Source organism: Fistularia commersonii, chromosome 3, assembly GCF_037954325.1.
Source record: "Fistularia commersonii isolate RoL2024-O1a breed Wild chromosome 3, RoL_Fcom_v1.0, whole genome shotgun sequence".
NCBI lineage: Eukaryota > Metazoa > Chordata > Actinopteri > Syngnathiformes > Fistulariidae > Fistularia > Fistularia commersonii.
Genome location: NC_141286.1, coordinates 21,954,740 through 22,074,622, shown reverse-complemented (window position 1 = coordinate 22,074,622; position 119,883 = coordinate 21,954,740). Strand labels below are relative to the sequence as shown.

Below are 119,883 nucleotides of genomic sequence, written 5' to 3'. Positions count from 1 at the left end.
TGTTTTTCCAAGTAAAGAGTACAACAGAATTCATCTCAATCATTGCCCTCCTTTAGAAAACAATAAATTAAAACTAAAAAGAGGGACATGAGAGAAATTAGGTAGGACTATGAGTCAATGAGCCAAACTAATATTTCAGGTTTGGATTTCTGCATCACTCAACGGCAAGAGGACCAGCGCAACCTGAGAGGTCAAGTTTAAGTCCAAACGTGACAAGAAGAAGACTTTGAGAAACGCAGCAGACTCAAAGACAAGACTTCGGCTGCTTGAATTTAAATATGAAAATCTTTTTCCTTTTTTTTTTGAGAGAGAGGGCGGCGGGGGGGGGGGGGGGGGGGGGGGGGGGGGGTTGATGTTTAATTGAAGTGGATTTGATGGAGTTTTACTTCGGCGATGTCACCGGGGCGTGCATAAAGGCTCTTTTGTCCACAGAAAGGACAAATCTTATCTGTGACCGAAGTTATGCTTGTTTAAGGTCAAGCAAACAGGGGAGGGGGGGGGGGTGTTAATCCTTTATCTCAAAAGCTTGATGACAACATCGGATCTATTTGAGCGCCCAACGCAACCGTTTGGTCCGATCGGAGTCCCGGTCTTTCCACATCGGCGACAAAAAAAAATATTTCCCATCGGCGGTGGAAACCGCTGGGAAGGTATTTGAGAAATAAAAAAAAAAAAAACCCTCCAGTTGGTGACTTGATGTGAAGTGCGGTCACGACGAGTAGATCCAGTGAGCTGAAACAGGTTACTCCAGAAAAGCCCCTCGGGATCTCATTGTGCTTCCTCTCGGGGGGGGGCCGGTGCCGCAGCGCACAGCCAAACATTCAGGAATCAACAAGAGATTTTATTTTTTTGCGCCTGGCGCCCCGGCGCGGCTCGGCTGTTTAACCTGCGAGTTAAAACCGGTCTCCCGGAAGCGTGCATGTAAAGGGAAAAGAAGGAATGTAGCGGAGCGCTCATGCCGACGCCACAAGAGAGCAGCAGCGCAAAGAAAAACAGGCCGAGTGAAAACAACAGCGTTAGAAGAGGAGATGTAGAATAAAAACCACCCGTGCAAATGGGTTAAATCTCAGTTTTGTAGTTATGTTAAAATAGGATTTTCAGGGATTTGAGGAGAGCACATCGTTTGAATTTTCCTCTTAACTCCGAGTTGAATTTTTGCGCCGATGGTTTCAAGGAGTGCTGAACGGTAAACTCAGGAAGGCAAGCAGAAATGTGATTTTCACACGTTGTCAGAGGGAAAGGCGTTACGTTGCTACTGGAGATTTAGTTGCTCGTCAATCGTAGCATTATTGCGATTTTTGGTTAGCAATGCATTGAAAAAGAAATTTGAATGGGGAGGGGGATTCATGCATGTCACTTCCTCCAAGGGAAATGGAAAGTAACGAAAACACCCGGAAAGTCAACCAGCCCAGGGTCAGGGATCTTTTGCAATAATGTAAAACTTGTTTTTTTTTTAAAGAACAAATAGGAGCTGCCATCTGCCTCCCCCTGGTGGGACCTTGCTGCCTATTCCGGTAATATTTTAGGGGGATTTAGGGTGCAGGGGTGAGACGGAGCGTTCGGTGGCCATGTTACCTGTTGTCCACTGTTCTCTCAAGCCTCATGCCAGGCATCATTAGTGGTGAGCGAGTGGAGCTAGAATTAGTTATTAGTAATAACTACCTATTATCAATGATTATTATTAGTTATCGGAGTTCTTGGAATATCATGAACTCAATAATGATACCAACCTTGGTTCGGGGCACCGCCTGCAAAGCTCTAAAATAATAACTAATGGGTGGAACAGTGGTATTCATCTAAAAATGCTAATATTCAATAATAATGATATTTTAGATGAATAAGGTTTAAGTTTGAGCACTAACCGTGTCACAGGCTCTTGTCACAATATTTGCACACAAAATATCGAGAAACTCCCCTTTTTTTAAAGATATAATAATGTTTATTTGACAATTTGACAAATGCGAGTGTGTTTTTTTTTTTTTTGTGTTGAAGGACTACAAAAATGGCGACAGCCTCATAAAACTACAAAGTGTCTGTCTGAATGAAGAACTACCAAAATGGAGGTGGTTGTAGTCCAATGGCTACCACCTGGTGCCACCGCGTGACTGGGGCCAGAGGGCATAAAGAAATGAATGGAACGCCAATAGATAATGTCCTGTGTAAAAGTTACATGAAGGTGTGTATTTGTGTTGGTTCCTTTTTTTAATTTTTGCTCTAAATTAGAAGATTATTGTGATCTTGAAATATTAAAGCAAAATTATATTTGCTATTTTTCGAGGCTCAAAAAATAAACGTCACGCTCGCGGAAGCCAGTATACCCGCCAGCCGGTTTAGCCCCGATTTGCAAATGCTGTGCGCAGAAGTTCAGGAGTAGAAGTCCCATTAACCAGGTAAAAAAAATATGAATGAAGATATTTTGCAAATATCTATTTTTTATTGTTTACTGACACAGTGATTTTTTTCCCAATTTATTTCTAAAATTCTACGCTACACGCTCTGAAAGCCCAAAGCTCAAAATGTGTTCATTACATAAATAGAATTTAATTTTCTCAGTAACACTTCATGGATTTCATAAGCAATACACTACACACTTGTTTATAAAAAAGGTAATAAAAAAGGTAAAGGTAATAAAAAGCAAAAATACAGTGGTACCTTTATTTTAGACGTCAAAAAGTAATTGCGGCTCCCAGTGTTTTCTTTTCCGTGGAAACCGGGGCCAAATGGCTCTCTGGGTGCGAAAGGTTTCCGACCCCTGTCTCAGCCGATGGTGGATGAGGCCTATTGTATCAGAGGTGAGTTCTCAAGGGAAAAAGAGATTGTGCTTTTCTTCCAGCGCGACTCCGATTTATTGGTTACAGTGAGGCCTTTTTATCCAAAGAGTGAACCATACATGCATTGAGAAATACAGAGCCACACGTACTGATAGGGCGGTTCATATGAGGAAACAAATGTAAATAACTTCAGGGCCGCGTAAGGCTTAGGGATGATTTAAAGCAGTGGTTCTTAGCCTTGTTGGAGGTACCGAACCCCAAGAGTTTCATAAGCGCATTCATCGAACCCTTCTTCATTGGAAAAAGAAAATGTGATTTTTTTTCATAGGTATATATTTTTTACTGGTGCACAAAATGAACCGTGCATCATGCAAAACAGGATAAACACACAAAAACAAAAACATAATAATGACTAGTGTTCCCTTTGTTTCACTGGTGTAGGACTAGAATTGCACAACCTGTCAAACCATGCAATTATGACGCTAACTCCAATTACAATCCTTTATACAAATAAATGCATACTGTACATATTTTCTTGTTTTGCTTGACATAATTACTATGAGGGGATTTTGTCTTGCTATCTTCTGTCATCTGTGTCTCTATTCATATTGATAATCATATTTATTTTCCTTTTTTTTTTTGGCATAACTGTTATGCTGCTGTGACAAGGGAATTTCCGCTATTATCTTCAAATATTAAGAAAAAAAATCACACAACAAGCGCACCAAAATCCCTCCAGCACATACAAGCCAAGCTATGTAGCGTGATCACCCGTGATAGACGAGCGGGGCGTGCCATCAAGAGACAGAACAAGTGAATCTTCCAACAATAGGTGGGAACGGAAAATTGTCTGACAAAAAGTTTCAGATCTTCCTTATTCACCTTTTTTGCACAGAAAACTGCTAAAAACTCTTAATTCCTCTCACACATTTAGGCAGCGGTCGGGAACCTACAGCTCACGAGCTGTATGTGGCTGTTCCGGTGACGGCATATGGCTCCCAGACAATTTTGACTTGAAAAAAAAAATCGGTTTGGAACTGATTTTAAAATACTTGCGATATTTCTTCATAATACGGTGTAATTTAATTATACGGTGTAATTTTTTTGTGTTGTTTCAGCCTAAATTTGTTAAAAGTTGAAGTGTAAATGGGTAAAAGTTCTTGTATTTTACAGTGTATTTACAGCACTGAAGAGTTAAAATTTTTATTTTATATTTTGTTGTTTTGCTTTTTTTTCAGGGATTCTGTGTTGTTGTTTGACTTTAAATTTGTTGAGTGTATAAAGAGCTAAAATTGTTTTGTGTTTTATCATTCATTTTTTGTAGATCTGTAAATATTTCAATAAATATTTTGTGTGTTTTTCAGGGATCCTGTGTTACACTTTGAATTTGTTGCGTATGAAAAAGTTTATTATTTCGTAGTTTATTTGGTGTTGCATTGAAAAGTAAATATTTTTAATTTAAATTTTGTTGTGTTGTGTGTTTCAGGGATTCTGTGTTGCTTGACTTTAAAGTTGTGTAGTATAAAAAAGTTAAAAGTTTAAATTAGTTAAAAGTTCACTGTTGAGTTAAAAAAATAAAGGCCATTATAATATAGTAGTATAATACATTTTTTAATTAATCATTAATTCATTTTGTGCATAATGTTACATTATTATTGGTAATAAGAGCAGCTTCAGTCAGGTGGCCTCTGTGAGAGCGCCCAGAGAGTGGAACTGTGTACCAAACACAATTAAACAAATACCATTTTACAAAACATTCAGAAACATTTGCGAGAATGGCTGGTGAACACATTTACATGCACACACTAAAGCCTGTCCTCTCTCATCGTCCATTTAACCGCTCACTGTATATTTTGTAAATATTATATTTTATTTGTGTTGTGTATGTCTTTGTCCAATCTTTTGACATCATGAAAAATAGCCTCTTTGGCTAATTCTGGCTTTTTTTACTTATTTTTTATTCATGTGTTTTATGAAATTGTATTGTCCCCTTCTGAAATGAACTTCTTTAATATATTGATTAAAGCGATGAAAAAAAATCTGAAGAGACGTTTTGGAGCCGAAAGAGCCGGCTCGTTTTATTGAGCCGAGCCAAAAGAGCCGGTTCTCTAAAAAGTGCCCTAATTCCCATCCCTATCACAGTGGTCCACGGTGTGCTCAGGGACGTCGTCAGTCGGATTTACAAACATATAAACCCTACGGAGTAGCTTAATCACCATTTCATTGGCAGCAGTTAACGTGTTTTGTTTAAAATGTCATATCAGCATTCTTTACATATACAAACTGTAGCATAGAAAAAGCACATAAAAAAAACGTTATTATCTCTTACCTTTACTTATAAATTAAGTGAGCGGTTTTCCTTTATCTTAGCATTGTGGACGCTGATGTTGAGTCTTTGCTGTTCATTCAAAGCCAAATCTATCCTGGGCATCCCGAATGTTTTTCGCGTGATTTGACTTTGAATGTGAGTGGCCGACCGCTCCTGCTTCGACTGAAAGTCCAGTTTTGAAAATTCTTTCAATTTAGCTATGTAATCCTCCATTTTGGAAATAAAGTGACTGTATGGCTGCACTTGACTTACTAACTGTTTACAGTAGCTTGCTATTGCAAATTCTATTCTTTCTTTAGCCGAGTAGTAAAAAGGATCCCTGGGATCACCAGTGCCCCCTGCCATGAGGCACCGTCCCTGCGTGCCTCACTTAGTGTGTCTTCGCTGTCGCTCGGCACGAAAAACACGTTACAGTCGTTGACGAAAAAAAAATATACATCAGCTAAAGTATGGAATTTAGTTCATATATTAGCGCTTGAAGTGTTTGAAAATTTTAATAGTCACATCCACAGACACGGCAATATGGTCTCAGCCGCAGTTAGCAGAATCAATCCATAGTGGGCTCCGCTGGTTGCCGTGTCACCGCACGTCTCTCCTTCATATTTAAACGCTAAATGTGATTTTTTTTTGGAAAAAAAAAAAACAAAACAAAATTAACTTTATGGTAAAAATCACTGAATAAATAGAACCATTCAATTTTTTTTTTTCATTTTAGATTTTTTTCTTTCCATGATGCCAGGTGAGGCCCGGCCTCCCCTGCCTCTACTGACTGCACGTCACTCCCCAGACATATGAAAAATTAGAGAGGAACATCGTTTCTGACTCCTGCATCGAGATTTTCGGGTTTATTCTACAAACTGCCTGAAGAGGGAAGCAACACACCTCTGTCACGTCGCGTCTGCAGCAAAACCCAGCAGAAGAAGAAGAAGCAGCATTCCTACCGAGTAGAGGATCCTGCACTGAATTCAGTTGCCTTTTTTTCTGGGAGGAAACAGTTAGTCGCAACTCCGGCGAAACGCCTGGTAAAACAGACGTCTCTCCCAAAGGGGGGGTGGCCATGAGTCTTTAAAACTACCTGACCGACGAAAACAAACAAACAATTACTTCTGGCGTCCATGTTCGAAAGCAAGCTCTGAACGACACCTTTTATTCTTCCAGGTAAGGTCGCGAAATCAACGTCTGTTTTGGCTCCATCTGTCAGGGCTCGTATGCAGGGGCTAGCTGTTACCTCCACAGTTGTAACGGTGTTTAACACTCCGAAAAAAGAGATATTAAAAGCTCTCCGGGGCTCGACTGGCTTCCGACACCGGCGGAACACTTTGTTTTTAAGTCAATGTCATCTCTCCTAGCTCGTCGCCGGGTGTTAAACGGTACCGGGGGAGAAATGGAGGAACTTTAAAGATTTCACCGTCTGCGGTAAATAAACCGCGGTTAGCTTAAATGCTAGCGGCACCTTTTTATTAGTGCGAACTAGCGTGCTAGCCGACCCGCTCCGTTAACCCATTTTTAACCTTAACAACACATTTTTTTAGAAGAGGTTACACGCGAGAAATAGTGGCATTGTGTGTGAAGAGACGAGGTGAGAAAGTAAAGCTTTTAAAAACGTTTTTTCCCCCTTTCAGTTACCCCGCGAAGGACGCTTAGTTTCCAGCCGAGAGCGGTTACTTTGACCCGTTAGAAATAGTTCGGTGTTTCCTCGCGGGTTATTGTTTCTTTGCTTGTTGGTGTTTTGTTTTGATTTGTTTTGTTTTAGTCGTGTGCGAAAACTTTCCCGTCTATTTTGAGCTAAAATTGGCATTTAGGCTCAAGAGCGCAGACCACGACAGCTTTTATGAACGACGTGCATTCCCTGCGGAATGTGGCCGACCTTTTTGAAAAACCATAAATCGATCATTCATTTCCAAAGTGAAGGTTCTGCTAAATTTGAGGATTCATAAAAACAAACACAGAACACCAATTTCATCACTCCGAATAACAATTCGTGATAAAATAAACACTGATGTTATCTCTGCTTTGCAATAGATCCGTGTACTGTGCAGATAAACATTCACGGATCACTGCATATCTTGACCAATAGATCTGAAGGGATCTGGTATCTGTATATGTTGCCCGCCTCGGGCAATTCACCGGCTCCCGTTTTTTATATTTAAAAGATAACTTTTCAGATCTGACGTGAAGGCACGGGCACATCGTCCGCCTTATTCTGAATTATTTACCAAACGATTGCAGTCTTGCTTTAAGTCAGTGTCTCTGCGTCGTATGTCTCTCCATAATCTGTTGCTTGTAATATTTTCGGTGCGGTTTCACACACAGCTTTGCTTTTCATCTCAAATGAGAAGCCCCGATTTGAAAGGACTGGTGGTTCGTGGAACTTGCATTGCTAGATCGACAACACCGACAACTGTGTGAACCACTCAGGGAGAGAAATAGCTCACCTACATTTTTGAGTTGTTTTTTTATGACCTCGCCAACATCGAGTACGTGCGGTAACTTACCCATTTAATTCTTAAACATTTAGGCACAGTCAATGACACCCTGAAAATGGCATGTTAAGGGATGCTGGATTAACATCATGTCGCTAGTGATGCATACCCTGATTTTCTCATGGTGGGGGAAAATTATCCTGTCTGTCTTTTGCTTTTAGTATGTTCTTTTTTTTTTTTTTTCCTCTCTTTTTTTTGTTGATGTGCTTTTTCAACGGTCGTCTTTGGTATCTCCCAGCTGGGTCACTTGGTCATGGCAAAATCTTCAACAAAGTTGTGTTGATCGATGTCGGGCTCTGTATTTGTATAAGGTAATTTCTTACTGTTGTAGCAGTAACTTAAGTGAGGGCCATTAATGGGTCTTCAATCGCTGGGATTTTCTATTCCAGCTCTTCGAAGCCAGCAAATGTCCAAATAGGGATGGCCCATCCCTGAGTTCGAGGGGGGGGGGGGAAAGGAACAGTATGGAGAAAAAAAAAAAGACAATTTTTTTTAAAACCTGTCATTTTTTTTTTTCCACCTTACCTTACTTGTACTTTATAGCCTGGTACTCCTGCCAGAAGGTGGTGATAATGCATCTAAAAGCTTTTTCAAGCACCATTAACCAAAAGAACATCGTTGGGGGCTCAGTTAAATAATCTACGAGAGGTTTTCCCTTCTACCCGACCTGCTGTAAATACATGGTGTTTGGGTTCGAACTTCGGCGCTTTATTGATAAACTGTGCGTGTGGCGAGTTTGCACGCACGACCGTTGTTTTGCCAATGTCGGCTCGCTGTCCAGTAATATTGACAACAGCAGCGTGAAACGTCTGGGCTCAGGACGAGGAACTGGATTCAGCATGGAAAAACCTTTCAGGCCCTCCAGAGGAGCCTTGCTTCCAGCTGGAATCATGAAAAACAGATAGTTTCCACGTAGCCGTAACGCCCCTCTCACATGAGCGATCGCAACAATTTTGCACCACGAAGAACCAGACGAACTTGTCGCACTGTATTGTAATCATTCTTTGTTGTAATAACATTGTTCTCTTGATCATGGGAGAAAAAATCTCATCCGTCTGAGATTGAAATCTCCGCTTGATATGGTGGAATAAGTTCGGCACACTGCTGGCTTTAGTCGCCGCAGCTTTCGGATAAGTGAACACACAGGCAGCAATCACTTCCCCACAGCTGAGACGCCGGCGTATTTTCCGTGGCTCTCTTAAGATTCTGCCTGCATGCCGGACCCGCTGGAGGCAAAAGGGCTCCTCAGATCGGGCATCGCTGCAAATCATGGGCACAGGTGGCAAATGTTCAGTCTTTCAATACTGGTTCAGAACTTTATTGAACACAAAGCTTCGCGGAAGGATTGTTTTTTTTTTTTTTTTTTTAATATAATCATAACAGCAGTTTTTATGGTTTTACCTCACAGGCATGGTTGACCCTGATGCGACTTCAGATGACTTGAGGGCGGTTTCTGTCAAGCTCTGACTCGAACGCTCAAACGCCATCCAAAGTTGTGTGTGTGTTCAGCAGAAGTCCTGTCCTTGCGTTTGTTGTTCCTGAGAAGACCATTTAGTTTTTTACCAAAGACACTTTGCACTTTTTGAAAGAGTTCCTTTTATTTTATTTTTTTTATTTTTAACTTCCAGTTTGATAATTGAAGGACTCGGTGCACGAACATGATGTAGTGTAATGTCCTCGGGCAGCCATTTTGCATTTGGTTGGAAGAGCTCGCCTCTCGGTACTAAGTATGGATAAAGAATGTCTCAGTTAATTGTTTTAATGTCATCATTACAACTTAACACCCCTTCAATATTTCAAACGTGGGAGGCTGTGTAACTCTCCTCTTGCCTGAACAAAATTAGCCTCCCACAACCATCCTTTTACTCTCTGACATTCACACATGATTAAGTGTGCAAATTAAGTTTTCCTTCTTTTTTGCTAGAAAGCGCGACCTTGGCCCAAAGACCTGCTAAATCTTTTTGGTGTTGGCTGGGCATACTAAGTGAGAGAATGTTCATTGCTGGTTGCTTTCTTCATATTACCCATTTTAAGCCTTTCAGTTTTCATCCAACTGGTGTTTTTTTTTTTTTCTTCCCCTAGTTTCATCGCGAGGACAGTCAAAAACATAGCGATGTAGCATTAGCATTATCCTGGCCAAACATATAATACTTAACATAACTCTGAAGACTGCAGATGGGACTCTTTTAACATGACATTGGTTAGCGGGTAACTTATGTCTTTTTGGGGCTGACGTTGAGAGATCGATACATGTACTGGATGATCAATAGATCTGCTAATTGACTATTTGGAGTTTGCGTTTAAGGTGTTCCCTTGTCATTTGAAAAAGTCACCCTTCTTTACATATCTTGAGTAGAGATCCATGATGTATACCGAGAAATGCCAGGCCAGAATGGAATTTATTCGCACAATTATTTGAGCAGATAAAACACTTTACCATCAACCAACGCAACATCAGCGTCTTTCTCTCGTGAGAAGGACGCACACATATAATCCGCCATCCTCACCAAGAAAGACAGCAAAATACATCCAGGTGTTTCGATTAATCTTCTTTTGGCAATCATGTTTCGATGAAGCCATCGTTATTTCAGTTTCACCGCTGCCACTTGTCCACAATGAGCTTTGGAGAATTGTTGCATCCGGTATAAAACACAACTTTCACTTTGTGCTCTAAACTTCCAATAAGCGTCGGTAATTGGTTGATCTGTGCTCTTAGTAAAAATCTGACCTCGGCTGTCAGAGTAATTCTGCATGCGCACAGCCCATTTCTCGTTAGAAATGCCACCTGCAAGTCGTATATCCAATTAGCTGCAGCCAGCACGGGGGTTATACAACCATGTGTTTCTTTGTTTTAGTAATGTTTTATTATTTGTGTTCGTTTGCAGTCGGTTTAAATAAGGACACACGAGAGAATGAATTCCGTCTGTAGTCGAGCGACGTGTCGGGGCCGCATCCTAAAGCGGTGGATGTCTGGCTTTTTCATAAATATATATCAAATAGAATCAATAAATGTTCACTTTAATAATGTCAGTGTAAATTGTTCCCTTAATTTGCACATTTTCTGATAAACCGTATGTAACATCACAAGTGTTTGTATGCCTTTGATTCAACCGTGTTTGTGAATATTGAGAAAAGACCAGGGGACACCCGAGGCAAGCTGTTCATAATTTGGTTAATTTTTGCATAAGACATAAATTCCTCTTTTGTACTATTTTTAACATATACCTTCCTATTACGAATACTGCCCGCAGAAGTGTGCTCGCTCGCAGAATGCTGACTGTGGCAAAGGAAGCGAATCTGTTGTCTCCGTAAAGCTCCACTCATGATGAAGTGCGGCTAAATTATGGCTTTGCTATACCATCAAAGTCAAAGTACAGACATGTTTCCCTCCTGTTCTCCTTCAAAAGCTGCGTCTGCACGCACACACTCACACACACACACACACACACACACACACACACACCCTTGCGAGAGCAGTTCATTTGCCATTCAGCTCAGCTCTGACAGCCCTGTTTGCAATGACGAATTTGATGGGCTGTTCCTATCTCAATGTCATATCTCCAACCCAATTTATCCACCTATTGTTCAAGGACCTCCATGCTTGTACAAAGAAGGAGACTGCCTGGTTGGTAAAATGATGAGATACCAAATACACAGAGCTCTAAATAACAACTATATCTGCTCCTGACTCTCAATGAGAAAAGACGAAATGAAGTTGTGACACGTTAAGATTCTAGTCTGCATCTGTCTTTGGGAGTATCGTGTGTCATTTGTCATGGCATCTATTGAATTATTTTCTGATTGGGCTCTGACAGACCTGGCATTATGTCATTAATGTTGCCGCGGCCTGTAACCGTATCATCGCATCTGTTATGAAGCCGAATCAATTCTGCCTCCGAACAACGCAGGCGTTCGAAGCCATCATTCGATCCATTCATCATACCTGCGACAAACTGGCACCGCAGTCTCAGTCAAACGCTCAAAACGGACTCCATTCTCCTCAAAAATACCCTCTTGGGTGGTTTCGAGGTGGCGTCCTTCTTGCCTCTTGCCAGATTTGGCAAAGGATCCTCAGACGGTGACCACAAATTTCATGTTAAAAGCAATAACCATGGCAAAGAGTTAAAAAAAACAAAATAACACTTCCTGTTCAAAGTCTAACAGGTGATTTTCATTTACAATTACAAATTTGTAAATTTCATTTACAAATTGTGAATCAGACTCAAAACTTGAGGACGACATAGAAAAGAAAAACGTTTGCAAATGCTTATTTTTTATTTTTTGTTTTAGGGGTAAAGGGGGTTGTGGGCCATACATGCAAATGCATATTTTTTTTAGTTTGTTTTTTTTATTTGGTTTTAGGGGTATTTGGAGTTGTGGCCTTTATATGCAAATGCTTATTTTTTTAGTTTTTTTTTTATTTGTTTTTTGGGGTAAAAGGGGTGGTGGCCTTTACATGCAAATGCATTTCAAGTCATAAAGGATTTGACTGTCTCACTATGTGCCGTGGAAGTCAAAATGCTCTCCCCTTACTTATAGTTCCCTCAGCTATCAGTTTCTTCAGGTTTCAAATTGAGAAGTTTCACTTTTTTGAGGACTTCAGTCCTTCCAAAATCTCCCAGTGTATCTGCACTGTTTTGCAGTTTCCTAACTCCTAATAGTCTAGCTTATCCCTGCAATGCAGCTGAAAATTTAATTGAACCTAAAGCTGTCAAGACGCTTCCTCAAGACAACCGCAGACGGATCGTCCTTCACTCCCAGCCATGTTACCAGTCCAGTTGTGCACAGTTTGAACCCTATAGAAATCTTGCTTTGCAATGCTGAACCAATGTTTATGCTCATGTTGTAACGTGCACATAGGTAGCACAATGTGTTCCGATGCACTATAAACTTGCCCATACTTTTGAAATTATATGTTGTCAAATCCCTTAGGTATGAAATAGGTTTGTTTTGCTTTTCTTTAAGTGCAATGGAATTAATTGTCTTTCGTCATTCTGTTTAGGGGAACTAAAGGATTGTAAGTCAGTGACGCCTAAAGCCTCGGAAGGCCGATTTCAGTGCATGAGATCTTTTCAGGTTCAAGTAGACTGACGTGTTCTGCGGTGTTAAGAATAAATTAAAGCATCTCTCAAGGGCACAATCTAGTTTTCCCTGTCACTGGGTAATAATGTTTCAAAAGTGACGCATCGAGACCAATCTAATTCATTTTCAAGCTAATGAGGTTTCCTGTTGCAACAGGATATCACTGACTGAATTAGAATTTGTGTAACCTTACTTGTACATGAACAACAAAGGGAAGAGACGGAGCCTCCGGCTGCCATTCATTTTCGTGCCGAGATGAAGATTTGCAGCGATAAGAGATGAGCAGCAGTCGCCACAGAGAGCGAGGCGGGGCTCTGATAGGCCACGGGTCTATGTAATGCCGAGAGATGTGACACAGCAACCACCGCCGGTGAAATTGAAGATGGTGGGAAATACGTCGTCGAAAACAACGGTCGATTCATGTGACAGGGGCTTGTTTCCTTCCTGTATCTCCTCGTGTCGGATAGGGACTAATTAAAAAAATCTCATGTTTGTGACTCAGTCGTGAGCAATGTTTAGAAAGATGACGTTTTTGATGAAATCTTATTTCTTACACCGATAATCCTTTCATTAGAGCTCCAACTGGAGATTCCCCAAGAGGTCAGGGAATGGATTTCTTTCTTCTTCCAGTCAGAAAACGTAGCGTTGAGCCGCAGTCCTATCCCTTCTTCTCTCTCAGACGGAAACCGGGTCTCTCCTGTGTCATACTTTCAAACACTGCTCCTTTACCACAAGCCAGAGTTTTGAACCGTGCCAAAACATTAATATCTAATTTTCCCCGTCTCAAGTCGGAACATTTGCGATACAGACCTAACAAGCTGCGTTAGGCTTTACATCAAACCCACCTGTCAAAGCTATAGGCTTCGCACTGCTTGCCCTTATTTACTGGTAGTGGTGGTGGTGGTGGGGGGGAGGAAGTTTACCCAACTCGAGTGAGCCGGTTGTGAAAGATGACATGAAAGATTTCGACGCTCTATGTGCCCCCACCCCGATATCTGTCACGCTTTCTCCTTGTCTTCCTTTTTCCCAAGACATGGCATTTTAAAAGCCAGACAGACATTAAGGAATTTAAATCCATGCATATGCAGAATCCTGAGAGGGGAATAACCTCTGTCGATCTTCCCTCTCAGAAGCCTGGTGTTGAACTGTCTTTATACATTCATTCTGTCATATTTGCTGGAGATTGAGATATATATATATATATATATATATATATATACCATCAAAGCCTTTTTGAAGCTTCCTACTCCCTACCAAAATCCTTTTGATTCCCAACAGCAAGAGCTGCTTAATATTCCAAACTAGTCGGTGGCCTTTTCAGTGAACTAACAAGGCTCTGAAGATGCAAGTCTTGTCTTCATGTGAAAGGCGGCTGGGGCACAGCCTTTTTCTTTTTCAGAGCTCGCATCGCAGTGCCTGCTCCTAACAAGTTCAGAGCCAGTCGCCAGACTCTCAGCAGCTGGATTTCTCCTCGTGTCATTTCTGATTCGCAGCTGAGGACCAATCCTCTCCTCTCAAAAGAATAGAACAGGAAGATACAAATATAATCATGAGTCGGTGTGCGCTGATTGGATTGAATTCTCAGGTGCAGGAAAAGTGAAATGAAGTGGGACGGGAAGGGGGGGGGCATAACTCCATGGGGAAAGTTCATGGTGAAAAATCAGCGACTTCAATCATTGATCAATTAAAATTGAGAAAACTCCTTACATTCGATAGTTTCTGAGGTTTAAATAATGAATGATGAAGGCGCACCTCTTAACAGGGCTGCACAGTGTATTTTGCACATCCTTTCTCCGTCATAAATCATTCAAAACATGGGCTCCCGGACTTGATGGGATGTAGTCGACCACACGTTATTTTTCATCAGAATACCAATATTCGCCCCGCGACAAAATGTCACGATTCTAGTTAGAAGCACAATAGCGGAGAAAACTTTGTGTACGCTAGCTTTTATTCTAGGGAGAGAATTGAAGCTTTAAACCTTGTCATTGGTAGTAGTAGTAGTAAAAAGAAAATAACAAATGTAACTACTTCATATACCAAGAAAATCTATCTATCTAATAAATCTTTATGGATGAGACATTTGTAACTATGACTTTTTACTCAGCTGTATAATGTTGACATATTTCACATAAAAAAAAAAGTTATTTTCAAGTTTCTATTACAAAATTGCTGGAGGAAAAACAAAATGCAATATTGTTGCCAATTACTTGCAAATATGTATTTTGACTTACAGAAACAGCTTTTTTTTCTTCCCACCCCCGACAATCAAGTGAAGTCAGTTCACATCGGGTGAGGGAGGACTTGCATTTGGGTGGATTATTATTATTATTTTTATTTTTTATTTTTTTGCTTCCCACATACTGTTATTGTTAAGCTAACCTCACAGTCTTCATTTCACATGTAATGTGTGTTCCAAATGATATGCAAATGGTTTGCGAGCTCAGGCTGATTGCAGAGGAGGCCCTGCAAACTTGCAACTTTTTTCAGACAGCTGAAAGGAGAGCTCTGCCTAGCAGCCTGGGATACATACAACATTTAAAAAGAAAAAAAACTAAAAAAAAAACTAGCAAAGCAAGTCGTTAAATTGACAGCATGTGCAGTAATGCTGGCGACTTCCCATGTTTTTCTTGGTACAGCGATGTTGTGTTAGTTTATAGATAGTTTTTCTTATCCAAACAATTGACTTCTGATTCCCACATCTCACTCGTGGGTGCAGAGCAAGAAAAGATCAACTTTATTGGCTAAAAATTAGCGAGTACAGCTATGCTGTAACTTGCTGAGCTCGCTGTAAGCCTGACATCAGAGGGCCTACAGACTTACTTTATTTTCATAAAAATCAATGTAAAGACAAACATTGTATGATAAGTGGTAAGTCTGTGCCATTGTACAAATTGAATATCTTTTTTTTTTTTTTTTTTTTTTTTTTTTTTGGTGAAGTCTCCAGCAGAAATCACTTCCTGCACTGTTTCAGCTGCAATTCCTGCCGTTTAATACAAACACACCATAACGACGGATCGTACCTGTGACATCGCTCATTTTTCTGTTGCCCGAGATTGTATTTGTATTCATGTGACGCCTCTGTGACTGAGTGGCGAGAAGTGATGTGATTTTTGCTCGCACCTGCTTTAACACAAGCACGGAAGTGAAGATCAGTGCAACAGCGCAGTTTTGACAGGCACCATGGGTATTTATATGGCTTCCAAAAAACTTCCCAACTCCTATATACTTTCATCTGTGGCTTCCTCTCTGCCTTTGCTACCTCCCACTCCAAGCTTTATCCTCTTATCCGATTTCTCTAGTTTAGAGTTGGAGTGCAAAGCAGGAGTGGCTCTCAGAGAGGCTTCAGTTCTCAAGATCCTGCTTTATGTCAAATCTGCGCACTGGCTCCATCTGCTCCTCCGGAGCACGCTTGCTTTGCCTCGCCCTCAAGTTGCATCCCATTTAACTAGAATAGATAGGATTTGATTTTCCTTCTGGACAACACACACTCCGAAGTGCCACAATATCCTCTATGTATGTCTGGAAATCTTCCCTGTGGTAAATAACTGAAGCACAGCTGTCAGGGTCGTGTTACTGAAGGCCGTTCCTTGTGTGTATCAGAACCTGCCGAAGTAGTTCTGTGTCTCGTGTCCACCTGGATAACCACCCAGCGTCCGTCCTGTACGGCAAATACGTTCTTGTTTAATCCACTTCCGAGTTAGAATCCCCCCCTGTCACTTTTTGTAATTGAAGACGAAATCGGGTTCAGGTCGAAGCCAAACAGGGGTAGGAATAGTTTCTAAGGCAATGGCCTCGGAGTTTGTTTCAGCCTCGAGGGTTATCAGATCGCTGCTGGTGTTGACAGGGGGTCGAGTTTTATCGTGCCATTTGTTGTTACTGATAGTTTGTCCAGAGATCGCTGGATTACTTTCCAAACTTTGGAGTGTTTTAAGATTCCTTTCCCCTTTTTTTATTTTATTTAGGTTAACACAAGCAGCTCCCTGTCTCCTCTATTTCGACACTGCCAGTCAAAACACTGATACCCGCCGCCAATTTTCAGAGAGCCTGGCGCCGCCGGACCGAATCGGCAGGGCAAATAACAGCGTTCGCCACCTCCACAACTAATGCGCTCCACAGGACGAAGCAGGTGGAAATCAGACTTAATCGGTCGATTTGGGGGGCGGAGGGGGGATTAAGTGAGCAGCAACTCGGGAGGCAAGCGATATCAAAAAGACCAATACTTTCTCCTTGAAAATGAAGCAAAAATAAATGAACAATGTAAAAGTTGTTCTGAAGCATCTTGTTCCCTTTGATCGTTGTCGGTCCACGTTATTAATCTCGATTAGCTCGGTAGAGAAAAAGCATCACTCAGTGACGTGTGAAACGGTGACTCACTCACAATTTGTCATATTGTTATTTGTTAAGCGGGTATCAAGTAATGAAACCTGTGAAATGTTGTATTTAGGCGAAGAAGAAAAAAAAAAAGAAGAATCTTTCAAGATGTTTTTGCTCGAAAATCCTCCGTGGAATACAGCCAAGACAATTTTTTTTTTTTTTTCCACCGGCTTCAAAGGGAAGAAATAAAACCCCAAACTGTATGCCAAGCGCCATTTTAAAAAGAACAGAACTCTCTGTCTGTTTTCCCCAACATTTGGGACAGCGACAACATATCTCCCAGCATGTGACGTCGGCCCAGCAAAGGCCTCATTGTTCTCTAAATCCAGTATGAAATTTAGCCTTGTTGGGAGAGGCTGGCATGGGACCAGCGCTTAGACCCAGATGCTTAGCTGGGGTGACTTTTAAGGTCTGGCTCATTGATTGGATTCTGGTAATACAATGTAAGCCCTCCCATTTTTATCGTTTTTGAATGAACAAGCTCAAATTCCTTCTGAGACTCCGTGTACTATTGAGCCCTCGGTGTAAATATGTATAACTGTGAATTTGGTTAAAAAGAAAGTTGTTTTTTGTTGTTTTGTTTTTTTTTTCTGATTGCTCGCGTACTTTGTCGGTATAACTGGATTTGGCAAAGTGCTACTTGTCTTTTTAGGAAAGATGGTTAATTGCGGGGGAAAAAAAGGAGTGCGTTCGCCTGTCTCGAATCTCAAATGTGGCGAGGTGTATCATGATGACCCTCGGCTTGACATCCAGAAGGGCAAAGCTTAAATTTGTGATTATAAAACGGAAATGCGTTTGTTGAGCTCCTCTCTGGGCAGCCACAGACTTCTTGGATATTTCTCGGGGCATCAGATGGTTAAAGACGGCCGTTACCATGGTCACTTCAGGGGTGTGATCGCTCAGTGTTTGGCCAGCCATTTACTCTTCCGAGAAAATGGATGTATTATGAATGTCCAACAGTTCTGATAGATGGCTGCTTGTGTCAGGATGGCAGCAAATGAGGAGCAACTAGAATAATTAATGACCTAATATCATTCTCCGTCAAGCTGCTGTAAAAAAAATTACCCCTGGCCTAATGTCCAAAATGTATTCACGAGAGCGAGCCATAAAGCTGATGTCCGTGATTCATATGCGAGGTGTCAACTGCTTGCTTAAGAAAGGTCGATGGAACGGGACAATATGTAAAGGCTATGAAAATTGTGTCAGCAGTGTTAAACTTGGAGAGCCAGGTGCTAAGCCACCTTGAAGAGGAGCTGGAGCGCTGCCTAGGCCTCGCTGCCCTTTATTACACATAGATAAGTATATTCCTGTAACACCCAATGACCTTGTTGAGGGGGAGTACAAGCAGTTTTAGCAGTTCCACAACAAAAACAAACACCGCTGTGTTTTTCCAAGCAAATTCTTGTTTTGCGTATCGCTGTCCAGACGAGCGTTTTCACCGTAGCCACAGAAACGATGATCTTATTTTTGCAGTGCCTGCTTTCAGAAGGTAGCTAGGTTTAAAGAAATGAGAAAATGTTCTGCCCCATCAAGTGTCAAGATAGTTTTTAAAGTTTTACGAATTGTATTCATTCAAGCCTTGGTTTGGCCGCACCTTATCACAGGATTCTTCTCGAAGATTTCTGTCAAGTCATTTACCGAACTTAATAAGACACTAGCACATCATCAACAGATTACTTAGTTGCTGATAGCTTAGAGATTACACTAACAGCCTAACAGTAATCCGATTTGTCGCAACTCCAATACCGAGAGAAGAAATACTTCTACCAGCGCCCGTATGTGGAATCTGATATAGGGTAAGATTTTATTTTATTACTTTTACAGCTGAAAAGTTCCCTATCAGCGATAATGCACTTCTTTATAGATTTCAACGATACAATGGTAATATATTAGCCCTGGCTCAGAAAGTTGGCACTTGTCTGAGATAACAGTAATCTCCATTAGCGCTGAGTAATGTTAATGGAAGCCAATACTACTTCCTTGCTTTGACAGGAAAAAAAAAAAATTAAATAAAATAAGCCCACTCAGACAGTTGGACGATGGTGCTGGGAAGACAGGAATAGAACTGAATGTAATAGTCGTGGACAGCGCAGCTAAGGGGCATTTGATGGCGCGAACATTAGCAAAAGCAAAAGCTAGCACACCGGTTCAAACACGGATGCACATCCGAACGTGACGACCAGAACACTGTCGGAGAAGTGCTTCATGTCCGTGAGATGCAAACATTTGTTGGGTGTGTGTGTGTGTGTCCAATCTTCACCTAAATATTTGCTGTTTCTTCCACGTTTGCTAGGTGATATCTTCATTTGGTTTGCCAAGATATCTTGTTAAATGGCGAAACTCATGGCACATCCGCCGTCTGGCTTTCGCTCCGTCTGAGCGATTAATAAAAGCAGAGCTCGTTCTCATTTACTCTTCATTTTTTGCTCCCCACCATCTGCCTGCAGCACACCTGTCTGAGAAAGAATCACTCGACCCGTACTGTAGCCAGGGAATAATGATCATCGCTGCAGACATTTTTTACTTCCCTCTCAGTCTTGTCGAGTACAGACTGTACCCTCTGTTTCTGTCAGACCGTCAGAATTCGCTTTCCACCCATTGTATCGCTACAGGTTGATTATATAATAAATACTTTTTTAAAATAGCATGTCTGTGAGCGCTCGTACCTTTTTATGTGGCTATAGCTCGCAGCTAACGGCGGTTTGTGATTTGGGGATTGATTTAATCCCTAATTAGACTATCACACCCTGTAATGTTAAGGTTCTTTGTCAATAAACACCGTCTGTAAAATGTGTACAATGCGCGTCAACCGCACCCTCGTCGAGTTTAGACTATTTAAGCAACGGCTCGAGATACCGCTCAAATGAATCCCAAAGTAGAATCTGCGTCACTCTCTGTTTATGGCCTCGAGGGCGCGGCTGTACATTAATGACCCTGCTGTCTGAAAGCCCATTCATTCATCACCGCCGCAAATGCAAATACTTATTTGTTTCCTTGTCGTAATTTCTACCTCATCAGTGTCCAAAATCGGCGGAGTATTGATTTAAGGTTATAATCCGCCCCAGTGAAAAAGAATTACAAGCGTTAATTTCGTTCCCCCTCGGAAAGGGTTTTTTTATTGAATCGCTGCTTTGCATTCGAAAGCAATCAATCATAATTTACCTCTGGAAATATTCAGCTTGTTAACATGATTTTATGTGAAGCATTAACTAGCGGGATTCGACTCGTGACAGTTGCTGTCAACCGTACGAGGCCTGTGAGTATTTTCCACGGATGCAGCGACCCTGTAACGGACCAGCAAACCGTCAAAACCTGCTGGAGGACCTGCTGTGGATGAAGCATCTTCTGGAAATGTCTCGTTTCTTCATGAACAAACGAGGACTTGAGCAAAAAGTTGACAGATGACAGAAACCCCCTTTCCCAGAGCGCCGTCTTCGTGGATCGAAATCTGAAACATTCAAAGCCCCGGAGTAAAAATCCTCGACCGTAAACTGGCATCGTCGTCCTCCTTAAACTGGCCCCTTTAATGGGAGCGACCCATTTGATTGCTCCAAATGTTTAAATTTAGCTTCGGTGAAGTTTCTAAATGTTTTTACTCTAAGTTGACGCCAGGCCATAACAGCGGTGTGGTCCCGGCCCCGGGTTCGAAGCCGACCGGGCCTTTTTTCTGCATTTAGCCCCCCGTGTTCCCCCTTTACGGGCATGTGAAGTCCTTCCTGGTTCTCCGGCGACTTCCGACCGCAGATCGAACACATCCAGACTCTAAATTAGCTGTTTGTGTGGATTAAAAAGAGACGGCTCGTACGTCTTCACGTGGCCCTCTGATTGAAGGACGAGCAGTCCGGGCTCCATCTCCCTCCCAACCCTCCGTGCAGGATGTGCCGTTTTGATAATGTATACAGCGATCCCTCGCTATAACGTGGTTTACTTTTCACGGTTTCGCTACTTCACGGATTTGCATTGTGTTCTGCATTCTGATTGGCTAAAAAGTCACTCCGCTTCTTCTCTACCTGTGCGTCAATAACGTTGCAGTTCAATATGTGCACGTACGTAAAACAGCTTGCCAAATTTACATTACGTACGTGCAATTTCTCTTGCAATTTCTAGTTTCTCTAAAACCCATAATGTTGACAAAACGCTCTGGACCGACAAAAGCACCTGCAGCAGGGCCTAAAAGGCAGCGGAAGATGCTATCTATCACAGATAAAATTAAACTTCTGGACATGCTAAGGGAAGGTAAATAGGTCGGCATTACGGAATTAATGAATCTTCCGTTCGTTCCATAAAGAAGGAAGAAAAAAACATAAGGACGACAGCAGCAATGTATAATAGAGTATTTAATTGTATAATAATTGTAAAAAAAAAAAGTTAAGGTTTCTACTTCACGGATTTTGCCTATCACGGGTTCTTTTTGGAACGTAACCCCCGCGAAAAACAAGGGTATACTGTAAAGCTCTCAGCTGCAGGCTTTCACGGTGTGTTCCTACATGTTGTAGGCTGAGATACAGATCCTTTCCAGCTGATCCACGGATCCCCCCACTTTTTTTTTTTCCCCTTCTCATTTAGCATTTTAAGTCGAGATAGGCCTTAGGCTTTCAGAGGCTTTTGAATAAAGAATGCCGTTGTTGTAGCAGTGAAAAAGGACTCCTATTAAATTTAAGTGAATGTGTGTCAAGCTACACCAAAGACATTCAGCCGCTGTGTGAGGAGAACGCCGCTCTTTGTTTGCCTTGTAATTAGTTCATGTACATCAGTAGACACGATTTACACAGATTTTAACTAGCTAAGTCAACACTGACTGCAGTGTTGTGTGAGATTGTTTTCGTGAGAAATTAAATCCCTGTTTATACTAAGGAAACAAAATTGAATAATTCCGTTCGAAGAAAGACGGGGAAGGCGTTCTGTCGATCCGTCGACATCGTCCCCGGGTCTCACGTTTCCCACCATGAGAAGTGTTTGGGGATCATCCATTGCATTAAGCAGCAAAAAGACAAGAAAAAAAAGGATGCTGACGCCAGGTTACGCCTGCTGCCATATAGCACAGCGGCTATTTCCAAGGACTGTTTCAGATAATAGCATTACACACTGAAAAGTGTAATTCTTTTCATATTTTTTTTTTGGACCATTTCATCATGGCTTTACTTTTCGAGATGCAGCTTTTTTTTTTTTTTTTTTTTGAGAACTCATCTCTCTTGATATTCTTTTTATGCCTCAGTGATGACACAACAGCCCAGGGTAACATAATGTTTTGTTGTCCATCAGTTCCGTTCTAATGAACAGAATCCCTCGATCAGGTTTGGCAAAAAATAGTGTTCAGACTTGTGTTGTTGAAGGTCACAATGACACTGTTCTGGGACATCCTGCTCGCCAACGTTTAATTTCCACAACAGGACAGTATTTCCTGGCGAATTGCGAAATAAAGCTCTTATTTTTCATCATTTTGAAAATGTAATTTCCTTCCATAAAACAATGTCTGGAATTCTTATTTGCAGTAAAGCTGGATTTTTTTTTTTTCATGAATGTCAATTATAAAGTTCCTTTCTCATTTTTTGCACATGGCTGGTTATATGAGAAAATTAAAAACTTTTTATGATTCTTCGGGGATAGCAGCATGTCCCTGATTGCTTTCCAGCTTGTGCAGTGTGGTCCAAACCATATCCTAACTTATTATAACTAGAAAAATTTAAATATATCCGTAAGTCTGTAGCGGCCCGGCTCTCACTGATGTCTTGGTTGCTGCAATGCGGAAAGCTTTCGCCTTCAGTTTGTGTGGAGGGTTATTGTTCTTAGTGTTACTCCGCTGCTTGCTCTCCTTGTCAATACACAGCTTTACTGTTTCCGAGACGCTTCTAGTTTCCGGCCTAAAAGTCCAACAACTATAATCATAAATGCCTTTCTCGCTGTGGTGATGGAGTAAGCTGTGCTTGTGTTTGCAGCACCAGCAACAACATTGGCTGGAAAGATTTTTTTTTTTTTTTTTTTTGTTCCAAAGACTTTTTTTAAATTAAAAAAAAAAAAAAAGAAACAAATAAAAAAAACAACCTCCCAACAGCAGACAGCGCTTTTCTCTTGGGCTGAGTTTCTTCAGGTGCATTTCCATCTTTCTTCCCGACTGTCACAGCTACCTAAGCCACTCTCCCAGGTTTAAACAAACTGTTATAAGTCTAACTGTTACCAGCACGCCCTTGTCGCAATATAAGGGCCAAGAAACCTTTGTTAACCCAACTATTATAAAGCATCATGCTTTGCCATGTTAGAGATTGTTGAAGGTGGTTTATTCTGGGTTTGTAAAGAATAATCTGATAGCACGGAGGATATTCAGTTGATTTAGTTCCCCTGTGTTCGTGATTAGCCGTGCATAGTCATATCCGGTCTCTGTTATCAGTTATGAGGCCTGTTTTTCAACTGTGTTTGAACCCTCTTGTTTCCTTTCCTTTGTTTTGAGGGAGCAGACTGAGGTAAGTGAGACGGAAAGGAGCCAAAAAAACATTGACCAAGCTCATTTGATTGGAGTGTAATTTAGTTAGTGAGTTTCTAAATGTCTGGTGTGTTTAATTATTGGCTATTTGGGCAGCCCAATTCCTGATGTTTCTTTCTTTTCCCCACAAGGTATCTTTTGTTTTAAGTACAACCTTTGCATGTTTTTAAAATGGGATTCACCATACAAACCAGGAACGGACAAAATGTGTGCTCAAAGAGATCAGAACACCATCGGGGTGTTTTTGAAAGTATTCCTTCTTTTTTTTTTTTTTGACAGCTCGGCCGGTTCAAGGAAGAGCAGTCCGAGGAGGTCCCGGAAATGTAACAGAAGCTTGGGTGGTATCTGTCGGGGTTCAAAGGCCGACAGCAATATTATAAGGAAGGCAGGAGATGAGTGAAGTCACGCGAGGAGAGTCCGTTGGAGCACCAGCGTAGTCGTCTCCAGACAACTCAGACCTCCCTTCGATAGCATGAGCTTTTATTTGTAATGGCTGTTGTTACATTTGCGTAAGATAGTAGTTAGTAGATAGTAGATAGTAGTTGCGCAAGATAGTAGTTAACAGGCAGACACATGCCTTGTTGAGTGTCGCATCGCATGCGATGTTCTTTTGGCAGTTCGCTTTCTCATGTGGAATTGTACTGGGTGATGGTGCTCGGCTTTCTTTTGTCTCCAGGCTGAACCACACCTTGCATACTGATCATAAAATAGACAGTCTTCTTCCGGCCGTCTGCATACGTCGTCAGGGTGGCGTCAGTCGTTGAAAACAACTGAGCGCCGAACTCACTGCATTTCATCTCTCGAGCCGAAGGGGGAATTTCTCCGCGAATCTTACTGGGTGTCCCGAGAAGGGTAGTTTTCCGTCCCAGCAACTTTTTTGCAAGTGAAATGGAGGTGAAAAAATTGTCCGTCGTGACAGTTCTGCCCTGGTCCAGAAATGGTCCCATCAACTTCATTACCACACTCTCGGACAGTCTCTCCTCTTTTGGGCGACCAGGTTCTTAGCCAACGTATGGAAAAACGTTGCAGATATAGTTCGATGTCGAGTCGCAAGCCACCCGGAGCTTGATGCCTAACTTATCTGGTTTGGTAGCATTATATTGCAGAAAAGGGCAACGTGTCTTTGATGGGTAAAACCGGTCATCAATTGTGACGCGACGACCGGGTTTGTAGAATGTAACACGGTTCTTTCGAAATGATTCACTTTTCAGAAATTGCTGCAAGCCTGTTTGTCTGCACTCGCTCAGTCCGGGTGTTCTTGCTATCCAAGCGTAGGTGTCGCATGAAGCGGTCTCTAGTCATTGTTGCCACGATCCATTTGTTTCCGTACGTCTCTGACCAGTTGTCGGACAATGATGGAACCTTAGTCACCCCTCGCCAGATGATAATTGCGATAAAAGCCATAAGTTCTGGAACATCCTTGAACCAATCCACCGCCTCCGTTTCCCTTGCATGCTCGATTGCGCGGGCTTGAACGGTACGATGAGCCCGCTCAGTGGTGAATCTTCTCTGCGTCTTTGGAGAGTTCTTGAAGCAAACGATGAACTTGGGGGTGTCCACTTGGATTTTATACTGCTCGTCTCCTGAATATCATCAAGTACTAACAATCCCAACCCTATGCAACCATGTTGAGTCATTAATTTGGTTTCATTCAAATTGATCGCATTCAGAATCAGCTCAACCTCAGAATCACATCACAAGAAGACCAAGACCTCGCCCACATTGCACACCTTGCATTTTACTCCCAGCAAGTGTCTGCCTGCCATTAGTGGCACATTAGAATAACAACAGGGACTGCTTAGCCACCGCTTTCCAGGGCAGGGGATCGAATGATCCCTCTTCAGTTCTTAAAGGAGTACCCAAAAACTCCAGTCTTGCTAGTGTTAAAGGATGATTTATATGTATCCTGCTACACAGAACAAAGCATTGTCTATTTATACACGTTTTTCAATGCATTAATCAATCACTGCGATACCTGTTGACACTAGATTAACTCAAGTTTAGTCTGCTAAGCTTGATACACCTGTATTATAATTACGGCCCTTCCTGACCCAGTGCAATATGAACTCTGCCTGCCTCCTTAGCAGGTCATTAAGACCTGCGCTGGTTGTTTATGACTCCCTATTCCCAGATTCCGAGCGCTTGTTTCCATCCGCTTTTCGAAAGAATGCAATTTTCCCTCCGGCAAACAGATCCTTTGATTCATCACCGCCTTAAGGTGAGATGCTGTAAAGCCGCTGATAAACCCCCGCGGTAGCCGTCCACACAGCTCTGAGAGCCACCTCTGAACCCGAAGCTGAATCTAGTAAACGTTTCTCTCTCCACTACTTTAAAAATATTGGCCCTCGTAGAACCATAATATTAAAATACCTCTTCGGCCATTTGTTGGATTTGACGCTTAAATCTGGTCTCATTACTGAGGAGTTGCGATCAAATAGCACACAGGGCTCTGCTATTCTTCAGCCGTCATAAAAAGAATCAGTGCTAGAGCTACATTTAGCTGAGAAACATGTATAATCTGTTATACTCCAACATGGATAGCCATTCTTTGGTTGATTAAGGGGAAAATAAAGAGTCTGAGACATTAAGTGCATAGTGAAACTCGAAGACTAGAAATATAACAAGCATATATATTCGAGGGGTTTCTTTTCTTATTGTGTCAACGTCTGTAACCAAATCCCGCTTCGCTAAAATAATCGTCTTCGAATTGGAACTGCAGTTAGCTGATGCCGCTATCTTATAGAGCTTATCCTGGAAATGAGCATCATCCTCTGCTGGTAACTGAGATTCGTGGATGAATTCAATATCCTCCTCTTTATAAAAAGGCCAGGTCTGAGCGGTTTGTTTTTTTAGTTTGAGGTCCCCAGACAGCGTAACCTTATCACGTGGTCTCGCTCAGTCTAAGCAAACATCTCTGTACTCGGTATAAGCCCCACAAACAAGATCATTTGCCTCCTCCCGCTGTCGGCTACTTCTCTTTCGGGAAACATTAGAAAGACACTAACACTTTCTTTTGCATTCCAGCGTCATGCCATGAAAAACAAAAATGACTGGATACACATACGTATGTGGAAAACAAATATGTAGCTCTTCGATCACTCCCTGTCAAATTAGCCATCGTAACGCTATGTCGTAGCGCGAGTTGTTAAACAGTCACAAATGTTCTGTCCAAGAGTCAGGACCCAACTTACTTATCAGATCCACATCTTAATTGGCCTCCTGTCTCGTTCTAATCCACGGTTTCTGCCTTGACCTCCCGCTGAGCGGTTTCCTCCGGGGCCGGGAGAGGGGGGGAAAAAGGGGGCTTGTTATCTGTGCCTACTTAACTCCCATCTCTTTATAACTTTGCAGCTTCCCTCCTGCAGAAAGGAATATGTGCTCTTCAACTTTCACCATTATCCTCAGTGGCTTGATAGATCAGGAAAGCCTCTACCGCGCAACTCTTTCATCATGTCTGAATGAGCTCTCCTCATTCGGGAAATGCTTTTATCTGCGTCAAACCCGATAGTCTCCTGCATGTTTTAAAAGCCTGCCTTCTTCCTCACATCTCAAAGCCCTTACGTACGGGGACTATGCGGTCCCCGTACCTCGGCAGCTGGACGATCTCGGTGGTCACAAGAGTCCAGAGCCTCAAAAGCCGGCGGGAACGCGTCATTTGGATTTTTGCATCGCCGGTGATGGATCGATTTGGGTAGCACGTTTCGCAAAGCGTAAACTGCATCCCCCCCCCTTTTTTTTTTTTTCTCCCCCCAGTTGGCTGCCGCTGTAATTTTTCACGTTATTCCTCCTGTCACGATGTCTAAGCCCAGCCGCTTTAAGCTTTATCATCTTCGGTTTTCAGTTACTTAACATTTCATGTGTCAGCCCCAAAAGTGGCACACTTTTTTTTTTTTCCCTTTTTTTTTTTTTTGCGTTAATCCTTTTCTGTTTTCTGTGTGCTGTAAGTTTTTGACAGAGATTCTCATTTAATCCACCGTACCGTGGACAGTTCCGTGTGACTGCCTCTTTTAAATCTGCCTGTTGTTTAGCCGTTGTTTGCCGAGTTTCCTCGAGGTTTCACTTCGGGGTTTGTGGTTGGATTTTTCGTGGAAAGAAACCGTCTTTTTTTTTGTTTGTTTCCCTTCAAATGCCCTCAACATAAAAAAAAAACTGCATTTTTATACAGATAACTTGACTAAATTGCCAATTAAAGGGAATTGACCCTGTCTTTTCATATCCCTTCTCGCCCTCACAGGGGGAATAACCTTGGTTATTATGAGCAAAGCATGTGGGGACTGTTTTGTGAGTCTACCAGTACACAAAATGCAATGGATACATCTAAAGCTGAAGTACGTAAACTTTCATTTTCTGCTCCCAAGGTCTCGGACTTGCGTTGCAATTGTTTCATAGCTTGTATAACCAGACTTTTGTCCCATTGTAGTTTTTCTTTATAGGCCTTTATGTATTTGGGTAGCCATGTTGTAGTTTTCTCAGCGTTTGGGTTCGCGTTTGAGTGAAACATAAGCAAACTACATAATATCTCCCTTTGCCAATGGTGCCGAAATCAGGGAGTGGATCTCCTCAAGGAAATCGGATGAAGGTTCTCCTGGTACTTCTGAATCGTTGGTTATTTTCCATGCCATTAGATTAAGTCCAAGTGTATCCAACTGGAGCCTGGTTTTAGTGCTGACAAGCATATTGTCGCATCCCTGTCGTCACCAGCCGAGGCTGCATCATTTGTCAAGGCTTCTGCTACCTCCTACCTAATTTGTCACCTCTGGACCAGTCTGATGTCTCTTTTAGTGTCCGCCACACTTTTTTAGACTTTATTTTTGTATTCCCGCTGACAAATTTGACGTTTTTACAAAGTGAGTCAGCGAAAATAAAATCCCTTTTTTACACAAGGGAAAAAAAAAAAAGATTAATCCGTGTTTATTGAAGAGCCAATTCTCAGTCACTTCATCATAGATGTCGAAACGAAATTCAGAATCTTAGCTCCAAAATCCTCATTATGATGTATTCTTGAGTCGTCACTCGTACCAATTCTGCATTTGCTTATTAAGGTGCCATCAAACTCATTTCTCATGCTCATTTCAGCCCATTCAAAAAAAAAAAAAAAAAAAATCGTCTAAGAGAATTACTTTGTTCAAGAGCCTGCTTTACTTTGACTGCGGCCCTATAGCGGATTACGATTGTCCAATTAATGCACATTAATTTCCCTGACCTTTAGCAGTGGCCTGTTTAAGCTGATGTATTGAAATGAACTCGGGGAGCAACGATTTTCCTCCTCTCCCTCCTCTGTCATCGGAGGCCGGCTCCATCTCGCAGTAATAGTAGCTTCGTCGAGCGGTACACTGTAATTAGCGAGGAGGAGGAGGGGGACCTGACTGTGTGGACTGATTTCATTCTGCATCCGTGGTAACAGCGGAGAGAATCCCAGGAAACATTTGAAACGAAACGTCCCCATTTTTTGCTGCAAGTGCTGTTAATTTGTTTTCAAAAGTTTGAACCAAAGGGCAGAGAGGTGAGGTGAGTGATCATACAGGCTACATTACAACCTCCAATGGATGGTTTCGCGTAATCAGATTTAATCGTCAACGTGAAAAACGTGGTAATGGAAACCTAAAAAAAATGATTCGTTCCAGCTTGGACCCAGGAAAACACCGCAGAAGTATTAATTAAACGATTCAAAAATGTGAATTGGTTAAAAAGCATTATTTAAAAAAAAAAAAAAAAAAAAAATTCCACACAAGCAAAATTACAAACAAAAGACAAAAAGGGCTTTTTTTTCGCGGAGGCTCCCGTGCACAGACAGCAACCATCCCAGGCATATTATTAGTCTCCAAACCGCAATTACCCGCATACTCCGCGTTCTGTCCAGATGCTGGATTCACCCACAGCGAGGCAGCTTTATCAGACAGAAACTCTGGTGCCACCCAAGTTGTGACTCATCGTCTATTTCGTTGAAGGTATTCCAAGAGGTATTAACTGACTTTATGTCCGATCAAAGAGAAAAGCGGATAGAAGTTTTAGGCTATTCAACTTTCGCTCTCACCAGAAATGTCATGAAGACTTTTCTCATATGAAAATGTAATCCACATTAAAGAAGACTACGTGATTACTTACCCACCCCTCTGCTAAAAGGTGCCGATTTTCGTCCCACTCTGTTCCTGTCTTCTCTTTTAATAATACCGTCTGAAGGTCTTTTTAAAGAATTCTGCTGCTATATCATATTTTTCAGACCGCTGCAGGTTTGCAGCGTGTGACGGTTAAATCTCCCCGCAGGCCGATAGCAGATGGCCTGTCAGTTGGCTTAAACCAAACGTCAGCCGAACGCGTCCCTAATGTCGCCCCATCTGGATGTGTTTGCGTTTCAGCAGGAGATTCAAGACCATGCGCTGCCTGGCGGCCCGGGTCAACTACAAGACCCTGATCATCATCTGCACCCTCTTCACGCTAATCACCGTGTTGCTATGGAACCGCTGCTCCAACAAAATGTCGCCGCACCTCCTGCCCCGCGCTTCCCTGTGGACGCCGAGTCCCAAGAACGGCGACGTGAGCGCCAGCAGCCAGCAGCACCCCGCGCAGCCCCCCGAGCCCCCGCCGGTCTTCGGCGGAATCAAGTACGAAGAAATAGACTGCCTCATCAACGATGAATACACAATCAAAGGCCGGCGGGAGGGCGGAGACGTTTATCTGCCCTTCGCTTGGATGGAGAAGTACTTCGAGGTGTACGGGAAGATGGTACAGTACGACGGCTACACCCGATTCGAGTTCCAGCACAGCTACTCGAAGGTGTACACGCAGCGGGAGCCCTATCACACCAACGGCGTCTTCATGTCCTTTGAGGGATACAACGTGGAGGTCCGCGACCGCGTCAAGTGCATAAGTGGCGTTGACGGTAGGCCCCCCGATGTGTTTTCACACTGTTTTAGGGTTGAATGCCCGCCTGTAAAAATCGATCTGTTTTTTTTTTCCCCACTGAAAGAGTTGCAGTTTTCCAGTAAACAAGTAATAAAACAAATATTGTCCACCAGCAGCTCGAGGAAACTCTTGACTTTTTTTTTTTTTTTTTTTTTGTTTCGTTGCGCCGCTAATAAGAATTTCTTCTCTCTGCGCGTCAGGTGATAATAACGTTAACCACTGATTTGAATTCTCATTATTTACAACAACATGATGAAAGATATTATACCGTCTCGGATTGAACCGTGAATACGAAAACAGCGTCGCTTCAATTTCTAATAAAGGTTCACTTTATATTCAGGCTCCTATAATACGTTGTTCCCCGTGCCGAAAAAAAAAACCAAAGGATCAGAGTTCCACACTCCACCTCTTCCACACACAAACTCAGTTTGATCTCCGTGATAGTATATTAACACTTGACTTCACTAACTAGAGAGATAAATAATTGCATAGAGGGATCAATAGCTCATTTAAAAAGGCTATTAGTTCAAGCCGTGGTGTTTTTAATATGTTTTCTTGCCTGGCTTGTTTGAAGAAACGCGGCCGTATATAATTCAGTTTTTTTTTTTTTTTTTTTTCTCAAACACCCGACGCTGGCAGCAAACAAAAATGGGGGGTAAAAAAAGAAAGGGCTGAACACAAAGACATCGGCCCATTACATGTACGGGATTACCAGGATGTGTTCCAAGTCAGCTATTAGTGTGTGAATTTTCCATTCAAAAACCAAGCCTGTTTCTCTCTTGGGGGAACAATGCGGTAAAAGCTGATACGGTGGTGCAACGAGGAAAGGTGACAATATTGGCCGCTTTCACGCAGAAAAGTTTTGATAGTCCACCTCAAATGTTGTTCCTGGGGAACCTTTTTAGTTTTGCATTCGAACAGGCAGGAAGGGACGCACGATGGGCACGAACAACGGCGAAGACGAGGGAGACGCCGCGGACAACATGGAGAGCCAAGTTGCCACAGCATTCACGTTCTGCATGGTGGTAATAACAACCACGGACTATCACATGGGTTGAAGTGTTCATTTTATCCCCGCTCTGTTTCTTCGCCGTGTTTAAAAAAAAAAAAAAAAACGCAGATAGCTAACACCGTACTTATTTTGGCAGATAATGTTTATTTTCTGCTGCAAGCCCTGGAAATCCCTCTGTGGCATTGCGAGTCAGAAGAGCTTGAACCTCTTCATTAGTCCATTTCTCACTGGTTCAGAGCATCGTTGCAAGAAAACAGCTGACCACCATAGTTTTTCGAAACGCTGCTCTGCGGTCAGCATGAAATAGCTGGTAATGGGTGTGGCTTCTGCCAATCACTAAGAATCATATGAGTTCCTATGGATCTGTGTAAACATCCTCGGGGTAGGAGCTGAAATAGTTCTAGGAACTGAGGTCCACAGTCTGAGTGCACAGGAAAAACACCTAGTTCCTGAAAAGGTTATAGGAACTGTGAAAAGTTCCCGCAGCACCAGGTTTTTTTTCCCCCCCCACTGGCAGGCAAGATTTGTCAGTGTCACTCTGAAACTAATGATGGTGAAGTTTACCTCTCTGGCAGGGGATAGATAGGATTTTTGCGATGGACACTGCAACTCTGCACATTGGAAATCATTTCAAAATATTCCTCCTCCTCAACATCGTGAAAAATCTCATTTTTGCCTGTTTGTCCTGTTTCCATAAGTATAATAATTCTCTATCTATTGTTATAGGAAAGGACAGGTAAAATACTGGGGTGACTCAGTGAACGCCTGGAGGTTTTTGTGAATGGGACGGTCTTTAGTGGAGATTTGAATAAGGCCACAGAGTCAGACTGTCAAATGTGTCGGTGCTCAGCGCCGTGGAACAGCCTGACAGCGAAGGGACTGAGGCGTGAAGTCGAGACGTGCAGGGCTTCAGCCGAAGGGCTACCGAAAGGGACGCGGCGCTAAGTACCGCAGGGGGAGGAGGTTGTCAGACCGGGGTTGAGGAGGGGATTGTGCAATTAGATAGTCAGAGACAAAAAGAAATGGAAAAGAGCTCGGGGGTCATTGGGGTTAAAACTTTTCTCTCCCCGCGGACGCGAGAGGTGACATCCAACACATACCAGTCAGTGTCCGGGTGCCTCCGGGCCAATCTTCGGTTCTAGCCGTGTTATTCCGCCGGCGCCGTTTTCCAGCGGAACATTTCCTCAACCGGATACACAGTCGCCCTCTCTTTCCCATTCACATGCGCACTCACACCCGCTCCGATTACCGCGGTCCATTAATTAAGCCCAAGGCTCCTCGCTGTTAAACACTCCACATGCGCGGGCACACCTGTCCCCCGTCTTTGCATAATTTTTAAAGGCAAAAACGGCGTTTTCATTAATTAGCCTTTCGCAGATCGTCACCGCAGGGCTGGAACAAGGTCACGGGAGCGTTCTCTCCCCGCCGTTACTCGCCACCTGTGGGAAAAGTTAATAACCAGGACCCTCGGCGACGTGCATAAAAACGTCTTGATAGCTCTATCGCGGCACTAACTCGGATCATAATGTGTCAGCGTGTAACTTATCACAAGCTCGTACGGCTTGATTTAAAGTACCGTGTTCCTGGAACGGAAACATATTTCACTTACTCATCGAGAAGCCGATTTTTCACCCTAGCATTTATTTAGGGTGACAGCCGTTTTACTGACCATCTGTCTGCAGTCACAGGTCAACAGTAAAAAACGACGCTAACACACTTCCAATTTTATGCAACATATATGACCTCTTGTACACTTATTGCGTTCACCCTAAGTTTACGATTCAGATTTTTTTTTTTTTTAAAATTTATTATTATCTGATCACGCCGCCGTCTGTATGCGCAGGTATTAGAGCATATTCATGACAGCAAGATTTCAATTGTTTTTTGTTTTCATAAATGAACATTTTCCAGGTTCTTATCTGCCAGAGCAGTTCTCAAAATGAAAAGCGCAAAAGAGTTATTAGCTTCAAATAAATTTCGGCTGTGTCGTCCGCTTAATGAGCGTGCCGGCCCTTCTACAAAAAAAAACAAAAAAAAAACTAACTGCGACATTAACGTCGACAAAACAACGCGCTAATGTGATTTATTCACAAGATATATGGTCCAAATGATGGAAAACCATTACAAACCTTGGAATAAATGTATTTTTGCTGCTGGCTGCTCTGCCATCCCGTTTATTTTCAGCGCGGGCGGCAGCTACATTTTCGGCAGCTTGTTCTCCAGTCTCTGGGTAGAACTTCCGCACCAAAGTCATGCTTGCCCACGTCGCTGCCGTATCATGTTTTGTGTTGATCTGTACAAGATCCGCTACGCCGTTTGTCAGTCATACAGGCACGGAATCCAGGTTCCCGCCGAGACAGGTGGACTCGGTAAAATCGTCCCTCTAAAGAGGGCTCGGTGCAACTCTATCATTCCCGGGTGGATCGTTGACAGATTAATAATTTAACAAGATTTTGGTTTTCGCTCCCGAAGCAGTGGGGCGGCTGTTTATTTTTTTGTTTGTTTGTTTTTTTTCTCCTCCCATACATGCAGTTTTACTGCCTGTGCAGCTACATCTCGCATTATGCCCTTCCTCCAGGCAAGTTACATCCTGCATCTGTGCGATGACTTGATAGCGTAGCGTCCACAGGCCCCGCAGTCGGGGCGGTCGGGTCAGAATTAACATTCTGATTAGTCGCTGACGTCTCACAGGCACTGAATTAATACAATGTTAATTAGGAAAGTGTTATTAACATTCCCCTACATGTGGATAGGGCAGAGCTGCGGGCGTTTGACAGCTTTATTTTGTTGCAGATCACAATTGCGCGGGACGGCTACCTGGCTGAAATGCTGCAGCTAATGTCATATTCCGCTTCACATCGTTGCCATGAGAACGAGCTCCGAGCTGCTCCTGTCACCTCTGTCTCCGTCCAGCTCGTTTACGTTAACGGTCATCAGCGAAATCTTTTTCGTTTATTTCCTCCCCAGAAAATTCGGGCCGGAAAATTTCCACCCGACAGCTGTCACAAGTTTTACTCTCCCTTCCTTACAAAAAATGACTCTCCCGGATGTTCTTTATCGACACGGTGACTAGTAAAAGCCGATGGCGACTCGGGCTAAAAGGCATCACTTCCAGATTGCTTCATATATTCGCTGAGAAAAGCATGCGTCTCGCACCGTCTCGCCTCTCATGTGCTGCTCTGTACTGTGCAAGAGAAAAAAAAAAAAAAATGAGGCAAAGTAGCACGCCCATACATGCAGATATGGGTGGCTGCGGGATTTAATCAGAGAATAATTCCTTCAGATGTGCAGTCAGCGGACGATTTGAGGTGTACGCATGAATTCGGAAGACCCTGGAGCTCATCTGCAATTCACTTCCTCCACGCCGTCATTGTTACTAGGTTACAGGACAGGTCTTCTACCACTTGTGTATTCCGGAGAGTTGTGAGTGCTGCCACAATGGTTAGCCATAATAATGGGACCTTTCTTTCAGTAGCACATTTTAATACAACTTTTGTCTGTTTTTGGTTTGTTTGTTGTTTTTTTTTTTTTTAATTTAGAACTTGCCACGGTCACGCATCTGTTGCAAGAGCTGTTTTATACTCTGCCGCATTTTAATATGTAATGTAAGTGTGTATTTAATGAGGGTTTTTTCGCTTCACGGATTTTTATCGTCATTGCACTTTCAACATTGAATATATTGGCCTGCGAAGCTATTAGACCGCTTACATTTACCCAAATGCCAAATGTCTGCAGACCAAGTGGAGATTAAAAAACAAAGCTGGGTGCATTTTAAGCATGACAGTGTGCTTAGTGTTGCAGAAGATGTGGTTTAAGAAATAGTAAGTTGCTTTAATTTGAAATTGAATTGCTCGACATGAAAAACTGATTTAGGAAAAACAACTCAATTTGGAGTCTTAGCTTGAAAAATGGGACGGCCGACCGATTCCGAGTCGCACAGTTCGAAATGGAATTCATGACATCGAAACAAAACGACTGCCAGCTGTCAATATGATGTGGAATTTGTTTGCTGTGAAATTATGCCTGATTGTGAGGGGAAAAAAAATTCAACTCCGTTTTAGATTCCCGATTCAATTTTCACTTTGAGACATCCGTCTGGGTTCGCAATGGGGAAAAAAAAAACAGAGCGAAGAATTTCAGAGAAGTCCTAAATGGCCAAAAAGCGTCTCTGTCGAGCAAATCCTGGAATGAGTAGAGAGACACTAGCGACAGCACCCAGAGGAGACGTTGAGCGTGAATGTGCTCACAAAATAAAATTAAGCACACTAAGTGTAGCGGCACAGAGTCATCACTTTGAGTCACATTTTTAATTATGTTAATTGAATTGAAAACACAGCAGATTGTCAGCACTTCCTTTTGACAATGTAGTTTGTGAACTTTATTTGAGAAATGGAGGTGGTAAGAGAGTTGAAGCATGCCAACAAGAAGGTGAACATCACCAAAGAGTACTACAGATGCAGTCTTTGCTCTGAGAATGCTAAGAGAGAAGTACAGAGAAGGCCAGAGGGAGCTGCATTGTGTTTTTGTAGACCTAGAAAAAGCATATCACTGGGTGCCAAGAGAGGAGCTCTGGTATTGTATGAGGAAGTCTGGAGTGGCAGAGACGTATGTTAGATTGGTGCAGGACATGTATGCTAGCTGAGACACAGGTGCTATGTGCTGTTGGGGTAACAGAAAAGTTCAAGGTGGAGGTGGGACTCCATCAGGGATCAGCTCTGAGCCCCTTCTTGTTTGCAGTGGTGATGAACAGGCTGACAGATGAGGTTATCAGGAATCTCCATGGACCATGATGTTTGCAGATGACATTGTGATCTGTAGTGAGAGCAGACAACAGGTAGAGGAAAATCTTAGAGAGGTGGAGGAGAGGAATGAAAGTTAGTTGCAGCAAGACAGAATGTATTTTTGTAAATGAGAGGAACTGGTGGAACGGTGAGGCTACAGGGAGTGGAGATGAAGAAGTTGGAGGATTTCATGTACTTGGGGTCAACAGTCCAGAGCAACGGAGAGTGTGGAAAAGAGGTGAAGAGACGGGTTCAAGCAGGTTGGAATGGGTGGAGAAAAGTGTCTGGCGTACTATGCGATAGAAGACTATCGGCCAGAATGAAAGGAAAGGTGTACAAGACAGTGGTAAGACCAGCGATGATGTATGGACTAGAAACTGCAATGACCAAAAGACAGGAGGCAGAGCTGGAGGTCGTAGAGATGAAGATGCCATGAGTCTCTTTGGGAGTGACCAGGATGGATAGGATCAGGAATGAGTCCATCAGAGGAACAGCACATGTTAGATGTTTTGGAGAGAAGGTCAGAGAAGCCAGACTGAGATGGTTGGGTCATGGACAGAGGGGGGAGAGTGAATATATTGGTCGACGGATGCTGGAATTGGAGCTGCCAGGCAGGAGGTCTCGAGGAAGACCAAAGAGAAGATTTATGGACGTAGTGAGAGAGGATATGAAGGTAGTTGGTGTGAGAGAGGAGGATACAGAGAATAGGTTAAGATGAAGAAAGTTGATTCGCTGTGGCGACCCCTGAAGGGAAAAGCCAAAAGAAGAAGAAGAATTTGGAACCATGGAGAATTTAGGTCACAATTTGGATGATTTCTCTTGCTGATCACGAAAATGTAAATGAAAATTTACCACTACCGACGACGAGTGTTGAGTTGTTTTACCCAGAGCAAAGACATGGGTCCAAATACGGATCTATGATAGGAGTATCTGATGTAGACCAAGTTGCATAAATAGTATTAATTTGGTTTCGCTGCGGATGAGCTCCCTGCCCCGGCACCACTGATGCGAATGAAAACCTCAAGATATCTTCAGCCATTAATCAGACTCGTTCTTCTTCTGCCTGAGCCGCTTCTGGGTCTGTAAAAGAATTCCTGTCCAATTACACTACACACTCCTGTCATCTACCCAACACAGCGTTTTAAAGTTTTCTGGCCTTACTTTTTTGGGGGGGATTGAGGGTGCACATCCTGTTTTTTGTTTGTGTTTGTGCCTTTAATATGCCCACACTGCAACGTTTTCATTAAAAGTCCCATTGGATGATTAAAAACTTCTGTGTTTTTTTGTTCTCTGGCATCAACCGTTATACACTGCTCAAAAAAATAAAGGGAACATTTAAAAAACACATCCTAGATCTAAATGAATGAAATATTCTTATGAAATACTTTGCTCTTTACACAGTTGAATGTGCTGACAACAAAATCACACAAAAATGATCAATGGAAATCAATTGTATCAACCCATGGAGGTCCGGATTAGGAATCACACTCAAAATGAAAGTGTAAAAACAAACTCCAGGCTGATCCAACTTTGATGTAATGTCCTTAAAACAAGTCAAAATGAATCTGTGTTGCTTCCTGAGTGGACACTATGATTTCACAGAAGTGTGATTGACTTGGAGTTACATTGTGTTTTTCAAGTGTTCCCTTTATTTTTTTGAGCAGTATATTTCCTATGTAGGTACAATGTGACACCCCTCAAAACAAATTCAGTGTTTCCACTCAAGCCACAAAAATCCTCTCTCATAAAAGGATCGAATAGCCCACGATTAAATGACAACGTTAGCGTAGAAGCATCGCGTTTCCTACTCCGTAAACTCGAAGGGAACAAATCAAAGTTCTCTTGGATGAACGGCGGTCATCAACGTTATCTTTCTTTCCCTCCCGTCCCCCAGGCGTACCTCTGTCCACCCAGTGGGGCCCACAAGGCTACTTCTACGCCATCCAGATTGCGCAGTACGGCCTGAGCCATTACAGCAAAAACCTAACGGAGCACCCGCCCCACGTGGAGGTCTACGACGCAGCCGAGGAGCGAGATAACCGGCTGAACGCGGCGCTGTGGAGCGTGCCCAAAGGCTGCAGCCTCATGCGCGTGCGCGACACCAGCCGCGCCACCTTCGTGCGTCAGTTCCGTTGTCCAGGTATGTAAAGCCCTCCACCGGGGCCGGATGGCTCCGGGTGCGAAGGAGCTTATCTCTTGTTACCCGCCGCGCCCGTGCAATTGCGCCCCAAGGACGAGATGGCAATCTGCCGGAGACGGAAGGTATCAACTGTGGGACCTTCACGACAGATTTACGGAAATGTAATCCCAGACATTGTCGCTTTCGGGCTTTCTAGGTATTTTAACAGCGAAAATGTAACTGGTAAGGTTCCACATACCCTCTCCAGTCCTGCCACCTGAATCGCTGCAACTCAACACGTCACAGAAGCAGGTTGCATGATTTCTTATATCAAACTGCAATGCAGTTTCACCGTTATTCGCCTGAATTTCAGGCGGCGTTTGTTGCGAGCGGATCAGATAACGCAACACTGCATTTTACAGTGACATATTTCTTTGCCTTTTTGTAAAAAATGTGGCAGAGTTGCACATTTTTCAATAAAAAAAAAAAGATAGTCATGGTGTTTTTTTTTTTTTTCTGATAGAAGTAGAAAACTACATGAATCGGTGTTAGGCCGGCATGAAAATCAAAACACTGCGATACACTCACACAAATTCACCCAACTCTGCCCTCAGTCTGAAATGACGTGAAAACGCAGTGACTGAAGAGACCGCGGAGGTAAAATTTTAATCCTATTTCAAAATACAATTCCAAGCTAATAACATGGATCAGGGGTCACACCAGCACAAACAAAAGACAAATATTAAACAAACAGTTCTTTGAATTCTTCATGGTCTCACTCATCCAGGCTTTGCTGTTGACAGAGAAGCAGGAACCCGGTGTTACGTTCAGTAACACGATACATGAGCATTAAGTGTGTTAAATATTGTAATTAAGTGAAAAGAATCCAATTCGCGGATTAGCACGATGTCTGTCGACACAAGGATGAGGTGAATTTGTATTTTACAAACATCTGTTTTAAATTGAGCCGGGCACTCATAGTTGTTTTTAATAGTATAAGCTGTATCTGCTGTGAAACTGATTCTTTTTCTATTTAGAAATGTATTTATTTTGAAACGCCGCCGTCATATTCGTTATGAACGCAAAGATGTAAACAACATCTGAAAAGATCCACCTCGAAATGTGGATTGTTCATCGACATAATTGTTACCTGCTTGGATAAGGTTCATTTTAAATGAATATTAAGTTATTTCGGCATCGCTTGCTGGCACGGCACAAAGTATTCAACTACTTGGGAGCGCACGAAACATTAATTAGGTTGTAGGCAGTTCCGCAAAACTGCACAAGTTTGAATTTCACACACGTGTGCACCATTCACAACATTGTTGTTGTTGTTTTGTGCTAAAACATGGAAGAATTCTTTGCTATCTAATAGAAGAATTGACTTGCTGCCTCTGCCCATGAAGCCGGACTCTGAGCAAGAGGACCTGACCACATGGACGGGTTTTCTGGCTATCTGTTTAAAAATGCTAATCGTTGAAGGCGTTCCTTACTCTACCTTCTGTTTTAAAAGTGCAATGCGATGGAACGACATGGCGTTCGCAACCCCTGAGAAAGCTCCGAAATTCATTTGCATAGTAAAAGCTGTGCAGAACTTTGACCGAGGTAGTGGTTTCAGACCCTCCTCCCTGCATCTGCCAGGCTCAGGACATCGTATTAAGCCTTTCAGTGATGAACGGCTCCCCTGTCTTTTTTTTCTTTTTTTCCTTTAAGTGTCCCATGTGAAGGACCGAACTTGACTGTGCAGGATTTGATCCACAATGGATCTTTTTTTTTTTTTTTTTTTATAACGGTTTCCAGCCGATAGCGCGAGAGGAAAAAAAAACAAAAAAAAACTGAGGGAACATTGTTGTGCTCTTGAGGTGAAGTGGACCCGTATCACTCCCAGCCAAAACACTTTGTCTGTTTTGACACTTACAAATCTCCCGTTTAAATCACATTTCAGGTTGATTCGGAAAGCTAAAACTGTCCTTTAGACACACAGGAAACCCATGCACTCGCCTTTACGCGCAAAACCGGTTTGTTTTCAGACCGACAGGGAGCCTCTTTCGGCAAATATCGCACTTAATCGTACAAATCAAAAACGCAAGTAGCAGTTAGAGCAGGACAATAAAGGGGGAAATAATAAATACTTCATGGAACATTATTTCCTGTTTGTCTTGTCTCAGAACTTTTTGTACTTCTCTGCTCAGGTGTCTCGACATTCTTGAGACATTCTCGGAGCTACTTGGTATTAACCACTACATCCTTTAACTTACAACATGCAATAAGACAACGGATACGAGCTATTTTGAGTCCAGCATCCTATTTCACATCACAAAGTACTCAAAGTATAACCTTTCGGCGAATAAAGGAAGTAATCCCCCATTATACGAGAGGCTATCCGGGTTCGTCTGATAGCGCGGTTAACATTATTGCAGGGAAGACGGTGAGGGATGGATAGAATCCTTCTGTCTTGTATTGCATTTGAGGTAAGGGTTGTGTCGCTGTTACTTAAACGGCTTGGTTTACCGCAAGGGACCTAATAACTCTGAATCACGAGCTATTTCTAGAAAACAGAAGCACCCCGTTTTCAAGACTTGTCATTAACGCGGGCTTGCACCTTACGATTTTTCAGTCGCAGACTTAAAACCGGAAGTCGGAAGGAAATGGAAAGAGTCGTCAGGGAGTCTTGAGTCGCAGCGCGCTCCAGTTATATCAGTTGTTAATGTGAGAGCTGGTAGTCTTACAGTCTTATGACAATATCAAACATGTTTGAATATTGTTTTTTTTTTTGCAAGTCTTTGTGCTTCGTCATTGTGCAGACTCAATCAACGAGCAATAGATGAGCTCCAACAAAGCCGGAAACAGGAAAACCCTGATCGGAAAACATTGCATGATGGGAAAAGAGTCTAGTTGTAGTTTTCCACGAGTCGTTTCCAAATCTTAGCATCCTAAATGAATGATACGCAGTCTTTTGTCTCAGACTAGGCCGAGACTTAAAACTTAAAAAAAAAAAAAACAAAACAAAAGAGTCTTTAGACATGAGCAGGTATGTTGAGCCGCATTTTGTAATAAACTGCCGCATTTTGTAATAAACTGCCCCAACGCATTTTGTAATAAATTTTGCCGCATTATGTAATAAGTAATTACGTTTTGAGAAGATTATTACAAAACGCACTTGCAACTTTTTTATTCTCTAGGAAATGTAATAACATGGAATTTATAGAATATTCTCTGTTAATGCAACCTTTGCATAGTGTATTGATAGTAATCGCTAAGTTCTGCCACTAGGCTAATACAGTGATACTAATAATAGGCCTAGCTTTTACAAATACTTTTAAGTAAAATAAAATACAATTAACAAACTAATGCTTTAGAATTGTTATTACATAATGCACCATGTTGTTACATTTCCTAGGAAATAAAAAAGTCGCAAGTTCATTTGGTAATAATCTTCTCAATATGTAATAACTTATTACATAATGCGACAAAATTTATTACAAAATGCGTTGGGGCAGTTTATTACAAAATGCAGCAGTTTATTACAAAATGCGGCTTGTTACTAAATGAAATGAAAAAGTTATTACATTTTGGACGTTTATTACAAAATGCACTGTTATTACAAAATGCGGCTCAACAAGGTATGAGATGGTTTTACACGAGTCTTTTCAAAACCTTTTCAAAGTCTGGCGTAATTGATGCTTTTGGAGGGAGGGGTTATATGAATCACCTCTTGGAAGTTTAACATAACGTGAATATTAAGTATCCAGTAGTTTTATTCGGTACAAAAAGAAAAACATAGCAAGCACAAATGCAAATTTCTTGGTTTCAGAAATAGTGTCAGCTCTGCCTATATCGACAGCGGCGGCGACAAACGGTATTTGATTTCTTATTTCCATTTCAAGTGTTTGATTTATTTTAATTTCATCACTTTCATGTCACGCCTCGTTCCGCCGCTCTGATGGGGAAAAATACTCAAAGCGGTGGTCCCGACAGCATCTATGGGGTGTTAATATCTGAACCGTGAGTGCGGCGGAAATGTCAAGCCGGTTTTCGTTTCACAGCCGTACAAAAAATAAAAATAAAAAAAAAAGACCAAGGCCACCAGATAGGTTTTTCTTTCCCAGACTTATTTTTGGAATTGGCACAAATGAGAATCTTTCATCCAAAGCTGTCTGTGAGCCGTCTTTATTCTCATCTGATCTCCCGCTGGTGTTTTTCAGGGTGCCACACACACACACACACACACACACACACATACTCTCCCTGTCCACAACCGTGCTCCTGTCTCTGTTGTCATTTTGCCCTCCTCCTGATTCAACCTTGTTCAGCCTCTGCTCATCAACAATTTCTTTTCATTTCACCCCCACTGAACGGAGGCCGCCATCTCTGCCTTCACTCAGGGCCGTCCAATTCATCATCACTCCTTCAGGAGTCTTTACTCCTTATTAGTCGTCCTCGTCCGGATCCTCGCCGTCTTCTATTTACCCGTTTACACCCACCCAGCAAAATTTTCGTTAGCCTTGCAGCCACACCGGGCTCGGTCTGCTCAAACGCCTCGGAAAGCCCGTCAAAACTTTCCCCCGGTTTTTCTCGCCCTCTCGGATTCTCTCCCTCCGCTGCCTCCTCCACCCTGTCTGCCGAGGGTGTTGCATCTTTCCTCCTCGCGGTATCTAGGGCACTCGTGTTGAGCCGCCTCTCCAATCCTCTGACAAGTGAATCAATTGTCTGCCTACTTATAATAACCAACTATCCGACACTCTGGCTGTGGCTCTCTGGTCCCCCGGGCGGTCGGCTGATGGCTCAGAAACATTTGAGCAGAACCGGCCTTTAAGTCAGTTTTGAAGCGACAGTGTCTATAAAAAGAAACCCCCTTCAAAAAAAAACAAAAAAACAAACAAAACAAAACAGAAAGTCTTGTTTTGTAACTTCCTTGATTGATATTCACGTCAAGTCAACTTCCTTGTTTTTTTTTACTTGACAAAGTATCAAGGGGTTTAAAGGGAAATAAAACAAACACGCTTTGTGTGCTTTATAAACCAAAGGATTTGATGGCGATGAGAATAACAAAAAATCTTTTAAATGTAATCAGGGAACGGTCACCTTTTGAGGGGAAAAAAAACAAAACAAAACAAAACATTGTACGGCAAACGCTGTTGCAGCCGTTGTCGATAGCGTTTTGTCGCGGCTGCAGGCTTTACCGAATGGCGACTCGCCGCCGCGGACGTTTTGACGGGCGGCCGCTCGGAAGCCGCGGCGCGACCACCTGTTCATCAGGAACAATTAGGGAGTTTCATCGTCTCCGTAAAGCGTTCTTTGATACCGTCTCCGCGGGCGCCGGGGTTCCAACCGGCGAGATAACCCATAACAGACGGCCACCCGAGCAAACCCCCGCCCCCGATGCAGCGCCGATCAAAGCAAATGTAATTCCGCTTTCACGGCAGCGATGAAACAAAAGATATACCCTTGAATCTCAAAGTGATCGCTTGTTGCTTGGAAGTCGGGGTTATCTGTTGTTAGACATTAAAAAAAAAAAAAAAAAGCTTTCATTTCCACTACAACCCAGGCTTTGAGCAAATGATTCCAGGAAGGCAATGAAGGGAAAATGGTGAAATATGAAAGAATATTCTCACGGACACTAATTCCAGTTTTTGGACTCTGAACTCTCTTCACGCTGGAATCGTCTGAGTCTAGTTAGAGTTGAGCCGCAAACATTAGTCGATTTCTGGCCAAGTCTCAAATGTGAATCGTTTTCGTATGTTGACAAACCAAAGTCGAAATCGTGCTTATTCTAGATCATCAAGTTTTCTCTGCATTCTTTGCCTTTCTACAACATTCAGATAACTGTCTTTGAGTTTTGGACGTGAAGGGAAGTACAGATCCACCTTTTTACCATTTTCATTACTTTTTTTTTTTTTTTTTTTTTTTTTTTTAGCGGACGAATCGACCCGACTGATCAATCGGGGGTTCGGCATCAGATTCATCTGTGTTGAATTTTATTGTCGGTTCCTGAGCAGATGGAGTTTTTGCGACTTAGATCTGAACATAATGCGCATTTGCTCACAATTCTTCATCGGGAGCGATCAATCACCCTCGCAAGGGTCGGCGCTGCGAAGACATTATTCTGTCTGCGTGTCACGCCGGCTTCACGCCGTATTTCCAAACAGCTAGGGAGAAGAGCAGACGAGGTGAATTCGTGTCTATATTCCTCGCCCATCCTTTATCGATCGCAGAGTAATCACAGGGCCAGAGTACAAATCCACTTACTCTCAGCGTTGCCTCAAGTAATGGATTTATGAGTGCATTAAAGAGCCATAGTCATCCAAAAGGCCCCTGCCAGGCTGTCTCCCTTCGTCTCGTGACCGTCTTTGTGTCTCGGTCGCCCTCGTCTCCTCCGGCCTCCTCGGCTCCGGACGCACCAGAGCCGCGCCTCTGCTTTGTAGCTCTCCGCTACGAATGTTCGCATTCACTCTATTTACTCTCCCGCCGCTTTCAAGGGCCTTCACGCATCCCATCGTTCCATTAGCAGTCCTTCTTCTGGACTCCCGCGCTTGTTTTCTTTTTTCTTTTTTCTCCTCCTTTCACCGTCCTGCGGGGATCCTTTATCAGAAACCCTTCCCCGTTCGGTATTCTTTGCAGCGCGGCGCCGGGTGGCCCTCGAGTTCGACGGGAGTTGCGCGCGTCGAGCGCTTGAAACGTAGAGTCGTCTGTGTCTTTGAGATTTGTAGGGGGAGAGCTGTGGAGAGACAAACAAGTTTTTTTTTTTTTTCTTTTTTTTTTTTTTGCTCTGCTTCAGTTTTCACTCTAGTACTGCTCTGTGTGTGTGCATGAAATACTTACAAGAAATAAAGTAAGTCAGACACAAATCCAAACCATCTTTTGAGTGCCAAACAAGTTTCAGCATGTATGGATATGTTAGCGAGGCGACATTTTTATTTTTTTATTTTTATTATTATTCCAAAGCCTCAAAAATCCATAAAAGGTGTTTATTCACTTATTCACACCAAAAAAAAACATTTTTTTTTGTGACGTAACGCCATTTTCGCAATGTCAGAACTCACATACTATATATATCAGTGCCTATATCACCCCCCCCGTGCTATGACATTAGTGAAATCATAATATAGCACATAAAAACACTGCACAGTAAAAATAAGATATAGATTAAAAAAAAAGAGTCATGCTCGGGAGATAATATGAAGGGCAAAAAAGTTTCCCAAAAAAATAGCAGAAAACAAGAAAAGTGAATGTAGCACAATCCAATATTGCCAACTGCTTCCTGAGCGAAATTAGTTTTAATATCTAAAAGTGCGTAGAGGAAGACTTTCTCAATAAGTTTACAGGGGATGGAAACGTAACCACTAACCGCCGAAGGTCGAGGACATCGTAAACCGAGGCCTGTCTGTTTTTGTTCGTTTTTTGTTTTTTTTTTCCCCTTTTTACATTTACACTTGACCTTCGAGTCGGTCGGGTCTTTGGTTTTCGAAATCAAATTCAAGTCGAGTTCCCCCCTGAGTTTGTCGGGTCTGGAACCGAAGTTATGTGACTGAGGTCAACACACATAATAATAACGCACAAAAAAAAAAAAAACCCTCCCCGCTTGCCACTTCGTCACCGAATGACTCTTGATCAGTGAGAACAAGAGTAAAAAAGAAAAAACACCGTATCAAAGCTTGGTGTTATTAATAGGTCCAACGTGTGCCGGTGCCAGGGAGCTAAGAATAGTCATCATGATCATCAGAGCTTTTTGAAATCAGTTGCACCTGAAAAGAAAGTTGGAAGCCATCCTTTTTCTCAGGTGACCTAAATTCCGAACAGGCGTTTTTAACATCCCTATCCACCGACCCCTCCTTCCCTTCTTCCCCTCTCCCCCCCATCCTCCCGGCGGATTCTTCAGATGCCGTGTCCTTCCAGCTGGATAACTCCAAAGACTTCATCATCAGCTTTGACCTCAAGTTCATCTCCAACGGCAGCGTGTCCGTCATCCTGGAAACCACCGAGAAGGGGCCGCCGTACGTCATCCGCTACGTGACCAACACGCAGCTCATCGCCTTCAAAGATCGAGAAGTCACCTACGGCATCGGACCGAGGACCACCTGGAGCACCCTGACCCGTGACCTGCTCACAGACCTCAGGAAAGGTGTCGGTCTGTCCAACACCAAGGCTGTGAAATCCACAAAGGTTCTGTTTGGTCTGTTTCCCCGTTTCTGTGTCGCTGGATTGTTTATGCGTTTTCAATCCCGGTATACAAAGATCAATAGCCGGTGTTTAAACCTTCACTGTTCTAAAGATCGGAGGTCGCGCGGGGAAGCAAGCCCAACGCTCCCGTGTTCACCTGTCAGGACGGGCACAATCCATATTTTCTTGCACCAAATCAATATTGGCTTTTAATGAAATAACCAATTGGGTATCGTTAAAATGTATCGCCTTTTCGGATTTCCGGCGTTTTGAGAATCGAGCCGCATCTTCCCTTTTAATCTTTCCAAGAGGATGCGGTTTGCGTGTTTGTCTTTTAGACGGAGATCTCATACCAAATCACCCTTGTAAAAAAAAAAAAAAAAAAACAACATACCGGTGTCTGACACACTATTACGTACCTTGAGAACCAGAATTGTCAGCTGCGCTGCAATGTAACCCCACCAATCGGGTGTCGGCACGGCCGTCGGTCTATCTGACCATCTGGTCAAATGTCAAATATTCTCCCGCCTATTTAACCGGTCAGCTTGTTTCCACGTTACATGTTTGTATTTTACTATGTATTTTCTCGCCACTCAGTGTCAGCCTGTCACCGAAGATGACTCCTTCGGGGAAATTTGTGTAGGTTAAATGTTGAGGTAGTGGAACGGTCAAAAAAAATACTATCCTACTAGTTTTTAAGGGCATCCTAATTATGTCTGGTTTCTCTGGTATATGCCGTGTGTGTCTGTGTGTGCGTGCGTGTGTGTGTGTGTGTGTGTGTATAACAACGTCGACAGGTGAAGGCGAAGCACCATTTTGGGGCATTTAAAATCACCTCTTTGGCTCAGAGCTTTCAAATTCTTTGGGTTTTCTCATGGAATGGGGTCCCTGTGTGTGAGTGAGTGGGGGGGGGGGGGGAGGTGGCTCTAAAATCAAAATCCTCATGTCTTAACATTTTCTAGAATTACGTTTCCTTGCTCGCCGCTTGCGACGAGGGCGGAATCCCAAGCAAAGCTCTTCAGTCAACCGTATTTGATGTGCTTGAGAAAGACGGAGAATTTTTGAGAGAACGTGGCATCTAGTCACTCTGGAGCCAAGAGGTGTCTTTACGTGAGGCGGGAAGTAAAAAAAAAAAATTATAGTAATTTGCCGCGCTACATGTCAGTCGGTAGACACGTAACAACTTGAATATCCAGTTTTGTTTTATTGTTCCCCACTTTGAAAAAAATGTCAGTCACATCCATGTGATTTAAAAAAAAAACGATCATCAGACATGAGAATTTATTCAGCCGATAAGAACCGTCGTGCTTTGTAATGACGCGGAAAAATGACGATTTCTACCACTTACCGTCTCAATGTGTGTGCGTTTCCTCCCTCAGATCCTTCCCAAGCGGGTGGTGCGATTACTCCTACAAGGAAGCGGCTTTATCGACAACATCACTATCTCCACTACTGCACACATGGCCGCCTTCTTCGCCGCCAGCGATTGGCTGCTGCGCAATCAGGATGAACGCGGCGGCTGGCCGATCATGGTCACGCGCAAATTGGGCGAGGGCTTCCGGCCTCTGGAGCCCGGCTGGTACTCAGCCATGGCCCAAGGCCAGGCCATGTCCACCCTGGTTCGAGCCTACCTCGTCACCAAGGACCAGGCTTACCTCAACGCTGCCCTCAAGGCGGTCCGACCCTACAACGTGCCTTCAGCGCAGCACGGGGTCAAAGCCGTGTTCATGGACAAATACCCGTGGTACGAGGAATATCCCACCACCCCCAGTTCATTCGTCCTCAACGGGTTCATCTACTCCCTGCTGGGACTTTACGACTTGACCCAAGTCGCCGGCGATACGCAAGGCAGGGAGTCCCGGCAGCTGTACAGCCAGGGGATGGAGTCGCTGAAGGCCATGCTGCCGCTTTACGACTCGGGCTCCGGGAGCATCTACGACCTGCGCCACTTCATGCTGGGCAACGCGCCCAACCTGGCGCGCTGGGACTATCACACCACACACATCAACCAGCTGCAACTGCTCGCCTCCATAGATAACGCGCCCATCTTCAAAGACGTGTTGAAGCGCTGGAAAAACAACTTAAAAGGGATCCGTGCCAAGCACAACTAGACAAACTGTAACCCAGATATTTTACACAGCTGAGGGTGGCGGCGGTGGCGGCGACAAGCGGGTTGAAAAGACTGTGTGAGAGAGATTCGGGAGTGGACACGAGCAGGATGCTCACGTTTGTCCCAGATTTTAGTTTGAGGCCGAGGATGTAAGAGGGCCAGTTTAGGCAACTGCAGATCTCAGCATTAAAAACAATTCTTCTCTGTTGCGGGTTTTATATTTTCTGCAACATTGATTGTAGCTCCCCCCCCCCCCCCCTCTCTCTCTCGCTCTCTTTTCCATTGAGCTAGTGTTTGTAATTATGCACAGACCTAGTTTCAGAGTGTGATTGTTTGTGTTCAGGAAGAACACGTGTATGTGTGTGTGTGTGTGTGTGTGTGTGTGTGTGTGTGGTGGGGGGGCAGGGGATGTTCAGGGAAAAAAAAAACTCTATAATGTGAGGGCAAGAGATTTATTAGATTGTTCAAGCTGTTGAAAAAAAAAAAAAAAAAACAAATCCCCGAAATTCCTTTGTTGCATCCACGGTTTCTCGTGTATTTTTTTACCATCTAATCCCAGATTTCATAGTTTATTGAAGCAGATAAACTGTAAATAATAGAAAATATTACAAATTATGTGGAGGGGGATGTTGCCAAAAGACAAATCTCGTTACGGCATATTTTACAACTTGGAATTTATTTCAAAACCATGTTTTCCTGTTTGTTCATTTTGGGTTTAACTTTTAATCTCAGAATTTCGGCCGTTCTGAATAAGCTGTCGACGATTTCGTCTGTCTACAGGCGGCGGCGGACGCTTTTTATTCTTATAAGACCCTTTCCCGAAGATGTGTCGTTTGACCAGAACGGCCGTGGAGACGGTTAACAAGTTCTAATCCCGAAATGGGATGATCGGCGCGTGACAGGATGTCCGGACGGGGAACGGATTCGGGTTGAGGCTGTAATTTTGAGACTCGGGCCGAGCTGACGTCGGGGACGAGGGCGAGAAGCCCGACCCCGGAGAGGGACCAACGGATTCGATCGATTGTTATGCCGGTTCTTCAAAACCCGGCTTTTGCACAGCAGACATCGACCAGAGGCGATCAATAATCGGGTGACCGCGGGTCTTCTTGATCGGCCTTCGCCGGCGATTTCATCTGCGCGACGACAGTTTGTCGTCCGCTAAGTTAGAATCGATTTTTCTTTTCTAAAGCATCGACGCTGACACGAATATCGACGGTTGCCGCGAGGAACCGAACCGGGATGCTCGATTTGGGACGGCTCACCAGGCTGTTGCGCTGGGAGCAGGCTAAGCCCCGGCAGACGTGCAGGCGGCGCGTTGCCATAGCACCAGGCGAACTCAGCGGCCTGGCATCCATCCAAAACCAGGCCCTGATCAATAACGAATTTCGATCGGTCATCAGTCCTGTGGTTGCTGATCCGCTGCCGGGATGTAATTATTCAGAATGTGACGTTTAAAAAAAAAAAAAGATGTAAAGTTTCTCACCTCCTGCCATAAAGGAAATTGCGCAGGTGCTCAGGCCGCGAGGAGCGGCGTAGCAAGTCGGCGTCAGCTGGCGTCGCACATAAAACGGAAAAGTCAAGCTTTCGGCATGAGTGAGGTTTTCATTGATCTCTCTTAAGAACTGTCAGCCGAAGCAGAAACCTGCGGATCGGGCAGGTTTTAATGAAACCTGTGTAATCATTCAGAGGAAAACATTTTCTCAAGAGACTCGCTTTTCACCGCGTCAGACCGCCAGCTGCCAAGAATGATACCAGTTACTCTGGGCCTAAAATCAACTCTGTGTTCTTTCAGACAGCCGAGGTGATTTAAGATCCAAGGTATTCCGAGTTTTTGCGAGATCTTCTATGAGGGACCGCTGAGAGGGAGAGGTTGTAATAAATCGGGGTTTTGTGAAAACGCAAACGGCTAAAACATGCTAGCTCTGACGAGAATGAGAAAAAACATGCACTTGTAATCCAATCAACTCAATCACAATATCGAGGTTTTTGTTGTCATGGTAACCTTTTCTGGTGGTAGAATGGCTTTAGGATGACGTAGATCATTTTTTTCAGTTCGATATCCGTTGCATTTTGTTTTTAATTTTTTTAATAGTAGAAATATTTAGCTTGGAAAATGTTTTTTTTTTCCCCTCTCGAAATTTCTTTTTTTTTTTTTTTTTTAGAACAGGCCTAGTTTTCCTTTGGACTCAACCCTTGTGTGGTATTTGGGTTAGAAAGTTGGCACCTTGAAGGGCAGAAAAAAAACACTTATTGACGTTTTTTTTTTTTACTTGAAATCCTAAAATTATTTGAATTTCCAATAGAAAAAAATAAATATTTGTTTGTATTTTCATCAGAGCTGTACACCAACAGGGTACGCTGGTCGTCTTAGGGTCAGGTTTGACCCGTCACCTACTGTTACAGTACATTCAGTTCTTGTTGAAGCCATGAGTGCAACTTTCATCTGGTCTGACCAGATTTTCTGTCAAAACAGGTGACATAAAAAAACAAGGCATGTTGAAATAACAATGATTGATATTCACAGATTAAATTCAGTCTTTCTACACTGTGAAAAGAGGAGAGAATTTGGGTTGAAAATACAACTACGCTGCTTTATTTCAGGACATAAGTGGAAATCGGGTGACCCTTAAGACCACCGCTGTGTGTAGGAAGTTGAGACCGCACAAGGGTTAAGACAAGCGTCACAGCAGGAGATTTTTCAAAGCATTAGAACTGACCAAAAAAAAAAAAGGAACAATTTTGATGCATCCGTGGCTTTTAGCAGGTAAAGGGAATTTCCATCAGCGGGGTTTTAAGTAGCAGTGTGTAGAAGCTCATTAGTTCTCCCGTTTCCGAGAACCTTCGGTCTGCGTTTTCTTCCCGTCAGTACCAGTGTAGTCCGCCTTTTTTACGCCGTGGTCACCGAAAATGGCGCTCGGACAGGCGCGTCGTCCGCTCGCGACGAGCAAGGTTTCCTTTATACCAAAGTCATTTGTCAAAGGGTATTTTGAATTTGTATGTTTCCGTGCAAACCCGTCATCCGCTCAGCACTCCCGACGATCTCATGTCCACGCGGAGTAGACACTGCCTTTTGGGAAATGCTAGGTTTTCAAATGTAGGTTGTGTAGATTTTAGCAACAAAATAAATCAATAAATAGAAATAACCCAAACAAAAAAGACATAATGTATAAACTCTTAATCCTAAAGGGGATGTGTGCAACTAGAGATAAGCATTTAGTTGGCTACTGTTTTAAAGGGACGTCTGATTTATTTCCAAGTGTGTGTTAGCACTATTCATGCGGACGAGTCCGATGTTTTTCCGTAGATAAAAAGCACAACTGGCGTGTTATGTTTAATGGAATTGGTTTCCTTTTTAGATAACTGTTCTTATTTTAGGACAATTTTGCGACGCCTTCATTAAGAAAGCTGCTATTATTGTTCACGGTGTCATGGATGTAAGACTTTTTTTTTTTTTTTTTTTTCTCTCCGTTCCTCTTTATTTCAGTGGTATCTCTTCCTGTCTTTCCACGATCTGCTAGCATATGACCGCTGAGGTCAGATGTGATTTATGCAATAAAATGTTTACTTGTGTCGTGTCACCACAGGAGACCCAGAGTGGTTGTACAGACTTTGCAATCCAAGCACAATGTGCGTATGCTACCATTTTATAGTCAGAGGAATATAGGTGTTTATATACAGAGTAAATCTTTGTGCTTTAAAACTTGCTTTTTTCAAGGGTGTAAATAAATTGTTTTCTCAAATACCTGGTCTAATGGCTTCTGTGATACTCCATTTCCCTTATGTCCATCAATTGTTCAAATTCAGGATGATAAAAGTACCGTGAATTTATTGAGAGTTTAAAACGGGCTGGAATGGCAACGTATAGTGTCTGTCAAAATTTACTGTATCTGTTTGCACCGCGCTATTTTTATTTTATTTTTTTTTCCATGGCCAAACATTATTAGACTCCATGTTTTGTGTTGCTCTTAACCACAGATGGTCTATTTTGAAGCACCGATTTTTATTTATTTGTTTATTTATTTATTTGTTTATTTCCCTTTAAATTTCTATCACACTTAACGTATCCCCCGGTGCACAATATGAATTTTAGAGATATTTTCATATGCGAAGTAGTTACTCGGCCAACTTCACACCGACTCCGTAACAACACCCATCTTGACACTTTGCCGCGGAGGCGAGCAAGACACGATGGAGAAAATCCAAGCCGCCGGTATGAATGTTATTCCGGACAAAGCAACAGAAACATCCTGACCTCTACCTAATTAAGTCTTTGCAGGGTCTCTCGCTGCATCGCGCAGACTGTCATATAGCTGGATGACACTTTAATTCGCCACATTTCTCCCTGAAAACACACCGAGGCTGTGATCGAATCTGACAAGCGGCCGTGGAAATCACTCATTAAAAACTTGTAGTTTTGTTTATAGGACCCGGTCCAAGAGCCGCCACGACCGCAGACTCGCACATCATTTATTCATTTATTCATTATCTGCAAAGATTATACGGGGAAAAACAAATCCGAGCTGTCATCGATCGAGAAGCGGGGCTTAACCTGGACCGGGTCACCTGTCAATCACGGGGCCACATGTACAGTCGTCCAATACTCACACCTACAGACAATTTAGAGTCCAATTAAATGACCGAATCTTCCTGGATCGTGGACGGGAAGCCCAGAAGTAAATCTAGTGGAACGAGAAGCAGGAATACTTAGTTCCTGTTATGAGACATTTCATTATCAGCCTCATAGCAGTACCTGGGTGTGACGAAGAGCGACCCGGACTGGACTGTAACCTTCCGCCGAACTAACCGGAAGTCACCGGTTTTGACTCCCAAAACCACTCCGCGACTCATGACGTCACGGAACCGGTAGTAAGCCCCGCACACCGCAGGTAACCAACTTAATAAACAATACGATGCGCTTCAGCGACCGCTCAGAGGGTGGGGGTGTCTTACTTTATATTTAATTTGATACCTTAGTAAACTGTAAACGTCTCAAAGCTGCCGTGTAATGGGATGAACTGCTGAGCCGCGAAATGGCCCCGACATCCTGTCCGTAAAAGCTGCAGAACGGAAGGAAGGGTAGCTTGAAATATACGCGCGTACGAACGACAATAACGGGCGCTTTTCGACCGATAGAATCCGATACCGTTCAATACTTTTCAGTTTTATGTTTTACAATTAATTCTAGATAAACCGAGGGATTCTGTCAGGCAACCTTTGAAAAAAATAAATGAATAAAAGCCACGGTTACAAAATTTTACGTTAATGGTCGCACGGTAATTACTGCTTGTGCGCTCGACTAGCAATGATGTAGCCTAAAATTTGTTATCCATGCTAACACCTAGCTAAGATTCTGATTCGAAATTATGAATAAGAGATTTATATTCAAGTTGTTTTTTTGCTCACCATTCCGAAAATTCATATACTTTGAATACTTTTGAATGACGTATTGTTTTATCCCTTACTTGTAACCCATTTTGCCAGATTTACTCTTTCTCTAAACCTCTTGGCTTCTACATGTCTGCTGTCAAGAGGACAGGATGGATTCAAGGTAATTTTTCACATTAAAATTGATTTTTTCCGAGTTTATATGTATTTTCAAAACTAAATTCACCGGTATTGTGTCCATGGTTAAACTAGCCAGTTTGCTTCCAGTAAATGATGAGCTCTGCCAAACTGCAGGGAAAGAAAGAAAGTATCCTGATTAATAATTTACCCTTATTATGTGCAGACACCATGGAAGGGCTGTATCTTTGCTGCATTTTTTTCCCCACTAACTTCTGACATTTATAAACACTTTCCTTGCACCCTAATGATATTAGCAGGCCTCCTGAATCCAGGGTCCGTCTCCCAGTTGGGTAATTAGCCCAGCAGAAACCTGATGAGCTCAGTCTCTTCATGGTCCCTGTGTGGGCTTTTCTGCCTCCGCCGCTGCCGTTCACATGCATTTGAGACAGCCAGCGGCTTTATGGCGACCATAAATTGGCCCACTTGATGAAATTAACACGCCGCTGAACCCTGCATTATTGGATTTATGATTGTTTTTTGGGGGGAAATCTCGAAGCAGCACCGGGTAAGGTGCAGAGGAATCTGTCAGCAGATATTGAAACACAATAGTGCTTTGTGTGTATAATCATCCAAAACTAGGAGTTGCGACATTGTCTTCATGAGAAAAAAAAAGCCCTTCCCATTTACATAGAAATGTTGTTCCTTTGTGCAAACTTACGTTTGAAGGATGAATAGCATGTCAGGGATGAATCTGAAATAATACCACACCTTCAAAAGCCATTTAAAAAAGACAAGGCGGTGTCTACAGTAGTGGAAACGGCTGGGAAGCGAAGCAAACATGACCTTGCAGATCATGGAAGTCTTGGTCTGCCAAATAAATGAAACTCAAAATAGTAATAATTACTACTATTCAAAATTGTGAATTTCATTTTTTTGCATATCTAAATTTCAAATTCATGTCAATGAAATACCAGTATTTACTTTCCCACTGTTGGTGTGCGTGTGTCTGTTTCTGGAAAATTTCAAATACTTGTATTTTACCAGTATTTTTTTACTAGTTTACTCGTGAGTAGTATTTGCTTCCAGAGCGTATTTGGAATAAAATAATAATAATAACATACGTTATTTAAAGCGCTTTACTCAACACTCAAGGACATCGCACAGGCAGTTACAAAAAAAGTACACATTTTAAAGAAACAATGAAAATAAAAACAATAAAAGTGACAAAGTGGAAAAAAATACATATATGTATATGTGTGAGTGTGTGTCTCTGTCTCTCCCTCTCTCTCTCTCTCTCTCACTATATATATATATATATATATGTATATACGTACACACCTATGTATATCATCCCCTTTATCATCTTGTCCACTGCTTTTCTGTTTTTCTTGTGTTAATTCCAGAATTAAAAAAAAAAAAAAAAGACTCATTTTTTCCCTTTTTTCAGTGAATGACAAGTTTGGTTCAACTCCGCAGCCCCCCGAACTTCTATTTTAAAACCAGGTAATTACTATATCCCGAGTGGCCGGCAGCGCTTTGCTCCCCACCAGCATGCAAAATAAAGGGAGATCAAGAGCTGACTGATGTCGTCGTAAGAGACGAGTGAGGTCAGAAAAACAAGATCGAGATGTTTGGGGGCGGGAAATAGAGCGTTTGGCAGCGCAACATCCAGATCAAGTGAAAAGGAGCGGATGTTAAAGTCTGACATTCAGAAGAGAGAGGAGGAAAAAAAAAATGGTTGCCTGGAGTGAAGGACCATTAATAATGTATTGGATGGGCGTCCGCTCCACACGCGCCCTCGTTCAGAGACACAAGGCGCACCTCATCGACCAAAACGCCGGGGAGGCGCCGACACCTCGAGCAGCTGCAGCTGCCGAATCGCCCATCTGTCTCCCCCGTAACGCCCCAGCAGCCAAGCGCAAAGCCTTCCTTTCATTATTTGATGAAGTGATCACAATAGGAAAGAAGTTTCTCCTGGTTTTTTTTTAGCAGTTTGTGTTCCTTTAAATACATTTGACCTGTTTTGATTCGTTTCACAATATCAAATGCACATCTATGATGTCCTCACAGGTCCTGGTGTTTCCCACCGCCGGGGTTGAGTCTGCAGAAACGGCCGGACCGTCCGGACAGATGTCCTTCCCACGGAGGAAAAGCGGTAAAATAAGAATCCAGTGAGGAAGGATCCTGGTTTATTTCCATTTGTCCTCTTCTTCTGTTTAGCAGACCGATGCTCAGTTTCAGAGCAGACACAATAAAGATGACCAACAAACAAACACATACTCTTAAAAAAGTGGGACAACAGTGACGCATGAGAGGATACAAATACTTCAGGCCGAGCATGAATTCGCCTCTGGGCCTTTTTTTATTGTTACTTGCAAAAAGGTCAGTTGGCGGCACGGGCGCTGAATCACTCATAACTACAGAGTGTCGTCACGCATCTTTGCCGGTAAAATGTCATAAAAATACCATTGACGAAAACTGTTATGAAACTGATTAAAATAAATTAGACTTTAGTTTGACCTGAAATGCAATGATTGAATCGCATGAATCTCAAAGGTTGACATGGACAATAACCTACCCGTGTGATGCTCAATATTAATTCTTACTAAGCCTTAATTATGAATTTCTTACTGAAGCCTAAGGATAATAGATGTCTTTTGAGGTCTGCACATCACCGTATTACGTAAAACTAGTGCTTTTTTTTCCCCCCCAGGGACTTAAATACAGAGCCCCCTGACCCCTGATTAGACCGCAAACAAGAGCGAAGCCGCGCCGTTCGACAAACGAGCCACCGTGTTTATCGTGACACAGATATTCAAGACCAAACCAGCAAGCCGCCATCATTTTTAAACACTGAAAATCGTTCTCTCGAGGAAACCCGTGTCTGAGTGAGGGGAAGTCAAGCTCCCTCTGTAATCCCAACAGCATGCGGCAGAACTTGGTGCTTAAGAGGATTTTATATTTTTAAAAAAAAGAAAAAAAGGAATGCGAGGCGGATATGGCGAAAGTGAAAAGCGGAGGTGTCACTCCGGTGATAAACCGGTGGGTAGCAGACCTGCTGAGCGAGAGGAAAACAGAGAGGATTGAGAGCAGGTGAAAAAAAAAAAAAACTAACAATCCGCCAAAGAGCGACGGAAATGGAGCGTAACAAGCGGTGAGTAGCTGACAAGAGGGATGGATTAAGCGGGGCCTTATTCTTGCTTACTAAAAAAGCCGCCGTGACTCCTTGAGTGGAGAATTCCGGAGCTGCCTCAGACTCTGAGACTCCAGCCTCTGGCAGGCATCCAGGGCAGGTTTAATCACCGCTCCTTCTCTCTTTCTTTTTTCTTTGTAACTTTTTTTTTTGGCAGCGCTCAACCTGGAAATAGCTGCATACTGTCAGAGCGCATCCAGCGGCTGGAGGTGGAGGGATCCGAGATGAGATGGTCGAGATCCGGAGAATATCTCCAGGGCCGAGTCCGCCTCCCGCGTCCGGTCTTCTGGAGAAACGCAAACTTACTGGAAACGGGGTAACCTTTAAGAAAAAGAAAATAAAAAAGAAAGGTTGAGCGGAGCAGCCGCAGCACTCGGCACGAGGTTTGCCAAGGCTCCCGAGTCCCTTTAGCTGCCAGATGAAAACCTTGACTCCATTATTCTCCTTAAAAAGAGCCGGCCTCGATCTAATACCTATCTTGAAATAAAAAGAAATCAGCCGCAGCGCCGGCTTGATTCGCGCGGCCGTCCTCGGCCGCAACTCGTTTCCTCGCAGCAGTCATTTGGACCGAATAAAGCGCGGGAAGCGGCGGCAGCAGGCGGCAGCAGGCTGCACGGCGGCGCGTATTGAAATATTTGAGGCCAAATTAAATATGAAATGTGCACGGAGATGTAGCTGTCTCTAACACAGCCCCAGGAGCAGCTGTGTGTGTGTGGGGCGGGGTCTCCGAGGCCGCGCTCCTCTCTCAATTCCAAACTGACTGACTGCAGGAGATAAGGCTCTCCAAATCCCTAACATTCATTTGATCTACGGTTATTTGTATTCGAAGCCCATCCCTCATTTTGACTTTTGGGAAAGGAGAGCCGGCGCCACTTTAATGCGTCTCTCCGTATCTGACATCAACCTCCAGCACAAGAAGGAGAAATAAATTGACAGTGCTGTGTGGCCAGAGATAGCGGGGAGGGGGAAATGGAGGGTGGGGGTGAAGACGATCCTATTAAACTTCTCTGTCACAGCTGTATTGCCGCGTGACAACGTCTAACCGGTTCTTCTTGCAGGAACCCGCCGCCCCCCCATCGGGTGTCACCCGGTGATTTGCGCGTTCACTTGTATTTGCCACGCATCCGCCATCCCATCCCCTTTCGTCGCCACCAGACAAAAGCCTCGCCGAGCGGAAGATCATTTGCCCCCTAATGAAGAGTGGTTTTTCCGCCGCCATCAACCGAACCCTCCTTAATTCTTCCCTCCCGCAGAGACGGTTCAAATTGATGATGCTCCGTTCGTATGAAATGTTGATTCCCAGCCCCGGTCCTCGAGGCCAACGGGGGTTTTCTCTGGGAATAAAAGACTTGAGAGCGGAGGGAAGCGATCAGGATATTACTTTTTTTTTTTTTCACGTGAGAGATGGGAGCCGCTAATGTGGCCCTATGAGGAGGGGGGTGAACGTTCGCAAAAGTCGGTATCGATGCTAATCCTCAAGGCAACATCTGCGACCGCACGCGTTGTCCGGAACCTTGATTTACGAGCGCATCAACTGGACGGGTCACTCAAAAGACAGTCGGGGTCGGTTTGATCGTTTTTGAGAAATTAACTCCCGCAGTTTAATTAAGTTTAGTGATGTAGTGTAGCAAAGTGTGCACGTTATTGTATTGTGAAGAAAATAAGTTAAGCTATAGAGCACCAAATGTAAAACTCCCCCAACCTCATCCTCCTGTCTCCTTCATCCCATCTTAATAAACCAGTTTATTTCTTTTTATCCTCTTTTACTATGTTTTCTTGTTTTTTTATACATTATTTGTAATTTGTAAAGTAAATTTTTCCTTTTTCAAATCACTCAACAAAGCCACAGGGCAGGAACGGATTAACAGCGTAGCTATTCATTTTATAGGGAAGTTTAGTTTACTAATTTAATAAACTGAGTGACGAGCTCGGTCACTTAACCAATTAAACTCGTAAGTCAAGGTTCCACTGTGCATAAATAGATAAATAAAAGTAAGCCTCCGGGAAGTTCGTCCAAAGATGTAATAATTAATAGTTATAATAAGCCATAAAAATTAATGTATCGAGAATTTTTGTTTGTGTTTTAACCCTCTCAGGCTCAAATTAAGTTGTAGTTGCAGGAAAAATCTGATATTTGGCTGTCGCAAATCTGCAACATCTGCCTGGAGAGGGTTAAGGGATAAAATGAAGCCCTTGAATAAAATACATCCAAATGTGGAAGGTAAAAAGGCCTAATTAGAAAAGTAAACAGTTTAGGAGTGAGTGACTGTACAAATGAATACAAACTGGAATAGATTTGATTACTTGATTACTAGGATTCATTCATTCTCAGTGTAGATTTTATGCTATTTCCAAGCTGTGCTATTAGTTTGTGTGTTTTGGTTTTAAACAGATTACCGAGACAATTCAGCGTTAAGCTGGGAAAATATTTTCCGAAAGATCCGTCCCCGGCTCGACAGTGACGGGGGGAATAAAGTAAATAAACAAAAGATGGGAGCGCAAGTGAGAATCAAGCAGGATCTTAGTTTCTGTCTCCATATGCAAATTAACACCCACATTTTTTTTCTGCTGAAGGCGTGCTAATGGACTGGATGCGATGTTGACTCCAATCATCCGAGTTTTTTTTTTTTTTGTTCTCCTTCCTCTGGCTAAATGCGCTGCACGTTTGGCAATCAGAGGATCCGGGCCACGATACGAACCAGTAACACTAGACATTTACTGCGGGAAAATACATTTGATTAGTCTGTACGAGTTGGAAGAGCATCAACAGAAAACCATTAGAAGTGAAAAGACATCATCAAGTCTGAAAGAACCAAATTGAAATTCAGTGAATATCATTTATATCAAGACAAAGCTCCACAACAGGGACACGGCCAAAGAGTTCGGTTAAATAATATCTTATTTCCAGCTTTTGTTGACACCCACCAGAAATATCCCCCGCCTTTGTTATTTATCATGTCCCCTCCATGAAATCCATATCATCCTTCTATTTTGGTAAAAAGGTTAGAGAACTGCTGAAGCCGCCCGCTCCTCCCGACAGCCGGATGAAATCTCAGCTTTTTAAGTTGTAATCCATCACCGGGCCGAAGCCCGCTTTGACAAATTTAACACCGTGCACTTTTTGGGGGGATGCATGCGTTAAATCCCGGCCACGGTTTAATCTAAAGCCGAGCTGTCGTCATCCTCAGGTGGCCATCAGCGCCCCGGCATCAAACCCCGGCGTGCGCGGCGACGTGGCCGTCCTGACGCGGTTCAGCTCACATCAGCGCCAAGTCAAAGTACGCCGCACTGTGGGAGTTCACCTGAGTCGCACCTTCGTGACCCACAACTTTATTGAACCGGATTGGGACCTCAGGTCAGTTCCGCCGTGACCTCCAGACCACTAGGGGGCGCTAGAGATTCTCCCGTAGCCGCTTTGTGACAGACGTTGTTGATCTCTGCAGCCTCTTCATAGGATGGGGTGAAGTAAAAGTTAAGTTTGGGTAAATGAAATGTGCTAATCCTAACCAGTAAAATCCAGGTTACATGATCACAAGTTCTTTGCCTGAATTGTTCCGCAAGAATCTTGGCGTATTGCCGAAATGAAAGCCGAGCCGATATGGGAAAAAAAAAAAAAATCAGTTGCTTTTCAACTGTTTTGACCACCCGGGTATGAAAAGCGGAGCTGACATCCTCTCCATGGTCTTTGGCATCAAGTTAATGACATGTTTTATGAATAACAGTCCCGCCCAGAAGAAAACAGACCATAAAACACAGGTGTGTTTATGCTATTTTAGTGCTGTGTGATAGACAGGTCGCTACCATGGCTACACACAATCGGTACCGAGCCAGTCGACCCTTCAAAACAGACATGCACTGACCGAAGGAGGCGGCTGGAGAGTCTTGGGTGTTTTCTGCAGCCTGTGGTTATAGATTATTGATTGATTTTAGGAGTTTTTTAGAGGACTTTAGCCATGTCTCAGGAGGCGGGGTATGACTTTGAGCGGTGGGAGGGTTGGATTTCCTGCCTAAGTGTCCTTGGGCCAGACATCCGAGTCCGGCTTTTGGAAGTTCCATACGAGTCGATCGGCGCGCCTTTACTTTCTGGAAGCGGTGAATATCCCCCCTCAGGACATATGTGTTTGCGTCCTTGCTGGAGCGGGTTAGCGGGTCAGACCCGGCCGGAGTCCCGGGCCCAGTCCCAGTCAAATCTGCTGAAGCGGCGGGTCAGGTGGATGGAGGTCAAAGAACTGCAGTGGAATTAATTCCAGATTGGAAAAGGCTTTCAAAGCAGGGTGCAAGTGAATGAGTTTATTTTCTGCCGGGCCTCCGCTGACTCTCGCAGGACCCTTGCTAATTAGACCGAAAACGTAACGGCAGATTAGCTCGGACCCGGGGAAAAGCTTGTGGACGGAACAACACCGTCGGAGAGATAAGGGAAGCAAAACCGTTCATTCCGCGCCGTATCGCTCGGCCAGCATCTTCGAACACGAAACGCTTGATATTTGCTGTGTTGAGCCTGATTTGGCGGCGTTTTTTTTTTTTTTTTTTTTTTTTTTTGTTTTGATGGATATGGATTTTTCCCGTGAAAATTGCACGGCCATTTTCTCACAAGAGCCGAGTAGGAACTGATGAGTACGCGAGGAGAAAGGCGAGCAGCTTTATGAAGCCGGGACCACTTCTTATGGGATAATGGAAATTATGCAAATGAGGTCCAGACTTTAAAAACATTAACACAGGGAGAATTCATGCAAATTACCAAACTTCTTGATACCAGAGGAACCATAATTCGTTTTTTTCCTCACAGCTTCTCTCTGTTGCCGCGGTGATCGTGGAAGGAGCTCATCTGAATTATTTTCTCTTGCATCTCCGCCGCCGAGCGAGAGCTCTGATAGAAGTTTTGTAGACGGAGATAAGGCTATTATTGGGGCGACTGGGACCTTTAAACCGGTTAACAGCGACGGCAGGGGCTCCAAGATGAGCGGGCCAGATTGTCGACTTCAACGGCTGTTTACCTCGACAGATTCGCGTTCTCCGATTTCGATTATTAAACGCTGATGGCGCCGTTATTGTCACTGATAGAAACTAAAGAAAGCCTTCACCCCTAGGCGTGCACATGACTACTTATCAGTTAAATTGATGTTTTTCCTCATTTATTTATTATAATTTCAGAAATTAAAGCGATCTATTTTTCAATATAAATGTATTTTTCCTTTTTTTTCAGAATTGGCAATTAAAAGAAGATAAGAGAATGAGAGAATCTCCCCACACTGGGTAAAAAATTACCCTGAATTCAGGGAGTCATAACTAATCTGTACCAAAATCCCGATTCTCATGATTTACCTGGAAATTACCAAAAGACAGTGAGAAATCAACCGCACAGCTGTCTGAAAACAAGGAATTAGCAGAAAATTAGCAAAGCAGCTGTAAGAAATTAACTTGAAGAATGAAAATTACTAAAACAAAAACACCTGTCGTCGAAACGTTATGTCTTATAAAAAGATCAGTGATGCGGCTTCTGAATACGTTCAAAAAGAAATCCATCTTTGGAGGCCCTTCAAGGGAATATTTGAGGAAACGTCTCACCGGCGCGTCAGTCTGGTGGATGTTTTCGTTTCACTTTCATTGTCTTGCGAGGAATCAAACGGCTGTAGGTTCCAGCCTCAGCTCCCAGAGTTCAGTCATAGAGGAAGCGCGGGGGCGCAAAGAACAACTCGCAAAAGAGAAAACCGGAGGTGTGCGAGCGTTCTGCAATCCGAGCAGGAACTAGACTGCTAGGCTCCTTCAGCGCCCGGCGTCGGGCAGCGGGCTCAAACATACACCGCATTGTGGCCAGAGTTGGCATTGATGTCTCAAAAACTCAGGATGTCTCGTTTGACCTCTTAAATTAATTTGTTCATTCATTATCTACACTGCTTATCTGCTTGCCGTTGTCGTGGATCCAAGCTGTAACCAGATGCGAGGCGAGGTTCGCCCTGGACCGCTTTCCTGCCGATCACAGGGCCAAATATAGAGACAACCATTCGTTCACTCATTCACACAACATATTGTGACATACTAGTATTCACTCTTGTTCGCTCGGTTGGGCAATTTCGAGTCTCCGACGAAAGCGTGCTTTTAGACTGTGGGAGGAAATGGGGGTTAAAGGCCAAAATCGACCTGCAGGGCGTGCAGAACCGCACACCTGGTGCGGAGATATGGAAATGGTTGTGGGGGGGCTCTTCTTTTTCCTGACCTGTTTACAGTCTTGGTTTGATCACAAAAAAAAAAAACAAATCCATTTGTAAGCACACCTGATCCATTGCACTGCGCTGCACAAACCATCAGATCTGTGCCAAATAATCCTCTACCTTGTAATTAACAAGAGGACCCTAATGCAGATTAGCACATGGCAAATATGTAATTACGCATCCATCCAGTCATTAGAAATAAGATTAGTTACCGGCGGGGGTTCGTGTATGTGTGAGCGTGGAGGAGAGAAAGCGGAGACGGTGTAATTATGGATACGTTACATTTAATAACACACAAAATGATGCTCCCCGGCAGTGGAGCAGAAGCGAGCAGCATAAGGATGATAGATGGTTTTTTAAAAACAGGGCGCGTGTATTGAAACGCCGCCGCTGTTTCTGTCGCAGCGAGGATTAATACCATAACTTCGCTGAACATGCGACTCCTAGACCCCGTCTCGCCGTCCTTCCCTGTGATGTAATCCAGCATCACCCTGACGGATAGATGACTGGAAGTCATTGAGCTGAGACACGAACCGCGTCTTCCCCCGGATCAAGCTTCGTTCTGGAATCCTCTCCAAAGGCGGCGGTGTTATTTTTCATGGTGTGTGTGTGTGTGTTTTTTTGAAACGCGCCGGCAGACTCTTCAGAGGGAGAGGCTGATCGGCGGAGTGTGTGCTCGCACCAACGCCGGACCGCTCCGGATGAGCAGAACGGAGAGGCCTCATTAAATTTTAATTGCAGCACAGCGCTGAGTGCATTGCCATCTGCATCAAGATGCATGTGACCTTCTTTTTCTTCCCCGTTCCGCCGCCACCGAACGAGGATGTACATCTCATTTGTCCTCTTGTCAGCGAGGCGGCCGCTTGATTAAATGAGAGGCTGTCGGGAGAAAACGCGGGGCTCGGTTAATTATCGCCGTTTTAATCGCAAAAACAATCAAACGTGAATCAAACGCGAACGCTGTTGAGGGTCTTACGAGTTTTTTTTTGCGCGCGGCTCCTCCGTGCAAATTTGACGCTCCTCATTACTGCCGAGACACTCGCACATTTATTAACGCTAGCAATCGGATGCGCGACTAGTTTGTTATGCTGCACTAAAATCTCTCTGAAATCCTTGTTAAGAAAACCTCACCTTTCCACTTTCTCTTTTAACTTTTATTGTACTTTATTAATCCCTTGTGGGAAATTCCTCTCTGCATTGAGCCCATCATGGATGAACCATGAGCAGTTGGCAGCCATCGAGCAGCGCCCAGGGAACAGTTAGGGGTTCAGTGTCTTGCTCAACAACACTTCAACACACAAGGAGGAGCTTGGAATCGAATCCGGAGTGTTCAGTTTTCAAGGACGAAGAATCGTCGCGTTTGTGCACTGTTTACCATTATATTATTAAACTCCTGCGTTTTCGACTCTTAAAGCATGCAATCGCTCGGTTCTCAGGCTAGCTGTACTCGGACTGCATTCGATGTGGTGGGCTAATGTCGTTACTGTCCACTAGGTGGTGCTGCTGAGCTCTGTATTTGGCCTCCTCTTGTTCGTTATTCATATTGATGATCTCAGTCTTAAACAGGGGTTTCAGACTCGCGGCCCGCGGGCCAATTGTGGCGCTCGGAACAATATTTTGTGCCCCCCCCCCCTGCCTGAAATCCCATCTTTGTGTCGGTGTGGCCTGCGTGTTTTTTTCTCACATGCATCTGTGGGTTTTACAGTGGGTTTCAAAAAAAACGTGCAAGGAAAAAATGAAAAAAATAACTTTGCAATGTATTTTTAGTGTCAAAATTTGAAAACAAAATGGTTTTGATGAAAAAAACGTCGAGTGACATCGTAAAAATTTTCTTTTCTTATTTCTATAAAAAACACAAAAACAATAGCAAAAAAAAAAAAAAACGGACAGATAAAAAAATATTGATTTAATAACTAGAATAGCCTTGTAAACATGATACTTCCCATTATACGTGCTACCAATCAATTTTCTAATAAATTCTAGTGCCTAATTTTCCCACAGTGAAAAATTTTCACTTTTAACTCAACAATAATCTAAGGATGTCATTTCATCACTTCTTTTTTAATATTCGTTTTTTATATTAATTCGTCATGTAATTTTTAGAGGAACAGTTCATTACAGATAAAGATTTTTATAATATACCTGTTTACTCCTTTACACTAAAACAAAGGAAAAATTTGGACTTCGTGTTACTTCTTGGTAATTATTTTACTGGGCATCAAATTAGGTCGTATGCGACCCCCGGACCCAAATGAGTTTCAGACCCCCGGTCTACAACGGGTCAGAGGTTAGTATTCATTTTTATACCGGCGACACTGTTATTTACTGCTGTTGCTTAACTCTCGTTCCGACGCGTTAACCATCTCAATGCAGAAATGACAAGGTTTTTGTTGTCAGATTCTAGGAAGCAGCTGCAAATGATTCCCCTCAGCATCCACTCTTGAGGAAGCCCCGCAGAAGAGCGGCTCCCAAGTTGGCGCGTGAGCGACCGCCTTGTTTTTGCCGGATGGTGTTTTCCGTGTTTATCCCTCCCCACCCCCACGTCCCGCCCGAGTTGGGTGTTGCATTACAAGGTGCCGTCTCCAAACTGCCAGGATCAATCTACATGAATAATGAATACCCTCTGATGCTGATGGTCGGGCGTTCTGTTTCGTCCCCGGCAGCTTTTGTTCTCGCTGCAAACGGCTGAAAATTAGTTTAATAAGGACGCCCCGAAAAACGATCTTCCGCTGACATCCCGAGCTGTTGGCGCACCGCTCGCCGTCAGCTGATGTGGAAACTGTCCCAGTTCTGGGAAAGGAGGCGGAGGTCAGACCCCGCCGGGGTCGTAGCGCAGCGGGAAGACTCTTCAGCTGCGATGCAGTGTTGGTTATCGACGCGCGCTGGAGCTTCACAGCCCAAATAACGGCATTTTAGTGACCAAAATACTTTCATCCATGAGGCCAGGGGTGTCAATCGCATTTTCATCCAAGGGCCACATCAGCATAACGGTTGCCCTCAAAGGGCCACATGTAACGGCCATTCTTTAGCCTCAACAAAGCTAGTTTTCACTGCTGCAGTGTTTTTGGATGCGGCTTTTGTGAGTAGTGTTGTGTAGTTTTGTGTAGTTTGGCTTTTAATTCTTGTTTTTCTGGAAGGCCAATTTTGGCATATTTAGCTCTGCGTTCCGTGTCAAAATGCCAACAGAGATTGTACTCTTTGACAACCGACGATGCCTCATTACACAAAAAAACATACTGTTTTTTCTCCTTGAAGCACAAGCATGTATCCGCCTTCACACCTTTCTTGAAACATCCTCCCATCAACTGCATCAACTTTTCTCTTCCTGGACATTTAGGGATCATTTTTATTTCTCAATTGCACTTATTGAAAATAACATAGATGTGGATACAGTGCTATCTGATGGCGGGGTGCCGTCAAAATGTTAAATATCTCATTCAAATCCTAAATGTTTCATGCATTCCCATCTTTCTTGAAACAGCCTTCCATCCGCATCAACTTTTCTGTTCCCGGACATTTAGGGATTATTTTAGGGATCAATATCTCGGGATTCCGTCACTTTGCGGGTAACATGATCGGCATTAATTGTGGGAAATGTAGTTTATGGTCAATGCACGCGTTTGACCGCGTCCTTGCGGGCCAAATGAAATGACGTGGCGGGCCACATCTGGCCCGCGGGCCTTGAGTTTGACACGTGTACTAGGCGGCTATGACAAGACTTAGTTACGCATTTGTTTACCGTTGAGATCTGGGAGGCATCGCACCGTCTCCCTGGGGGAACCGTGGCGGCGGATCGATCCCAGGCTCCTGTTGTGTCGTCAAGCAAGACACCGAACCCCGAGTTGGTTAGCGCCAACCCTGGTTAGCTGCTTGCGAGGAAGCTCCGTCGCCAGTGGTGTGTGTGAATACGTGAATGCTTAGAAGTGTAAAGCACAAGATGCAAAAGGGCTCCATTTTATCGGCGCTTCTTTGACACACAATAAATAAAGAAAGAGACTAGGCTTATATTTAAGATTCCTCCCCGCTGTATCAATAAATGTATCTCAAGAAGAAAAACACATTTTATTACAGGATTGATTTTTTTTTTTTTCCTCTTGTTTTTGTTGCCAGCTTTCACAACTATTTTTTATCTTCGCCAGACAGAAAGTATTATTTTTCATTAATTACTCCCTCGAAAACTCCAAAATAAACCAGTGGAAATAAGAGAGAATCCCCTCCGCTGTATTTAACTGCGACTGTTCCATCGCCTCCATCTTCTCTGTTTTGTCTGCTCTCGTGGCGTCGCCTCTTGCCAAAGTATTGCTTTTTATTACTTTTTGGGCTGCAGAAAAACAAATCGGAGTACAATTAGGACAAATTGAGTAGAGAAGGGCAACCCAACGGTGCCAGCAGAGGACACCTAGCGACAACTCAGACTAAGATTCAACCAAGGAAAGAAAATTTGTATTTTTATAACACCTAGATGGACATTTTTTGTAGTTTCACATCTTCAGATTTTTTGTTCTGAAAACCATTAAAATAGTGTTTTCTCATTACAAACACGCACACACACACACACACATACAGACAAGGATTATTAATGCATTTACATACTGCTGATGATCCTGCAGCTTTGCAGGATAAGTAATATTGATTTAATGGCATTTCAATTACTGATTTTTATCTCAATGAGCAAACGGCACCTGAGGAATTGCAGTAAATGCCGGGCCGAACCCAGGATTAAATATCAGAAAACGGCGGATAAATGTTATTAACCGTCCAAAACAAGCTTCGAATGCTTTTAAGTAATTTACTGCATCGTTAACTCTTTTTTTTTTTTTGATTTTTTTTCCTTTTGCACATCCGCTTGAGCCAACCTTTTCAATTCATACGCCAGGTTAATATTCCAAATAGATTGTTCCAATCAGGGTGGCCGGGATTCCTGCGGCGAAGTGAAATTGGGGGAGATAAAGTGCAAAAATCTGCACTACCACACGGTCGGAGATTGCGATACTGGAACGAAGCGCGTTGGCATTCGAAAACGGCTTCATAATTCATCGGCTCCCCTTCCTTCCTGCGTTCAGTGCAGCATGAAGACAATAATGGTGAGCTAAACATAGCGGCTTCAGCGTATTTATCTCCAAATCCTGAAATCTCCCAGACGCCTTCTCTTGACGAACACTGCCTCCCTGTGGTGCAAGTCCAGATAAACCCATCCCAGATAACACACACTAGTTATAATTACAAGTTCCTTAATCATTATTTGAACATTTTGATGATCGCGGTCATCGTTCCCGTAAGGTTTCATGGCGTCCGGTGGAGAATTAAAGGTTGAATTTCAATCTTCCACTGGTCTTACTGACTGCCAAAATAAATCTTTATCCGTTACAGGCATGCTAACACTTTCAGGTTTTCTTCCTTCCTGGCTGCTATTAAGCACATTTGATATATTCGTATTTTGAATTCTGTCGCATTTTGACTCCCTCTTTGCTCTCTGCTCCATTTCCTGCGTATCCCCAAGGTTTTGCTGTGCTTTGGCAATAAATCAGGGACAGTCATATAAAACAATGTTGTTACTGAAAGGTTGCTGGTTCAGTCTCCAGCTGGTAGATGTTGGTCTTTGTGTGTGTGTGTGTGTGTGTGTATGTGTGTGTGGGTTGGGGGCTAAGGGAAGTAGCAGCAATTGCAGCCTCCACTGCGTCCACAGCTAAAGTGCCCTGGAGCAAAGCACAACAAAACAAATAGCGCAACATTTGGATTTTTTTTTAGATATCATTATCTTAGCTTTGATTTATAAAAAAGAAAATAAATCTGTAAACCAAATAAATCATCCTTCTCTGAAGTGATAAGTCTATTTATTTTTACAAGCTATGACAACATGGCTGCAACAGAAAAAGGTGTATTAAGGCTTTTTAGTCATATGTTACCTGGAATTTCACATCCAGTATATAGAGCAGACACACACACACACACACAGTTTTGATTTACCATCAAAATGTTAAATATCTCATTCAAATCCTAAACATTACATATGTATTCCCATCTTTCTTGAAACAGCCTTCCATCTGCATCAACTTTTCTGTTCCCGGTCATTTAGGGATCATTTTAGGGATCAATTTCTCGGAACTCCGTCACTGTGCGGGGAAAAATGATCGGCATGAATTGTGGGAAAAGTAGTTAACGGCCAATGCATGCGTTTGACGTCTTTATTGTAAGACGTTCTCATGGGCCACATTATATGACGTGGTGGGCCACATTTGGTCCGCGAGCCTTGAGTTTGACATGTTATCGCAAAGTCTGTATCATGAGCCACTTGACACTTATTAAGCAAATTAAATGCCGACGCCGCTTCACAGTGGCGCGGTGGCTAGCGCTTATCCGCTAAGCAAACCCTGCCTCTCAACCAATGACAGCTGGGAATGCCTCCAACCCCCACCCTGCCCCTCACCTGTCGACCCTGAGTGCAGGAGAAGCAGAGTAGATAATGAATGAATGTGTTATTTCATCTACCGGAGTTTGATTTTTAAACTAAGACAAGGGATATATATCGTCTCTACATGGGTTAAAATGTTTTTACAATTGCTGACAGTTGGTTATCCATCAGTGAAAATCCTTAAGTGGCAACATGTGAAGTAGACAGCTGCCTGAATGCATCGTGATCATGTGTCCAGTAAAGGGTGGATTATGGGATGTAGACCCATGTATTGTCAGTCATATCTGGAGGAACCTATCGTCAAACATTGCGTCGCAAAAAAGTGGTACTTCACTGCATCTACTCAATTGTTTGTCTTCATTTTTCAAAATATTATGGGAACAAAAACACAAAGTTAATTTACTCATTCATTCGTTATCTACCGCTTGTGCTGCACTCAGGGTCGCGGGGATGCTGGAACCTGTCATTGGGCAAGAGGTGGGGTTCAACCCTCACCATCGCATCACTCTCTCATTCAAACATCTGGCCAATTTGGGGTCTCCAATTTACCTCCTGCATGATTTTGGATTAACACAAATACAGATTTACATGTCGGGGTTATCGATTCAAATCAAAAATGAATTGTACGGTACTAGATGATCAAAGAAAACCAAAAATTATTCCAGGTGATACTTGAAGGCACCTTTCGGTCAACTTTGGCTGCAGAAACCTTGGTCCTCCTGGTGGTCATGGGGAAACCTCTTGCACCATCTGCTGGTGGTTTCACACAACGTTGCTCGGTGTTAAAACCCCTCATGAGCAGCTTGAATGGCCTCCTCTCTTAAAGTGAAATTAGGTCAAGACTCTTTGCTGCAATCTTTAAAACACCTGCTTTTTGGGTCAGTGTTTTGTGGCTCCGGGCATGTGCTTGGCAGTAATCATGTTGTTTCTCCTTTTTTTTTGTAATAACATCATTTTTTATTGTATTTTTGCACACTATGGAATGTCAGAAACACAGAGGTGTCAGTATTTAAGAGCATGGTGCTAGAATGTGGCTGGACATCATTTCCACAGATTTCTAGACTTATTTATGGCCTGTCTCGTGTGCGTGTGTTTGACTGTGTAAACACAGAAAAGTTAGCTAGCTTCTCCCTAACTACCTGTAAAAACTTACGGTGTCACGCCGGCAAAGGTGGTTGATTGGGAATGATTCATGCTGTGATCAATAGATCCTCGGCAGGTGTTCTTTTGAGGCCTCCTGGTGAAGCACAGCAGCGTCTCTCTGGTGATCATTTTTCTTTCTTATCGGTTCAAACGCCTTGCGCCCCGGCGGCGCGTTGCACGGTCCAGACTCCCGCTGTGCAGCCAGTGTGTCTTCAAACCCACAGAGCTTCAATTTAAATCCCGGCTCCGATTACAGCTCTGCTACACGGGCTCAATTATCCACAAATGGCATTGAGGTTGTGAACAACACAAGTAAATGAATAACATTTGACGAAATGGCAGAGCCACGGTCTTCGGTCTTGAGTTACGTATTGCAAATTAAAGGTGTAATTTAACATTTTCCTCATTGTAAACCTGCTTATTAGTGCAATTGCATATCATCAGATCAAAAAAAAAAGCAGCTGGTTTAAATTTTTCTCTACGTATTGATATGTGATTTTGAATGTGTTTGTGCAACGTCGTGAAAAAAAAAAAAAAAAACAGTGTCGTGTTTCTAATCTTCACCATCCAGTGACAAATTTCATTAATCTAAAAATCAATATTGGAGTGACGAGCTAGATAGCTGGTATTCCCTGTAAACAAGGCCAGCATTTGTGGCGACGTGAAAGCAGCTTGTTTGACATTTGGTCATCTTTAATATTGGAACAGGCAGGAGACAGACTGCATGGGGTGCAGTGAGGGAGGAACGTTGGCCAATCGGAGTGACGCCAATCCCTGGAGTTCCTGTGTGTGTGTGTGTGTACGTGTGTGTGTGTGTGTGTGTGTGTGTGTGTGTGTGTGTGTGCGCATTCAATACAAACCTGTCGCCATTGGTCACAATGATTTGATCTGATCGCCACAATTTGGTTTAAAATGGTTTCGGTATCTGCAATAATTGAGGGAAAAAAATCACAATATTTAAATGAACTAAATGTGAATTAACAGCATATTGAGTTGTGTGATCAGAATAAAATTCACAGGAATTTTAAAAGAAGTAGGTCAATTCTGAAATTTAGACACAGAAAATCTGCATGCAGTATTTTAGGTATTTAAAATTTGTAGAAAAGCTGATGTTACACGATCGACCCGCTTTATACAATTTGTTAAAGGTGGCCAGTTTCATATTTAACATCCGCATTTTCCTCTGATTTTGAAAAAAATCAGAAGGGAATTTACAGACAGGAAAGGTGATAAGCAATTGGTGTGGGGGGGGGTAAAAATCATTTAAAAAAAATCCTAAAAACAAAAACTATGATTGTAGATGTTGGCAGTAAAATAAAAAATAAAAAGTAATCAACAGAAAAAAATCCACAATATCATATAATAGTGTGGCAATGTGGAAATATTAATATCCATAATGGCAGTTTGACCAAATCCCATCTGCATTAATTTTGAAATATTCCTTGAGAGTTTTAAAAGGGGGCTGGGCCTCAACTCGTCTCACCCTTCAGTCAGTGAAGAAGACTTTGCTTCCCCCTTGTGGTGAAAACCTGGAAGCCAGGCCGGGAGTCCAGAGTCCTGCAGGCGGTCCTGGTTCAGGGTCTCCTCGGTGGAGCGTCGGTGTCTCTCCCGTCCGAAGGGTCACTATATCAGTAAGGAGAAGGCGGAGGGCCGGGGTTGTTTTCATTTTCTCATTTTTCTTTTCTCCCAGTAACTGTAAACACGAAAGTTGCTTTTTGTGTGATTTTATTGCTCCCACTCATATTTATAAATAATGCATGCATTTCCTGCTTTACATGTTGTTTTTAGATGCCTCATATCTCTTAGTTCCACAGTTAAAAAAAAATAAATGTGGTGTCCAATTTGCATAATGTTTGTTTTTGCCCCTACATTTTGATTTTTCATATTTGCATATTAGAGCCAAGGTCCTGTGTGTGACGGCGTGGAATCTTGATTTCAGATCTGCGATTTTAATCCTGGCCAATCTCACATCACAAATATATTAACACAACAGTTGTTTGCGGAGATGCAAATGAGTAAAAGTTGGGTATCTTCACTGTCCTTGTACTGCAAAATACATCTCTGTATTTATTATATATAACTCCCACATGAGATTTATGCTGAGCCAACAGTAATGTGGTAGTTTATTAAAATATAGATCTTTTTTTTTTTACCCACATGTGATGATGTCTCAATGGGGGCGATACTTTGTTTTAAAAAAAAAAAAGACACACAAAAACACCAGTCAGTACAGCGATTTATTTTATGTCAGGTACCGAACAAGTGAAACAAGTGAGCGAAATCGAGATAATTCGGACACACTGGCGTTTCCTGTGGCCCATCTCCCATCCATCCATGTAAACTTCAAACAACCAAACCCCGACAACAAAACCCCACCCAGTTTAGAAGGCGCGCTCTGATTGGCCGGCACGTCTGTAAATCCGTTCCCTCTTTATTCGGCCGCCCTCATTGGTCGGCGGTGACGACAATCCCGGCACGTGGTCCCGCCCACCGAGCGGATCAAGTTTGAATGAACAGGCAGCAGTCTGTCCTGGAGCTGCTACTTGCATTTGCGCTATTTACTAAAAAAGTGTGTAATCTCCCTCAAGTCGGCGCCGATTTCCAGGATGGAAATGAAGAAGAGGATCCATCTAGAGTTGCGGAACCGCACTCCGTCAGACGTAAGTGGGCGCCCTGCCGGTCATGTGTCATTCTCAGCTAATGGAGAATCTTCCGTGCGGTGTCTTGGCGTGGGGGGATACAAAGTTTCTCGCAAGTTAAAAGATGCCGTGGACCGCCGTTCCTCCGCGGATGTGCTCCCGGCCGGCCGGCGCTGCAGAATCGCCCGCCTCAACTTTTGCGCGACGGTCGAACTCCACGTTCTCAACGCCGTGCAGTTTGGAGAATGCAGCGCAGCCTCCCGTGTCAGCGGTATAAACAAGACGAGCGGCGTTAAGGAGCCATATTTGTAACTTTTCGTCTAGCGACGGGTCCCGCTTCGGTGAAAAAAAAAATTAATTAATTTAAAAAAATCCCCCCTTCTTGTTGTTGTTCGCACACCTCCGACCGGGGGGGCGGAGGTGGTGGTGGGGGGATCCACGGTAGCGGTGCCGTGTCGGTTTCCGAGCGCGTCGAGAATGCGGATACTCAAAGTAATGAAATTATCATCGATGCATAAAAGCCTTGGAGAGCCGCTTTCCCCGGTTAGCCTCACGGCCGGGACCCCGTTCGAGGAGCCCGGGACTTCGGCGAGTCGTGTAACCGCTCGGAGGGCGCCCTCGACCCGGAGCCACCGGGCGCACAGATGGCCGACGGCGAGCGCTGCTAGCGCGGACTCGTAAACGGCACCGGGACCGGGGCGAGTGCGGCCGGCGGACCGGCGATCGGGAGCGGGGGGGGGATGGGGAGGGAGGAGGCGCCGCGTCGAGGGCCGACCCCCGGGGAACCGGCGCTCGGTCGGGCTGCCCGTGGCCGAGCGTGGACTCCCGGTTTGCGGCCGTAATGAAAACAAACAGTCGCGCCGCGTTGTTGTCTCGTCCTCCCCTCCTCCTCCTCCTCCTCCTCCCCCTCCCCCCTCGCAGAACTAGGACAAGCCGCCATTTTACCGAGAAACAAAGACGGCTGGAAACCCGCGTCTTTCGATACAAACGGCGGACGGTCCGTCATACCTTCTATTAAAAATACAGATAATAAAAACAAGACGACACGGCGTCGATTCCAACCAGGCGAGCGTTTGTCGCGGGCAACAAAAGAAACGTTTGCCCGGGAGCGATCTAATGGGCTCCGGCTGCCCCTCCTACTCACGGATGACCCTGTGCGCGACTCGTAGGCTGCCGCTCGGCTCCGCGCACCTCCCGCCACATTGATCGTCTCTTTTTGTTTCCCCACCACACACACACACACACTCTCTCTCGTTTGTTATTTTATTTCTATTTTCCCTTCAAGTAGCATCGTTTAGCGTTTCCGTCACGGTCGACGAGCCCGTCGCGTTAGCAGGAGAACGACTTTCCGTCAAACGTTCGACGATATTTCATCGTGCGTCCCTCGATGCTGATTGGCTGAGTCACGCTCGAGGCCGCGGTGGAAAAAACCAATAGGCGTCCGGATAGTGGCACACCTGTGACCGCGTGTCAGCCTTATCATGTATCAATGCGCCATGTTCTTCTTCCGGCGAGCCGGGCGTCTTGTCTAACGGTTGTTTGTGTCGCAGCTATTACCCCAATAAATTCCGGTTAAATGAAAAACAAATACAGAAGAACAGTTCCCTCTGTCATCACCATCATTATTGACTTTTGTTCAATCTGGAGCCCTTTTTTTAAATCAAGTCGAAGGATCATGTCATTAAACAAACACCTGGAGAATGAGCAAGCTAGCTAGCTAGCGAGTGAGTTTTGCTTAGTACCGTCAAGAGTGTTTTTAGAATAGACATAAACTCAATAGGTGAATATTTTTCATGAAGGCTGTGTTTTAAAGTCATGAAGAGTTTCGCATCGGTTGTTTCGATGCCGTGCAGGCGCCCTTTTTAGATAATGTGACGTGTATGTGTGTGTTTGTCCGGCAGGTCAAAGAGCTAGTGCTGGATAACTGTCGCTCGAACAAAGGCAAGATCGAGGGTCTGACGGACGAGTTTGAGGAGCTTGAATTCCTAAGCACAATCAACGTGGGGCTGACGACAGTCGCCCACTTGCCGAAGCTAAACAAACTCAAAAAGGTCTGTTGTTTTACGCACGATCCTCGATTCCGGGGCTTCGAGTCAGAGCTCGCGCTAACCCTCACCCGTGTCTTTGGACTAATCCTCAGCTTGAACTCAGCGATAACATGATCTCAGGGGGGTTGGAGGTGCTGGCGGAGAAATGCCCCAACCTGACACATCTCAACCTCAGTTGCAACAACATTAAAGACCTCAGTACAATAGAACCGTTGGTAAGCGGTGGGCTTTGGGAGAAGTGCGGCGTCCTGCGCGCCCCTCCATGTTATTCATCAAACTCCTCTTTTGACAGAAAGAATTGGGGACCCTGAAAAGCCTAGATCTGTTTAACTGCGAGGTGACAAACCTCAACGAATACAGAGACAGCGTGTTCAAGCTACTACCCCAGCTAACCTATCTGGACGGCTACGACAAAGACGACAAGGAGGCGCCCGACTCCGACACCGAGGTCTACGCGGAAGGCCTGGATGACGACGAGGACGACGAAGACGGTAAGCTCCGGGGTCCGCGGCCCCGTCTAAGACCCTCGGCCTCTTTGGCAACGCGGGGGCTGAACGCGAGCGTGTCCGCGCAGATGTAGACGAGGAGGAGTACGATGAGGACGCGGCACCCGGAGATGAGGAGGACGAAGAGGGAGAGGATGACGAAGAGGAGAATGAAGAAGAGGAAGAGGAGGACCTCAGCGGAGAGGTGAACGTCGTCTCGCAACTTTGCTTAATCTAATCGTACACGTTGAACTATTTTTTTTCTGGATTTCGGAAATCAGGGTCCATCATTTCACCATCGGCGATTGAGCGCAGACCGTCGTCCGATGAAGATCGTTTGTTTTGACCTTTATCCGCTCTCCGTCTTTTTGCTATTTTGTTAATCTGCTTTGCTCGGATTCACAGGACCTTCTTTCAAAATCCGCAAAGACCAAAACACCGCCTCAAGCGCTGGACATGAAACAGGAAGCTACAAAGGCTTAGCAAGAACTTAATTGAACATGAGCTGCCACTTAGTCGTAACCTAGGAAAGGATCATTATTATTATTTTCAGTTCAAACGATTCTAGCTCTAAGGCCAGATTTCTTGGGAAATGCTGATGGAAATATTCAGAACCCCTCAGCATTTAAATCAGAAATAAACACTTGATACGCAATCATACACATGTAGCAGCACTCCAAGTTGCTGCTATCATATATCACAGTGGGTTTGATTGTTTTGGTATTTGGTTTTGATCAATATCTTCCAAACACCGAAGCAACAAACTGAAATTATAGTCACTGCCAAACTCAGTCTGTAGCAAATGGAGTAACGCTCTGTTTCTCATCTTCCTGCAAAGGAGGAGGAAGAGGACGATCTGAATGACAGGGACGTCGATGACGAGGAGGACGGAGGTGAGTAAAGTCAGCTCGCGGGAATAAAAAACAAAAACAAATGCAAAACGCATCAGTTAATGATGGAGAGCTGCAACCTGGTAAAAACTCGTCTCTTGCAGCGGAGGGGGATCGAGGTCAGAAGAGAAAAAGGGACCTGGATGAAGAGGGCGAGGACGACGACGACGATGACTGAGTCCCTTTTTTCCTCTTTTTCTTTTTTTTTTTTTTTTTTTTAGAAGCTAAGGTGTGACTTTTTTTAATCCCCCCCTCCCGCCGTTTCTCTGGTCACTTCCCAATAACCCGATGTTCCTCCTCTCCCCCCAACCTCCCGTTTCATATTGCAGTAGTGTTTTATTTTATTTTTTTTGTTATAATTTTTTTTTTCTTTTTTGTTACCGGCCAGTCAGAGGGGGGTTCGCCTGGAGAAAAACGTTTTAAATTTGTGTACCTTTTTTGAAGCTCCAGTCTTTTACAGTCCACTTTTAACTCCCGCGTGGACGCAATGTTTGTAATATAAAAACAACGGCAAAGATAAAAGCTTTTTAAGAACCCAATCTGCCCCGATCTCCTCCTCCTCCCCATTTTCTCACTGTTTCCGATGATGTCCGTATTTTAAGATCTCCCCACCGGCAACATTACCAAAAGGAAAATTAAAATAAAAAAAAAAAAATCAACGCATGTCAATACATTTAAAAGTCAACTACTGGATTCCGTGTAAGGCTGTGTCCTCTTCTCGTCTTATTTTCTTTTTTCTTTTTTTTTTTTTTTCTTCTTAAAAATTAAGTTATGTGTTTTTGTTGTTTTGTCGCCAGTTTGCCATTTATCTCTCTGCTGTCCTGGTCTGAACGTGCAACAGTGTGACCCCCTCACCGGGCATATTTTTAAATCTTAGCAAAAAAAAAAAAAGAAAATGGAAAAAAAAAAAAGTAATAACGATAATAATGTCTGCCCCTGTCAAAGCCGCTCCTCCTCTTTAAACCCTCAACTTTGATAGTTCGGAAATTACGTGTTCTTGTAAATAATGACCAAATCTATTTTTTTGTATTCTCTTTGACGGCGGCAGACAGCCAAGCGGACACCGGAGGGGAAAGAAAGCTAATCGTAACCGGACATGAATCATGTATGCTGCTATATCCGAAAACACGCAGTGTGAAATTTCTTGAATCTGAACTTCACTTTGTATCACAATCTCTCCATCGCGTCACAAGTCACTCTTCACTTCCTTTGTTTTTCTTTCTTCTCTCCGTCGTTCCTTTCTGTGACACGCAGGTGGCAGTGTTTGAACTCGTGACAGTAGTGTAGAGAAGTTCTCGACTATAAATGGAGGCTGCAGCTGCAACTTTGTGAACCGTATCGTTTTTATCCAATTCCTAAACTCCGGAAATTCTTCTTACGACTTTGCTGTCACTGTCATACATGATGGTCAAATTGGCCTACCTCAGTAATTTTTTTTTTCTTTTATTTTTCTTTTCTTTTTTTTTTTCCCTCCCCTTTCCACTCTTAGCGCTGAATCCACTGTCCTCAGCCAAATTCTGTTCCCCCCCTCCCTCTCATTCACTTCAATAAATCCCTTTTATATATGTTCGGGCATGTGTGGTCCTTGCTCAGCACTGTGAGTCCTCCTGTTTTGGGTTTCTTATGTTTTTTTTTTCCCCCGGCAGACCGGCGTGGAACTACAGCCTGAATTCAGCTCTTATTTCAACCATCAGACTCTACAAGATTCTCTAGATTTAATTTTTTCAGCACAGCATTCCGATTCTAGCAAAATTAGTCGATTTGAAGGTTAACGTCGGGTCTGAATGTTCTCTGATCAAAAGTACAAGTGCGAGAGTCTTTTAGTTGGACTTTATGTGTCTGATTTTGCCCAAAAAGGGCAAATTTCTCCGGTGAGTAATGACCACCTGCATCTGATTCACAGTCAGAAAGATGTCAGGCATCAGAAATAACACTTCTAATTGGAAGAACCAGAATAACCTCTAACGACTGAAGGGAACAGTCAAAAGGAAAAGAAGTCTTCTTGATGACGTTAAACCTAACATCAACATTTGGAAAATTGTTGGAGACCCACCAACTGCCTGGAAGGCAGATCTCACTAACCGCCCAAATACAAAAAATATTGCACCATCAAGGTTTTTTTTTTCGTTTTTGTTGTAGTTATATTTCAGTGCTAAAGGAGTATTGTTTTCTGTAGCTGGCAAGAGATTTCCATTAAATATTCAGAGAAGAGGCAGGAATTAGGACTTTCGTAGTTTTTTTTGTTTTTTTTTTATTGTATGCAGACTTGAGCGGAGAAGCAGCAGAACGTGAAGCTGCTTCTTCCACGTCTCCAGCGAAGCCGCCGGGTTAACCGAGCCGCTCGCCGACCAGCCGGAGTTGATCGTCAACCCTGTCGCGTGTTCCTCGAGGAGGCCGGCAGCTCAAAGTAGCGTAAAATAAATATTTACAAAAATAAAAGCTGCTTTTAAAAAAAGCCAGTTTTCCTCCCGATGACCCTCCCCCCCAGTACCGCCTGGTCAAGGTCACCTCTGACCTTCGGCCATGCACTTCCAACTTGCTGCACGTTTTACGCCCCTACCTGATCGGACAATGATACAAAAGTGATGATAAATAGTCAGGGATAAAAGTTAGTACTGGTCTTCGTGGATGGAACGGGGTGGGGGGCGGTATCTTGGTAAACTAGATTAAAATCACTGTTCTACATGTACTTATGACTTGGTCATTGTGATACACAATATAGCTGAAAGCACAGGGACACCTCCCAAAATTCGGGTGTTACCTTAAGCCGTGTAACGTCATGCACAGACCGCTCGCCCACCGCCTCAAGGCCAGGCGCCCCAATACTTTAGTCCATATTGTGTAGTCGCAATGTAAAGAGGTGGTTATAACTACTGTTGTCACTCACTGTTAGCCTTTGTCAAGAATATACTTCCTATATACAGCACATATCAAGTCTGGAACCGCCGACACGAATCCTCAAACTGACGTCGTCCACTTTCACGACAGCTTTTTGCATTATTTCAAACGGAAACATCCGGCGAAACATATCCAGCGTCACCTTCATCACTTTCTCAGCCACATTCTGGAAAAACGGGAAGCATCTGTTATTCGATACAAAGGGAAATAGAAACGAGAAAATAAATAGAAGCTTATATACACAACGAGCCCCTAAACAGCCGACAGATTTTCCCTTAAGCACTTTGAGGCGTTCCTGGCGGGCGGTCCGGGTCACGTAAATCACGCCCCTGTTCTTACTTGCCGCTCTCTCTTAAAAAAAAAAAAAGGCGTAAAAAAATGTGAGTGAAGCCTTCCCTGAAAAATCAAAGCTCGTCTTCGCATCGGATATTTCGGAGGGTGTGACGATGAGTTTCGGGACGAAGCAGCCGGGCGAAACGCGGGGGTCCTCGTCGCGTCTGTCCGCCTGGGACGACTCCGTGTCAGGCGGGTTCCGCCGCAAAACGGCGTCTGCAGCGAAGATTAAGGCCTTTGGGGAGAAACTTGCAAGCCAGCAATTGTCTATATGTCCTCCAATCTGGCCTTGGTTTTAAAAAACAAAAAAACATACACAGGAGGGCTAGCTGACGGAGACGGTTGTTCGGTCCATGTCGGAAGATGAATTTCAGGACCTTCTTTTGGTGCCGCTTTGACGACGGGTTAGACGTGGGTTGTGTCATAAATCAATGGTAACTTGGTTGTGCATTCTGAACTGTTTCATGACATTCGTGATATCGTTTTGGACTCATCAATTTGACGTCATGGTGGCAAATCCATGAGATTCATCAAGAAATGTGTTTCTCATTAGCAGAATAATTCAGTAATTAAGACATTATCTGTCATTTATTATACTATAATGTGCACTATGTGGGGGGCGGGTTCTTTTGTCGTGATGTAGCGTGATCTATCAAAACGGAGAAGGGCTCAGAAGGTCGTCAGAGGTCAGAGCTGGAGGCAAAGCCGGAAGCTTCGTCAGACGTTGGGACTAACGTTCTTCAGGTTGTTCAGTTCCAGCTCCAGCTGGCGTATTCGTACATCCTTGGTGGTCAGCTCCTCCTTCAGCCGCCGCAGCTCGTCCTGCTGCCGGAAGAACATCCGCAGGAGCTGCACGTGGAGACACGGAGTCGCAGAGTGAGGCGCTTTTGGAAAGAAAAGGTCAAAAGACTTTACGGCTCGAAATTCACTTCCAGGAATCCTCCGGGAGGAAACCTTTTTTTAAGTTTTCTTTTGGTACATGCGGTCACGCAGTAAGGGGCCGATGTGATGCAAGGGTCTGTGACGTACACCTTTGGCACCGCACTCAAAAACAAACCTCCACGACGAAGAAGACAACGGTATTCGTGTTCTGCACGGTTGGAATAATAACCCTGGACTATCGGATTGGTTGAAGTGTTTTTATTTTCTCCCAGCACCATGAATAACCCCGCCGTTAGCAAACCCCATGCTTTTTTTGGCCAAAATGTTGACGTTCCGCTGCGAGCCCTGGAGACCTTGCGCAGGCCAAAAGAGCTTGGACCTCTTCATCGGTCCATTTCTTTCCGGTTCTGTACATTTTGTGGCAAGGAAACAGCTGACCAGTGATCACCACATGCTTTTCACAATGGCGACCCGCAACCTCTTAAGAAGTATCTGGCAATTGGTGTAGCCTATGAGTTCGACCAATCACCGGGACTCCGCGTCTTACAAGTTCCTATGGAACCGTAAAAAGAACCTGCCTCGGTGTTGGAGCTAAAACGGTTTTAGGAACTGAGCTTCCTGCTTCCTCTGCTGTCCAAATACAGGAAGAAACAGCCGAGTTCCTGAAAAGGCTCTTGGAACTACAAAATGGGGTTCGAAAGGAGGTAATCGCCCTCCGACCCCGACGCGGATCGTGTTTTCATCCGACTTTTCCCCGCGTCTTTGTAAAAACACCGAGTCGCGGTACCTCATTCTCCGTCCGGGGCGGCACGTTTTCCAGCAGATCGATCCCGTTCACCACCACGCTCTTCTTATCCTTCACCGGGGCCTTGAACACCAACTTGTTTGGTCGGTTGTAGCCGTCCTTCAGCGACATCAAAATGGGATCTGTTTGCAAAAAACTACGGTGAAAACCTCATCCGGGACGGATTCCCGGATGAGGAGGCACCTTGCCCGCTTTTGAAATCAAGCGTGAATCCGAAGCGTTGGGTTTACCTCTATCGATGCCACTCAGCCACTCGCCGGCCGACAGCGCCGGTTCGGTTCCGGCCGTCATGGGGTAGATGTCCTCCTGGTAGGTGTCCGACTGCAAATGGGGAACGTCGGGGTGTTAAAAAGATATCTAGACGGCTTAGAACCAGAGTAGAACTTGTTGTCGAAGGATCGGCTGCAGAGGCGAAGGCGGTGCCACTGACCCTCCTGGGGACGATCATCGAAACCGGTTCGATCAGGCCCTTCAGGGTGACGAGCTTGTAGAAGCGAAAGACCTCGCAGGCAGCCACGTCCAAGCCGTGCTTCGGCATCACGCCTGCAAAAACCGACATGTCTTTTACGCGATGGATTTCATCAGTTCTAAGCCGACGTCGACTTTCCCTTCCGCTCTCGTCGGGAGGGGACGTCTCGCGACCGATCGCCGGTTGACTCACCGAGTCCTTTCTGCGGAGCCGGCGAGCGAAACTCCATCAGGTACTGGATGAACGGCTTCTCCGAAGTGACCTCGAAGTAGCGAATGTTGCCGTCTCCCTGCGGGGACACAAGTGGGTGTTTAAAGAGGCGCACGCTGCATCCTCCATCTCATCTCCAGTCTTTGTTGAGGTATCAAAGAGAAACTGGTGCCGGACCAGCATTCCCGGATTTGTCCTTTGGGACAAAAACGACGTCCTCGAGCAAATCTTGTGATAAAAACAGGTCTTTAGAATGGCGATATTTCAGCTTGTGTGAACTTACAGGCAGCCAGAGATGCATCATTGTCTCACTAAAGCTACACAAACATCATAAGACTCTGGAAAGATCTGGAAAGCTACTATCTCACACTTGCTCACATCTAAATATAGCTTTTTTTTTTAGTTTTTACGCTGTGAATCTTACAGGGTCACTATTTACAAGACCACAACTAGATTATTTCCCTTTTTCTAATTGTGCAATGTTTTCATTGGGTATTTGCAGAGCCTCTGCTGATTCAGTCCATAGCTTTTCCTTCTCCGCTCGTACGTGATACATCGGAGAGCTGACGTCGTGCACGCCGAGCTGTTCGTCCCCCTTTCTGGACGCTCCATATTGATCGGGACGTCCTTCGTCGCTCCCGTTCATCCATACCGCTAACAAGTACCGTCTCTGCCACCCGTACCGCCCTGCTGATTGTTTGTCTTCCTGGTTTCCTTTTCAAGGGTTTGTTTATCCATTGGTCGTTGATTGTGTTACATCACCGTAAAGACACGTTTGATATTGATACATAAACCCGAAATCTAAAACAGCTCAGATCACAACCTTATATTTAACAATCCAGATGACGGGAGCGCGCTGCAACTCCACTCAAGCTCCTAATCTTCCAGTTTTTAGCCTGCAACCGTGAAATTTCTCTAGCCCAGCGTAAAGGAGAGGAATTCTTTTCCGCCGGATCGGAGGAGAGGCCAACAAGGGCGTCCCTGACCTTTCCTGCCAGATACAGCATGTGTGTGTCGGCATCGTAGAAGGGAAACAGCAGCCCAGAGAGGCCGTCGATGTCCTCCTCCACAATTGGCATGGACAAATCCTCCTAGGAAGAACAACACACACACATACAGAATGAATTAAAAACACACTCGCTCCACCCAGTCTGGAATTATAGGCCATATGGAGGCGATGTCAGACCTGATCCCAGAGAGCGATCTGCCGCGTGTTCCAGCGAGAAACCCCTGTGGTGAGCAGACGCTTCATGTTGCCCAGGAAAACCACCCGGTTTACGCGGTGGTTCTTACAGCTGGCGTGCTGGTGGAGCGCCGTACACACACACACACACACACAGTGAGGCTTTATGAATCTAATAACAGGCTGATATTATATTATGTTTCTTTTATCATTATAGCGATTGAATCGGACAAGAGCCTGTTTTCTTTCTTTTTCTTTCCTCTTGTCCTTTCTTTCATGTTAGGTTTTAACCCTTTGCGTACGATCTTGCAGCCGAACATGCCCGGATAGTGATGTATTCATCAAGTTACTCTAGTGAAAATCTATATTTATATGCACTTTTTTCCCCCCCAAAAAACATCACATCTTGTTGCCGTTTGTTGTGATCTTGGCTTTAATTTTGTGTTTTAGATGTAATCAATATTTATTTACTTTTCTCCTTTGAACCTCGGCGATGCGCAGCGGGAGGGAGGTTTAATTTTGGCTGATCTTGCGACTTCTGCGGTAACACGTGAGACGGGATGACTGACAATCACGTGTATTTACTCGCGCAAAATTCAAAATTTAAAAAGTAACAAGTTTCGTGTTTGTCAATAGTCATTCGGACTTCCTGTTGGACAATCGGGAAATTATTCAATTTTCGTCATATGGACACAGGAACAGTAGGTTGAATCTTAAAAATAACTAAGATTGCATCCACGTGATTTCATTTCATCGCTTCACGGAATCGGTACGTGTGTTTTCTGCGCCTCGCTAACCTGTAGGACTCTCCCGGAGCGTGGCTCGATGACGCGCAGCTTCTTGTCTTTGCAGCTGGTGGCCAGCAGGCTGCCGTCCGTGTTGAAGGACATGCTGAGGATCACGTCGGTGTGGCAGTCGATCATTTTCACCGGCTCTCCCAGCTCCAGGTTCCAGATCAGGATCTGACACGGTCATGGAGGAGTGTTTGACCGCAACTGTTAAATGTTGAATGGCCGCTGATATTCAGATTGATGGAGTTAAATGACTCTCTTCCCGGAGATAATCATTAGAAGCGTTAAGGCACGGTGTGAACACACATGTTCACATTGTAGTGAAGTGCAGTGAGGTTCATGGCTGGTGAGGCAGGAGAACTGCGTGCCTCACTTAGCGACTCTTTGCAGGCGTTTTACGATCACTCAACAAAAAACAACTAGCAACATGCATACAGTTGTTGCCAAAAAAATTATGTACATTGGGAATGCAGTTCATATAGCAAAAGTGTTGAAACATTTTCATAGCGACATACAGAGAGACAGCAATACAGTCTCGGCCGTCATTGCGCAATCTACATTGAGGCTCAACAGTCCGCGGCCTCATCGCATGTCTGTTCCCGGTAAATGTGAAAATCCAGCAATAATGAATAAAAAACAATCTTAAACTGGTGAAGTTAAATGAATAATACCTTCATACTGAAAATCACTGATAAATATAACCATTTCATTCTTTTTTTCATTTAACGTTTTTTTCTTTCCAAGACTGGCAAGTGAGGCACGGCCTCTACTGCCTCCCCTGACTGCACGTCACTGTTATATTGACTCTGGATATTGAACTGGAGAAAAATAACAACCGAATACAGCATTCAGGGTGTTTGTGACTTCAAGTTTGAGCAGGTTGTGTTACGGGGGTGGGGAGGCTGAAGTGCTACCTTGTAGTCGTAGCCGGCGCTGAAGAGGATGCCGTTGCTGGTGGGGTGCCACTCGATCAGACCCACCCGTCTGCTGTGGCCGTACAGCTCCAGCACCGCCTCCGTCATGTTGCGCCTCAGACCGCCTTCGGGGATCTCCCATATCCGTACCTGCCATTTTGCGTTTAAAGCAAATACAGCGTGAGGTTCTACATGGAAGAGGTGACCTGTGTTTCATCTGTTATTATTATCATTGTTATGAGAGAAGCACACAGATCCATCTGATCGCGCACAAGCTACGAGTGTAGCCCCTTGCATTTGGATTAGACTGGATTACAGCAATGCTGCGAAGCTCTGCGATGGCCCAGAAGAGATTATCCACAAGTGAATGTAGTATAGAGGTCATAGCGCTCAGTGGAGTGTTGCAACAGGTGGAGATATCGGGAAAAAAAGGGCCGACAGAGGTCTGACGATGTGAAGTCAGATTAAATCGTGACCACAATTAGACTTCTGACGTCAGGGATACAGTCAGTTACGGAGCAGTCGGGGATCTGTGTCCTGTTTTCGTGCCTGACCTCTTTCGTGGGTTTTTGGAAACTTTAATGCATTTCATGGGCGAGATTTTATCGTTAAATTAGAAAGGTGTTCCCTTCTGTTATGTGTTTGCGCACAGCAGCTCAGCCAGCGCCTCGTCTTCCGTATCTCCGGCTCACAAACTGCACTGCATTCGTCCGAAATTAGTTTGACTTGTATCAAAATAATGAAAGATTCAGGCTGGTCTTTATAAAACTTTTATTACAGATATATAAAATTGAATCATATCCTTAAATTGATGAGGGACCCGTAACAAAATTCTTGATGCAAAACAGACCTAAAGGCACACGTAAAGAAAAAGATGGGAGTCGCTCACCGAGGTGTCCTCGGAGCAGGATGCGACGATGTTGTCGAAGAACGGATTCCACTTGACGTCCAGTACGTTGCCCTGGTGACCACATACTTTCGGGTAGTGAGAGTCAAGACGACCCGACTGAAAAAGAATGACAGTATTATTATTATTATTATTATTACTATTGCTGCCATCCATCCATTATCTACCGCTCATCCTGCAGTCAGGTTCAGGGGGACTGAAGCCTGAAGTCCCAGCCGTCACTGGTACACCCTGGATCGGCTGCCATTTGAGACTAAGGGACTAACTAACCATTCGCTCTCTCGTTTACGCATGTGGGCAGATTTTCCATTCCTATTGTTGTTGTTGTTTATGCTGTTGTTCTGTTACTACTACTACAACTACTACTACTACTATTTCTGTGTCTATGGAGGTTCCAGGTCATGGTGAATTCTTGTTGAAATTCTTGTTGTGGCAACTGGACTTGAATATCTTCACTTCCCGTATACCTAGTTTCTGCTGATCAACTCTGACATTTACATAACAAGCCACCATAACCCAAACCTGCCTAAAACCCTGGCAGTTATATTTGGAAACTCCCCACAGATCAGTAGAGCTGAAGAGGCCTCACGAATGAGGGGTGAAAAGTCTTCAAGTGAAAAAATTCAAGTCTAGTGGCCATAACATAAACATATTGACAAGAACTACAACTACTTCTATTACTACTCCATATAATAATAACAACAATAGTAATACAATGAGTAATAACAATAACAATAACAATAACAATAATAACATAAACATTTTGACAAGAACTACAACTACTTCTATTACTACTCCATATGATAATAACAACAATGATGAGAGATGAGATGAGATGAGATGAGATGAGATGAGAACAACTTTATTAATCCCGAAGGAAATTGTTGTGCCAGAGTTTCAAGTAAAAAACATAACAGTAATAGATAATAGTAGAAAGGAGGAAGAATAAGAAATACAATGAAATATGAATTGTCTTAACTGTTAGCTGTAACTACAAAGATTGAAGATTCCCTGCAGCTGAGGGAAGATAATACAATGAATAATAATAACAACAACAACAACAACAACAATAGTAATAATAATAATAATAATGATACTACTACTACTACTAATAATAATAATAATGAAAATAACAACAACAACTACTACTACTACTACAACTACTACTACTACGACTGCAACAACTAATCTGATAATAACGATAATAAAAACAACTGCGTTAAAACTTTGTTTAATTTATTTATGAATGTATGCATGTATTCTTTTTATTCATCTTCTCTGGAATATGTTGTTGGCTTCCCTACAATCAGTTCCTACTTTCCCATCGTTCCGTGGACGTATTAGTCCGCTTCCCTGGAGGGGGACTTATTTTACTGCTACACCGCTGACGTCCGTGCAGGTGACCGCCGATGCACGGAGATGGTGGGTTACTTACACGGGCTTTTTGTTCGCTAGTCATGTTCAAGATTTAATGTTATGAAACGTGTGCTTCTACGGTACGCAGTAGAACTTTTGTTGTTTAAGTAACTTTACAGTTGGCTGACATTTGTGGCAAATTGCGGCGAGATTCAACGTGAAATGCATGCTAACGCCGCGGAAATGTATGCTAACGCCGCGGAAGTGCATGCTAACGCCGCGGAAGTGCATGCTAACGCCGCGGAAGTGCATGCTAACGCCGCGGAGGTGCATGCTGACACTGCGGACGTGCAGGCTAACGCTAGGAAATGAATGCTAACGCCTCGGAAGTGCATGCTAATGGCGAGGAAAAGAATGCTAATAGTGCGGAAATGCATGCTTGTAGTGCGGAAATGCATGCTAATAGCGCGGAAATGCATGCTAGTAGCGCGCAAATGTATGCCAATAGTGCGGAAAGTACTTGTATGCTACAGAAATGTTTGCTTGCGTTTTATGTGCGGCGATTGTCTTTTTCAAAATATTCGCATTGGAATGAATGGTAAAAATTAATGAGGTTTATAATTTGATGGTCACAGGTTGAATTAAATGTTTATTTTTGTGATTTTGATCAGCAAACTGACAGCTGAAGATTTTATCTTTTTCAGAAGAGTTGATGGTTTGACTTTCCTATGAACCCTTTGCCAATGTTCAGAACACTTAAATGTTTTGCTCAATTTTTATATAATTAATGTTTATTCCATTTGACTACTTGTTTTGGTATAATAATATGTCAACACTTATCATTTATATTTTAGTGTGTATGTCCTGTAGATTACATGCACAGTCTCACATAGCTGTTTCTGTGGACTCGGATGCTTGGAGATGTAATGGAGAGATCACAGACTGATTTATTTTCTCTTTTGTGAAGGAGGAAAAAAGACCCCTGCACATCCTAGCATCACTGGCGTGCGCCTCGTTCCACACATCACAGAAGGCGGTGAATCTGGATGAGAAGTTGGTCTGCAGCAATCTTTGTCGTGACCCAGATCGATGAGGTCAAGCTACAAGCAAGTGAGTGCCTTGTACTCTGGACCTCCACCTCCCACTTCTCCTTTTACTGACACCCTTGTATAGTTACATGACTAGCATGCAGGTCACACATCATTTGTGTAGACAGAATTTTTATCAATGTTTTCCATGGGACATGACTTTTCACTCCCACAGAACAGGTAAGTGAAGTCTTCAGTCAAGTTAATATGGTTATGGTGGGTCTGAATAGCTACCCCGATGAGGCTACAACAGCAGCTATTATTTTTAAATGTAATTTACCTGTTATAAAGACATTTTCCAAGCACAATATCATCTGACAGCCTCATATATCACATGTAACACTGCTATGGTAGCATACCGTGTCATGCTTTTTTAACTTTCAATTGAAATGAACCACTTTATTTGAGTTGGGCTAGGTAACATCTATATGTTTCAACTCATCCTTATGTTCCCTCAGCATATGCAAACTGCAATGGTGTGTTTCGTCTTTCCAGAGAATTTTCTCACTGCATAAATAGAGATGATCCAGAGCTACCTTTGTTATGAGGTGCGGAGAGAAGGGGATTTGAAACGATGAGAAGAGGGTGCGGCTTGTGATCGGTTGTGGTTATTGATCAACGTGTGAGGGGAAGGATTGTTATTGCAGTACCCCTCCATGTCCACTGTGGGGTGCTGGCTCATAACACCAGATTACAGAAAGCTGTTCATTTGAGTGATGTCATGATCATTTGATGTCACCTCAGTCCATGCACTTGTATTTATTCACTGACTCAGAAATTTATCGAGGGGAACGGGGTTGCACCTTTGTGAGGACGCGCGTGGCGATGCCTGATATTGCCTGCACACTTGCAAATTTAATTTTAAATGCGTTCTCCGTGTTCAGCTCTAAGCACTTTAATCCAATAAGATCTGAAATTCATGAATTTCCAAATGGGAGCCTTACACTGAGCCCTACAAATGGAATGGAAATTTACATAACTGAAAGCACAATGGAGAAAAATATGTGTGTAGCCTCGACCCCATTGGAGCTCTTGAATATTGTGGTGGAAAAGTACGGATAATTTAAACTGATGTTTTGACAACATTAGCTTTTGAATTACATGCCATTGCGCGCTGCACGAAACATAAGCTTAGCATCATGTGCAATGCATCTTAATATACTACCGAGACGCAAAGCAACTTGTATGATGTCACTACAGCTGTCACTACAAAGCAGACATTAACACGACAAGGAAAACTCACAAATTGGGTAGGAAGTAAATATGGACAGCATGATTCTCAACTTATGTTAAGATCTGTACCACAGGCCTGTGTCACTGGGATGTTGCAATCTATACATTGCTAAAGTATATGTGTGTGCAATTTACTATAGTTTCAATTTCATCAGATTACTTTTAAATGTAAATGTTGGGTGAGAACATAACATTCGGCCTCGGAGATACAAAGCGCTCAGGTTAGGTCATTGCTGATTGAGCCTCAATTTGTTTCTACTGGAGGGGGCTCGGGGGCACACAATGGCAAAAAAAAAAAAAAAAAAAATCATGTGACTTTTGAACAGTCGTCCTCTCTGTACGGCCAACAAAGCAGACATGCTAGAGACCTTCACCAGCAGAAACTGGTCATTTTACAGGGAGATGAAATGATTCAATAGATCTTATAGGCTTCCAGATTGAAAAATAAATGCACTTATTTAGAACAGCCTCTTTCTTAGTTTAAGTCAATAGGCATTTGGGCCCCAGGGCTTATCCCACCATTTTTGCAATGCCACTGTTTGGCCAAATAATGAAAACATGACTTAGGTCATTGCATAATTCCTCTATACAAGTCTGATATTACATTCAATGGAGATGCTTGACTTTTTTTTTTTTTTTTTTTTGTCTTTCTTTCTTTCCCCGCCACCATTTGTGATTTGTGCTTTTCTCTCCTAGGGAGTCGAGTCAGGAAAATCAATACAGTATTATGGTAGAAATATTTCTTCATGCTTCCATCAATAAAAGCTGGAATGCAAATCAGCACTTGATATGATAAGAAATCGAGAGTGACTAAATTGGGGTGGGTAAACCGAAGAATCGGCATTCAACCGCCTTGCATTGCGGCAACCGAGGTGCCCCTGAGCAATGCCCCTGACCCAAGCAGTTCAATAGCGGTATGTCACGCCGTGGTTGCCCAAATCTGCCTCCAGGTGTAAATATTTGTTGCTGTGTGTGTGACGGGCGGGGGTTTCCCAGGAAAGGACCGTCTTCCTCTCAGTGAACACTTCTTTTTGTGGATAAAGTTTAAAAGAAAAGTAACGAGGAGAGAAATGGTCGCGATCCTGAAGAGAAGTAAGCTGGCTAATGTTACTCTAACGACACACTGGGCTTTTCATTCTGCTAATTTTAAAATGACCTGGAGGTTCTGGCCTGCCCTCAAAACATTAATAACACTGGATCTGAGGGACTCTTTATTTAAGCAGAACTAATTACCCACCAAGAAAATACAGTCTGATGGGAACGGAGGGGGTAAGAGGAGCTGTGAGGTATTAAAAGGATATCAGAAATTAGTGATGGAGCATAAAATGACTGTTAAATGGCTCGGTTGCCATATGGATGAAAAATTCAAATTCTGCACGGACTTCTTTTTAGTTTTGCCCAATCTATTTCCATAAACTATGTGGTCCTGTTAGTTGGGAACAGTGGAATTTAGATGTTGTTGATATGAAATGTTGAATCTTTATCACTGATATAATAGCATTAGCATAGCATTACTCTGGCCTATTCAAACAGTCGCCTCACAGTGCATCGACCCGATTCGTCCGAGAAGCCAGTGCTGAATCAGAGCGGACTGGCCACAGCTCGCCCCTTCTCAGCTACCGTAATTGCCAGTTTCTTCAGACTCCAAAGACTCACTCCCGCAGTTTCACTCTGCCGCATGCTGTTCCAAAAGGCAATAAATCTTCCCCAGTGCAGGTCGATCTGTGGGATATTCCTCCGTAAACAGCAGACAGCCCGCTGAGTCAAGCTTATGAAGTTCTTTGATATTCCACCACGGTGATTTATCATACGTTAATGGTCTCATGCACGCTGGCGGGGAATCCTGTAAATCGTGGACCGACGTTACATGCAACAGTGGCTTCCGCCGTCACAGTAAACCTCGAGAATAAGCGTGGACGTTGCCGTGCATAAAAAACATCCTCACTCGGAAATAAACGGATGCTTCGCCGCACCCGTCCCTCATTAGAGGTTTACAGTAAACGGGTGGAGCCATCGGGGTAAATAAAGCTCCCTGCATTCACGCCTGGCATCGCATTTTCCCTTCCTGCGTTTGATGAAGAGGTGTTTGTGACCTCGTGCCAACTTCTGGGCTGCCTGTGCGCCCGGGTGGTCCCCCCTGCTGGATACATGTCCCGGGGCAACCATATGGCCATCTCGCCGGCCGTCGGCGTGATATGTTCGCCATCAGCCAAACCACCCAAAAAACATCCGCAAAACGTGCGTGTGTTTTCTGGGACGGTACGAGCTAATTTTCACTTCAGCCACATGCTTTTTCATTACCCGCTCAACAGTTTGCTCCCGGTACCAAGGTCGGTCTAACATATTGATTTTAGCAGAAAAGTAACCAGTGACCTCATACTCCGTTAAATATTAACCCCTGTGGAAGTTGATGCTCCTCTCTTGCTCATCCGTCGTGTTACATCTGGCGGAATGTGTGCGTTTACGTTCACCAATGCAATAAATATGATTTGTGGTAATGGGAGTAGAGGTAATCTGATACACGGACCCACGAAAGATGAATGAATATCATAGGTCAACCAGATGACAAGACTTAAGAGTTCTGATCGTAGGAACTAGAAGTCGGGTCGTATAAGTTTCCTGCAGTTCGTTCTGATGTCGAACGTCATATTCGTCGGTGAAATTTACTGCTTTGTAGTCTGGATAACAGAAAACTGACCGGCTGTCCTGCTGCGCAACATAAGCGTCTAGACTCATCTGTCGACAATGAACAGGAAACGCTGAAGTGACTGGATCTGTATCCAGTTATTGTTATGAAACGAATAAATCACAGAATGGTATGGAGAGAACCATGTACTGTCTGAGGTTATTGACTGCTGTATACATTATAAACAACATGCCGGCATTAAGAACCAGCCGAAAAGAATTTATTGTCCCGTGTGTTGGCAAAGCGGCCTTTTTCCAAAACAGTTCCAACGAGTGTCACTTTTATTACGAGGATGTGAGTCTCATAACCAGAGAGCCCTAAATCTTAACCACAAAACAACCCTAAGTCGAAACAGCTTCGTCAGTTTTAACAAGCAAATCTAATCAAGCGGGAAGGCAAAGGCGAGACGGGGAAAAAGCTCGTTTTGCGAAAGATATTATTTGAACGGCTCACTCAGTAGCATCAGACTGGCACATCTCTACAAAAGAGATGACATTTTGGGTGAAACCGCATTAACGTTATCATGTAAAGTCAGCGTAACGGAGGTCCGTCAATTGAATACCTTTCCCCCGATCAGAGCCTGATTGGCCCACGCAGTTTTTCTAGCACCTCAGCGGTCTCTCTCTGAAAGGGGGCAGGGGACTTACCAAGATCGTACAGCGACTCTTATTAACAAAGTGGAGAAACACGCTGCGTCTGACTCACTGCAGAGTGAGTAGAATACTAAAATGCAATACCGCGGCCGTACGCGATTTAACAACGCGCATAATTCGAACGTTACAAGTTACTCGAGCTGAGAATGAATGATGTGATGCGAGGCACTGCTGCATGTCAGCATCTACTGTGAGGACATACAATGAATCATACTGCTAAAACGATGTCGAATAAAATTCATAGAGGCTTCTCTGTGTAGAGATTTATATCTTTTAAAGTAGCAAAACTTATTTCACAGCGTGTTCTTTTTTTCTCATTTTCTTAAGGATTGATGTGCATTTAAAAATGTTATGTTTTCTATACTTTGGGTTTATGTTTCGCAAGAATAGTTTGACTGTTTTTTTTTTCTTGTTGATGTTTTTACCATAATGTCCCAGTAATGATGCTATACTTTTACTACTTCAAAAAAATTGACTTAAAAAAAAAAAAAAAAGATTAGAAATTCAAGGTTGCGGCGTCAGTGTGAGTTACCTGGGTTAATGGTATAATGATGAAAGAGCCCCCGCCAGCGCTCTCCGTGACAACGGCCAGGAACTTGGAGTTGACGGCACAGAAGTGGTTGTCATGGACGTTCTTGGTGATCGGGACGCCGTCGAAGCAGTGCTCCCGATTGGCTACTTTTCCGTAGACGTTTCGAAACTTTGAGCTTCGGTAGGTCGGACGCCATGACATCTGAGAAACATAATGAATGAAAGTAGTCAAACAGGTTTACGGAGAAGGTTTTGTAACATTTTTGTGTGTTTTTTTTTTTTTTTTTGTACCATCCCATAACACACGCTTTAAAAGCAAAAGTCTGTGTGTGGATATACATCCAAGATTTAAACAGTGTGCAGTTTGATTAAGCAAATCACTTAACATAGACTTTGAAACAATATTTATTCTTTATTCTAATACAGTTCGCACAGTACCATTCCTGCTGTACATTTACCTACCATGAAACCGCTTCTCAAGCAAGCTGTTGAGTTGGACGTCAAGTCGCATTACATTGCTTGGAGACGGAACACAAAAAAAAAAACAAAAAAACATTGACTTGGTTGCCCTCTCGTTCCAAACCGAAACAGTCAACGCACACTGACAGAGAAAGTTACTTTCTGCTTCTGTGTATATTTTCCAAGTTTAGGGATGATAACCTTTTGAAGTCCAGTGTAACATTTCTATCTATCTACCAAACCCCACAGTTGCAGGGTGGGCCGAACCATCTGTGAAGGCATGATAACACTAAACCATCGTGAGAAATCACCCCAGCCGGTCATGGGTGTGATATTCTTCAAGTGTAGGGGGAAAAAAAAAAAAGGTTTTGACAGCATTTAAACCTCAAAGAAAGAAATTGTAATTTCTTCCAAAGTATTACATCACAAAAGCAGTATATGTATGGAGCAATATTTGCAATTGCATGTTGATTGATATTTTAGTTTACTTGGATCTTGTGCGACAGGGAGGCAGCCATTGCACACACACACTAACACACACACAAAATTAGTATTTCTCTTTGCACTCCTCTACAAGAAAGCTGGCGGAGCGCCTGTTTTAAGGGAAATGAGCTGCGTGTTCAGCAGTTGTGGGCTGAACATGCAGAACATTGAGGTTTTCTTTGTCCCTTATATACGATTTGGAAGCTGTCGCTGATGGAGAGATATCATTTCTAGCCCGTTTTCGAAAAACCGGATCAGTTTATTAACGTGACCCCCGTGATACCGACACCGGACATTATCCGTCGAGGATGAGAAATGAGTCAGGCTGTTGACCGGTCAGATCAGTGGCTGCTTTATTGGATGACCTCAGGCAGTCATCTATTCCGCATTGTTCTTCGGACAAGGGGGAGTGGGATAAGTACGCACATAGAGACATCGGCGCTTTTGTCTGTCTTTCTCTGATTTTCAATCCAAAATTTCCACGGCTGCTAACTACTTAAAATATCCCTCTGGATTTCACGGTTTAAATGCACCAACTCCAGTTGTCCTTGTGTTGAGCAACACTTGTGTTTCCCTTGTGTTATGACACTAATTGCATCAGTTTGTGATGCACATATGAAGGATTTTCAGGGGTTCATTGAGCGCTGTAAGAAACGGTCTTCTTGCTGGAGTGCAGGAAGTCGTAACCCCCACCCCCCCCGAGCACTCCTCTCTTGATGCAAAGCTATTTGAAGCTACTTCTGATGACCAGCTTGATAGCCCTCTGCTCACTCGCCCCTCATTAGGAACAAAAGAGCTACAAGAATATCGAAACTGACTCCTCCATGACAGCCGCCCGTGAGTCGTACGCGCCATTCAGCCGTCCGAACGCCGATCATCCGGTCGGAGGCCACATCTGAACCCGGCCGCATAATGGCAGCTTGTTAAAGAATTCATGCCCAAACAGAAGAGCGGCAGAAAGTGGCTCGAGGGACATTAAGGAGGACAACGGAGGCTCGTCTGCTCTCAGCTCCCCGCACAAGGATGCTCATTCATCGGCCACCAGGAACCCACACAAGGGGCATGTCTGTTTCCTGCGAGTGTGTCTGTGGTTGTAATCTCATATGGGAGTCTTTGTTTTCTCATATAGGATTTGCATCATAAGAACACACACACACACACACTACAGAAACTCAGACAAGTGTCTATGAGGAGGCTGATCACAAGACTTGTTTGTTGTGAATAGGATTCCCTCCGGGGCAAACAGTATGTGACCTTAGCAGAACAGACATCTTATTCCTTTACTTTTAGCTGACAAACTCCTGATGCAAATGTGAGATCCATAGAAATTCTCACATTTTGAATCCCATACTTGCAACGGATTTGAAGAAAGCACAGGTGTCGGGTGAGAGGGTTCCCTTACCATCCTGGTGTCCTGACTGGGACAGAGTTCCTGTCGTCCTCAGAACGTAAACATCCACCCTCCTTCCGGAGTGAGCGGCGAGGATCTCCTCACTTCCTCCCTTTCTAATCCGAGCAGCCGACCGGCGACCGCTCTGCCTCCTCTCTCACGCTTTCCTCTTTCCTCCCTCCCCTTTAAACCGGCTATCCCTACCCTCTTCTCCTCCTCCTACTGGTGCTGATAGCTGGAGGGCCGACGCTCTCCCGTCAGTCTCGCACTCCCCCTCGCAAGCGGTCTTCCTGTCTCTTTGTCTCGACTCCCGTTCGAACACCAGCCCAGGGAGAGGAGACATTGCAACCATTCATGCCAGAACCCAGCAGTTTCGGTCTTCCCTTATCTTACTCTCATCTGTTATGTTTCTGATATGAAGCCTAAAACCAACACCAGGTGATGCATTTTTTTTTTCCCCAAATCCTCCCAACATTTTCCACTGGATTACCTTGATATTTGACTTTCATGCCCCTGAAAACATACTGATCTTATTTGTATTCATAAGCAAAGTCTGCAACCAATAACTGGACTATCATTAAATGAGTTTTGCTATTAGCATGCTGACTAAAGCATTTATGGCTTAACAGTATTGTGTCCAATACTCCACCGCGTGGTTGTTTTCGCCATTCTAGTGTGGGAATGCTCCTTCACCTTTTTTTTTTTTTTTTTTTTTTTTACATTCAGTCTCTACAAATTTTATGTCATCGGGATTGCAATTCTCTTTTTTTATCAGTTCCGGAAAAATTGGTTCAAACCTGAATTGACGCCGCTGTTCAGAACTTTGCATGATCGAAGCTGCGGACCGTAGACGTTGTCCTCGTCGGAAATGTGTCAACAAGACGCGGTAAACCCTTGAAATAGCTTCGCGGTCATTCAAGCCCCGGTGTTTGTTCCGCTAAAACGAAACGACTGTGCGTGATGAACACTCAACAGCGATACGTAAATGATGAAACAGTGCTGAGCGGACTCTAAACATAGCCATTGCGTCTCTCATTTGAATGAATGTTTTAAGATTTAATGAAGTCCTGAAGTGCCCCTCGCTGCAAAGAGCATCTGCAACAGCCCCCCTTCCAGTCGATACACAGGCAGGTGCTGCTAAAAGCTGCTTCCCCTGACGATTGTCTATCGTGTTTTTAAAAAGGTCTGGAGCCCTGAGGCTCTGGCGTCTGCCTTCACCTCTTGACTTTTTGGGCAGGAGGGTCTGCGCACACGGCGCACCTATGCGTGCATGCATGCGTGTTTTGTTTCCACGCCCGCTTGACCACGTTGCCGTCCATTCGCACAAGTATGCATTCACTCCGGCGTTCATGGCTGAGGGGCAAACCACTCCAGACTTGCAGAGTTTTACGCCTGAAGACTGTGCACACACACACACAAATTCAGTCAATCCTTTTCTCCCCCTCTCGAATGACATCCAAAATATGACCAATGAGCAAAACTGAAAAAAATTAATCGTGGGGCTACATTCATAGTGCAGGCAAAATTATCCCATGTTTTTTCTTTTTTTTTTTTTTTTTTACATTTCCAGCATTTTTAACAATGTAACAACATGATCTTTGACATATCTGATTATTTTCAGTGTGACTTTCAACAGCCCACGAGACTTTTTACGTAACTTCGGATGTGAAACTCATAATTCTGTGCCGGCGCGAGGCTCTGCAAGGATCGCCTGCGGGTCTTTGGTCCCTCAATGAATATGGAAAACAGTTACAGAGGTGCGGGGCGAGCTCGGTGGAAGGTCTCAAAAGTATTTGAGGGAAATGCGCAATCGGCGTTAAAACCGAGCAGTGCGAAGGAGGTGAGAGACCCCCTTTTTTTTTTTTTGAATTAACAAAAGGTCAGGTGGACAATTCAGCGCCGATCCTTTAGGCCCGCCGTTTTGTCGCGGTCAAATCCCTCCGCTCGCGTTCCCACACTCAATTCCCCCATTCTCAATTCGGGGGAAAAAAACAAAACAAAAACTTTCAAACGGTCGTCCAATCAAGCCAGTGGGTTCAAAATATTCCAATCAAGATTTCCTGGCGACAACCGAGAGAGCCGTACCAGCTGAGCTGACATTCAGCTGATGGAGAAAAGAAAGCCTGCAGGGCGACTCCCTGTCCTGTCACTCAGGCATAGTGTGGCCCTGTCAGGCGTTTCCTCCGTCCTCCCTCCCCGGCGGTGCCGCTACACTCGCTGATGACGACTTCCCATCAGTGCCAGGGGGGGGGGGAATATATGCACAAAAAAAAAGTGAGATATCCTGCCTCACTCCGGGCCAAAATTCTCTCTCAGCATGAAGTTGAGCTTTCTTTGGACCCATAATGGAAATGTCGCAGCTTGGCTGTAAAAACGGTAGAATATTTTCTGATGTGCTATGGCGATCGCCTGACGGGGACAAGGCCTTCAAAAAGGCTTTTGTGCACCAAGACGCCGTCACTATAGGAACCGACTATGTTCATAATACCAGTTGGGAACAGACAGTTCACACATTGTTCAGTATTTATCCATCAAATCATCTGGTGGCAATTTTTTCTTTCATTACGCAAGTGAAACATGGACCTCGAGTACTTGAGATTGTGAAATGACACATAAAAAAAGCAAAAATCTTAAAGCAACACATACACATTAAGTCACAGGAGAAGCAATTCCGGTATTGCAGGCCATATAGACTGCTAAACAGTGAGGAGATCTGATATTAGTTGAAGAAAAGTGACTGGAATTTTCCCCTGATTTTCCAGATGGGCAATCCAGGAATGTTGGAGAGGTAAATCTCTGAGCTGGAAGGACAGACGCCCCTGGATCCTGCTCACTCTCTGAGAAAAAAACAAAACAAAAAACGGCCTCGTAGGATGTTGTTTCCTGGATTTTACGGTCAAAAACAAACACGGACTCCCCGAGGAAACTCAACAGCTCGACAGCAGAACCCAGAGAAAGGAAGGAATAAGGGAACCCCCGTTTGTTGAGCGAGGTCCAGTTTCTGATTTCTCTCAAAACACCACAGCGATGTCACTGCTAACACTTTTATTCTGAATCAATCGAAAAGCTCAAATTTGAGCATCCGGCTTCTCTGAGGAAGGCATCGGCCGCGATTCCAGGGCGTCGCTTCTACAACACCGATGACATTTATGAATAATAAAAAACCCTCTCGAAACTCGATTTGCTCGAAAAGATCAGGGCTCGGCAAAACAGCGGTCAGCTTTTTGAGATGGAGCTCTCTGCTGTGTTGTTCAGCGGTAATGACAGGAGATGTGGAGGCTCATCTAATGGCAGCTCTTAGGCCTTAAGCCGGCCCCATTAAGCAGGCAGTAATGGTGCAAAGAGCGAGCTACCCAGGAGCAGCCAGCGCAGAAACCCACCTGGAAAGGCTCTTATCGGAGCAAAGTTTATGAAATAGTGGGTGTTTGAAGGGGTTAATCTCGGAATTGTCGCTCCGGTGATATAAATATCGATGTCTGGGAGTTAATGTGCTCTGAGATGCATAAAATACCTTTTGACATAAAATATTTTACGGACAAACAAGATCAGATGCATATTTCGTAGATCCCGCGTGTACTGAATTAATAAAAAGGCCTCTTATTCCCCAAAGACGTTCTGACACAAGCTTTTTGGAGCATAATAATGTGATCCTTAGCGTTCGCCCACAAAGCCAGAAACAAAGCAGGACGACAGACAATGCATAAAATAACGGTAGGCGGATAAAAAAAAATCTCCGGGAGACAATGAAGGTGAGAGAAGACGTGATTAGGAAAAATACAGGTTGAGAAGGCAGTGACGGACCAACAAAGGATGATAAAATATTTAAAGAAGCAAATGGAGAAAAAAAAAAAAAAAAAGCAGACAGAGAGGAGGAGCAGAGGCAGACAAAGATGGACTCCCCTCTGCTAGACCACCTGCCTATTGTGCACTTGCTCACACACACACACACAAACACACACCCAGGGCCATTTAAAAATCAAAAACTCCAGAGGTGATAAATCCATATTTTGATTAAAAAAAAAAAAAAAAAAAAATCTTTCCGAAGCCTAGAGATCAAATCAACCATCAGATATTCAAGGTGTTTCCAGAAGCGATCAGAGCCTGTTGTTTACGGCGGCGAGGTAAACAAACACGCAGGGCGCGGTGTGTGGCGTCACCGCTAATGAAGTTTGAAACGCGCTGACCTTTTCAAACGACCTTTCCGTCGTGCGGACGCCACCGCTACTCGGAGACAATTCAAACGTTGACAAAACAACACGACGCGCTGACCTCGTACTCTCTGAAAGGACGTCTTCTCGGTGTCTTGACTTCGAATCGCGAACCTTCGGTGCCGCTTGAGTTTCGGTATTGCGTTGCATTGTTTAAGGTTATTGCTGATCTAAACAGATCAGAGGACGACTCATTGTTAAACTCTTAAAAACAGGACTTGTGCTAATCCTGTGTTTTGTAGTATTGTTAGCTTTATGTTCGGATAACCTACAACCTCTGTGGTTAAAAACACTGGGACCACTTGATTTTTGTCTCTGTGTATTTTCCTTTTCTGGCGTAGATTAGATGTGTTGACGTGCATGTTGGTGATACAAAATCTATCGAGTTTATTCTTAAGAGCGTAAACCATGAAACAATGAGCCAAAGCAGTTAATCTAGACTTTTTTGCTTGTCAGTCATGGAAGCCAACCTCTTGTAAGCGACAGAACGGATCTGCCTACAGTTAGTATAATTACCCATTTCTAATATCACTTTGTGATTAAAAATATAATTTCCATCAGCAAATGATCTTTTTTTTTTTTTTCAAATCTTTCAATGCCAAATATCTTCATAACAGATCTACAGCTCATTTTTTAAACCGTCAGCTATCTGCTAAGCTGGACTCGACCCAAGTGTGTGTGTGTGCGTGTGTGTGTGCGTGTGTGTGTGTGTGTGTGTGTGTATATGTGTGTGTGTGTGTGTGTGTGTGTGTGTGGTGTCTCAGTCTACTACTGTTTGGCTTATCATCTCCCTTCTGTCCTTCACTTGTCCTTTCTCAGTTTCTTTTTCTCTCTCTCTATCTCTGCTAGAATGGAGGGGGAGCGAGAGAGCAAGAGAGAGAGAGAGAGATAGATAGAGAGAGAGAGAGAGAGAGTGCAAGAAAGAGAGCAAAAAGGCAAAGACAAAGAGCGTAGCTGAGGCCGGTGCCAGACCATCTGTCTGGCCCAGGACTCTTACCATTCCAGACTGTGAGCGTCTGCACCTTGGCAACAAGCGCTGCTGCTAAAGTACAGATCATTTATCTTAAGACTTCCAGCAAAGACAGGATAGAATGCGACTATTGAATTTTGAAGAGTTAATCTGCATCTACTTAAAAAAAAAAAAAAAAAAAAAAAAAAACTTTGTTCCAAAATAGTCAATTGCACACTGATTTGTTTTTGTGTAACTTTGCACGTACAGCCTGTTATAAATCTGACAAAAACAAGATTGTTTTCAATAATAAGCGTACAGAGTTACTCGTATTTCTGGGTCACATGATCAAAATTTTGTTTGTTTAGAAAAAAAAGATTCTAAAGACTGGCAGCCTTACTAAAATTGGCATAATTTTTTTTTTTTTCACTCCACGGGGGATAAATTTCCCTTTTTCCATATGACATCACACAAACAAACCGTCTGCTGGACACGAGCCGGCACGTGATTGTAGACTATGTGCAAAAAATTTCCTCGCAAATTCCTTTTTATACATGAATTCCCAATGAAAGCAGCACAATAATAGGCCGATCCTCGGTGGAGCGTGAACCTGTTTGGCAAATAGAGCGAAGTGAAAGATGGAATCATCATCTGGAGTTAAACGTGCAGAATGTATAGACCAGTGGTCCCCAACCTTTTTATCACCGCGGACTGGTAAGCTACATGTAGCTTATTTATATTGTGACTATAATAATAAACCTGAATCCACTTTGTGGATCCACCTTTTCCCCTTCGAAGAGAAACTTGCCGTCTGACGTCTGTTTTTTACTCATTTTGCTAGCTTGTGGGTTACATTTTTGGCGCTCAAGTGACCGAGATGTAACCGAGAGATTTCGGTCATTTTCCAAAATTAAAGATTTTTCAAACAAAGATTTTTCAGACTCAATGGAAATAATTGATTATTTCTTGTGCGGCCGGGTACCAATTGATTTACGGACCGGTATCGGTCTGCAACCCTAGGGTTGGGGATCACTGGTATCGACGGACAGGGTCAACGGTTGACACATGACCTCTAACTTAAATCAGAACATCAGGTGTACCTAAATCTTAATTTTTCCACAATTTGAAGCAACCACCGGCTTCAATTCTATTATTGACTTGTATGTTTTTTTTAGCGGTGATTTGTCCCGGAACACGTAAACTCCGCTTTTCGCGTCCACGCCTCGTCTCGCTCTCTGTGCTCAGCCAATGAACAATCTCCTGGATGTCAACAACCAAACCGCTCTTAGCTTAGCTGCTGCTAGCTGCTAACTGCACTCTTCTTTCTGGCGGTGGAACCGTACCACCTGGCACCATCCGAATCCATTTTGGTCTTTACGAAACATCTTTCTCCTCATTATGTTCGCCGGATGAAACTAAACATTGAGAGCAGTGGGTGTTATCATCGTGAGGCCTTTTGTAAATATCCTAGAACACGCTGTTAGGATACAATGAACATGTAATCTGCAATTCTGGCACCTTTGCCAGCTGGGGGTCGGGGCGGGGCGGGTGGGGGCGGCAGGGAATATCCAGATGTTCCGGTTTATTCAGAGCAGGGGTCATGAGGGACGGCGCCTAATGCATTTTTCTAGTACACATGTGGAACCAGGACTGCGGGAACAGCCCGCGTTTCTCCAACCAATAAAACCAGTGAAGGGGGTGGAAATCTTAAAAAAAAAATTATCATGAGGGGGGAGTTTTATCTGGCAAACACATTCCCCCCTAAACGTACCGCGGTTTAAGCAAACCAAACATACAGTTTACCACTTTGGAGGTAATTTCACATTTGGTTCTGTCTTTTAACAAACGCACGTGATGTGGTAATCTCCTTTGGTTCCATGTGTGAGCTTGTCAAGCCACATGTGAAGTGGCAGAATCCTCATCCGTTATGTGGGCGAAGGTTAATGCGTCGTGAATTTGACCTATTTGAGCAGAGACACTGTCCCGATGCGTCGACACGGGGGGGAAGGCTAACGCCCGAGTGCAGCTCCTTATTCCGCACCAGTACTGGTACAGATGTTTATTACATGATAAATTGCTATTTAGAAGCTGATTGGGGGGGGGGGACGTCAGCGGTGTCCATGGGCTCACGTGGCCGGGAAGCGCTCAAACAGCCGGCGATATTAGTTATCCATTGTATGGGCACTCGTGCACACTTTTCCAGTCTGTGGCATCGATCGTCTTATTGCCTGTCAATTGGACTCCCGCTGAGCGCCAGGCCAGTGTGTCCCAGTTTAAAAGTCAGCTGTAAAACACAGACCTCATTTTCACCATCCTCTACGGGCAATTATTTAATTTTGTCTGAATCCCTAAGGGGTTCTTTATCAGCTCCATGTACCACCAGATCTGCTCACATCCGGAGTCTCGCTTTAAGCTACCTAGACATCAGTAGACCTTGGAAAGATTTGGAAAAGACTTGTAGGACACTCGTCGCAAAAATACGTTTTTACAGTTTTCAGTCACAGCCTGGGCTTAGAGATTTTACTAGAAAATTTCGATTCTGGCACACTATAACTAGATTCCTTCAGCTCTTTTTTTTTTCCCCCTCCCATCGTCCAGAATTTAAGCGGGTATCTGCAGAGCCGTTGCTGTTTTCCTTCTTCACTTGGTCGCAATCCGTCGGAGAGTTGACATTGTACAAACTGAATTGTTCTGCCCACAGCTCCACCATCCGCTCCGCTTTCTGGACCATCCATATTGATCCTGACGTCCTTTGTTAGTCCATACCGCCGACAAATACCATCTCTGCCGCCAATACCGCCCTGGTGATTGTTTGCCTACCAGGCTTCCTGTTTCCGTTTTTGTTAGAGCTGCTCTATTGGTTGTCGATTGTGTTACGTCACCATAAAGACTGGAAAAACGTGCAATGATACCAAACATGTTTGGTATTGTTGTAAGTCAAAGACTCGGAAAAGTGTGATATGAAACAGCTCAGATTACCTCGCTGTACCAAACAGTCAAGATGACGGGAGCACACTGAGACTCTGATAAAACTCCTAAAATTTCCCTCCAATATTCAGTTTTTAGTATGTGACCGTTTTGGTGTAAACCCAGCATTAGCCTTATGTATGATTAATTCCTTACGATGAAAAATGTGATTGTTTTTTTCTTCAGTTATTTATTTATTTTCAATTTTTTTATTTTTAATTTTCTCCACTGGTTTTCCCCATCATATTGCTGATACAAGAATGATAAATCTAAAAAAGATAGATATTTAAAATGTATATTTTTATCTGTAAGTGTTGAACAAAAGATGAATCGACTGGACGAGCCATGGATGACCACAGTGCCGCATCTAAATACAATATTTTCCTGTTAACCTAAACCAGCCTGTCCACACTGAAGTTCCCCTTTGAGATAATAAAATATAACAATTTGCATTAAGTTTACCGACGTGGCCTTATTACAAAGGTTCACTTACATCATGGATGGTGTGAATCGATAGCGTGGTGTACTGTTGCTGCTGGTTTTATTACACTGATAGTGATGGTAACATAATTGTTTCTCTTTCTCTCAGGTTTGAAAAAAACATGTATTGGTGAAAAAAAAAAAAAAAATTAAAAATTGAGCTGGTCATTAAGGTCCTGGGTCAAAATGAAGAAATGGTAGAGGACTATAGATCAGAAGCAAGAGAGGAAAAAAATTGTGGATTCCGGTCGCTTGTTTGACAGCGCAGTTCCTGGGAAGGCTGGCCTTTCTTCCTTTAGTCTGGAGTAAACTGGAATTAATCTTTTTATTTCCAATCCTGCTGGTGCCGAGAGTCGGGCATGGAACTGTCACCCTACAGCGCAGGCTGACCGAGAAGACCCCACCCCAACAACAAGAAGTGTCGGTGTGCCGGTTCTAAAAGGAAACCCGGCTCTCCGCGGGGGCCGGATGCTTTTTCCCCCCAGCGCCTTATTCCATTAGTCGTCAATTAACCTGAAGGCAACTTCAATTACAGGATAGTTTTACTTTCACAAAAGTCAATTAGCAAACTGCTGAGACACCACAACGTATCTGTGTCTGAAAAGTGACATTCTCCCCGCGTATATAAGAGGCTTATGCGTTGTTGGCTAATGTCATTTTCTCATGGGCCAGCATGAAATAACATCCCCTTCTTTTTTAGTTCTAATCTTAGAGTTATTGAAGCGGTTCCAGGCACACTGAAGATATTAAAATTTGTCCAACTGCAGAGTGGGAGCAGGTGGAAGGGGGGGGGGACGCATAACGAAATAGACGAGGAAATAGACAAGTACATGTAGAAATATGAAGCCTTTTCACTGCTGAAAACTTGAGTTACAAATATCTATATTTACACTGCTAGCGATGCCCGGAAGCGTAATACGGAGCTGAATTTGACCCCGCCGACCTCAAACGCGAATGTCTGTACGCCTGCATGAGAGAGAGAGTGTGTGGGCGGCAGGATCATCCGCGATAGGAGCGCTTGTACTTGTCGCCCCTCTCCCCACTCACTGCTCTCTCAGGTTCACGTTGCTCCAAGGGGGGGGGGGCAAATCCATCGTAACGCTGCGCTCGCTTAAAAAACATCTGCGGCATCAGGAGGAACGCATGAGAAAAGAGATTTCAGCCAACACGGCTGCGGCGTTGTTTCGTGTCGCGCGGGATGAAACGGCGTGGGGTAGATTCTCACCGCAGCGGCGCCACGGCGGCGAATGGAAGCTGAAATCCGCTCGCCGCTGTGACGCCGCATGAGATGGACACGGTTCTACCGCCCTGTCAGTCTAAAGTTTAACCTTACTTTTCGCCGTCTCGACAGCTAAAAAGGTAGAAAAAGCTAAAAAGTAGTCGAACAGTAAACGTACTTTAGACTAAAAACAAAAGTGACCCAGTTTGTACAGTCGAAGAATGTTTTGAGAAATCTGTTGATATTCGGCGATCTGGATTTATTTTCCGTAAATTTTTTTTTTTTTTTTTTTTAAAAGTCACCTATCCTAACAGCAACCTCAGTCAATCCAGAACGCTATGTTTGGTGTTTCCCTGTAACAACTGTTTGTTTGGGGCTTTTGAAAATACAACATAGAGCCCCCTTGAGTGGACGAGCAAAGAAATCCTATAGATAGCAGGATTGCAAAAGATGTGAAGAGGCTTACATCCACATTTTTATCCTCTTTTGCCATTCCTCTGTTGGTTCTACCTCGCCTGGGGGGGGACGACATCGCTAATCTGTGACCGACCGCTGTATCAGTACACGTTGGATCATCTTAATACTGGAGGAAAAAAAGCTGACATGTCTGTCAGTGCATTGGGTACATATGAAGTGTTTAAAGTAAGAAGTCTCATCACTGGTCTTCACAAGCTCCGCCTCCATTGCTAATTATCCTTGTTTCTACTTTGTCTGCAAGTTGTTTTTTTGTTTTTTGTTATATCTTCCCTTAATTAAATTGTCTCTATTCAAGTGGAGATTAAAGATGGTTCAGATGACAAGGGTTTGAGGAACACCCATAGTTGTCCTTCCGGAGGGCAACACAGTGATTCTGATTGCAATTTGTTGAGTCTTTAAACACGTGCCATGTTCTTTCTCTGCCAGAGCGGCTTCCAGCCAAAGAAACTTCTCAGTTGTTGATCCAACATGTTTTCCCATTGATTAGTTTACTCAGCTCTACGGTTTATGATAAGGTTCCCCCAAGTGCAGTTGTGTCCCTTTCAGGGTTTAATCAACAAACTAATGGAAAGAGCCAATTGGCTCCATCTTCTGTATGGTCATTCGGAATTTTGCTCCCCCCTTGGGTTCAGTATCAGTGGTGACGCATCCGGCTGACGGACCAATAAACCGTGATGTTGAATCTTTTAAGTTGCATCAATGGGGTTTCCTCACTTTTAATGTCTGTTGACCAATTCCACCTGAGAGCCTGAAGGGTACATGGCTGAATCCTAGACCATCAGCACCCGGTCCCCAGTAAGACGTGAGGTCTGGTTATCAGCCAGGGGTTGTTCTGGACCCTCACAAGAACTCCGTCATAAAGGATCATTGGTTTCCGGTGTCAGATTCTTCCTTTAACAGTTGTGCTCCAGAGTGCGGGGGGCTCTTTGAAAATTTTGTCGCCAGCACACCTGATTTTTGTTCATTTGCTCAATTGAAGTTATTTCGACTCTGCTGGAAAAAAAATCATGTTTAGCTTTGTGACTGTCCAGAAAAATAATCTGTTTTGATTTTACCCCCGACCTGAGTCTGTGCAGTCTTGAATTTACGCCCTCTCCGATATGAGCTTTTCTATGGCAATATTCTGACCACAGGAGCTTTAAGACCCTATAAAAGAGGATATAGAGAGCAGACTGCCAGATATAATCACAGCAGATACTATCAAAAGAAATTTCCTGGGAATTTAGTATATTCAACATCACACAGACAATGGGAAAAAAAAAAAAAAAATCTAAAATAGTAGGACTCAAGAGATGAGTGCTGTGGGCTTTTTTTTTTTTTTTACGATTTATGAAAACACATCTATCTCAACATTTATATTCACACACACAATCACAGCGAAGACTCAATGTACTTGTGGTCTTGTCCCCAGGCCAACAAACAGGAAGCACTTCCTATGCCTTGATTGGCGAGCACACACACACACACACACACACACGTGCACACTCACAAGGATGTGCAGCCCATCTCAGTTGGAGGCATGAAGATGGTCATTGTCTGGTCGTCTTCCTCCGGAGGATGTTCCTTCATTCTGATGACTCCCATCTTTTTTTTTTGTTTTTTTTTTTTCTTTTAAATCAGCTATCTGCCAAATGTAAATCTCAAACACAAAGGCTTTACATTCACCGAAAACCACATCGCAGCTTGCTATTGTGCTCGTCCTTTCAGAATTAATTTGAATCGGACAAAAGCAAGTCAAAAGAGATGAGTTCCTTGAAGGCATCTGCACTGACAGATGGAATGGAGAGTTTCCCTCGACCGGTTTGGAAATGTACTTAAGCCTTTTCACACAGATTTTTTAGAAACACACTGAGCAGTGTGCGGAAGCTTTCTGACAGGCAATGAGCTCATGAGATCTGAATGTCTTCCTGCGGTGAATGCTTTTTTTTTTTTTTTCGTGTGGCTTTCTCACAACTATTCCCTTTTTTTTTTTTTTTTTTTTTTCCCCTCACACTTTTTGTCTACCCCTCACTCCGCTACCCCTCCCCGCGTTTCTTTCATCCGCTCTGTTTTGGGATGGAAATAAGAGATATAATAAGCTTTATTCTAGATTTGGTATAATCTCCAATGTGGCTGTGTATGTTTTTTTTTTTTTTCCCCAGTTGCTAGGTTAGCGAGTTAGCTTTAAGTTAAATGTGTGTGCAATCGTGCAGATTAACGCTGAGCTTGACAAATGGCCGGTCGTCTAAATCAGGCTCAATTAAGATTTATAGTGGACGAGGTGCCCCGAGTAATGGCTTTAGACAGCTTTGAGTGTTTATGTCTGGATTTAGTGTGGAAACATGGCGAACCGAATGTTTTCGCAGCGTTTTGATATCATTTAAAAAAAATAAACGAATGAATAAAAAAGCTGGATCTGACAATCGGTCCCAATTTGCCAAACTCTATGTATTTAGAGAAATCTTGAAACGCTCAGACGCAGAGTCTTTACTGCCTCGCCGTTAATAGCGGGCGCTTTACCATAAACACGCTGAAAATGGCTGTCAGACATCTTTCCGACCACATGTGTGCGCCTGGCACCGGAGCGGCGGACGCCTCCTTTAATTGAGGCGTTCGGAGATAAGTAATTGCAAACACGCTCGACGCGGCCGGAACGCTAACTTTGAATTACGCACTGTTCGCTTCTGCTGGCAGGAATATGAAGCTGGCAAGGAGTCTGCTCGAGATTTAAGGAAAGGGGACTTTGGTGCACGGTGGGACTATTTTCTGGCATGACTTCCTGCAGAATTTTAGCTGATGTCTCTTACCTTAAGGGGGGTTTAAGTTTAAACGGGATCACGGTTAAATTATAGGTTTCGGTGACGAGACATCACACATACAAAAACGAGAAAGGAAAAAATACTTCATTACTGCACAAACCACTTTAATTTACAGCAGTCTATTATTTTGGGAGATGTCTAAAGCCTAGTGTACACTATCAAAAAATTTGCTAGCATCTTTTCAAGCTACAACAGTGTTTGTTTTTCTTTTAAACAGTAAGAGTAACCAGAGCTAGCATCGTAGTCTGTCAGTGACATAAATCTAGGATGCTAGCAACCAAGCGAACCATCGATCAACGCGATTTGGTCGCCGCACCCAAATTGAGGGGAGGTTAGAATTAAAGAGTTATGTTTTTTTTTTAGATGCTAGGACTTAAATTAGCAACTGCATCAACAGAAAACCCCAGCTACAGACATTTCTTTGACTTGCATCGTCGCCCGATGCTCTCTTTGTATCACCGTACGGCCGAAACACATGAAACTTTTGGGTCAGTGCCGCGCGATGAGGGTTGCGTTATTTCAATAAGATCTGCAAAAAAATCTTACATTCCCCAGGAGGTCAAATGGATGTTAAAAAGAGAATTCAAAATGCCAGAGCCCCTCCCATCCACCCCAGCCACTTCCCCCCCCTCCGCTCCCAGTCGCCGCACACTGCTCTTTCTGTGGCGTCCAACTAAAAAACAACTTTGCTGTGCAAAGTACAGCTCTCTAATCAAGGGGGTCTTGAAAAGAAACAGGACTCAAATGCAACTCTTCACGCCAGCAGCTCGCCGTTAGCCTTCATGGCACATTTGAATAGTTTGCTTAAACGCTCAAGAACGGTTTTGAATATGAACGACTATTCAGCCCCTTTGTTCCCTCATTATCCCAAATCTCCGGCTGGAAATTGGCAGACGGAGGGCAAGGTGACCTCAGCCGTATGGAGAGGTCATTTTTTTTTTCTCTGCACGGAGAAGTCTCGCTGTGGCCATTATGCCTGCAGACTGAGAGTAAAACCGGCGCTGGCAGAAGGTAACTCGGGGCAACATTCAGTTCTTTAGCCGGCCTTTGTTGCCCCTCGCGTTGTAAAAGAACACTGCTGCAGGGTATTATCGAACACGCCGAGCGGGTTACTGTATCAGCTTCTTCTCGCGTCCTTCATCTCACGGAGAGGAGCGGCTGTGAGCTCCGGGGGAGATATTTCGAGATTAAACGGGACGGATGCTGACACATTTTGGACGGTTGTCTCGCCGCTATCGTAGTCCCCCGTCCCCCCCACGTATCAGTTGAGCAGCAACGGGAGCCATCCGCCCACACGCAGTGTGTCTAACAACTCCACGTTTGTAACCGCCCACTCTTTCCCATCCACTCACCGGCACAGACAGATGCCATCGGAAGGCAGATAGAGGAGTGTTCACAAGCAGGGATAATAAGCCGGGCCGTGTTTCCCCGTTTCCTGCTACGCCCCCCCGAGAGCGTCAGCTCCGCACACCACCAGGCGAATCACTCAAATACATCCTCCGATTACACTTGTATTTTCCGTCCCATTTCAGCTGTTATCCTAGAAGATACCTCTGCAAGTACCGTATTTTTCGGACTAAACGCCCCTCCGGATTTTAAGTCACACCAGCCAAAAATGCATGATAAAGAACGTAAAAAAACCGTATATAAGTCGCACTGGAATATAAGTCGCATTTTTGGGGGAAATTTATTTGATAAAATCCAACATAAAGAATAGACATTTCATCTTGAAAGGCAATTTAAAATAGAAATAGAATAGAGTTCGTTGTTTATGACGCATAAACAACGAACTGAGAACATGCCCGGTGGGTTATGTTAGCTTAACATATTACGGTGAGAGCCATGCAAATCACTATAGCATATAGCACATGCTACAACCAAACAATCGGTGTCACTCTTAATCACTAAATCCAACGAAATCTTCTTCTTCGGTGTCACTTCTGAACAACTCCGAAGGTAGACGACGCGCCGCTTCCGCTTCTACCGGTACGTCGCTTACGTCAGAGTCATCGTCACTTGCAGTTCCAATTATTCCAGCCTTTCTGAATCCCGACAGGATGGCGTCCTTGCTCCGATAGAGAGGCGATTGCGTTGCATGAAGCGGTAACACCAGGAAGGTCCTCCCGCAAACTCATTTATATTCATCTCTTTGGCAACTACCTGGGTGTGAAGATGCAACTGTCCTGTTGACAAGCCTCTCCCGGCAGCACGTGTTCAAGCACCCGTACGTGAAATCGTTCCTCTAGCCGCGGCCAGCTAGCTTTTAGCCCGCGATTAGCTTTTTTTAGTTTTCTTCATTTCAGTAAGAGTAACCTCCGCTTTTTGCCAGTCCCTTACAAGATTCTCACTAACTTCAAACTTTCTTTCGGCTGCATATTTCACTACTTCCGGCTTGTAGCCTGCAGAATATGATTTTCTTTTCGGTGCCATTTTTGTTCAGCCCTTCTCAGTTGTTTTTATAAGTTACCGCGAATGTTGAAATGATCAATTTTCATAGGTACAGAAGTCGCTGGTAGCATCTTTTTTCACAACGCACTTCTGCCATGACCCGCCCCCACTGAATTTTGATTGGTTGGCGTGTGTGTGTGTGTGTAATGATCGCTGTTGTATTAAAGACATACACGCAGACACACACACATATCAGAGCAAGAGAACGCAATAATTTCACACATAAGTCGCTCCAGAGTATAAGTCGCACCCCCGGCTAAACTATGAAAAAACTGCAACTTATAATCCGAAAAATACGGTAACTAAACCACTGTCTTGCGTTCAATTCGAAACAAAATCACCTGAAAAGGAAGCAATAAGAGATCATCTCTTTTTGCTGCTACAAGCCTTAACTTGATCCTTGGATGGTTGAAATTCAAAAAACAAATCGGCAGGATAGAAAAGAAAGTACAGTCTTGTAACCCCGATGGCCTTGGTTTTCATGGATTTAGTGATTTGTCGGCTTTAGAAATGAAAAAATGGTAATCTGATTTTCAACTGAAGATAGATAGACCATAGATAATGAATACATTCTCCTGTCTAAAATACATATACTTATTATATTTTTGCCATCTGACCGTAGCCTCCGCCTGAGAGGCTGATGATCCCGTCTCACAGATGACTCTGCTCACTGAGCCCATGTTTTAAAGCAAAAGGCCAAGGATTTAAACAAGCGATGACCCATTTTCACTGGATTCAGCCTCTCGTTGCAGGAATACGTCAGTTTCTGGTTCTGTCTGTCTGGGAATCTCGATAGCCTGTTGTATTTATGTAGATCAGGGGTGTCCAAACTACGGCCCGCGGGCCAACTGTGGCCCGTGGTGTCTTTTAAATTGGCCCCCAGCAAACTCTAAGAATATAATGGAATATGTCCCACATATGAAACTTGCAGTTAAATCTCTTCACACTGTATTACTTTGTTGTACATTTTTTGTTTTCTGTTTTGAATATTGAAGGGATTGATGTTATGGTGAGCTATTTCATCACCTTCAGTCAGAGTAAATGTTATTTCACTGCAGATTACGGTTACACTTTTGGCAAAAAAATAAATGAAAATCCACTAATAGAAAGCTCTGATGTATGCTGTTATTTTTAGCCATATTAAAAAAAAAAAAGCATTATTATGTTATTGATTCTGCCAATTCTAATACAATAGAAGTGAAATGGCCCAGTTATTTTTATATTTTTCTGCATTTTTCTGCATGTTTGGACACCCCTGACGTAGATATTTAGAGAGAATATAAGTGTATGGATGCCAGGGATCCAGGTGGAACGGGATAAAGAAGGTGGAGGATTTTAAGTACTTCAAATCAACAGTCCAGAGCAATGGAGAGTTTGGATAAGAGGTAAAGAAATACAAGACAGCGGTGAGACCAGCCATGCTGTCGGGTCTAAAAACAATAACACTGCCGAAAAGGCAGGAAGCAGAGCTGGAGGTCGCAGAGACGAAGATGTCGAGGTTCTCTTTGGGAGTCACCAGGATGGATGGGATCAGGAATGAGTCCGTCAGAGGGACGGCACATGTTAGATGTTTTGGAGAGAAGGTCAGATTGAGATGGTTCGATCAGGTATTATTAGTGAATAGACTCTTGACAAGGATGCTGAGGTTGGAGCTCCCAGGCAGGAGGTCTTGAGGAAGACCAAAGAGGAGATTTACGGACGTAGTGAAAAAGGACGTGAAGGTAGTTGTTGCGAGAGAGGAGGATACGGAGAACAGGGTTAGATGGAGGAGGTTGGTTTGCTGTGTCGACCCCTGAAGGGAAAAGCTGAAAGGAAAAGATGATGATCAAATACAAACCCCGGTAACTCCAACCATCTGGTTTCAGCTTTGCTTTCACATCTCAAGTGTTTACAGAGCAGACAATAACCAGAAACCATCTCCAAAGTTGATAGTTTACATTCCAGTTTTCATTGTTTGCAAAAAAAAAAAAAATGTGCGCGGCAAAAAAAAAAAATTAATGTACGTTTACTGGGAAATTCACCGCAATGCTAATAAAAAGCAGTCATATGGTGAACTGCGATGCCATCATCACAATGACGGACTTTTATGGGATGTAGATTAAGAAGTAGACGTTTGTCTTGGAATGATTGCAGCGGCCGTCTAGTTTAACCAAATCCGTTCACGGTAAATTAGCAAATATACTTTTTAAGAACCTGCATGTTTATTTTACTCGGTGTGTTAGCTCAGGCTGCGGATATTCATATAAACGCATTTTCTTCCGTCGCGTAGATTTCCAGATGATGATGTAAGTGACACCTCTCGTACCGCAAAACCTTCACGGCATCTACAAATCTGCATCCTCATCCGTTCCAAAAGTGCCGCGTCATATTTGCGTGCGTGCGTTTTTTGCTAAGAACGTCCACGTATATATCCCTCTCTGCGTTTATGTGCTCGGGGCGGAAGGACGGGTTCTGCTTCGCCCCGTCGGCACAGGATCTGGTCCTGCATCGCCCCCAAGGTGACATCTCCGCTGTTGGCAGGCAGAGCTGTGAAAACACCTCCCGAGATTCTCTCTCTTTCTCCCTTTCTCTTCCCGGCTTCTCCCACACATGCGTCATCTTGCCGATGCCGCCGGGGATCTCGCGTTGTCGTACCTTTTTTTTTTTTTGTATCGACATCGATGTAAATGCATGATGTTTCCGCCCCGACAAATTCAAATGAAAAAGGACCCGGTTGCTTTTTTTTGTGCTGGGTTCAAAATCCCCAAACACACCAGCTCCGTCTGTAGCTGAGATCTGACCGGATGCCAGTTCGGGGTCACCCGACCCTTTTTTTTTTTTTTTCCTTTTTCAATTCTCGTAGCGTAAAAACGGTCACCCACGCAGCGGCGCACACACACACACACACACACACACCTCCTACACGTTCTCACACAGGGAGGGGACACTGTAGGGAGTGAATTCAAATTGCATTATTCCATTTTAAGTGGTTTTGGTGGGAGTGTGTGTCGGGGGTGGTCATTGCAAGTGTGTGTCTTTAATACAAGCCGTAGGAGTAAATACGCCTGTGCCTACAGTAGGTCGGCTATTTCCGTCCAGGTTAATTCTCTTCAAGGGAGTAGGTGTGCTAATTTTCTTCTGTGTGTCTCTCCCTCTCCCTCAAATGCTCACTCTCTCCCCTTTCCACGATAATTGATTAAGAGGATCCTGCAAGGCGACGCGGCCACGAGCCGAGACCGCGACCCCCGCCGCGCGCTAACACTCGGCGGGTCACGCCTGACACGCCTAACTCAAGATAGGCTCGTTCGGCCCGTACACATTCACGCACACGCCCGATTGGACGCTACGCGGGCACACTTCCTGGTGGTGTGACGAGCGACAAGCACATCCTTATACACTCAACCCCACGTGCTAAAAAATCAAAAATCAAACCTCGCGTTTTTTTTTGTTTTTTTTTTAGACTTGTGATCACCAGCTTCTCATCCGTGACTGAATCCCCGTCACGGCTGATTGACACTTTTTCGTCCCTCCAACGCGCTTCAAACACGCAGACACTGACGTTCACTCTTGGAAAAAAATCCCCCGGTTGCAGACTCACCGGAGGCAAAATCGGATGCAAGTTGAAACTAGCGACTTGTGTTCATTGTTATCTTTCAGTTGGTTGCTAGTTTAAATACCATTTCAGGTGACCGATCCCACAACTGCACACACACTCACTCAACCGCACACACACTAAAATGTCAAGACAACATGAAGCGGCTCATCCCCTTATGAGAAACTGGATAAATCACTTAAAACCGTGCACAGAGTTTGTAATAAAGTGTTCCAATATCAAGCCTGAGTATCATGAAGTTCATGCATCTTGAACAAAACACCTTCATTTGCAGGGAGGAATCACAGAACTGTGGGACACCTACCTTGCAAACCTGAAAGTATTAAAAAAAAAAAAAAAAAAAAAACAACAACCCCCAAACTCATCTTCGCTCCCCTGCTTGAAGATCGTCCGACGTTACAAAAACACAACGACCGCGAGAGACGGTTCCTTCCGCCGAGACGGCGTGGCGGCTGATGCACCCCCAAAAGTTGTAAATAACCGTCCCTTACCTTTGTGACAGTCATGCAGGATCAGCGGGGTCGAGGATCAGGCCGGTGTCCCCTTCAAGCACAGAGCGGCGCCGCAGGAGTGGCGGAGAGATGATGGGAGGAGGAGGGAGGAGGAAGACAGCTCTGCTGAATATGCAGGGAGAGCGAGAGAGAGAGAGAGAGAGAAGAGAGAGAGAGAGAGAGAGAGAGAGAGGAGGAGGGGACGCACAGGTTAGTGCGTCTGGCTCTCCGAGTCCAGGGTCTGATTGCTGCTGCAGTGAAGTAATGGCTGGCGTTCTGCATTTGCTCGGTTACCAAGGTAGAGAAAAGTTCCCTGCTTGGATACACACCCCCACTCCACACACACACACACAGCATTGATGAGCGCAACGTCCGCCTGCCTTACTCTCTCCCCCCCCTCCCTAACAATATGATTAGTGAGGGTGCTAAGACGGCTTATTGATGAACAGCCAGGCAGGGCTGCAGGAGGAGCCGGCTGGTGGGACAGACGACTGCAGAAACCCGGGGGGGGGGGGGACGCAGTGTCGCAGTTTGCTAGCCGGGTGTGGGGCTAACGCCGTGCGTCACTGCGTGCGTGTGTGTGTGTGTGTGAGAGAGAGAGAGAGATTGGTGTGTGTGTTAGCTTTCATCTAGATGAAATTTTGATCTGTCTTTATCTTCCTGCAGATCTTAGTGTTTTTCTTTTTTTTTTTTTGTTTTTCTTCCGAGCATCTGATTTCACGAGCCGGAGGGCTCCAGCAGTGGCGTCACAATTATTCTGAAGCCAGTCCACGGGCAGATATTGACGAAAAACGAGAGTGACGTGAAACCATGACTCCTGCACGTCACAAATGCCGCGTCCCTTCTAATCTAGAAGGAGAGACAGTCTTTATCCGGCAGCTCGCTGTGTTAGTAAATGCAAAGATAAGGCTTTACATAAGGATACATTTATTCTAACCATGTTTTCCCTCAAACTTACAATTATTTGTAATTAATAGGAAGCGGAGATGAATATTTTTTATTATCACAGAATACATGAATAATGGTCAGTATGTGTTTTGTGAGGTGCAGGAAGTATATAAGCTATACTTATGCTAATTCGAATCAACATTCTCCATCTAACCCTATCCTCTGTATCCTCCTCTTACTCCAACTAACCTCATAGTCCCTCTCACTACATCAAAATGGTCTAAAAATTTCAATCTGCATTACGCCCGTATACTTCTCCCATTCTGAGGTATTTTTCCATTAGATTAGATTCAATTTTATTGTCATTACACATGTACAAGTGCAGAGCAATGAAATGCAGTTTCAGCATCTCAGCAGTAGCGCAAACAGGTCTCTGTGGGAATATAGTGCAATATCTTATCACAGACTATTAGCATAAATTGCTAATAATGCACCGCTGCAAAAACTAAACAACATTTCAAAGTATTGAGATAGTCCCTTCACAAATATTGTAATTTATGCTTTATCTCTGGGCAATACTATCGCCCCTGTTTAAAAATCCCAACTCCATGTTGCATCGCGACATTGTCACCCCGTATCCACCATTCATGAAGTTTCAGGTGAATACGAATCCAAATAAAACTATCCGCTGAATATTTTTGACTCCCGTCTTGACAGCGGATATGCAGAAACATCCCGCGCGCTCAGAGAGCAACATCTTTGTCATCCTAATTGTCCAAACGCAGGGAAACGAGCCACCGGCCAAGATTCCGACTAAGTTTCCATGGTTTCACTCGGCATCACCATGTCGCTTTCTTCCGGTGGTCGAAACGCACAAGAACGGCTTTGTTTTCAGTACTTTGTGTTGTGCGTCTGCAAATTGTGTGTGTGTTTGCATGATAAGCGTTTCCTCTTCCCGGGAGATAAGGTCTCTCACACAGAAGTCTAGATGCAGGATAACAAGCCCGATTGGATCCATTGTGGGCCGGTCGACGGGAATTCAGCCTTTTTCGGAATCGCAGTTTGCGCGTCCGATTCTTGGGCGTCAAGACTTGCTGTTGACGCTTCCTGTCCGGGACAGTAGCATTTCCTGTGTCCTTTTTACAAGATAGTGGTCGGGGGATGGCAAATATCCGGAAGACCGATCGATAACTGGACCTAATCAAACGAATCTGAAAAATTTGTGCCATTCTTTCCCCTTGAGCCTTAAATGATGCGTGGGACGGATGGACATCACGTGTAGGGTGGGGACGGATAAATACCTGCGTATGTTTCACCAGATGTCGAGAAGTTGCGGGGAGAGGAAAGAGGGACTTGCGGCGAATGACGTCATTGCGCGGGCGCCAATGTTGCCGATGTCGTCGCTCGTAACCATGATGTCATCAGAGGCCATCTGGTTCAGCTATGATATTTACATTTTACTTTTCTCTGCAAGTTATCTGTTGTAAATAATCTTCTGCTCTTCTGTCCGTAACCTTTGGCGGGAGAAGGAAACCATAATTTAAATCCTGCTTCCCTCTTGTGGTGAGACCATCTTATTACACCCAAGTCCTGTCCTGACGGGCGGCTGCTGAAATAGATAAATCCATAAATGTACTAGAACAGGGGTGGGCATTTATTTTGACTGGCAGGCCACATTTCTTGGTAACATGTAAATTGAACAAAGTGAAAATTGAAATATTTACTTTTTTTGGTATTTTATTTCAACTTTAAAATCATTCATTATTGTATAACTGTATTGACATTATTTTGTATATAATCATCCATACAAAATTAAACAAAAAGAAAAAATAAGGTGATTCTAAATTCAATATTGATTGAAAATACTTTAGTGGAATATATTAAGAAAATAGTTTGGCAGGTCGGATAAAAAAGCAAAACGGAAGGTAAAATGCCCAGGTCCGAACTAGAAACGTTAATATCCCGAGTGTGTGTTTATGTTCTGTCCAATAGAGTAAATGAAAAACAACAAGCTATTTATCATCCTGCGCCGAGACTTTTCCATCAATTATACATAAACGTTCCACCGATTCGTTCTTCTCGGAAAATATACACTTAAAGGTAACCCAATACGTGCAAAAGCAGAAAGCTCTTCATAACCCTGACTGTTTACTTTGATGGATTATTGACAAAAAGTCAAATGATCCAAACAAAAATGAACATTAAAAGCAGTCATTATAAATAAACGGGAAAAAATGGATGACTGATTTTCATTTAATGTATTTAACTACTTAGCTGAAGACATTTCTCCAAAATATCCTCGTACATCCCAACCGCCATGTCGTAATTCAACCACATATATAATACGCAGTTACCATATAACACAGGCTACAATTTACACTTTGGACTAGTTTGTGCTTTATTTCCATTCTTTTTTTTTTCCATTTCCAGTGAAAGATTAGAAGTATTTTAAGACATTTGCTTCATCCAAGGGTCTGCATTAAGGCTAAATTGCGAAGGTAGTCCATACCATGGAAATTATTTATGATTGAACTCTTGATTAATAATAATGATAATAATAGTAATAATAATGCTGATAATAATTATAATAAGAATTTCCTGTGGAATAACCCTGACTTATACATATAATTACAACATGTAATCATATACATGTACTTGTAAATACACAGGTATATAAATAACATAACTTTAACTTTTTTTTATTTTGGTCTTTTTTTTTTTTCAATTCTTATTATTCACTATTTTATTCTTTATTTCTATATAGAGTTCTATTTTGATTCTTCTCCACTTTACTCTGTGAGGAGTAGCTGCTTTCAACAAAAAGCATTTTTTTATTTTTTTCCTACCTTGGGGATCAATAAATTATTCTTAATCTGATAATGTTAACTGCGTATTTGATTTGATATAATTGCATGTCATCAATCTCCACTATAAACGCAACACGCTGCAATGAAATACCAAAAGAC

At 43.7% G+C, this 119,883-nt stretch overlaps 3 protein-coding genes and 1 long non-coding RNA gene across 12 annotated transcripts; 3 read left to right on the top strand and 1 right to left on the bottom strand.

Annotated features, from left to right (window-relative positions):
• Positions 1 to 6,037: 6,037 nt before the first annotated feature.
• glceb (glucuronic acid epimerase b) lies at positions 6,038 to 52,345 on the top strand. 4 transcript variants are annotated; one of them, XM_086144160.1, is made up of 6 exons: positions 6,038 to 6,258; positions 27,755 to 27,848; positions 29,880 to 30,400; positions 38,111 to 38,356; positions 46,215 to 46,498; positions 47,875 to 52,345. In XM_086144160.1, exons 2-6 carry the CDS (start codon positions 27,775 to 27,777, stop codon positions 48,604 to 48,606), a joined length of 1,857 nt encoding a protein of 618 aa, XP_086000286.1. In that variant the 5' UTR covers positions 6,038 to 6,258; positions 27,755 to 27,774; the 3' UTR covers positions 48,607 to 52,345. The 4 variants fall into 4 exon arrangements, with proteins under 4 accessions (XP_086000286.1, XP_086000285.1, XP_086000288.1 ...); XM_086144159.1 differs by having other exon boundaries at positions 29,877 to 30,400; XM_086144162.1 differs by lacking the exon at positions 27,755 to 27,848.
• A 1,130-nt stretch (positions 52,346 to 53,475) lies between these two features.
• LOC147235848 (uncharacterized) lies at positions 53,476 to 60,686 on the top strand. Its single transcript, XR_015104220.1, has 6 exons — positions 53,476 to 53,540; positions 54,087 to 54,153; positions 55,558 to 55,613; positions 56,181 to 57,264; positions 57,461 to 57,619; positions 60,492 to 60,686. It is a non-coding gene; the product is annotated as an uncharacterized LOC147235848 (long non-coding RNA).
• Positions 60,687 to 73,570: 12,884 nt separating this feature from the next.
• Positions 73,571 to 78,694, top strand: anp32a (acidic (leucine-rich) nuclear phosphoprotein 32 family, member A). Of its 4 annotated transcripts, none has more exons than XM_086144157.1 (7): positions 73,571 to 73,727; positions 75,608 to 75,757; positions 75,847 to 75,969; positions 76,047 to 76,245; positions 76,329 to 76,444; positions 77,078 to 77,132; positions 77,234 to 78,694. In XM_086144157.1, exons 1-7 carry the CDS (start codon positions 73,674 to 73,676, stop codon positions 77,305 to 77,307), a joined length of 771 nt encoding a protein of 256 aa, XP_086000283.1. In that variant the 5' UTR covers positions 73,571 to 73,673; the 3' UTR covers positions 77,308 to 78,694. The 4 variants fall into 4 exon arrangements, with proteins under 4 accessions (XP_086000283.1, XP_086000281.1, XP_086000284.1 ...); XM_086144155.1 differs by lacking the exon at positions 73,571 to 73,727 and adding an exon at positions 73,848 to 73,977; XM_086144158.1 differs by lacking the exon at positions 73,571 to 73,727 and adding an exon at positions 74,161 to 74,198.
• A 666-nt stretch (positions 78,695 to 79,360) lies between these two features.
• On the bottom strand, positions 79,361 to 116,351 carry coro2ba (coronin, actin binding protein, 2Ba). 3 transcript variants are annotated; one of them, XM_086144151.1, is made up of 12 exons: positions 116,030 to 116,351; positions 94,070 to 94,270; positions 86,504 to 86,620; positions 85,615 to 85,764; positions 84,707 to 84,871; positions 83,913 to 84,029; positions 83,713 to 83,817; positions 82,709 to 82,805; positions 82,478 to 82,590; positions 82,278 to 82,368; positions 82,030 to 82,169; positions 79,361 to 81,209 (listed from the first exon to the last, which is right to left on the bottom strand). In XM_086144151.1, the coding sequence occupies exons 1-12, from the start codon at positions 116,042 to 116,044 to the stop codon at positions 81,078 to 81,080; spliced, it is 1,443 nt and encodes a 480-aa protein (XP_086000277.1). In that variant the 5' UTR covers positions 116,045 to 116,351; the 3' UTR covers positions 79,361 to 81,077. The 3 variants fall into 3 exon arrangements, with proteins under 3 accessions (XP_086000277.1, XP_086000278.1, XP_086000279.1); XM_086144152.1 differs by lacking the exon at positions 116,030 to 116,351 and adding an exon at positions 96,413 to 99,399; XM_086144153.1 differs by lacking the exon at positions 116,030 to 116,351 and adding an exon at positions 94,531 to 94,730.
• Between the last annotated feature and the right edge of the window lie 3,532 nt (positions 116,352 to 119,883).

Coding starts and splice junctions, on each gene's coding strand:
- glceb (XM_086144159.1), top strand. CDS start 27,775: ATGAGCAAAGCATGTGGGGACTGTTTTGTGAGTCTACCAGTACACAAA. Junction 30,401..38,110: donor GTGCATAAGTGGCGTTGACG/GTAGGCCCCCCG, acceptor CCCGTCCCCCAG/GCGTACCTCTGTCCACCCAG. Junction 46,499..47,874: donor AGGCTGTGAAATCCACAAAG/GTTCTGTTTGGT, acceptor TTCCTCCCTCAG/ATCCTTCCCAAGCGGGTGGT.
- anp32a (XM_086144155.1), top strand. CDS start 73,858: ATGTGCTCCCGGCCGGCCGGCGCTGCAGAATCGCCCGCCTCAACTTTT. Junction 75,758..75,846: donor AGCTAAACAAACTCAAAAAG/GTCTGTTGTTTT, acceptor ACTAATCCTCAG/CTTGAACTCAGCGATAACAT. Junction 76,445..77,077: donor AGGAGGACCTCAGCGGAGAG/GTGAACGTCGTC, acceptor CTTCCTGCAAAG/GAGGAGGAAGAGGACGATCT.
- coro2ba (XM_086144151.1), bottom strand. Junction 83,818..83,912: donor AGATCGCTCTCTGGGATCAG/GTCTGACATCGC, acceptor TGTTCTTCCTAG/GAGGATTTGTCCATGCCAAT. Junction 82,591..82,708: donor GGCTCCGCAGAAAGGACTCG/GTGAGTCAACCG, acceptor CGGTTTTTGCAG/GCGTGATGCCGAAGCACGGC.